Source organism: Castor canadensis, chromosome 14 (assembly GCF_047511655.1).
Source record: "Castor canadensis chromosome 14, mCasCan1.hap1v2, whole genome shotgun sequence".
Classification (NCBI taxonomy): Eukaryota; Metazoa; Chordata; class Mammalia; order Rodentia; family Castoridae; genus Castor; species Castor canadensis.
The window spans coordinates 35344931-35481463 of NC_133399.1; the positions used below are offsets into that span (position 1 = coordinate 35344931).

The 136533-nt window shown below is 49.2% G+C and overlaps 10 protein-coding genes, 1 non-coding gene and 1 pseudogene across 28 annotated transcripts; 7 read left to right on the top strand and 5 right to left on the bottom strand.

Moving 5' to 3' along the window:
* The first annotated feature begins 7773 nt into the window (after positions 1-7773).
* On the top strand, positions 7774-7840 carry Trnaa-agc (transfer RNA alanine (anticodon AGC)). The gene has a single exon. It is a non-coding gene; the product is annotated as a tRNA-Ala (tRNA).
* A 2097-nt stretch (positions 7841-9937) lies between these two features.
* Camsap3 (calmodulin regulated spectrin associated protein family member 3) lies at positions 9938-25804 on the top strand. Of its 6 annotated transcripts, none has more exons than XM_020170632.2 (19): positions 9939-10114; positions 16174-16427; positions 17026-17148; positions 17226-17321; positions 17539-17571; positions 18467-18514; positions 18782-18920; positions 19549-19688; positions 19775-19868; positions 19951-20005; positions 20114-20187; positions 20490-20559; positions 20661-22104; positions 23510-23649; positions 23747-24039; positions 24392-24491; positions 24808-24920; positions 24999-25117; positions 25204-25804. In XM_020170632.2, exons 1-19 carry the CDS (start codon positions 9967-9969, stop codon positions 25507-25509), a joined length of 3789 nt encoding a protein of 1262 aa, XP_020026221.1. In that variant the 5' UTR covers positions 9939-9966; the 3' UTR covers positions 25510-25804. The 6 variants fall into 6 exon arrangements, with proteins under 6 accessions (XP_073910325.1, XP_020026221.1, XP_073910324.1 ...); XM_074054223.1 differs by having other exon boundaries at positions 20712-22104; XM_020170634.2 differs by lacking the exon at positions 18467-18514 and having other exon boundaries at positions 9940-10114.
* A 1231-nt stretch (positions 25805-27035) lies between these two features.
* Xab2 (XPA binding protein 2) lies at positions 27036-35830 on the bottom strand. 3 transcript variants are annotated; one of them, XM_020170631.2, is made up of 19 exons: positions 35675-35830; positions 34335-34483; positions 33931-34054; positions 33501-33698; positions 32837-32971; positions 32582-32746; positions 31050-31134; positions 30562-30713; positions 30330-30449; positions 30024-30155; positions 29796-29927; positions 29607-29720; positions 28621-28783; positions 28335-28525; positions 28026-28148; positions 27758-27929; positions 27443-27572; positions 27226-27335; positions 27036-27141 (listed from the first exon to the last, which is right to left on the bottom strand). In XM_020170631.2, the coding sequence occupies exons 1-19, from the start codon at positions 35723-35725 to the stop codon at positions 27080-27082; spliced, it is 2508 nt and encodes an 835-aa protein (XP_020026220.1). In that variant the 5' UTR covers positions 35726-35830; the 3' UTR covers positions 27036-27079. The 3 variants fall into 3 exon arrangements, with proteins under 3 accessions (XP_020026220.1, XP_020026219.1, XP_073910326.1); XM_020170630.2 differs by having other exon boundaries at positions 31050-31194; XM_074054225.1 differs by lacking the exon at positions 34335-34483 and having other exon boundaries at positions 31050-31194; positions 35675-35750.
* Positions 35831-35871: 41 nt separating this feature from the next.
* On the top strand, positions 35872-37596 carry Pet100 (PET100 cytochrome c oxidase chaperone). 3 transcript variants are annotated; one of them, XM_074054227.1, is made up of 4 exons: positions 35872-36061; positions 36747-36833; positions 37049-37141; positions 37292-37446. In XM_074054227.1, exons 1-4 carry the CDS (start codon positions 36035-36037, stop codon positions 37310-37312), a joined length of 228 nt encoding a protein of 75 aa, XP_073910328.1. In that variant the 5' UTR covers positions 35872-36034; the 3' UTR covers positions 37313-37446. The 3 variants fall into 3 exon arrangements, with proteins under 3 accessions (XP_073910328.1, XP_073910327.1, XP_020026215.1); XM_074054226.1 differs by lacking the exon at positions 37292-37446 and adding an exon at positions 37453-37596 and having other exon boundaries at positions 35911-36061; XM_020170626.2 differs by lacking the exon at positions 37292-37446 and adding an exon at positions 37453-37596 and having other exon boundaries at positions 35913-36061; positions 37109-37141.
* A 5-nt stretch (positions 37597-37601) lies between these two features.
* Pcp2 (Purkinje cell protein 2) lies at positions 37602-39501 on the bottom strand. 2 transcript variants are annotated; one of them, XM_020170623.2, is made up of 4 exons: positions 39321-39501; positions 38643-38757; positions 38375-38499; positions 37602-37783 (listed from the first exon to the last, which is right to left on the bottom strand). In XM_020170623.2, exons 1-4 carry the CDS (start codon positions 39369-39371, stop codon positions 37664-37666), a joined length of 411 nt encoding a protein of 136 aa, XP_020026212.1. In that variant the 5' UTR covers positions 39372-39501; the 3' UTR covers positions 37602-37663. The 2 variants fall into 2 exon arrangements, with proteins under 2 accessions (XP_020026212.1, XP_020026214.1); XM_020170625.2 differs by lacking the exon at positions 39321-39501 and adding an exon at positions 38865-39193.
* Positions 39502-41872: 2371 nt separating this feature from the next.
* Positions 41873-54000, top strand: Stxbp2 (syntaxin binding protein 2). Of its 3 annotated transcripts, none has more exons than XM_074054228.1 (19): positions 41873-41967; positions 43152-43201; positions 43469-43550; positions 44055-44131; positions 44282-44360; positions 44440-44543; positions 44891-45039; positions 45233-45317; positions 45398-45528; positions 45614-45721; positions 46022-46079; positions 46228-46293; positions 46397-46477; positions 46803-46941; positions 47370-47479; positions 48444-48539; positions 49125-49210; positions 49307-49464; positions 49987-54000. In XM_074054228.1, exons 1-19 carry the CDS (start codon positions 41931-41933, stop codon positions 50124-50126), a joined length of 1836 nt encoding a protein of 611 aa, XP_073910329.1. In that variant the 5' UTR covers positions 41873-41930; the 3' UTR covers positions 50127-54000. The 3 variants fall into 3 exon arrangements, with proteins under 3 accessions (XP_073910329.1, XP_020026209.1, XP_020026210.1); XM_020170620.2 differs by lacking the exon at positions 49987-54000 and adding an exon at positions 49820-49982; XM_020170621.2 differs by lacking the exon at positions 49987-54000 and adding an exon at positions 49838-49982.
* Positions 54001-62943: 8943 nt separating this feature from the next.
* Positions 62944-64461, top strand: Retn (resistin). The gene is made up of 4 exons (XM_020170629.2): positions 62944-63105; positions 63274-63401; positions 63852-63929; positions 64239-64461. Exons 2-4 carry the CDS (start codon positions 63284-63286, stop codon positions 64373-64375), a joined length of 333 nt encoding a protein of 110 aa, XP_020026218.1. The 5' UTR covers positions 62944-63105; positions 63274-63283; the 3' UTR covers positions 64376-64461.
* Positions 64462-69309: 4848 nt separating this feature from the next.
* On the top strand, positions 69310-72711 carry Mcemp1 (mast cell expressed membrane protein 1). 3 transcript variants are annotated; one of them, XM_020170618.2, is made up of 8 exons: positions 69310-69446; positions 69652-69814; positions 70157-70243; positions 70680-70844; positions 70985-71035; positions 71125-71271; positions 71684-71743; positions 71853-72711. In XM_020170618.2, the coding sequence occupies exons 2-8, from the start codon at positions 69694-69696 to the stop codon at positions 71867-71869; spliced, it is 648 nt and encodes a 215-aa protein (XP_020026207.2). In that variant the 5' UTR covers positions 69310-69446; positions 69652-69693; the 3' UTR covers positions 71870-72711. The 3 variants fall into 3 exon arrangements, with proteins under 3 accessions (XP_020026207.2, XP_020026208.2, XP_073910330.1); XM_020170619.2 differs by having other exon boundaries at positions 70707-70844; XM_074054229.1 differs by having other exon boundaries at positions 69311-69571.
* A 496-nt stretch (positions 72712-73207) lies between these two features.
* Positions 73208-75505, top strand: Trappc5 (trafficking protein particle complex subunit 5). Its single transcript, XM_020170617.2, has 2 exons — positions 73208-73254; positions 74891-75505. The coding sequence occupies exon 2, from the start codon at positions 74903-74905 to the stop codon at positions 75467-75469; it is 567 nt and encodes a 188-aa protein (XP_020026206.1). The 5' UTR covers positions 73208-73254; positions 74891-74902; the 3' UTR covers positions 75470-75505.
* A 2125-nt stretch (positions 75506-77630) lies between these two features.
* Fcer2 (Fc epsilon receptor II) lies at positions 77631-90143 on the bottom strand. Its single transcript, XM_074054230.1, has 11 exons — positions 90027-90143; positions 88351-88463; positions 87221-87337; positions 86891-87010; positions 85441-85503; positions 85142-85204; positions 84956-85018; positions 84772-84861; positions 80141-80292; positions 79898-80004; positions 77631-79528 (listed from the first exon to the last, which is right to left on the bottom strand). The coding sequence occupies exons 2-11, from the start codon at positions 88370-88372 to the stop codon at positions 79315-79317; spliced, it is 1011 nt and encodes a 336-aa protein (XP_073910331.1). The 5' UTR covers positions 88373-88463; positions 90027-90143; the 3' UTR covers positions 77631-79314.
* Positions 90144-102260: 12117 nt separating this feature from the next.
* Positions 102261-106673, bottom strand: Clec4g (C-type lectin domain family 4 member G). Of its 4 annotated transcripts, none has more exons than XM_020170627.2 (9): positions 106519-106673; positions 106149-106259; positions 105767-105820; positions 105515-105577; positions 105268-105372; positions 104897-104986; positions 104555-104703; positions 104322-104437; positions 102261-104019 (listed from the first exon to the last, which is right to left on the bottom strand). In XM_020170627.2, exons 1-9 carry the CDS (start codon positions 106658-106660, stop codon positions 103881-103883), a joined length of 969 nt encoding a protein of 322 aa, XP_020026216.2. In that variant the 5' UTR covers positions 106661-106673; the 3' UTR covers positions 102261-103880. The 4 variants fall into 4 exon arrangements, with proteins under 4 accessions (XP_020026216.2, XP_073910332.1, XP_073910334.1 ...); XM_074054231.1 differs by having other exon boundaries at positions 104897-105040; XM_074054233.1 differs by lacking the exon at positions 105515-105577.
* A 28698-nt stretch (positions 106674-135371) lies between these two features.
* LOC141416391 (CD209 antigen-like protein A) overlaps positions 135372-136533 on the bottom strand; it is a 1905-nt pseudogene continuing 743 nt past the window's right edge.

Consider the following 136533-nt stretch of genomic DNA (forward strand, 5'->3'; position numbering starts at 1 on the left):
AGGTGCAGGGATGGATTTGCGTGTGTGTACACAGATATCTGTGTTCATAAGCACAATTATGTGGAATGATTGGGCATATTTATAAATGTATTGGTGAATATTGTTTTAGCGTTCATATGTCCCATTGTGTGTGTGTTTAATAATAGATATTTTCTAGAGCAGTTGAAGGTTTATAGCAAAATCGAGTGTAAAGTACAGAGATTTCCCACGCACTCCCTGTCCCCACCATGAACGTGCTGTACCCGGGCACCACATCTGTTAGACTTGATGGACCTACATGGATACATTCTTATCACCCAGAGTCCACAGTTCACACAGGGCTCACTCCTGAGCTGAACCTTCTGTGCGCTGAGTGTACAGGGCTGGGGAGGAGCTCAGCTTAGAACGCTTGCTTGGTGTGGGTAATAAAATAAAATAAAAAATAAAGTCTATGGGAGGGTTGCACAGGTTTGATGCACATACAATACCTTTTTTTTTTTTCTTGGCAGTTCTCAGGGCCTTACACTTGCTAGGCAGGTGCTCTACCTCTTTAGCCACACCCCCTAGCCCTACTTTATTTTTTAGGTATTGTCTTGCGTTTGCCTGGGATTAGTTTCAGACCTGGATCCTCCTGTCTTCACCTCCCAAGTACCTGGGGTTACAAAATGCACCACCATGCCTGGTCCACTGTGTCATTTTATATAAGGGGCTTGAGCGTGTGTGGATTTGGGTATCCTCTAGTGGGGACAGACCTTGCAGTCACTCTCCCGTGGACACGGATAGACAATTGGAATGTGTATTTAAGGTTGAACCATTGAACCGTGTCTTTTCATGGCTTAGCAGGTCACTTACTGAAGTCGCGTGTGGTTTTGTGTTAGAACAAGGAACAGGGCCAAGGTGTCCTTGCCTCTCTGGGGATCTCATACATTCATAGAGGCTCCTGGGTCTGCACTCGTACTCAGTGCAACTTGTGCAAGACTATGAACTTCTGATTTCTTCTTACTTCTCCTTTTCTTCTCCTCCTTCCCCTCCTCCTCCTCCTCTCTTGGGGTACTCGGGATTGAACCATGACCACACACACTTGCTAAGCAAGTGCTGTACCTCTAGTTTCCTTGATGGCCCCCAGGGACCTGAAACTCAACGTGTCCAAGATGAAACTCATCATCCTCACCCAACCTGGCCCCTCATCTTGTGTCCCCATCTCAGCACATAGCTCCTCTATCTACAAAGATCTGGGCATCTTCCAGGGCTCCTCCCTCCCCCTCCTGCCTCCTGTGTACATTAATTGGCAAATCCTGCCAATTCTATCTCCAAGCCTGTGCATTCTTCCCGGCCCCAAACCACACCCTGAGCTTGGCCTCCTTCATGGAGCTTGTGTGGTCCACTTGGTGCCAGTAGGACTGTCTTGGAAACTGTGGTCCTCAAGGTCATCCTTAAGCTCGAAGACATCTGTGGGTCTTTCTGGACCAAGTTGACAAACTTGACTTTGTCACCTGCACATGTGGGTTGTTTTTATGGGGAAAGTGAAGCAACTTCCTGGGGGAGGAGGGTTTTCAATGTCAGGAGACCTTGAAGAGGCCAGTCCTTGCACCAAGCATGATGCTAAATGTCCTACAGTACATAGGATGGCCTCTACCTCAAGGAGCCATCTGTCCCCACAAGTGGACAGCGCTGACACTGAGGAATGTAGTTCTAGCATGGCTTAAAGTGAGGTCCACAGAGTACACTGGCTTCACTTTGTTGCTTATCTGTTCACATGAGAGGGTATAAAAAATAAGTGTTTAGAGATTTTATAGTAATTTAACATAGTAATTTTAGGACAGCTAGGCTCGTGTTTTGCATTTCTTAATTTTTTTTAATTAATAGATTTTTCAAGGAATAGGGTTTTTTTGTCCTTCCGTTCTTCCTTCCTCCCTTCCTTCCTCCCCTCCTTCTTTCTTTCTTTTTTCTTTTCTTTTTTTTTTTTTTTTTGCACAGGGTCTGTGTAGTGCAGGCCAGCCTCAAACTTTTGAGCCAGGCTCTGGTAGCTCACTCCTGTAATCCTAGCTACTTGGAAGGCTTAGATCAGGAGGATGGTGGTTCAGGCCAGCCTGGGCAAATAGACCCCCATCTCCAAAATAACCAGAGCAAAAGTGAACTGGAGGTGTGGCTCAAGTGGTAAAGTACCTGCATTGCAAGTGTCATGCCCTGAGTTTAAACCCTAGTCCCACCAAAACAAAAGCAAAACATTTGCTCTTCCTGCCTCAGCCTCCTGAGTGCTGGGATTACAATATGTACCACCACACCATCTGGCTTCTGTTATTATAATTATTTACACACACACACACACACACACACACACACACACACACAGGGTTTCCTTTGTTGTTAACATCTTATACCACAATGATGTATTTGCTACAATTAATGGCCCAATATTGATACACTGTTATTAACTAAAGTTTATTCTTTGTTCCGAGTTCTCCACTTTTCCCTTAATGATCTCCTGTTTCAGGACCCCAGCTAGGATCCCAACAAATACATCTTCCCCACCCCCACTGCAGTGTTGGGAAGTGCTCTACTGTTGAGCCACACCCCGGGGTCTCCATGACATTTACTTATCACATCTCTCCACTGGGACAGCGTCACAGAAATTCCTTGTATGATGATCTCGATAGCTGGGAGGAGCACTAGTTAGGTGTGTTGCAGAATCTTTCTGTTTTGGAATTTTTCTGAAGTTTTTGTTTTGATTAGACTGGGGATATGGGACTGTGGATGAAAGATCACCAGAGGGTAAGTGCCATTTTGTTTGGTTTCTTTGACAGTACTGGGGCTTGAACTCAGGGCCTCATCCTTGCTAAGCAGGTGCTCACCATTGAGCCACATCCCCATCCCTCAGCTGCTAAATGCCATTTTTTTTTTATCACATAGCATCAAGAATAGTACGAGGGCAGGCATGGTGGCTCACATCTGTAATCCCAGCTAATTGAAAGGGCGAGATAGGTGTGTCAAGGTTCAAGGCCAGGTGGGGCAAAAAGTTAGAGACCCTCATCTCAACAAATGAGCTGGGCATGGTGACACATGCCTGTGATCCCAGTAATGTGGGAGGTGTAGGTAGAAAGATCACGGTCTGAGGCTAGCTCTGAGTGAAAATGCGAGGCCCTTCCTGAACACTAAATAAAGCAAAAGGGGCTGGGGTGTGGCACAAGTGGTAGAGCACCTGCCTAGCAAGTGCATGGCCCTGAGTTCAAACCCCAGTACCAAAAAGAAAGAAAGAAAGGAAAGTACCTACTACCAACATAATGTGTGACTATTGAGGTTGACCTTGCTCACTTTCGGAAGAAGAATGTTTGTTGGGATTCTCTGATATGAAGTTAATACCCCCACTTCCATTATGTACTCTCTGTACTTTTTTTGTTTTGGCAGTACTAGGGTTTGAACTCAGGACTTCACACTTGCTAGGCAAACACTCTACCACTTGAGCCATGCCCCCGTCCCCATAGTGTACTCTTTGGAAGTCACGATGTGCTGCCATCTAGGAGTGGGAATATAATCCCCTCCTAGATGGTGGAAGATCTATATAAGTTATGTAGAATTCTCCTGAATGAGAAGTTTATCTTTTGGTCTGTATTTAATTTATTGACTCATTTATTTGTATGAGAACATACTCATGGATATTTATTGTATCTTTTGGATTGTAATCCAATACTATTTTATTTATTTTGTTGTTCAAATCACTCCCCATTTGGTCATTGAGAGCTCTTCCAGTTGGCTCTGTGAATAACAGACCCTCATCAGGGGATGGGCACATGGCTTAGGTGGTACAGCAACTGTGCCACAACCTCCAGGCCCTGAGTTCAAAACTCAGTGCCACACACACAAAAAGAAGACCCTTATTATCATGCGATTATTTTGTTGCTGGTGTTGGTTTATTGGTTGACACTATGCATGTCTTTAAATTCTATTTTCCTACAAATTCTTTTTATACTTTCTTCCTTTCCTGTTTCTTTTACTTTCTTTGTGTGTGTGTGTGTGCTACTGGGGTTTGAACTCAGGGCTTACACTTTGAACCACCCCACCAGACCTTTTCTGTGTTTTAGGTATTTTTGAGATAGGGTCTCGAGGAACTATTTGCTGGGGCTGACTTTGAACCACGATCCTCCTGATCTCTGCCTCCTGAGTAGCTAGGATTATAGGTGCGAGCCACCAGCACCCGGCTCCCTTACCCTCTTGACAAGCACAATGATCACGCCAACTTTTTCCTGCCCTGACTCTGCTCTTGTGGTTCTGCCTGCCTGGAATGGTCTCCCCCTCAACCCCACGTTTCTTTATTCCAACATCTGCCTGACCGTCCCTCCTCCCAGAAGCTGCTTAGCACTTCATTTTGTTTTATTACCTCCCAATGTATTTTGGAAGAAAGATGCTAGGGATGGAACCCAGGGCCTCGTGAATGCTAAGCATGCACTCTACTACTGAGTCTTATCCTGATATTTTATCTCTAGGTGAAATGATCCCCTCTGATTCTGGGCTCACCCAACCTTGTTTGAGGGTTGTAGGTGTTTAGAAACAGTGGGGCCATCCTCAGAATGGAAAGAGAGCATAGCTATTTAATAGGTGGGCTCTAGATCCAGGTAATCTGTGCTCAAAGCCTCTTTCCATTTTCCTGGTTGTGTGACCTTGGGGCTGGAAGTCTTAATTTTCCCAACTGTAAAATGGGTATACACGCATTATGTTAGAGTTGCTGGGTTGGTGGCACGCACCTGTAGTCTCTGCTACTGGGGAGGATTGCTTGAGCCCAGAGGTCCCAGGCCAGCCCGGGCAAGATAGTGAGACCCCCATCTCAACGAAGAAAAAAAAATGCAAGGATTAAATCATTATGCTGGGATTGGGGTGAGGATTAAATAAAATGGTACCAGGCGTATAATTGTTACCAGTTAGTATGAAAGTGCACACGTAGGCAGGACTTTCAGAAGATTTTATAGGGGTGCATACAGTCCCCCAAACCTAATCCTGAACCCCTGATCTACAAACTCTCTAAATCATCCCCTCCCACAGTTTAATAACCCGGGCCTGTCTAATGAGGTAGGAGGTGTGAGAGTTAAGGAGGCTCCAGGTGAGGGAGGAGGCGGGAGGTGGGGGCTGCAGGGCTGGGGCTGCCCGGCACACAGGGGAGCCAGTGTGTCTGAGGTTCCTGGGCTGCAGGAACAGGCCCCCGGGGGCAGGTGGGACGTCGATTCCAGCCGGCCTGGCCATGTGTGGGTGGGGCGGTCTAGCCCAGCCTGGCGTTCCGGTCCGCCTGGTGTGGGGGCTGGGCCGGAGGAGGCCCCTGGAGCGCCACTGAGCCCCACTTCAGCTCCTGCCCCTCCCAGGCCAGGACGGGTGAGGGCCTACGTCCCCTCCTGGGACAGAAAACTTGTGCCTGTGTGTTCAGCTCGCGTGTTTGCCCCCAGCGGCAGGTGCTGCCTCCACCCACCCGAGTTTGCCCTTAGGGTCCTCGGAGGTCACGGGAACCTTCCCAGGCAAAGCAAACAGGCGTGTGAACCGGCAGGACACGCCAAGCTCAGAGAAGGTACAGGGTGTGAAAGGAACACCTCTCTCTGCCAAGGATGCCTCCCCATGACTCCAGCTCCAGCCCCAGCCCCTCACAACTGCCGCAGAAGGGGAAACTGAGGCCCATTATAGAAAGGACCTTGTTTAGGCACTGCTGGGGGAACCGGGACAGGCGCCTAGGCATGAGACACAAAACTACAGTGTGCTCCAACACATACACACTGGCCCCTTTGTGCGCCCACACCCACTCCTGCACAGGCACATCCAGACAGGAGGGCGCACGTCCCAGCTCCCCTCCCTCAGGCACACCCACCCCTTGCCGCTCACACGCTTTGGACCAGGAGACGCACACCTAAACGCACGTGCGCAACTTGTGTCAGTGGTCCTTGGAATTTCAACAACAGATCGGCTCAGGGCTACCATCCAGGGTTGGGGGTGCTGAGGACATGCATGCTGTAGTTTTTCTTTTCTCTTCTCTCTCTCTTTTTCTTTCTTTCATTCTCTCTCTCTCTTTTTATTTTTTTTGGTGGTACTGGGGTTTGAACTCAGTACCTCACACTTGCTAGGTAGGTGCTCTACAATTTGAGCCATTCCACCAGTCCTTTTGTTTGGTATTTTCGAGATAGGGTCTTACAAAATATTTGCCTTAGCTGGCTTCAAACCTCCATCTTCCTGATCTCTGCCTTCAGAGTAGCTGGGATTACAGGTGTGAGCACCAGGTGCCTGCCTGGATGCTGTAGTTTTTCTTCATTATATATATATATATATATATATATATATATATATATATATATATATATATATATATATATATATATAGTGTGTGTGTGTGTGTGTGTGTGTAGACTGGATGTCCCTGTATAGTTGTAAATGCACAAACTCATGCTTACATTCCCTTAGGCAGAATTCACCTACCAACCTCACTCACATATAGTCCACATACTCAATACTTACATCCAACGCCATTCAGAGCACAAGTACTCACACATGGAGATCTGTACACTGATGTACACCAAACCACAGCCATATACTCACATCTAGTCATCCAGACATTCACAGATGCACTCGTGTAGAAATTCATTCAGACACTCCGTTTACATTCAGGAAACAGATGTACACATGTGCACCTGGTCACCTTGTGAGTGTAAATGCTCACATAGAGATCATGCAAATATCCACAAATTCACGCAGATGTAAACTCCCAGTTTCAGACACACAGATGTATCTGAAATTGATATATAAAAAGATAACACACAAATGCATACAAGTGTGTATGTAGGTGTCTTGTAGGCCTGTGTATACACATCTAGACATACAGGCCTGGAAAAACCTAGTATTTGCAAAAGCACAAGCATTTGTGTATTCCCAATTATACATAGTTAAGACCCATATAGCAGATGTTTTGACACAAAAACACAATGGAACACAAACAAATACAAAACAAAGCAAAAAAGAAGATGAAGAGGAGAAGGAGGAGGAGGGGGAGGAGGGGGAGAAGAAGAGGAAGAGGAAGAGGAAGAGGAAGAAGAAGAAGAAGAAGAAGAAAGAAGAAGAAGAAGAAGAAGAAGAAGAAGAAGAAGAAGAAGAAGAAGAAGAAGAAGAAGAAGGAGAAGGAAGAAGAGGAAGAGGAAGAGGAAGAGGAAGAGGAAGAGGAAGAAGAAGAAGAAGAAGAAGAAGAAGAAGAAGAAGAAGAAGAAGAAGAAGAAGAAGAAGAAGAAGAAGAAGAAGGAAAGAAGAGGAAGAGGAGGAGGAGGAGGGGAAAACAAAATAGAAAGAAGAAAAAAATACTATCCACAGGTAGGGGCTTGGGGACTTACAAATGTACCCAGTAACACTCCACAATTCAATTATGCTCAGGCACACAAATATCTATCCACACTCTGCAGTCTCTCATACACCTTCTACTGACACATGGACAGATCCATCCCACTCACAGAGGCATCTGTGTGGTCAGTACACAGGTATGCAGCTCCTAAGTAAATACACACCTGTGTACACTCACGGATGCATCAGAAATAGGAATTGTGTATACTGTACTCATTTCTGTGGCTTACAAGACCTTTCACTCTCAGGTTCACACCATGTACTCAAACCCATGACACACTCCTATGTAAACGCACATGAAGTTGTCCCTCGGTACCTGAGGGGGCATTAGTTCCAAGACCTAAGGTGACACCAAAATCTATGGGTATTCAAGTCCCTTACAGAAAACGGTGAAGTATTAAGAAAAGAAGGCAGGCTCAAAAGTCCAAAGGTTGAGCTGGCGGAGTGGCTCAGTGGTAGAGCACCTGCCTAGCAAGCATGAGGGCCTGGGTTCAAACCCCAGCAACCAAATGTTATCCGTGTTATCATTCATATGTGGAATCTAGATCTAAAATGATAATACTAATGAAAATGAGACATGAATGTAACAGGAAGGAGGGAATCAGTGGGAGGGGGAGGGGATAAGAGAGGGTATCAGGAGATGAAGAGGTTGAAGAGCAGCACAAGCATATGTATGAAGACAGTGTAATGAACCCCACAAAATCCTGTGAGGGGAGGAGTGAGGGAGACTAAGAGAGTATAATGGAGGGGGTGACCTTGTTCTAAGTACACTGTATGCATCTATGGAAATTTCACAATGTAACTCCCTTGTACTATTAACGATAAAATTTAAAATAAATAAATAAAAATGGTGAGGCCAGGTGCCAGTGGCTCACACCTGTAAACCTAGCTACTCAGGAGGCAAAGATGAGGAGGATATTGGTTTGAAGCCAGCCCCTGGCAATAGTTCAGGAGACCCTATCTCAAAAAACTCTTCATAAGGGCTGGGATGTAGCTCGGTGGTACAGCGCTTGCCTAGCATGCGTGAGGCCCTGGGTTTGATCCCAGCACCAAAAAAGAAAAGACAAAAAAAAAAAAAAGTCATAAAAAAATGATTGGCCAAGAAATGACTGGCTGAGTGGCTCAAGTGGTAGAGCATCTGTCTAGCAAGTGTGAAGCCCTAAGTTCAAATCCCAACACTGCTAAAAATAAATAAATAAATAAAATAAGACGGTAAGGTATTTGCACCCATAACTTCCCTCCTGTATACTTCATTTATGTAAGCTTTCTTTTTTTGGCGGGGTGGGGGAATGGGGGAGATACTGGGGTTTGCACCCAGGGCTCTACTTGAGCCTCGCCCCCAGCCCTCTCTTGTGTTGAAGTCATCTCTAGATGGCTTATAATAACTACTACAATGTAAATGTTGTATGCAGAGTTGTTATAGTGTGCCAAGGAAAACATCTGTCCTTGTTTAGTTCAAATGCAAGTTTTTAAAAAGTATTTACAATCTGTGGATGGTTGAACTCAAAGATACAAAGGACAAGCTATGTGCATAAAAATACTTTCAGAAATTGTTCATTACGTGCTCACACGTGTGTGCACAACCACATTCACAGACTCATATACAAGCCCAGTTATACACAAATACACCCTCACCTGCACACAGATCCCTCCCCCAACAAATACTTCAGATACCCAGATACACATGAAGACATTTGCAAAAATACCTAGTAATAACCTGTACAACCACACTCAGACCCAACCACACTCCTGCACGAATACATCCATTCAGTATCTCTCCCATACTCATCATTGATAGAAACATCGATCCTACCCGTATAATATACACACGCGTTTAGATGCACGCAAATGTGCGCTCCTATCCACTCACAAAATAGACACACACTTTTATTCTCAGGATGTAGACAACTACGCAACACTGATCTTGGTACTCACAACATGCGTTAAAACATACCCACCCTCTCACATATACATGCATGTCACATTCGTGGCCTGATGCCAACGGGCAGAGACACTTTAGTATATTGGTTCACCACCCAAATTACATTCTACGGCACACACACAAATAGAACAGACATTTTTGTGCCCTCACAAACACAGTCAGAAACAGGTGCATCCACGCACGTGCCGCCTAATGGCCAGCCAGTACAAATCCACACAGGTGCTCAGAGACCTAAGGGTGGACACTGCGGCCTGCACACAGCCACAACCGAGGGTCCCAGATCCTCGCTAGTGACCCTGGTGTGCGCGTGCGCTCTGTTTCTCTTTCTCTATCTCCTCTGCAGCCCTCCCCTCCCCCGCCATCACCGCAGTCCCGCCCTCCCTGCTCTGGGCACCCAGCAGTAGGGGACCCACGGAGGTTGGGGACACAGGGGTGGGCCAGGTCCGATCCGGGTGTGTGTGGGGTGGGGGAGGGAGGGGCGGGTCCGGCCCAAGGGGGGCGGGACGCACCTGGGCTCCGCCCCGGGGCGGGGCCGACGCAGCGTCGCCAGCGCGAGCGGCCGCACCTGGTTCAGCAGCAGCTGCGGCGGCGGCGGCGGCGGCGGCGGCGGCGGCGGCGGGGACACGAGCACAACGCGGCGCAGCCCAGCCCAGCCCGAGCGCGGACCCGGCGCCCGCAGCCCCGGCGCCGCCATGGTGGAGGCGGCGCCCGCGGGGCCCGGGCCGCTGCGGAGGACCTTCCTGGTGCCGGAGATCAAGTCGCTGGACCAGTACGATTTCTCGCGGGCCAAGGCGGCGGCGAGCCTGGCGTGGGTGCTGCGGGCAGCGTTCGGGGGCGCAGGTACCGGGACTGGGGGGGGCGGCGGGCCGGGCGCGGCAGGTGCGGGGGGCGGGGCGCCGGGCTGGAGAGGCCGGGGCCGTGGGAACAATAGCGCCGGCCGCAGGGGTGTCCCCTGGTCCGGGCCCCGCTGCGCCGGGCCTCCGAGCTTCCTGCTCGGCTTGGGCCATGGACTTTGCCCGCCCGGCTGCCCGGAGCGCAGTGGGGGTAGGGCCGGCGGCCGGGCTCCGCACTGGGACCCGTGCATCTGGGCCCCCAGGTGAGCGGGGTGGGGTCTGCGAGCCGGGTGGGTTCTCCCGGTGCGGGCCTCAGCTTCTCGTCTCTCACACCCCGGGACCCCCTCTGCTCGCCCTTTACACAGTCACGTCCATGCGCCTGCGAGGACCCCCACCCCACTATCCCCGGCCTCACCTTTCGCGCGGGGCCTTAAGCGCTCAGCACAGCACGCCCCCCGGCTGGCACCCACACCCCGCGTCGGCCCTGCCTGCTCTGCGGGCGGCGGCGGGGGACCTCTGCGAATCCCCCTTTCGCCTCTATGGCCTCTGCCAGTGACTGGCAGCTGTGACTTATTGCCCCATTTTTCCGAGGCGGCAGGCGAGCCCTGTGGAAGGGAAATAAATGGCTTGTCTAGGATCACCCCAGAGTGGGGGCCCCAGCTGCAGGGCCTTCTTCCATAAGGACTGGTCCTCCACTCCCTTCTCCAGGCCCATATGTCTGAAGAACTCGCGCCATCCCCACCGAGGTGGGGAGGATGCGGATGATGGGGCCTCTGGCAGGTTCATTCTTGGCTTTCCCCACCCCAGTGCAAAGCTGGAAGGCGAGACTTGGCCTTGGGGAAAACACGGGTTAATTAAGGTCCCGGCCTTCCGGGGTGCCTTGCTCTCCCACTGGACCTGGCTGCTGATCTTGGCACCAGCTGAGCACAGCCCATCCCCCCTTTTAGTGGCCTTCCCAGACCAACCTGTTCTGGGTGTGGGTCTCAGTGACAGCTGCCCGTCGACCGCTTCCGCCTGAGCCTGTCTCTTCCACTTTCTCCCAGTCTCTTTCTGAATCCTTCTGTGCTTGGCTTACTCAGAGAACAGCCCACCCAACAGGGATTTGTTTGAGGACGAGAAGGATTGGGGGTTGAGACTCAGGACTGCCTCAGCTCCATACATCCAAGGTTATGAGGCCATAAAGAGCCTAACTTTGCAAGTGAAAATCAAGTGTGAATCCCAGCTCCTTAAATATGGAAGAATTATTCCAAGTTGTCCAAGCTTCTGTTTCCCTTTCTATAAAAGAAGGCTTTTGGTTGCCTATTTATCCATGTCTGGAAATATTTGCAGGGTGCTCACACATGTCAGGGTGCCATGCAGATTGACAGCCCAGTACCTGTGGGCAAGGTTGCCAGGAGGTGTCAAAGAGGCACTGGCTATAGAATTCATCCCGTTGTGTCTGGCTCATGTGACATGCTAAATGAGTGCTCACTCTTGCTTCTGAAGTGATGAGAGGTGATGTTTTTAATACTGTTAATATCACTCATTGTTCCTGGGTAGGCGGACAGAGCAGAAATTACTACCTCATTTCATAGAACGGAAAGCAAAGCCCCCCCGGGGGGGGGTTAATAAAATCCTGACTTACCCAGTTCTGTTTTTATTGAGCTGGCTATCTGTACTGAGTAACACTGTCCAGTGGCTGCTCCTACCCTAAGGGTCAAGTTCAATCTGTTTCTCACCTGCCTCCCCTAAACAGAGGGGGTCTGAAGGAAATGGGGGACAGAGCTCTGCCCCCATGAACTCCAGGACTCTACCAGGGCTTACCAGGTGCCTCTCAGGTACCAGGCCAGTGCTAAGCACAAGGATGTGGAGGACAGGGGATGGATGGGAGTGGGGGGGGCATGAAACAAGACCATCCAAACTTTGGAGTGAAAAGGTCTGTGGTGTGGAGCAAACAGCAGGTCTGGAGGAGGAAATCCCTGAAATCTCTCAGGGTGGGAAAAGGGAAGGCTCCTAAAAGAAAGAAGGGTTTGAGTCTTGAAGGATTGGTAGGAGTTTGCCAGGGGGAGGAGTCTGCAAAGGAATGGGATGGGGATCAACAGGGAGTTCTCATATAAGAACATGCAGGTCTCAGGAGGCTGGAGATGAGGGAGCTGTGAGACTCTAGGGGAAGGGCCTCTCAGGCTGTGGGCAGGGAGGGCAGAAGGGAGCCACAGAAGGTGTTAGGGGACTGACAAGGTGAAACATGCAGTTGTCCAGTAGGGATTGTGACAGGGAAGGGGCAGTAGCCCCAAGGCACAGGGGTGTGGAATGCAGGCAGGTGAGCTCAGAGCACAAACTCAGAGATAAGATAAGAATACTTTACAAGTTTGGGAAATACCACATGCTGGCCATTCTTTTTTTTTTTTTGGCAGAACTCAGGGTGCTAGCTAGGCAGCTGCTCTATCACTTGAGCCACAACTCCCCCCCACCGTTTTTCACATTCCTTATTTTTGGGATAGGATCTTGCTTTTTGCTTTGGACCGTGATCCTCCTATTTATGCTTCCTGCATAGCTGAGATGACAGGTGCACCATCGTACCCAGCTATTGGTGGAGATGGGGTCTTGCAAATTTTTTGCCTGGGCTGCCCTTGACCACGATCCTCCTGATCTCTTCCTCATTGAGTAGCTAGGATTTCAGGAGTGAGCCAATGCTCCCAGCTCAACAGGCTGTTCTTTATGCCTTCAGAACTTCAGTGAGATATGCGAGGGAAACTGGATTTGTGTGAGCTCTGCCATTTACTGGCTGTGTTATCTTGGCAAGTTAACTCAGATCTCTGGGTCTTGGTTTTCTTATCTGTACAGTGGCATAAGAATACATATTTTAGGATTAAACAAATGAATGCACAGAAACTTATGGACTATACAAATGCTAGCTATGCTATAAAAGTGTCTGTAGAGTGGATAGCCACTAACCCAACATGGCTGTTGAGCACTTGAAATGTGGCCAGTTTGAATTCAGATGTACAGCTGGGCATTGTGGTCCATGCTTGAAATCCTAGGAAGACCATGAGTTCAAGGCTATGCTGGGCTGACTATAGAGACCCTGCCTCAAAAAACAAAAAACAAAAAAAAAAAGAAGAAGAATGAATCAAGATGTACAGTAAATGTAAAATCAGACTCCAGAGCCAGGCATGGTAGTGCATGCCTGTAATCCTAATACTCAAGAAACTGAGTTTCAAGTTTGAGGATTGCAAGTTTGAGGCCAGCCTGGGCTACATAATGAGATGTTATCTCAAAACAAATAAATGAAAAATAGACACCATACCAAAAAGACAAAAAGAGTGAAATATCTCATTAAAATCTGTACATTTTTTACACATTGAAATGATAACGTTTTTGGATACATCTTGGGCTGAATAAACTGTATTACTAAATTAATGGTCCTTGGGTCTGCTTTTTTAATGTGACTACTAGAAAACTTTTTTTTTTTTTTTTTTTTTGGAGGTACTGAGGTTTGAACCTCACACTGACAGCCCTTTTTGGTGATTTTTTTTTTTTTTCCTTTTGGTGGAACTGGGGTTTGAACTCATGGCCTACACCTCAAGCTGCTCCGCCAGTCCTTTTTTTATGATGAAGTTTTTTGAGCTTGGGTCTTGTGAACTATTTGCCCAGGCTGGCTTTGAACTGTGATCCTCCAGATTTCTGCCTTTTGAGTAGCTAGGATTACAGGCGTGAGCCACTGGCACCCTGCTGCTACTAGAATATGTGGCTTGTATTTCAGTCAGATGGTATTGCCCTGCAATAAATGCTCAACAAACAGTCTGGGGCTGAGGTTCTTAGGTGGTGACAGCGTTGTCTCTTGGGAGATATGTGGCAATGTCTGGAGACATTTTTGGTTGTCTACTTAGGGTAGGTACTGGGATCTCATAAGTGGAGACCAGGGGGTTGTGCTGAAAACCCTTTGGTACACAAGATGGCATCTTCTCAAAGCTAATTGTGCAAAGGTGGAGGAGCACTGGTAATAGGGTGAGTGCTTGATAAAACCAGCCATTTGTATTCTAGCTTTTTTTTTTGCCCCCTTTTGATCTTGAAGTCCTGAAGGAAAGAAAGTTATTACATTTTGCTGATGGGAGCAGAAAGTGCCTGAGCCTTCAGTGGGCTGGAAAGATGAGGAAGGTTTGGATTTGGGAGATGTCAGGAGGTTGGAACTAGAGGACTAATTGGATGTGGGATGGAGGGTAAAAAAGGGATGGTGGGTCAGGTACGGTGGTTTACACCTGTAATCCCAGCTACTCAGGAGGCAGTGCAGTAATAGGGCGAGGAGGATCTCAGTTTGAGGCCAGCCCTGGCAAAAAAGGTGAGGTGCTATCTCAAAAACAAGCTGGGTGTGGTGGTGTACATCTGTAATCCCAGCTACTTGGGAGGTAGAGGTAGGAGGAACAGGGTCTGAGGCCAGCATGGGTAAAGTTAGTGTAAGATTCCACCCAAAATGAAACTAAAATCAAAAGGATTGGCGGCATGGCCCAAGTGGAAGAGCACTTGCATAGCCAGTGCAAGGCCCTGAGTTCAAACTCCAGTACCAGAGAGAGAGAGAGAGAGAGAGAATGATGATTTCTCACTGTGATGGATAGGGAGAAGCAGGAGGTTTGGAAAAAGATAATCTTGGGTTGTGGGAGATGGCTAAGGGGCAGTGGGGCACCCTGCCTGGGCTGCAGCAGGTGGCAGTCCTCAGATGGCCATGGAGGCCATCATGAGGTGGGGTGGGGCAGGGCATGTCTTTTTACAAGGAGATGCCAGAGGGAAGGTTTCCGGAAGGAGGTGCTGGGCAGAGAGCCCGGGCAGTTATGGGCCCTGGATGTGCCTTGGCTGGCTGCTGCTGGCCTTGGGGAGTCTTGAGAACATGGGGATAGAAGCCAGGTCAGTGAGGTTGAGGCTGGGGGCAGGGAGCAGAAGGAAGTGAGCCTGGAAATCCCTTGTCTTTCAAGGAGCTGAGCTTAGCATGGCAGGGAGGAGGCACTGCTCTCCATAGGGGTGGAGCTGTTAAGTGGGAAGGTCAAGTGTGGTTTTAGGGGGTGGGCAAGGAGCAATGGCAGGAAAGATTGCCGTCAAGGATGCCTGAGTTCTCTGTCAAGGAGTTTCTTAGGAGCCTAATTTTGAAGAGGGAACCCCGAGGAAGATTTGGTCTGAAGCAACATGTATGCTTTGGAGCCCGGGAGCTCTTTCCCCACTTCTTTCAGACACATGTAGAACCCCACTACACAAAACAGCAGGGCTGATTGGAACAACAGCCAGGCAGGTTCCCTCCCCTCTCCCCCGCCCACTGACCTCCCTGACCTCCTCAAATCTTTTAGGTTTTTTCCTCTCTACCATTGAGTACTACTCAGACCTCCTCCTTCCAAGTAGGGCTCTCCTGGCTGCCTCACTGTTCCCCTGAAGTCCCAACCCCTCATATCCTCTGCCTTGAGGTGCCCCCAAGGTCTCTCACACTCAGCTGCTGCCCCTCATAGAGCCCTGGGCCCTGCCTCTCCCTCGCCCTTTTTTCCATTTTAGTTACTAGGTTCAGACCACTCAATTCTCCCAGCATCTGGCGTCTCCTGTGTCCCCCATCCTGTGTCCTGCCAGTCAGCCCCACACGCCTCACAGTTCACCCCACTCCAGCCCCCGAGCTGAGAGAGGGTGTAAAGTTTAAGGCCTGGGTTTGAGTCGCAGTCCTGAAGAGCTGTGTGGTCTTTTCCGTAACCATGCGCTCTCCGTGAAGTGGAGTTACCAACGGTGTCCTCGCTGCTTCCTAGGGCGGATGAAGGCATCCACCACCTTCGTGTCTTTCCTTGGAGTCTGTAACATTCTGCTTAGTCAGTCTGAGGTGCTTCCTCTCTGGGTATAAGAGCCCACCACCATCGCCCACCTCCTGCTCTTTGCACCTGCAGGCGTCTGTCTGGGACACCGTAACCCTCCTGGCAAACCAAACACCTCAGCCCATTTTTCCTAGTCTCCCTTAACAGTGCCAACCTCCTCGTCTAAGTTCCCTTCCTTGAGGCCATGTTGTTATGCGTGTGTGTGTGTGTGTATGTGACCCACCGTGTGTCCCGTCCCCCCTCCCCACAGAGCACGTGCCCTCGGAGCTGTGGGAACCTTTCTATACAGACCAGTACGCGCAGGAGCACGTGAAGCCCCCGGTGACGCGGCTGCTGCTCTCCGCTGAGCTCTACTGCCGGGCCTGGCGCCAGGCATTGCCTCAGCTGGAGGCACCTCCCAGCCCCTCTGCTTTGCTGGCCCTGCTGGCGCGGAGAGCCTCAGTGCCCTCCCTTCCTGAGCGCCCAGTGCGCGAGGCTGACCTGAGACACCAGCCCATTCTCATGGTAGGCCCCGTCCTTGCCCACTAGGCATTTCCCACCAGGCTTAGCTTCTTCCCTGGGCTACTCTGGTCCTAAGGGCTGTCTTCCGCTAATGTTCCTCCCATGAGCCAGGACCATCCCTCAAATTCCATCAATGAGGCTCAGCCCCTCCCTTCAAGCCCCACCCACCAGATATAGCCCCTCCCACAAGCCTAGCGCCTTCTGGCTCCTTCAAGCTCTTCCTGCTAGGCTTGGCATCTTCCCTCAAGTTCCTTCCGTCAAGCCCAGCGCCTCCCCTCAAGCTCCTCCTACCTAGCCTGGCTCCACCCCAAGAAAGACACATCTCTGGCTCTGGAGGATTTCTCTGCTTGGCCCACTCTTCCAATAACTAGTGTCTGACTTCAAAGGCAAAGCCATCATGTGTGACTTTTCCAAGATCCTAGCCTTGTTTCTGCCTTCAAGGCCCGATCTACTAATCCCTGGTCCTAACCCTCAAGCCCCGCCCACTTCAAGCCCCTCCACCTCCAGGTTCTCCCTCTTCATTGGCCCTCGGTGGCAGAGCGGGAGTCCCCACCCTGCTGTCTGGTCTCACCCTCTCACCCTCCAGCCTTTGCCCCTATAGGGAGCCCACCTAGCCGTCATTGACGCCCTCATGGTTGCCTTCGCCTTCGAGTGGACAAAGACGCTGCCTGGCCCCTTGGCCCTGACCAGCCTGGAGCACAAGCTCCTTTTCTGGGTGGACTCGGTAAGTGGGGTTGGTCCGGGATGAGTGGGGATCAGGTTGTCCAGTAATCAGAGCACTGACTTCTCCCTGGTCACCAGACCGTCCGACGGCTGCAGGAGAAGACAGAGCAAGAAGCGGCTCAGCGTGCGTCCCCCGCAGCCCCTACAGATGGGACGGCCCCAGCGCAACCCTCGGTGAGGCTAGGACCATGGACCAGTGCAAGGATGATCTAATCATGTGATGGGGGGCTCGACGGGCAGGGCTGGGCTGTGCCTCATGGCTGTTCCTGAGGCGGGGTGGGGCTGGAGGTGACTCTCTCTTTCTCTCTTTCTTTCTCTCTCTTTTTTTCTCTCTATGCCACCTCCCCTGCACCGGCCTCTGCTCTTCCCCTCTCTGCCTCTCTGGCATTAGTGCCCCACACGCTGGTACTGGAAGCTGGTTCCTGTAAGTGGGGCTGTCTGTCTGCCCCGTCTGCCTGCCTTGCTTGCTGCTGTCTGTCTGTGTGTGTCCGATTCTGCCTGCCAATCTGCACCCTCTCCTGTCTCCCTGATCTGTGAGCAAAGAAGGTGGGACCCCAGTCCTGGGAATGGGAAGAACCCCTCTTGAGCCAAGAGAAAGGGGGAATGTGAGCCATTAAATTACAGGGTTGATGAGCTGCTCATTAACCAAGAGGGAAACTCCTGCCCCTCCCCCCCAAAAAAAGGGTAGGATCCTCAGCCCACATAGATCCTTACTCCAGTGGGCAGGGCACATGGAGATCTCCCTAGCCAAGAGGAAGACCCTCAAATCTAGAAGAAAGCAGAATCTTCCTGAGACCCTCAGTTTTCTAAGGGAGGGAAAAAAATCCTAGCTCTGGGTAGAGGCCCATTCTTGAAGCTAAAAGTATGACTTTCTTTCTTTCCCTGATTAGCTGTGTGATCTTGCACAAGTGTCAAAACCTCCGTGTGCTTGATAGAGTTCATTCCTGGAGGAGATAAACCAGGGGAAGGTGTGGGTGGGGTTGGGCTGGATGGGGTCCCTGTCTTTGCTCACTTCTTCTCCCCACCCTGGGTCTGGGTTGGGGGGGTTCCTCTCCTGCCTACCTGCTTCCTTCACATCCTCTCCCCAAGCTGGGATCTCTCATGGGAGGATGGTTCCCTGCATGGAAGGCTGCTCTGTGGGGTCCCTCAGGGCTGGGAGGAGCTGGGGTCCCCAAAGCCGGCCAGAGCACAGTCAGGGAGCTGGATGGCCAGGGCTCACGCCAGGGGTCAGGACTCCTCCTTCCCCCAGAGGTGGGGTTGGGTGCCCAGCAGGTCAGCAGCCTTCCCGCCCTGCTGACAGCTGCTCCTCTCCCCCCCAGCACGCAATTGCCTTCTGTTTGAAGGAGTCGGGGAGCAAACCCCCCATGGTAATGTATCCCCCACCCCGGGGTCCCAGGAGTCCTTGTCCCCAGCCCCTGCTGCTGGTCTGGCTGCTCGCAGACAACTCCTCTGCCTCTTGTTGCTGTCCCTCCCCTGCTCCAGGCTGCCCTCCCCCCACCCCCATTCTGGCTCTGGGACCCCCAGCTTCCCATCCCCCCTCATGGCGGAAACCCCAGGCCTCCCCACTCAGCCTGCATGACTGCTGACCTAGAGGGCCAGCCTGACTGCTGACCTTACCCAGTCCCTGTCTGCAGATCCGATACCGCAAAGACCGGGCTGTGGCACGACGTGCTCCCTGCTTCCCAAACGTGACGACCCTCCAGGACCTGGCGAATGGGGCGGCGCTAGCTGCTACTATCCACTGCTATTGTCCCCAGTTGTTACGACTTGAGGGTGAGTGAATGGGCCAGCCCCCATCCTGGAAAGCCAGGCAGCCATCCTAAGTCGCAGCCTAGAGACCCAGATGACTCAGTGGTTATGAATGCAGCTTCTATTATCAGCAGACCTGGGATTGCCTCTTTCTCGTCCCCTAATTAGCTGTGTAATGTTGTACAAGTGTCTGAACTTCTCTGTGCTGCTTATAATTCATTCTTGCAACAGGACTGTGTGCCAGACCCTACATTTGGTGCCAGTGATCCATAGAGAACAAATAGTGTCACTTTCCTGACACTGTTTCCTTTGCCCTCCCTCCCCAGATAGTTCTACATTCTCTTTAGGGAATAAATTCATCTGGAAGTTTCTTTTGGATTAACTGCCACAAAGGGGAACGGTGGTCTGGAAAAGGCTTTTGCATTGAGTTCCGGGGAGAGATGGTCAGAAAGAGGTTTTTGAGTTGAGTTTCAGGGTAGAGGAGAAGGGATGAATGTTCCGGATAGATGCAAAAGCCTGAGACACGATTTATTGTGTGCACCAGGCACAAGGCCTGGGCAGTAGTCTTCCATGTATCTTGGTTGCTGGGCTTCTCTGGGGCCCCATCCTCCTTCCAGTAAGAGCTGGGAACCCACGCATCCTGATCCTACAGAGGTATGCCTCAAGGACCCCATGTCGGTGGCAGACAGCCTGTACAATCTCCAGCTGGTGCAGGATTTCTGTGCCTCCCGCCTTCCTCGTGGCTGCCCGCTGTCCCTCGAGGACTTACTTTATGTCCCACCACCCCTCAAGGTAAAGCCATCTCGGGGAGCTTTGGGGGCTCAGGCAGGTTTCCATGGCTGTGTGACCGGTCAGCTGACTATCCTTCCTGCCTCCAGGTCAACTTGGTGGTGCTGCTAGCTGAAATGTTCATGTGCTTTGAGGTGCTGAAGCCTGACTTTGTGCAGGCCAAGGACTTGCCTGACGGCCATGGTGAGCTCCAGGGTCCAGGGCTTGGGGTCTGGATGGGGGTGGGGAGGCCTTGCCCTGTCTGACCCTCTTCTCTGTGTGGCAGCCACTTCCCCGCAGGCCACGGAGGCCTCCCCATCTCTGAATAACAGTGGCAGCAGGTATGGGCTTTTCTTCCCACCTAGATGCTGGGATGGGGCTGGGATGGGGCGTGCGGGGGAGACAAAAGAGGAGCGAGTGTCCCCAGGTTGAAATAGATCTCTTGGCAGCTCTCCTGTGTTCAACTTCCGCCACCCACTTCTGTCACCTGGTGGCCCCCAGTCTCCACTCCGAGGATCCACAGGTGAGAACCCTACTCAGAGACCATCCCAGCTGACCCCTTTGTAGCCCTCCATTGGGTCCTTCTGGTGTCCCCCCACCCCAAGACGACCTCTGGGATGATTTTTCTGGTGACACCTTGGGATCCCTTAGTGCTACTGAATGGCCTCAGCTTCCCGTTTCTGGAAACTTGTGGTGTGAGCAGATACATATTGACCTATCAGTGACTCACCCTGTGACCTTTCAGAGGTTGCTTCCAGACACCATTCTACCCCACCCCAGGGTCCCCAGTGACCCCCCAGTGACCATTCTCTGCCCCTTCACCAGGCTCCCTGAAGTCCTCTCCGTCCATGTCCCACATGGAGGCCCTTGGCAAGGCCTGGAACCGTCAGCTCAGGTAAGTGCATCTCATGGGCCCCTGGTGAGCAGTGGGGCATGCTTGGGTAGGGTAGGTCAGAAGTCTGTCCCAGGGGCTGACCCCTCCCTCTGGCCGCCCAGCCGTCCCCTCTCCCAGGCTGTGTCGTTCAGCACTCCCTTTGGCCTGGACAGCGACGTGGATGTCGTCATGGGAGATCCTGTCCTACTCCGCTCTGTCAGCTCGGACAGTCTGGGCCCCCCACGTCCTGTGCCAGCCCGGACCCCTGCCCAGCAAACCCCAGAGCCTGGTGACCTGCCCACTATCGAGGAGGCCTTGCAGATCATCCACAGTGCCGAGCCTCGGCTGCTCCCGGATGGGGCTGCCGATGGCAGCTTCTACCTCCACTCCCCCGAGGCACCCTCCAAACCACAACTGTCCTCTTCCTTCCCGTCTGATGGGCCCACCAAAGCACCTGTCTATATATCCCACCCTGAGTCCCCCTCGAAACCATCTCCCTGCTCAGCAGGGGAGATACTGAAACCACCAGCCCCATCTGAGGGGTCCCCAAAGGTGGTAGCTTCATCCCCGGCAGCCACAAACTCCGAAGTGAAGATGACCAATTTTGCTGAACGTAAGAAGCAGCTGGTGAAGGCTGAGGCTGAGGCTGGAGTGGCACCCCCCACATCCACTCCAGCAGCCTCTGAGGCCCTGAGCTCAGAGATGAGTGAGCTGGGAGCCCGGCTGGAAGAGAAACGCCGGGCCATCGAGGCCCAAAAGCGACGCATTGAGGCCATCTTTGCCAAGCACCGCCAACGATTGGGCAAGAGTGCCTTCCTGCAGGTGCAGCCACGGGAGGCTGCAGGGGAGGCCGAGGCAGAGGCTGAGCCAGGCTCAGTCCCTGGTGGGGAACGGCCAGCTGGTGAAGGCCAGGGTGAACCATCTCCACGGCCTAAGTCAGTGACCTTCTCTCCAGAGCTGGGCCCAGTGCCCCCCGAAGGCCTAGGGGACTACAACCGAGCGGTCAGCAAGCTGAGCGCTGCCTTGAGCTCGCTGCAAAAGGACATGCAGAGGCTCACGGACCAGCAACAGCGGCTTCTGGCCCCACCAGAGGCTCCCGGACCTGCCCCACCACCTGCAGCATGGGTCATCCCTGCCCCGACAACTGGGCCCAAAGCTGCATCCCCTAGCCCTGCCCGGCGTGCCCCAGCCGCCCGGCGCAGCCCAGGGCCTGGCCCCAGCCCGACATCTCGCAGCCCAAAACATGCACGGCCAGCAGAGCTGCGGCTGACACCCCTAACGAGGGTGCTCACACCACCCCACGATGTAGACAGCCTCCCCCATCTGCGCAAGTTCTCGCCGAGCCAGGTGCCTGTACAGACACGATCCTCAATCCTCCTGGCGGAGGGGACACCTCCTGAGGAGCCTGTGGCCCGGCCTGGCCTTATTGAGATCCCCCTGGGCAGCCTGGGAGAGCCTTCCGCTGACAATGAGGGAGATGGGAGCCCCCCTGGGGCTGAAGATTCCCTAGAGGAAGAGGCGTCTTCTGAGGGAGAGCCCCGGGCTGGGCTTGGATTCTTCTATAAGGTGAGTCACCTGAGCAGGTGGGGACAAGAGACAGTGAGCAGATGGGTAGATGGCCAGGAAGCGGAATGTCCTGGGATTGGTGAGGGAATGAAAGGTAGGTGGATGGGTGGATGTATGGATAGGTCAGTTGGGTGGTTGGATGGGTGGCTGGGTGGATGGATAGGTTGGGTGGGTGGATGGATAGGTTGGTTGGTTGGGTGGAAAGGTGGCTAGGTGGATGATAGATTGGACAGATGGATGAATGGGTGGATGTGTGGATGTATTGATGAGTTGATTGGGTAAGTGGATAAGTGGCTAGATGGATGGATAGGTTGGGTGGATGGATTGATACACAGGTGGATAGGTTGAGTGCATGGATAGGTGCATAGGGTGAGTGACTGGATGGATCGATGGATGAGCAGATGGATGGATAGATGGGTGGGCGGATGGATGGATGAATGTGAGCAGATGGGTGGGTGTATAGATACATGGATGGATTGTCTGGTTGGGTGGATGGATGAATGGATAGGCTTTGTGGGTGGATGGATGGATGATGGATTGGTGGATAGATGGGAAGGTAGATGGTAGACAGATAAATAGGTGGTTGGTGGGCAGATGGATGGGTGGGTGGGTGATAGACAGATGGACAAGAGTGGGTGGCTGAACAAACAGGTCTAGGATCTTCTATGGCATTTCTTCCAGCATGGTCCTGCCAGTTCCCCTTCTTGACCCTGTCCCATGTTTGGTCATTCTCCTTCATAGTGATTTCAGCTTTGATCACCCTGGCATCTTTCTTGGACATGTGCAGTCATCTTCTGATTTCTACTGCCTCCCCCAGTCCCTGGTTATTTTCACTGAGCAGTTAGGGATTTTGGCTATTCCCCCTTGATCTTGGGATAAAAGCCCTCCTGTAGCTTTGGGCTGTGCTCACCTCTGACTTCATCCTTAACTCTCCTCCTCAGCTCTGCATTCCAGTCACATTGGCCTCACAGCTCTGGTTTGTTCTAGCCTCAGGGTCTTCATACTTGCTATTCCCTCTGGCTGGAAGACTCTCCTCATCTCTACCCAGTTAGAAACTTTGGTCATTCTCCATGGGTGCTTCTTCCAGGAAGCCTCACTTGGCACCCCCAGGGTAGGATAGACTGCAGTATAGTTGGCAGTGCCCCAAGCACATGTCTCCCAGTGTTCATCTTGTGTGCCATTTGTCCCCATTTGGTTAAGTGCTTTGTGTGAGCAGCACTCTGTTCTATCCCATACCTGTTGTGCCTCCCCACACCCCCAGTACCCAGCATAAGGGCACATAAAGTAGGCACCAATTATATACTCTTAGAACATTTACAAAGGTTAGCTGGCTGGCTGGGTCAGTGACACCAGAATCCAGTCATAGCAGAGGAGGGGTGGTCAGCTAGACTCTGTCTTCCCCCAGGATGAAGACAAGCCTGAGGACGAGATGGCTCAAAAGCGGGCCAGCCTGTTGGAGCGGCAGCAACGGCGGGTGGAGGAAGCCCGGCAGCGTAAACAGTGGCAGGAGGCTGAGAAGGAGCAGCGGAGGGAGGAGGCTGTGAGGTGAGGCTGGGCCCAGCTGGAGACCCCTGGCCTTTGGTCTTGCTGTTCCCAGTGACCCCATGCCTGTTCTGCTTGCACAATTCCTTTTGATCTGCAGGCTGGCCCAGGAGGAGGCCTTGGGCCCAGTCCCCACAGTCCCCACGGCGACCCAGGCCCCTGCAGCCCGAGCCACGGCTGAGGAGGAGGTGGGCACCCGTCGAGGGGACTTCACGAGGCTTGAGTATGAGCGCCGGGCCCAGCTGAAGCTGATGGATGACCTTGACAAGGTGCTGCGGCCCCGGGCCACTGGGACCGGGGGACCGGGTCGGGGCGGGCGGAGGGCCCCCCGGCCACGCTCTGGTTGCTGTGATGACTCGGCCCTGGCACGAAGCCCAGCCCGCGGCCTGCTGGGTGAGAACCCCGTGGGGTGGGGCCTGCTCAGTACCCTTTCCTGGGTTGTCTGGGTCAGGCCCCGTGGGTGTGTGGGGAGGGACAAGGGGTGTCTGTAGGGGAGCAGGGCTGGGACAGGTATGCAGGTGGGAGGGGTCTCCAGTGGGGTGATGGAGTTTCCCTCCATGGCTGAATGATGAGGCCCCCTTAGAGATGTTTGGGAGTGAGGTCTTTCTGGTCTGACCAGTGGAAGGTGAGACTGAAGGGGCTGCAGAGGACTGAGGGGTCTTGGGCAGGGCTGGCCCCAACCACTTGGGTATTTATGGAGGTGAGGGGCCTTCAGGTGAGGCTGACCCATGCCGTCTCTTCCCAGGCTCTCGGCTCAGCAAGATCTACTCCCAGTCCACACTGTCCCTGTCCACTGTGGCCAATGAGACCCCCCATAACCTTGGTGTGAAGAGGCCCACATCTCGGTGAGCTCGGCCTGGCAGGCAGGGGATGTCTCCAAGTCTGCTGGGGTGCACACATGTATTGAAATCCAGGGGCGGGGTGCCTAGGTGGAAGGATGCGTGCATGTCTGTGTACATGTGGGATTGTGTGCACCTGGCCTACTGGCCTCAAGAATGTGCCCAGTGCACGGGGAATGGGGCACATCTGTGGGAATGAGCGTCCGGGAAGGCGAGGCGTGCACTTGTGGGGATAGCTGATGCGCACTCATGTCTCTTTTGGTGCCCTGGTCCCTCTTCCCACCACTGACTCCAGCTGTGCCCCGTCCCTTTCCTACTATAGAGCTCCATCACCGTCCGGCCTCACGTCCCCAAGCCGCCTGCCTGGCAGCCGAGAACGTGACTGGGAGAACGGCAGCAACGCCTCGTCCCCGGCGTCCGTGCCTGAGTACACAGGTAAGCAGGATTTTGGGTGATGTCACAAAGGGCTCCACCTGGCTGCCTGTCATCCCTGCTGACCACCCTGCCTTCTAGGTCCACGGCTGTACAAGGAGCCCAGTGCCAAGTCCAACAAGTTCATCATTCACAACGCCCTGTCGCATTGCTGCCTGGCAGGCAAGGTGAACGAACCGCAGAAGAACCGCATTCTGGAGGTGAGCTTGAACCTGCCTGGGGGTGGGGGCTGGTGGAAGGGTCAGTGGTTAGGCCTGGCCAGCTGACAGCTTCCATCACCTCCCAGGAAATTGAGAAGAGCAAGGCCAATCACTTCCTGATCCTCTTCCGGGACTCAAGCTGCCAGTTCCGGGCACTGTACACGCTGTCTGGGGAGACGGAAGAGCTGTCGCGGCTGGCGGGCTATGGGCCCCGCACTGTCACTCCCGCCATGGTTGAAGGCATCTACAAGTACAACTCGGACCGCAAGCGCTTCACCCAAATCCCCGCTAAGACCATGTCCATGAGCGTGGATGCCTTCACCATCCAGGGACACCTCTGGCAGAGCAAGAAGCCCACCACACCCAAGAAGGGTGGTGGCACCCCCAAATAGCCCTGCTCTGGACCATGCACCGGCTGGGCCCTGTGTGCTCTGGCCGTCCTCCTAGAAGACAGTCAGTCCATATCCCTGGGTCCTGTCTGTCCCCAACCTTGTCTGGGTGGGGCTGGAGTCCCCACCCCCTAACTGAGTCTGGTCCTGCTGTGGGGACTGAGCTGGGGGTTCAAGGACTCAGGGCTCAGCTCAGTCCCCTTGTCTGTTCTCCCTACCTTGTTGAATAAAATAAAGAGAAGTTGAGCCTTGTTACCTCCCTTTGGCTCACTAGGTTTCCACCTCTTGTTCTTTTGAACCAGCTCTACTTTGTCTTCTTTGCCTTCTTGGTGGCCTTGAAGTGGCTTCTGCCAAAGTAGTGGCCTTCCTCCCACACTCCCTCCTTGGTGGATGTTTCTCAGAATGGACGTCTTGACACAGGAGGCTCCCGACCAGCTCTCCTCTCCCTGGGCCTCCCCCACTTCCCAGTCACTCATTTTCCTCTGTTGTTACTGGTCTTTCCTGGCATTTGGTCCACAGCCAGCTTCTAACTCGATCTTTCCTCCACAGCCAGCCCATCTATGTTTCTAGGCTCAGTTGCTGCTTCTGGGCTGGGGATCCTGTGTTCCCCTGCTCTGAGCCCCACACCCGAGGATCCGGTTGCCACTGGCTGTCTCAGGTGCAGGGCCCCAGCCGCAGCCCTGAGCCAGGCTGGGCCTGGCTTCCCCAGTACAATCTAATCCTGTGCAGCTCACCTCTGAAGGCCCCCTCTCTCAGGTCCCATGACTGCCCCATAGCCCAAGCCAACAGCCTGGGCCTCCTTGTGTCCCCAGCTGCCTCCTGCCCACATGACAGCCTGCTACCTGCTCAGAAGACAAATCTGATTAAGTCTAAAGCCTAAAGCCCCTTTATAGCTTAGAGCCCACTAATGGCTTCCCAGAGCTTAGCACTAAGGACCACACCCTGCTGTGGCCTGTGGACAAGGTCTGGCTCCTGGCCCCTTGCCAGTAAGTTCACAGAGCTGGAAGGGGCCTGCCTCACTGCACAGGGCTCCTGGGTTTGTGGAGCAGAATGGTTCTGGGCAGGGGCTGGCAACACCAGAGCACCATGGCCGGGCACCCGGCTCAAGGAGGCGGCAAGCTTGATATATGAGGCCTTGGTGGGGAGGGTGTGTGTGTGTGTGTATGTTGAGAGTGGGTGTTTGCTTGGCCGTGTGTGTGTGTGTGTGTAGAGTGTGTTCGCTTGGCCGTGTGTGTGTGTGTGTGTGTGTGTGTGTGTAGAGTGTGTTCGCTTGGCCGTGTGTGTGTGTGTGTAGAGTGTGTTCGCTTGGCTGTGTGTGTGTGTGTGTGTGTGTGTGTGTGTAGAGTGTGTTCGCTTGGCCGTGTGTGTGTGTGTGTGTGTGTGTGTGTGTGTGTGTGTTGAGAGTGGGTGTTCGCTTGGCCTGGAGCCGCCTGCCCCATCTTCCGCACCAGTCAATCTGGGCCCAGGGCCAGGTGCTGTAAGCTGGCAACCCCTGGGGCACCTAGGTGGCAGGAAGGAGGCTCAGACCATGACGTACAAACGGGCTGTATTAGAGGGGAAGGGGGTGGGGCAGTTAGTCTTCCTTCAGGCTCCCGAACACGGCAGCTGGCACGCTCTGCTGCTCCAGTCGTACCTCTGTGAGGAAAGAAGGCAGGGAGAGGGTCACTCTCCCAGGGACCGCTTCTGCCTCTACCCCCTGGCTACTAGGTCAGCACTGACCATTGGGTTCCAGGTCCATCTCGTCTTCATCCTCTTCTTCACCAAGCTGGATCTCTTCAGGGTTGGCCTGCTGGGCCAGCTCTGCCAGCTCCTCCCGGGATGCATCGCTCCTGAAAGTGGGAGCCACAATGCCTCAGTGAGGGCCTCCTGCTAGATGCCCCTGAACCTCCCCTCCCCAAGAAGAGCTGGACTGTCGTCCTGCCACCCCAGCCCTCACCTCACAAAGAGGATCTTGCTCTGGGCTCGCGGGGGCTGGTCCCGCTCAGCCTCGGCTGCAAGCTGCTCCGCTCGCTGCTCCAGCAACTTCATGTCATCCATGCCACTCTGCCCAGGGGCCAGGTCAGACACTGGGGGAAAGGAGGGGTAAGAGTCACAGGCAGGCTCTTCCTAGGTAGTCAAACACACAACACCTGAATCCTTGAGTCCTCAGCTGAGGAGGGTGAGGCTACAATGGGCCTTGGTGCCACCAGTGGATGCTCTAGGGCCAGGGAATGTATTGCCCTGTGTGGTGGGGAGAGGCTGGGGCACTCACCGGTGCCTGTGGCGCTGCCTGACACCTTGAGCATCTGGGAAGCCATGAAGTTGACCTGTGTGTTGTACGTAGCCTGCACGCTGCGACGGATTCGCAGCATCTCCCTGATGGTGTCCTCGTTGCCGTGCCGGACCTCAAAGTCCTTCCATGTTTGCCAGAATGCTCCAGTGGTCTGTGTGGGGTGGGGTGGAGATATGAGCATGTGGCCCCAGGTGCCCTGTTAAGGCCCCCAATACCTGCCCTCACCTCCCTCCAGACTCGGCCCTACCCGGGGGTCGCAGATCTGAGAGCAGAAGCTGTAGATGGCCCGGGCACGGTCGATCTCCCCGAGTTTACACTCCATGTCCGCAAACCTCAGGCACATCTCCCGGGCGTGCTCATCAGAAAGCACCTGGCAGGTGGGGCCAGGGAGGACAGATGTTCAGTGAGGTTCTCAACTCACTTCCACTGCCCTGGGCTTTCAGAAGGTCCCCCACCTGCCCCATGAGCAAGCTGTCTTGGACTCTCCTGCCTGCTAGGACCCCTTCATTGACCTCCAGCCCCCCACCCAGTCCTGGGCCTCTGGTGTGGCAGGCACCTCGATGGCCTTCTGGTAGATGCCACGGGTGTGGGTGACGCCATAGATCTCGGCAGCCCGCTTGATATAGATGTTGAACATGTCATACTGCTGAGCGGGCTCCACGGCCCTGGTGGCGCGATCATACACAGCCATGGCGTGCCGGGCCAGGCCCCATTCTTCCTCCAGCTGTGCGTATAGCAGGTACAGGGCTGCACAAGGTGGGAGGAAAAGGGTCCAGTTAAAGGTCAGAAGCTTGTCTTGTGTGCCCATGCCCACGCCTCAGGGGAACCCACAGCCTCCTCACTCTTGGCATATTTGGGTGGACAGCCATCCAGCGCCTGCTCGAACAGGTCCCGAGCCCGCTCCAGCTTACGGCCTCCATAGCGAGCGATGAATTTAGTCAGGTAGGTGCTCCAGATGTCCGACACATTGGGCCACTTGAACAGTGAGATGCCTCGCTCGTATGCCTGTCCCAAGGGAAGCTGTGTGAGTGCACAGAGGGTGTGAACCTGGCACCCCGACGTCCTCAGCTAACCTCTGCCAGGAGGCTGCCCAGGCCTCCCTCTAGCTCAGCAAGGGGGCCCCTTCCCAGTCAACCCCTCCTCTGAGTCATTGTGACACAGTATGAATGCTGCCCTGCCTCCCCCGACAGACCACAAGGACCCAAGGACAGGGTGCAACAGGACACTAAGCACGGGGTGTCTGGCACCTGTAGATGACATTATGGGAAGAGGCAGGGTGTCTCCTCACCTCTGCAGACACAGTTCCCAGTATCATGGGCAAAGGGCCTTGAGGGGCATAAGTGTACATGTTGATCTCCCAACCCTGGATCTGCCTGTGGTCTCCACACAGACACAAATATAATCACGATCATTCCAGCAGTGAGGTAGGGTAGACACCCCTCAACAGTACTTGGTGCTTGTCAGGGGCTGAATTGTGCTCCCCCAGCCAGCTTCACATTCATACACTGAGTTCCTAATGCCCAGTACCTCTCGACACAAACACGTTTGGAAATGAGGTAACTGAATTGTAACAAGGTCATTACGGTGGGGTAATCTACCATGAATGGTGACCTCGTAAAAAAAGATCAGGACAAACATATACAGAAAGACAGCTGTGTGAGGACACAGGAACAGACAAGAGGGCATCTGCAAGCCATGGAGAGAAGCCTTGGAAGGAACCAGTCCAGCCACACCTTGACCACGGTCTTCAAGCCATCCTCTGGGCACTCTGCAGCCGCACCCTGCAGCCCAGGAGGACGGGGTGAAATCACTGTTGGCCTGCACTCACCTTAAAGCTCTCCTCGAAGTACTTGTGCTCCTCCAGGAACATGGCGTAGTTGATGACAATCTGAGGTGTGGCGATGCGCAAGTCCAGGATGCGGTCATACACGGCCTTAGTGGACTATGGGCACAGGGTGGGTCAGGACATGCTGCAGGGCTGGGAACAGACCCTGTGTCTCCTCCTACGGCAGCTTACCTGGAAGGTGCCCAGGCTCTCCTCCAGGTCAGCGAGCATCGACCATACCTTCAGTGACTTATACACACGGTTCTGCACAGGCTCTGAGCTATCGAAATATTCGGCCCGGCGGGCAGGCAGTGCTGTTGCTTTCTGTGGGGAAGATGATGTCAAGGAGACACTCAAGGGTTGTCCCAGCCCCACTGCACATCTCACAGCTCCCACCCCACACCTTAAATTGGCTCTCACCCGCAGCAGCCTCAAGGCCTCGTCGTAATTCTCATGCCGGAGCTCCAGCTCCCCACACTGGCACCATACACTTGCCAGGTCATCCACTTGCTTAAAGTTCACTTTGGTGGCCTTCTCAAGGATGATGCGGGCCTGTGAGGATGGGCAGAAGCCAGGCTGAGATCCTGCTGTATTGTGCCGGCGCACATGTGCAGGGGCACAAACATGACTCCCTCTCTCTCTCTCTCACATATATACACATACACACACACACACACACACACACACACACACACACACACACACACACTCTAACATGGCACTTACATCATCCAGCTGCCCATTGTCCTCATAAAACTTGGCAAATGCGACCCACAGGGTGTGGGGCTTGCCTGTGGCCTTGAAGGGGTCCACTGTCTGCACTGCCTCTGTGTAGGTGTTGATGATCTGTGGGCAGGAGGGCCAAGGTCAGGTTAGATGGTCAGGGCCCCGCAGGCGAGGGTGGGCTAGGGCCGTAGCTCTGAGGGGTGGGAGGCTGAGGCTGGGGCCTGTCACATACCTCCCGGGGGCGGCCCTGGTGCAAGGCCACGCGCTTGTGCCACTCATGCACGTGATGTGGGTTTTGCCGTAGCAGGACGCTGTTGAGGAGCAGGGGCCGCCGATTGATGAGCTGCTCAAAGCGGGCCAGGCGCAGCTCCAGGTCCACATCGTCTGGGAGCCATGAATGTGTTCATGAGGGCCAAGGAGTTGGGGGTGATGGCCCTGGCATGTGGCCACCTCTGTCTCTTCTGGCACCCAACCCAGAGCTCTGGGCCCTAGAGACACAGGTCACCCTGGACCCAACCCCAGCCCTCTTGTCCTGTCAGCCTGAGAAGTGTCCCCAATCCTGGCTACTTCAAAACCCCAGCCCCATTGTCTACCCAGGCTTTCTCCCTGCTGCCGTGGCTGAGCCTCCTGGGGCTGTCCTCACGTAAGATGTGCCCCTCTACCACCTCTAGCTCACCCCAGCCCTCTTCCCCACCAGTGGGGGCTGGGCCTGTGGCTCACCCTCCTCCTCACGCCCCAGCTCAGAGGCAGTCTCCATCTTAGCGGCGATCATGCTCTCCTCAAACTGGGCATAGCTGTCAAACACCTGTGTGAAGTCCCGCACGGTCATCACAGTGCGGATGGCCTCTTCGTACACATCCCGAGCCTGCAGGCACAGGGGGCACTGAGGGAGATGCTGGCAGTGGAGAGGCACGAGAGTCCGCACACAGGGACACAGGGACGCAGAGCAGTGTTCTCAGACCCAGTCCCAAACTAGAATTATCACAGATCATCCTGGGCCTCCCCAGCACCCATGAGCTCTGAGCAGTGATCCCAGCCACTGGGATGAAGCCATGTGATGGAGCCCTTCCCACCCCTGCCTGCCCTGCCAGACTGATGGGGAACCTCAGGGCCTGCTTGGTCCTAAGTGAGAGCCCCTTGTACAGTCACCTTAGGACTCGACAGAGATGCCCATGTAAAGCACTTGACATCCAGGAAGACTCAATAGGTGACCAGTGACATGGGCCCACCCTGCAGGAACCCTAACCTCAGCTTAGACATAGAGGGCTCCATCTTTGCTTCAAAGCATCCACCTACCTGTCTGACCCTTTCTCTGGCTCATGTCCTCCTCCTTCCCACCAACTAAGCACAGCCCCATCCCACTATCCCTGTCCCTGGCTGGTCCTGCCCCAGGAGCTCCACTGCCCCTCCCCATGTATTCTCAGGGAGGGGCTCTGTAAGCTTTGCACTCCCTCCCTCCCTGCCTTCCCTGGTCCCCTACTACCCTTACCCATGATTCCCACTGCACTCATTCTAGCCTCGGCTGCTTTCACCTTTGCTCAGGCAGCAGTAGCCTCAGCCAGCCCTCTGAGGGCTCCAGAGCCCCACCCACTCCCAAGCATGGCACTTGAGAGCAAGATGACAAGGACAACAGCAGTCACACTAACCTGAGGAAGCAGTCCTCATGTCAGGCCCCTGATTTACTCTGTGTCACCACACCAACACCTCACAGGCGAGGAGTGGCTGTCACCCCTAGTTGACAAATGGGGACACCCAGGCTTAACAGGACCTAGGCCACACAGCCAGGAGGTGGCAGAGCCTTCCTTGAATTCAAGTCTGCCTGCTCTTAAGGTGCACTTGCCTATAGTGCTGCCAGGGTAGCAATGTGTGTGTGGATGCACTTGTATGTCACACACTGCACATCTGAACGTGTCCTCTCTATGCACCTGTAAGCATGCTTCCTCTGGGTGTTGGGTGTCAATACTGCACATGTCCATTGTTCTGTGCCTCTACCATTCCCGGCCTTCACCACACCGTGGTTTTACTCACACAGTCAGTCAGCTTGTGCTTATCCGTCTACCCAGTGAGACTAGAAGTTCTGCATAGGTGGCAGTGTCTCACTCACAATGTCCCTAGCGCCTGTGTCTACGCCTGCTACGGGCAAATCATTTGACACTAAAGAAATCAACCACAAACAAAACCTGTACACCTCCAGGAGTCCTTGGCCCATAGCCTGTCTGTTGGTGACAGCTGACGTCCATTTCCCCACAGACCTTCTCAAAGTGGCCGCTGCGGATGTAGTAGTCAGCCAGTGAGCACCATAGCTTTCCTAGCTGGTCAGTGAAGCGGGTGAGACCACCGCGGATGATGGCGTCCACATTGAGCGACTGCACCTTGTCCGGGTTCTGGGAGATGAGGTCACACAGCTCGTGCCACAGCTGCAGGGCACAGGGTATGGGTAAGGCTTAGTCACTGTTCTGGAAGGGGAAACCCCCCCACACCCATCCCCCATCTCCCTGCAGGCTCACCTGATAGTTGGACTTGCCGGCCTTGGACACAAAGCGCTCATCATTCACTACAGTGGCCAGCCGCTGCGCAGCCTCATCCAGCCGGTCACTTGACTTCAGGTACTCGATGTACTCCTCGGCGCTCTCAGGACTCAGCTGGGGACCGCCAACCCCACCAGAGGTCAGTGGGGCACAGGGTCACACTTCCCTCTTGAATTGGCAGCCCTTGGCCTCCAGATACCCAACCACCACTGTCTTGGCCAACAGCCAGCCCTGCTGACCCACAGTGGTCCAGCCTCAGTGCTAAATGGTCTGGCCTTGGCCCCTTTGAGTCAGCCTTGATCCCATGGGTCCAGTCTTGACTGTAATAGTCTAGTCTGAGCTGCAGCCTCAGTTCTGACTGGCCAGCCTTGGCCCTTTCCTTTAAGCTCCACTGGTCTACTATTAGTCCTGATGTGTCCAATTTGGACTCCAAACAGTCTGCTCTGTCACAGGCCCCCATACAAACCGCACCATGCATAACAGAGATTATAAGTTAGAGCACATGCTGCTCCATTCAATACTGCACATGTCCATTGTTCTGTGCTGCTACCATTCCCGGCCCCATCCTGCATGGGGCTTGTGTCCCAGTGAGCCAGTGTTTGGAAACTCTGGCCTTGGGAACTGGCCTGCCTGTGAGACTCACCTTGAGGAAGCGCCGATAACCTCGCACAGCGGTCTCTGGCAGTGGGTGTGAACGTAGGAAGCGCAGATACAGGGGCCAAATACGAGAGTGCTGTGTGATGGGTAGTGCCCGGAGGGCGCGGTCAAAGGTGCGGCGTGTGTGTGTGACACGTCCCTGGTCCATGAGGAACTGGCAATAATCTAGCCATAGACGGGGCATCTGGAAGTGCAGGGAGATGGCCAAATCTGAGCCATGAGCTCTACAGCCTGGTCACAGACACCAGGTGTTTTATGGTTGAGCCACACTTGGGGCACAAATGCAGCAGGACCCGGAGCTCTCAACTCCAGGAATTTAGCTCACCCCAACATCTCATGTACAGAGGCAACAAGGGTCCAATTCTCCATCCCTACTACACTTTGCCTAGTCACCCCTGCTTTGCCCACCTTCCCACCTTGTGCATGAACACAAACGCCCTCTCATGGCAGTTGTTGACATCTTCATAGGCAGGGTCGGTCACACAGCGATGCTTCACCTGTGCCCGGCGTGCCTTCAGGTAGCGGTACCAGAGTTTGTAGCTGGAGAGTAAGAGGAAATAAGACACTGATTGGTTGTGGTCACCATACCACGACCCCTGCCCTAGGGAGCAACTATAGAGAGAAAAGGGCTGAGGAGTGACAGGTCCCAGGAAGAGAGGGAAGGACTGGGATATCAATAAGGAAAGCTGTGTAACCTGTCAGGGAATGCATGCTCAGTGACAGAACACACAGCAATCACCTGGGACCTCACACAGGTTGGGTTCTCACTGGACAAGGAGGACAAGGGGTCAGTGGGTAGGGCAGCTAGAGCCACTCATACCTGCAGGGCAGCAGCTTGAGTGCCCGCTCATACAGCTGATTGAGTCGGGGCTTTGGGGCACCCTGTTTGAACTCAATGTAGCGGAGCCAGCATTTGACAGAGAACTGGTTCCGCATGATTTCCTCCTCATAGGGAAGGTCCTCTTCCTCCTGCCAGGGTCAGGGAATGGATAGAATAGAGACCTATGTTCAGAGTCTTGAGTGCAGTGGAGCTTTGGGCTTGTACAAATTTATACAAAGATCCCAGTCTGCCCATCCTCGCCGCCCCCCCACCTACTGTTGAAGTCAGCTCTCTAGACTTTGGAATGCTGGTCCAGACCTTCACCCCTCAGAATTCAACTACCCATAATCTGACCCAGATAGTCAGATCTCTAGTTTATTAGGGCTGTAATCCACATAATGAGACCATTAACTGGACATCAGACTTTGCACTCCAAATCTCACTGCCCATTCTCCTTCTCAGATTGCCAGACTACTTGACTCCATGGTGCTGGTCCAGATGCCAGGCCTTACCTCCTCATAACATAATTCATCTCAGATACCAGGCCCTAGAGCCCTCAGTGTCCAATTGCTACCAGCTGGTACATGTTCATCCCTGGCCCAGGTGACCAAATCTTTACCTCTGGCTGTCTCAGTGCCAGATACCAAATTGCTGCCCCCTCGGGATGCCACTAGCCAGAATCTAGCTCAACTCTACTTACAGCACTTGGAAGTTAAGCTTTTATCTCAGAAGGAGAAGAAGGGTCCCTTACTTAATCCAGACACCAAGAATCTGGTGAAAATGTCAGCTTCTACTCCAGGCTCCAAGCCTTCAGCTCTTTAGGATTTCACTAGCCATCACCTGATAAACCTCACATCGCCAGGTCTTTTCTTCACACTCCAGGGTTCTTGTAGCCCCAAGCCTTTACCCCTTGAAACCATAATGCTCCCAACCAGAGCTGGGCCGTTTCCCAGAACGCCAACGCTTTACCAAAGAAACCAGAATCCTAACCTCTAAAGGTCACTATGCCTTTACTTCAAACACTAGTTCTTTATCTGTCAAAATCCAGTTATGCCATTTCCCTCCACTCTCACTGCCCCATTGTCCACATTTCCAAGCCCCAGGCCGGAGACGCAAACTCTTTACTCAGGCCATGAGGTATCCATTCTTGATACCAAATCTTTACTCCCGGTAAAGGTCGGTGTGGACATCATCACCTGGCCTTTGGTCCATTAGAGTTCCCCGGGCCTTGGGTACGTAGTTTTGACCTAAACTTCCCAAGCTACCAGACCTCGACTCTCGGCGGAATCCAGGTTCCTATCCCTCACAGCGAGCCACCCCTGGTCTTACCGCGCACTTACAAAGACAAGGTCCGGCCGCTCGGGCCGCGAGACTCGCGCCATCACCACCATTTTCCTGGTTCTCCAGGTATAGAAGAGAGTCGCGACCTAGTGACGTCTCTCTCACTGAAGGCCCGCCCCTGCGAGCTAGACCCGTTTCCTATTGGCTACATCCTTCTTGACTGCTCGGGCAGCGTTGAGGACTTTTTGTGTAGACTGAGCCAATGACCGGAAGCAGAGAAGATCAACTGAAGATACGTCATCATAGAGGCCATCGACCAATCAGCTTCACTATTGGTGCCTGCGAATCACCAATGAGCTGCTATCTTCCTTGCGGGTCAGCTTTGGGCGGAAGTGGCTTCGTAGACCAGGAGAAGCGAGATGGGGGTGAAGCTGGAGGTGTTTCGGGTCAGTGATGCTAGGGAGTGGGTTGGGCGATTGGCTGGGTAATCTTCTTGGATCTGAGGATGAGGCTTCGAAAATAGGGGACTTCAATGAGGGGAAAACTGGCGAGAAAGCACTTGAGATTTGAGAGAGCGCTTTACGTTTGAAAACCCAGAGGAGGGGACGCTAGATTGTGCGAGCTCAGAGTGGAGCGTCTGGGTTTGGGAACCTAAGGGGTTGGTCTGAGGAAGGGCCTCAGAGAGGTGAGCTGAGGAGGGGGCCCAAGGAATGAAGGCTTCAAATCCTGGGGGAGCTCTCGGACTCAAAGTGGGCGAGTGTATGCCTCCAATGGGGTGACTCTTAGTTTTAGGGATAGAGTTGAAGAATGAGGCTTCCTAGGTTTGGGGTGCTCCCGGAATCTGATAGGGGAGTGCTGGTGGGCCGTGTGTGTGTGTGTGTGTGTGTGTGTGTGTGTGTGTGTTCGTGTTCTTTGGCTGCCAGAAATAAAGCGTTCTGGATTATGGGGCCAGGCATTAGGGCGTCAGGCTTCTGTACTCTTAGTAGGAGCTCTGGAATTTCTGGGGAGGCCCGGAGGAGGTGCTCCTTGGCTCTACAGAGGGATGCATCTATCCTCCAGCCTCTCAGTAGCCTCTGTGTTGCTGGGGTGGTGGCCGTCCCAGGCCCTGTTCATCCACCCTTGCCTTTGCAGATGGCACTGTACCTCACTTTCCCTGTGGCTATGTTCTGGATCTCCAATCAGGCTGAGTGGTTTGAAGATCATGTCATACAGCGCAAGGTGGGCATAAGGAGAATGTTCACTGGTTCATTCCAGGGGTTGGGGGAGGGTATGGGGCACCAGTCTGCTGGAGACTATTGCCTACCTCCCAAGAGCCAACCCTACCCTGGGTATGGGGCTCTGGGTACTCCTGGTTCCTGACCCCATCTGTGACTTTTTAAAAATTATTTGTTTATTGTGCTGGGGATCAAACCTGGAGCCTCATGCATGGCTAGGTACACACTCAACCACTGAGCTATGTCCTCAGCCCTCCATCTGTGACTTTGTTCCCACAGAGGGAGCTGTGGCCACCAGAGAAGGAGGGACAGGTAAGTAGCCTATTTTTCCAACAAATAGATGGAGGGGACTGGGTTGCTATGGCCACAATGGGGCTGGGTTTTCAATGAAAACTTCACCCTCAGCTGTGGGTAGAGAACTGAGAACAGAGGGGCAAGTGGTTTCCTTATTGCTCTCTGAAGGATGAAGCTGAGCCCACGTGAACCCTGGTTGTAATTGGCACTGGAGTCCCAGTATAGACACTGCACTCTGAAGCTATGTCAGGGGCAGGGTGGTGGGAGAAGACCCAGGCCCTGAGGTGTGCATCCCCTCCTTCCCATCCCACCCTGTTCCTTACTCCCAGCGTCAAGAGATAGAAGAATTCAAAGAGAGAATACGGAAGCAGCGGGAGGAGAAACTCCTTCTCACCGCCCAGCAGAGCTCCTGAGGCTCCAAGAGTTTGCCTCTCAGCCCCTCCACCCATGAAATAACACATACTCAGTCTCTGGTTGCTGTTGCAAGTGTTTTATTGTTTGCTTTCGGGGGCCCAACGGGGCCCAGGTCAGCTTGGGCCCTCAGGGGGCTTGTGTCTGGGGCTGGGGGCTGCTGTTCCTGCGGAAGCTGAGAGCACTTGGATCCTGAGGAGTGAGCAGTGGCTGAGGACTGAGAGTCCCAGCTCGTTTCTGCATTCCGTCCTGTGGATGAAGAGGGTTCAGTGAGAAGGAGTCACCAAGGGTAGTACAAGCTAGAGGCAACACAAACGTTGGAGAGAGGGTGCAGGTGGGAATCCGTGTCCTAGCTCCTGTGTGTGACTGCCCTGTCTGTCCCCATAGGGCAGTCTTCCATGTTTGCCTAATCTGTCAGTTAGGGTGGTGTTTGGGTGTCAGTTGGCAGGTCTTAGGCTGCCGCTGGAGTCTTAAGTAAAACCCAGGCTGTACGTGGGAGTGTATGGATGTGTTTATCTTGTAAGTGAACTCACCTGCCCTCTTGCTGCAGATGTCACCACAGGAGGGTGACCCGTTTTCTCCCTTTGGCCTCCCCAAATCCCTCAGATGTGTGGCAGGAGGCATAAGTTCCAGCTATGGCTCTGACCCCCGCATGGCCTCTGCATGGTCTCTGCATGACGTTGAGCCCCTCTCAGCCCCATCTGGGCCTTGGTCTTCCCCTCTGAATGTAGGGCAGATGATGGACATGTGTGGAGGTTGGGCCCTATTTCCTCCTGGCTGGGAATGGTAGCAGGGTTAGAGAGGGCAACCTCTGTCCAGAACTGGTCAAACATCACCTACCTTGGGGCCAATGGGCTGGAAGCCAGGCAGGGAACTGACTGTCACACGCTGGTCATCCATGCGGCGGCCCTGGGTGCTGGCCAGCATGTCCATGAGACTGTCCATCTCGGGCGCGGGGCCACCCTCTGCATGGAGTAGAGACGTGGGTATGAACATATACGTGGACTGCAGAGGAACCCAGCACAGTTGTCCCCCTGACCAATATCCACAAACCCCTGTGCTCCTGCCCCATTTGCCCCCCAGGCAGCACCCTCATGCCCAGGCTCACGACTTTCAGGGGTCTGGTCCGGGTCCGCCTGCAGTGAACAGCGCTGTTCCTCCATCCGGTCGCCCTGCACGTGGCTCAGCAGGTTGAAGAAGCCCTCCTGGTCTGGCGATCCCGCCTGGGGACAGACACACTTGGTCCAGTTGGGGACTCCACCCTTTCCCTCCTGGCCAGCCAGCTCCCACCCCAACCCAGGGCTGCCCTCCTGCCTCTCTCATCTCTCACCATGGTCTTTGTCGATCTGCTGCTCTGCAGAGCTGCTCTGAATGAGACATGAGTCTCCTTCCCAGTCCTGGCCCCCACCCCAGGGGCCCCAGCCAGCAGCACCACTTCACGTGGTGCCGCCTCCTGGGAGAAGTTGTGGTTACTGACAGTGTCCAGAGTCCTAGATTGGGACCTGATGGGGATAGCCGAGGGGCTGGGACATGAACCAGGAAAATGGGGTTTGGGAGCCACCCCTAAGTCCCAGTACCCGCTATCTCCTGAGGGTCAGCAACAAGAGCCTTCCCCTGTGCCCTGGGCAGGGGCCAGGCACTCAGACCTTCTGCCCACCAGCGCCTCCCTGCTGTGTCAACTGGGTCAGGGGGCTCTAGAGAGTTGCTTGCTAATTAGGTGCCCTACAAATTAACTAGTCCTGTCAATCAGAGCTCCAGGAGCTGGAGAGGGGTGGGGCTCTCTTACCTTGCCAAGAGGGTCTGAGTCCCCCTCCTCTCCCTTCTCTTCTTGCTCCATTGTGTCCCTCACCACACACTGTCCACTTTTCCTGCTGGCCTCTGCTCTGGCCCCGCACCAGAGAGGGCCTTTTAAATGTTGAGATGGGGGGTGGGTACTCTCCCCAGCCCCAAATCCCCAGCTCACGCCCCATCTGCTCCCACCCAAGCTTAAGCCCCATAAAGATGATCCAGATAATTGTTTGCTCAGACTGATGCTGAGCATGGAGTGGGGGTCAGGGACAGGACAGCTTGGGTTTGAATCTTGCTGGGCCCAACTGCACTTACTGGGCTCCAAGGACTGTCTGGTGAGGTGTGGAGGAAGCCAGACAGTGTTAGGGAAGACAGGCCAACAGGAGGATGGGGCCCACAGTCCACTGTGGGAAACTGTGCAGGATGTTCCCATCCCAGACAGCTGCTGCCCCATAGGTAACTTTGGGCTCTTCCTCTTGGAAGAGCAGTTGCCATCTGCAGAGCATTAGTGTCCAGGACCCCTTCCTTCCCTCAGACACCATCAGCCAGCCTAGCTCCTGATCATCTCCTGGTCACCCTTCCATCTCCTCACTGCCTCTGAGGTCTGGCTGCTCACCCTAGGCCCCAAGATGAGAAAATCTGGGCTCTCCTGCCCTCTGGCCACCCAGATGCCAAGTTGAGCTGTCTCTGATCATCACTACAATCCTGTGTGGGAACAGAAGAATTCCCTGTCTGCTTTGGTAAACAGCTGTGGCTGTCAGTGTTTAAGGACCCCTGTCTTCTTCCCAAGATGCCCTTCTGGAAACCAGTTAATGTTCCTTCTCAAATAAATCCTGCCTGAGGTATCCCTGTCCAGGCCCCAACGTCCTCCTGGATGTGTGCATTTTCTAGGGCTGCTGGAGCAAACTACCACCAACCTGTTGGTTTAAAGTGACAGAACTTAATTGTCTCAAAGTTCTTGAGTCTAGAAGTCGGAAATCAAGGTGTCAGCAAGGCTGTTGCCCCCTGGATCCTGCCAGTTTCAGGGTCCTTTGCCTCTCTCTAGCTTCTGGTAGCTGTCAGCCATCCTGGCATTCCTTGGCTTGTGGCTGCAGCACTCAGTCTCCACCTGTGTGATCACACTGCCCTCTCCGTGTGTACCCCTGTCCTCATAAGGATACCACTCATATTGGAGGAGTATGATCAGTATGATCTCATATTGCTAATTATATTTGTGACAATCCTATGTCCAAACAAAGTCACATTCTGTGATACTTAGGATTAGAATTTCAATAAATCTTTTTGGGGAGATGTATTGGGGATAGGGAACACAACTCAACTCATCACATTGACAGGCTGTATAGATGCCCACTCCCAAAGGGTCAGGTTGCAAAGGGGAGGTGGTTCCAGCTCCCCTACTTTGTACCTGTAATCCATGCTCCTGCTCTCGGGTTCTGAAGGGATCTCCTCCTGCTGTTCAAAACTTCCCCTTGAGCCCAAGAGTTCTTGCTATCGAGAACAAACCCAAATACTTTGGGGTAATGTGAATGGTCAAAAGTGGGTTATGGTGATGAATGTACAACCCTGAATATACTAAAACCCATTAACTTGTGCACTGTAGGAGAATATGTACAGTATGTGAATTACATCTCAATAAAGCTATTAAAGGAGAAAGAAGGAGAAAAAGGAGAAGAAAGGCAAAGAGAGGCCCAAACTCTCACCAAGGGTGGCCAACCATCCTTTGTCTGTGACTGTCACATTTTTATTACTGTTAAGTCCTGTGTCCTGGGAAATCCAGTTTTCAATCCTGGGCAAAGCAGGATGAGTTAGTCCAGTCTTCTCCTAAGAAGTCTGGCCCTTGTCACCCCTGTGATCTTACTTCCTTTCAGGATTTTGGTACTGGAGTTTGAACTCAGGGCCTCACACTTAGCTAGGCAGGTGTTCTACCACTTGAGCCACTCTGCCAGCCTTGTTTTGTGTTTCAAGATAGGGTCTTGAGACCCTATTTGCCTGAGATGGCTTTGAACTGAGATTCTCCTGATCTCTGCCTCCTGAGTAGCTAGGACTACAGGTGTGAGCCACTGGTGCCCAGCTTTTTTTTTTTTTTTTCTTCCGGTTTTATTCAGTTATATATGTCCCATGTAAGTAGCAGAGACCCTGGAACACTTAATAAACATGGTCAAATGAAGGAAGCAGTTCAGATGACCAGGACTCTGTATTCAAACACATCACCTGCTAGATAGGTGACCATATTTGTACGGATGCTGCTAGGACTGTACCCTCTTGTGACAGCGTATCATACAGAGTAGGTCCTGAAATGGATTATTGCCCTGCGATCCTACTTTCTACGTGCACACGTGCCGGGGAACTGTGAGTCCGGGCTCCCGTCTGTGCGCGTGTCGTCGTAGAGTGTTCAGCGACTTGGTGCACTGCTGCGTGGACACACCTGCCGGTCCACCCAGCGCTGGCCGGGACTTCCTTGGCTTCAGCAGAACCGACGGCTGGGCAGGGCCAGGTGCTCAGGGGGCGGGGCTCGACCTCCAGGGGCGGGGCCCACGTGGGTGACGCGAAGGGCCACGCCCCCACCTTGACACAGACCCGGAAGCGGCAGCGGCGCTCCTGGGGGAAGATGGCGCCCTCGGGGCTGAAGGCGGTGGTGGGGGAAAGTGAGTGCCTCCTTGGGGCGGGACTCTGGTGTCCCCTGGGGGTTGGGGGGTCCGGGGTGCACGGACTCTGGGAGCCCAGGACCCCGCAGTGGGGAGTCGGGGGGCCGGGTTGGGCGCCCGAGAGCTTGACCTTCGAGGGGGCGGGCGGGGACTTGGTCCCAGCTGGACGCCTTGGCCCCCAGGTGCCGCAGCGGAACAAATTTGGCGGACTGGGCTCCAGGGACTCGGAGGGGCCGACAGGGAGTGGCGTAGGCTCGAGCCCAGACCCCTGGGCCTCCTAGAGTGCTTGTAGGAGGAAGACATAGCCAGATCACCCCAGACTCTCGGGTGTCTGAGCCGGGCAAAGTTAGGGGGCTGGACTCCTGGGGCCCCACTGGTCAGCGACTCAGGAGGCGTTCCTAGATCCTACTGATGCACGGGTGACACGCGCAGGAATTTCAGGTGCTTAGGGTTCTTGAGCCTGCTCTGAGAATGAAAGCGCAGACAGACTAACAGCAGAGGTCGGAAAGATTTTATTTGGAGAGGATTTAATTGTAGAAAAGAGAAGAGAAAGACTGCATATTGGGGAACGCAGGGGGACCCGGAAACCGGTCATCCCATGGGTCAGGGTGGGGAGTGGGTTTTATAGCCTATTTGCATTGCCTGATGGCGGAGATGCCTTTCAGATGCAAACGGGTGTTTCCTAGGGAGGAGAAGTGTCTCCTTGACCTCCCACGTCTGTCCTTCACTATGATGGTGATGTGGGGGACGCCTTCCTCCTTGTACCATCTTCAGATCCCTTTGCAGCGTACCCCGGCGTCCAGACATAGCAAGCCCAGGTTCTTGGGGGGAGGGGTAGAGGGCTCCCCTCCCCCATACGCGGTAGTTCCTGCCTTAGCTGCTCCTTCCGCTCTGGCGGTCCAGATAACAGTGGATGTGACACTCTGGTCAGGCCTGGCAAGGCCATCCTGTCCCTTCTCCCCACTCCTTCCTCTGAGCAGAACAGACTATGACTCAAAACCCCAACATTTCAATTTAAAAGGAGCCCTCTACACAGTTTCCCTGTTTGTAAATTGGGGGTGATGACAGGAGCTACTTCTTGGATTGGGGGAGGAGTGAATGGGAGGTAAGATGGGGGCTCTGGTCCTCAGGGAATATGGTGGGACCAGAGGACTAGCTTTAACGTTCTCATCCTTTCCCTGTAGAAATTTTGAGTGGAGTCATTCGGAGCGTCAAAAAGGATGGGGAATGGAAGGTAGGGGCAAGGCAAAGTGCCTGGATATCCAGCTCCTTATCCATGCTCATGGCAGGGAAGACCCTAATGTGGGATCATCCAAGAATTTCTTGAGGAGGCTGTTGGTCCACAGGGGTGGAGTTGGGTAGATGGGACCTGGGTGCTCTTGTCCAGCAAGCCCTTAAAGCTATCAGCTCTACCCACTGCCTCTGCCCCTTCTGAGGCCTGCTAAGGTCTCTTCTGCCCGCTTGTCTGTCCATTGACCCATATGGCCAAACATCCCTACAGGTGCTCATTATGGACCACCCAAGCATGCGCATCCTCTCATCCTGCTGTAAAATGTCAGACATCTTGGCTGAGGGCATCACCAGTGAGTGGATGCCTCCACCTCATGCTCCCCAGATGGAAGCTGAATATGGGACCCCTGGAATGTAGCCCTTGAGTGTGCAATTCCCTCAGACTCCTGCAAGTATAAAGCTCTCCCCTACATAGACAGCTCAGCGCATGTGACCAAGTACATCCCCAAATGTGCAGGCTATCAAGGCAGCCCATGGGCCCACAAAGGACTCCCCAGTCACAACCCTCAGGGGTCAGCCTCATTGACTGTACACCCTCTGTATGTATGTAAAATGCCCAGGATGGACTCTGAATGTGGGACCTCCAGAGAGCATAACTTTCTCTGGGTGACCCCCAATGTGCAGAACCCTGACTGTGTAGCTCTTAGATGTGGGTAGTCGTAGGTATATTTCTTCTGCTTAGGGGCCACAGGGAGTGCAACCAGTCCTCCTCCCCAAGCATCCAGCCCCCCAAACCTGAGACTCTCCATGTGACCCTGCCCCATGCCACCCACACGTGCTCCTCCCTCTTGCTATAGTTGTTGAAGACATCAACAAACGGCGAGAACCCATTCCTAGTCTGGAGGCCATTTATTTGCTGAGCCCCACGGAGAAGGTGCTTACCTGAGTGAGCTTGTGCGCGCGCACATGCATGGTCCTGGGTGTATTTGCATGTATTGGGGAGTGGGCAGTGGCCTGGGGGTCAGACAGAGGATGGGTTCGGTGAGTTCACGGTCAGACCCAGAGAATGATTCCTGTTCCCCAGTCTGTTCAGGCCCTGATTTCAGACTTCCGGGGGACTCCGACCTTCACCTACAAAGCAGCACACATCTTCTTCACTGACAGTGAGTGAGGGGGTGTAGAGGGCTGGGGCAGGGGGTGTGGGGATGGCTTTGGTCTGACAACCCCTCCTGCCCACCCCAGCCTGCCCTGAGCCCTTGTTCAGTGAGCTGGGTCGTTCTCGCCTGGCAAAGGTGGTGAAGACGCTGAAAGAGATCCACCTTGCCTTCCTGCCCTGCGAAGCTCAGGTACAGCCCAGGCTTCCTCAGAAACAGACGTGAGACAGAACAGCAGTAGGGAGTCAGAGAGAGAAAGTAATAAGCTCTTGTCACCTGGAGTTCCATTCTTCTGGGAGCCCCTGGGGTACTCCCTCTGTGGAGCAGAGGGCAGAGTTGCCCCCTCTCAGGGGGAGGGAGTTGGGGAACTTATTTATAGACTTTTTTTGCATTGGTTGAAGGCTGTCCCCAGCCTGCAAAGAAGCTGGCAAAGCAGACTCCAGAGACCGGGGAAGATCCCAGGGAGATACAAGGAGTAGTAGCTGGCAGTTGGGCAGACGTGCACCTACACTGGTGCTCCTATCACTTCTATCCCCCAGGTGTTCTCTCTGGATGCCCCTCACAGCACCTACAATCTCTACTGCCCCTTCCGGGCAGGGGAGCGGGCACGACAGCTTGAGGCACTGGCTCAGCAAATAGCCACACTGTGCACCACGCTGCAGGAGTACCCAGCCATCCGTTACCGCAAGTGGGGATCCAGTCTAGCCTTGATGCTGCTCTCTGACTTTCACCCCATCCTGCACCCAACCTTTGAGCTTTCTGCTGACTCCAGCTCTGGCCCCCCGCTCTCATCCTCAACTCTACCCTTGACCCCTGATTTGTGCACAGCCCTACCAGACCCCACATCCTGATGCCTCTGTGTTTGACTGCCCCACCCCCAGGGGTCCAGAAGACACAGCCCAGCTGGCCCATGCTGTTCTGGCCAAGCTGAATGCCTTCAAGGCAGATACTCCCAATCTGGGCGAGGTGAGGGGGCACTGGGGAGGTGGGGAGAGGGCCTTGCAGGGTCAGAGTCAGTGTCTACATCCTTGCTCCTTTCTGCCCAGGGCCCTGAGAAAACCCGCTCACAGTTGCTGATCATGGACCGAGCAGCAGACCCTGTGTCCCCTCTGCTGCATGAGCTCACATTCCAGGCCATGGCCTATGACCTGCTGGACATCGAACAGGACACCTACAGGTAGGCTGGCCCAGGAGCATTGCCTCCTTTCACACCACTGCTGGCAACCTGCCTGTGACCCCCATGTTTCCCACTCCTCCTCCAGGTATGAGACCACTGGACTGAGCGAGGCTCGGGAGAAGGCTGTGCTACTGGACGAGGACGACGACCTATGGGTAGAGCTTCGGCACATGCACATTGCGGATGTGTCCAAGTGCGTGCACATGGTTGTTGCTGCTTGTTGCCTCCCCTGGATCCAACTGCCCCCTCACCCACTGTGGGCCAGAACATGGCAGTGGGCCACCTGGCTACACCCAGTCTTGGAGTCCCATAAGTGCCCCTCTATAGGTCAGACCCCAGCATCAGGATTCTTGACCATTCTTACTCCATCCCAGTGCACCCTCATCACCTGGTACAGGAATGTGTGTCCCCTGGTTCCCATCCCCTGGCAATATGACCCCTGCACTGCAGTCTCTGCATTAGCCCCTACCTCACCCTTTCTGCTCATGGCTAGGAAGGTCACGGAGCTTCTGAAGACGTTTTGTGAGAGCAAGCGGCTGACCACGGACAAGGTAGAGCTGGCCTGCATCACGATGGCAGCTAGCAGAGGAAAGCCCCTTTCCTATGGTGGCAGGGGCGAGGCCTCAGCCTGACTCCTGACCCTAGAGTAGGTCTTATGGTGGTCAGAGCCTGGCCTCACACCCACTCTTCTATCCCAAGGCCAACATCAAAGACCTGTCCCACATTCTGAAAAAGATGCCGCAGTATCAGAAGGAGCTGAACAAGGTGAGCTTGGGTGGGTAGAATTGGGGACCCTCAGTCCCATGCTCTGTCCTGCACTCTGACTTGACCAGTTTGTTACTTCCATCTCCTACCCTGCACCCTACAGTATTCTACACACCTGCATTTAGCTGATGACTGCATGAAGCGCTTCAAAGGCTCAGTGGAGAAGCTGTGTGGTGTGGAGCAGGTGGGGGCACGGCCTTCTTGCCAGGTGGTCCTGTGGAAAGAGTGGGGCCTTAGGAGGGGGGCGGGACTTGTGGAGGAGGGGCCTTGGAGAGGGGTGGGGCCTGGCTATAGGACGGAGCCTTCCCCTGAGGCAAGACCTGAGTGAGAGGTGGGGCTTATGGGGGGAGTCTGGGACAGGGTGCTGGGCGGGGCCTTGGAGACCTGTGCCTAGGATGAGGTGGAGCCTCTGAGTCTTGCTAACAACCCTGGGATGTCCCTTCCCTGCCACCTTCCAGCCGCCTCCTCCCCCAGCATCCGACTATAGAGTTGACCCTAATGCTCTGCAGGACTTGGCCATGGGCCTGGACGCAGAGGGTGAAAAGATCAAGGATGCCATGAAGCTGATTGTCCCGGTGCTGCTGGATGCAGCGGTGCCACCCTACGATAAGATCCGGGTCCTGCTGCTCTACATCCTTCTACGGAACGGTGGGTGAGGGTGGGGAAGAGAAAGTCTTGGGACACCCTCATTTACAGTGTCTAACAATTTTAGGAACTTTGCAGCCCTGTAACTCTCTGTTCACCAGGCATGCCACACTCCACAGATAACCCCTCTGGACGCTGTGATCCCCGTTAACCCAGTGACCTCTCTGTCAATACAGGGCCCTCGTTAACATGGAGACTCCCAAGTCTGTAATTCCTACAGACCCCTGGAGGACCCTCACCTTTGCCCCTCAGTCCATCTGGTGTGAGAGCCTCCTCTTAACACCAGTTCTAGAAGGTCCCTGAGTCCTGAGGACATCCCAGCTGCAAGACATGCCCATCAAGAGTCCTGGGGTTGCTTCATCCCATACCCAGCCCTCTTAGCCCAGGACCCCACACAGCTACCTTCCAGTCCTGCTGTGCCCCTTCCCCAGGTGTGAGTGAGGAGAATCTGGCCAAACTGATCCAGCATGCCAATGTGCAGGCCTACAGCAGCCTCATCAGGAACTTAGAGCAGCTGGGGGGCACCGTCACCAATGCCGGGGTATGTGGGGAGCAGGACGGGGGCAGAGGCTGGATGGAAGGACAATGTGGGTTTGTGGGGGGCAGCCAGAGGGCATGGGTCAGTGCCTGGTCTCTTCAGGGTGTGTGTGGGAGGGCACATGAATAGCTTGGGATGCACAGCATGGTGTGACTTGTGGACAGAGCACCAGAGCCACCCCAATCTTGGATCATATGACAGGAAGCAGGGGTGAGATCTGGCATTGGTGCAATGCGGGGTGTGTGACAGGGTAAGTGGGAGGAGAGGGGGCAGGGTCCTCAGTGAGACTGGGCTGGAAAGGGGCACAGCTTGTGGAGGAGGAGGTTTTGGAGAGGGACCTGAGTGTGGAGTGGAACCTTGGAGAGATGGGCGAGGCCTTGGAAAGAGACAAGATCTGAGTGAAGATCCCTAGAAGGGTTGACTTGGGGCTCCCAGAGACCTTAGTGCCTCCCCCACCCCACACACCACCACACACACACACACACACACACACAGAGCAGCTTCCTGTGCTCAACTCTTGGTTTAGGCTCTCCTGTCTCTTTCTGACCCTACATGTCCCACCTCCCCTGACCCTGCCTCCACCATGGGCCTGTGGTTCCCTGTGTGCCCCCATCCCATCCCCTGTCCCTCGCCTCTTGCTGGCCACCGGTTTTCTGTGTCCATCTGTCTCCCATCTTTCTTTTTTCTTTTTTTTTTCCTGTTTCTTTTTCTTCCCATCCCTGTTCTTTCTGTCTCCCCCTCTGTCCCCACCTTCCCCTCTGCCATTTGGCTCCGTCTCCATCTCTGTCTCTTCCTGTCTCTCCCATTCTCATTTTCTACTTCATTTCTCTCTCTCTTTCTCTTGTTCTCTGCTTCATTTTTCCATCTTTGTCTGCACACCACTCCCCAGCCAGATGAGGCCCCAATCCCAACTATGACCTGCCTCCTTCCCCCCAACCCCCTCCCACCCACCTGGCCCCACCTATAGGGCTTGGGGACCTCAAGCCGGCTAGAGCGGAGAGAACGCATGGAGCCCACCTATCAGCTGTCTCGCTGGTCCCCGGTCATTAAGGACGTGATGGAGGTACCTTGGGGTAGGGGGGCTAGGGCCCTGTTTCTCCCCAATCCAGTCAGCTGCTCAGCCTTCCTCCTGCTCATAGTGCTAAGCCCAGGGCTTAGTGGAAAATCCCTTATTATCAGTATCCCCTGGTGCCTAATTCGTTCTGCCTGGGTGTATGTGGGGGCACCCCAGGCCTGCACCCCAGGAATTAGGGCAGCAGAAGGACCTCTTGCTGGGGTCCCACTGGTGGCTGCCACCGTGTCTCCCTCTACTCTCTCCCCCTGCTCCTCCAGAAGTGTTCCTTCTGGAGCGTTCCTGTTCATCTTGAGACCCCCCCCCCCCCTGCAAAGCAGCAACAGCAAATAGTACTGTGCCAGGGACTTGGTTCTGGCCTGTTCTCGTAGGGTCCTCGTACCTCCTGTTTTGTAGTCCAGTGATCTTGGCCTCCCCAGGACCTTGGAACTCTGATGCCTGGGCTTGTGAGTCCCCAAGGGGCAGGAAGTATAGATGGTGGTGCCTCTCTGCCAGGATCATGACTCCTGAACACTCAGTCTTTGGGCCCCATCGTCTGTGACTCTTCTCTTAAACCCCCCTCCTCTGACCACCCAGGATGCAGTGGAGGACCGGCTGGACCGCAAACTGTGGCCCTTTGTGTCTGACCCTGCCCCCACATCCAGCTCCCAGGCCGCTGTCAGGTGAGGGCCCCAGGGAGACCTTCACTCCCACAGAGGCCCAGATTGAGGGGTAGGTGTCTCCAGCCTGAACTGACCCATGCCCCCTCCACTCTACAGTGCCCGTTTTGGCCACTGGCACAAGAACAAGGCGGGTGTCGAGGCTCGGGCGGGACCCAGGCTCATTGTGTACATTGTGGGTGGCGTGGCCATGTCAGAGATGAGGGCTGCCTATGAGGTGACCAGGGCCACCGAGGGCAAGTGGGAGGTGCTCATTGGTAAGTAACCAGAACTGGGGCCCCTAGGGGCTAGAGCTAGACAAAGATCCCTGGGGGCTGGAGCTGAACTCTGAGGGGTGGGGCCGGACTCTGGGGTCCTTGGAGTTCTGGGGCTAGATTCTGGGATCCCCGGAAGTCTGGGGCTAGGCTCTGGGGTCTCTGAGGGATTGGAGCTTGAGTTCCCAGGGAAGGGTCACCTGGGGGAGCTGGACATCCATGTCCCTAAGTTTCTAGACTCTGTGAATTCATAGAAAGCCAGGGTCCTGGTTTGCCGAGGGGCAGGAATAGGCCCTCACCAGCCAGGACCCTGGCCAGGAGGTATCTGGGGCTGAGGGAGAGCCCCCCACCTCCCCAGCCTTCCCTTCCTGTCCAGGCTCCTCGCACATCCTCACGCCTACCCGGTTCCTGGATGACCTCAAGACCCTGGACCAGAAACTGGAGGACATTGCCCTTCCCTGACTGTCCTCTGCCTCTGCGCCTCCCTTCCAGGGAAATAAACTCTCCCTTCTCTCTGTCAACCAGTGCCTCACCTCACTGTCCTTACCTGGGAGCTGCTGGGAGCTGTGCTGAGCCAGACCCTATTATCCTGCGCGAACCGTCCACTGCCTGTCTGCTTTCTCGGAGGTTACAAATGTGCGTGCTACTTTAAATATTGGCTCTAAGGTTTATCAGCTATGAGGCCCTGGCTACCTTGTAGGGTCCCCCATCCAAAAACTGGGGACCAGCAGCTGCTTTGCAGGAGAGATAACAGAGAGTGCAAGGAAGCTGAGGGCACTAGACTTTTGGCTCATTCTGTTGGTATTGTTAGTAACAAGCAGAATAGGCTTGTATCCTGTCCTTCCCCATTCCCACTGTCTCGGTGGGGCCTGCAGCCATACCAGGCTGAGGTGGTCCCCAGCTCCAGGGCTCAGAGCCTGCATTCAAGTTGAGGATGGGCACACAGCAGACTCTTCTTGCTTATTCTCCCCAGCCCCAGGGAGTTCACCAGGGCTCATGACTGCAGGACTTATCAGAGCCTTTAATGGATGTGTTTGTTTGCCAGGGCTGAGTGGCTTAACAGAAACTTATTGTCCCACAGTTCTGGAGGCTGCAAGTCTGACATCAAGGTGTCAGCAGGTTGGTCCCTCCTGAGGCTTCTCTCCTTGGTTTGTAGATAGCTGTCTTTTCCCTGTGTCCTCTATGGTCTTCCCTCTACAGGTACCTGTGTCCTAATTTCCTCATATAAAGACACCAGTCAGATTAGATTAGGGCCCACCCTATGACCTCATTTTTACTTAATTATATCTCCAAATATAGTCATTCTGAGACACTGGGGGTCAGGACTCAAGCAGATGAATTTGGTGAAGACACAGTGTAGCCATAGCGTTTGGCTGAAATGAGGTATGACTCTCCTAGTATGAATAGGACAGATGAGGACCCTTCTCTCTGTTCAGCCAGGCAGGTTAATAATCCAGGCAAGTTGGGGGAGGGTGTGGGAGCCAGAGGACATCCCAGTCCATGCAGTCTGGGAGTGGTTAGGGAAGGCTTCCTGGAGGAGGCAAAGTCTGAATGGAGACTACAAAGGAAAAAGAGTGGGAGAAGGGAGGGGAGGCACAGTGAGTGGAATGGCTGCCATTGGGGAGCCAGAGAGAAGGATGCTGACCAGGAACAACATCTGAGAACTGGGCTTGGGGTGCAGGTCAGTGATAAAGCCTTTGGCTGGTGTGCCTGAGGCCTTGGGTTCCATCTGAGAACCACGTGGGACCTCAAGGGATGGGGACAGAGCAGCCACAGGTGAGGGTAAAAGGTTCCCTGGTGGGCACAGCGCCCCCTGGTGGAACCCTGCTGATTTCCCTTCTTTCACCTACGCGGTTGTGAAGGGTCCGAGCCCAGGACCAGGAGGGTCCCGAGTGGAGACAGGGCCCCGGAGAACCGTCTGAGTTTGAGGTCACCGACCCTTTTGAGAAGTCATGGAGATGTGAGGATACTTCCCAGAGAAACCGCACACACAATTGTGCAGGTGGGGTCAGAGAGAAGCACAAACCCCCAGATTCAGCAGTTTCCCTAGTTGGATTTATCCGACCCCCGCTCAGGGAAGAAAGGTGCGTGCGGGGGAGAAAGTGGGTCGTGGAGACCCCTGAGACCGCCCGTCCTGGATTCACGGCTCAGGAAGGAGGCGGGGAGGGCAGTACTGGGGGCTTCATTCATGCTGGGCACGCGCTCTACCGTTTGAGCCACTCCCCCAGCCCTTTTTGCTCTGGTTATTTTGGAGACAGGCCCTTGCTTTTTGCCCCGGCTGACCTGGACCACGATCCTCCTCTATTTTACACTTCCCGCCCTTGCTGGGATGACAGGCACGTCCCGCTGCACCCAGCTATTAGTTTAGATGGGGGTCTCAAGAACTATTTGCCTGGGTTGGCCTCTCCATCTCAGCCTCCCAAGAAGCGAGGATTACAGGCGGGAGCCACCGCACCCGGCTGGGGAGATGAGTTTAAATTTTAAATTCGCCGCTTTGGGAAGCTGCGGTTTTCTGCGGGGACCTGCTTGTGTAGCTCAGGGATATGATCGCCAGGGGGCGGTGCGGCTCAACTTTCCGGGTTCTTTGATCTTTCACGAGTGGCATTTGAGCCTGAGCGACTGAGCGACCCTAATTAGAGAGGACTGGGAAGTGGGTCAAAGGTTACTCAGGCGGAGACAAAACCCTGTTGCTAAAAACCGTCTCTGCTCTTTATTTATCCCTAAATGAAGGAATGTTTCCGCACTAAAGACAAATATTGATTCTACAAATATTTACGGGCCTCTCCAGGCGGGGCAGCTGGTGTTACCAAGCACTAACGTGGCACTTTGTCAAGCCAGCCACACGCACACGACAAGATCGTAAAATCCTCCTGTGAAAATAAAGTCTCTTCTCTCTCTGCATCCTGTGGGGTTGTGCTCTGAAACTATTTCCCACCTCATTGAGGGACTCACTGATGCCCTGCCCCACTGTTCCTACCCCAGGGCCTTTGCACCTGCCTCTCCTCACCTGCAATGTGCCCTTCCTCCTTTCCACATAAGCTCAAATGTCACTGCCTCAAAGAGAGAGGCCTCTGATTTCCCTTTCTTCTTGGTTCTTTTCTTGCCCTTGGGAATATCCCACATTCTGGCTTTGGTTGGTTGCTTCTGGTAACTTCATATAATTTTGTTCCCCAACATCTACCTCCCCCATCCCTGCCCTCTTGCTTACACCCTTGTAAATTTCAGCCTGTGTTACATTCAGATTAAGCTGTAGCCAGAATAAGATGACAGGGCTGGATCTTTCCTATGGCCTCACATCAGGAGTCTGTAATGTCACCTGGCTGGGCTCAGGGGGTGTCCCTGGTTCCCAGTAACTCACCCCATAAAGATGTTTGCTGCCATGGATTCTCCATCCATTATTGCCTGAGGATTGTTTCCCACTGTACCCTTCCTCCTGCTGGAACTAGCTGTGAGACACAGAACTTTCTCTCTTTCCCTGGGGAACTCTTTGGTTTATACAGAAAGTAACAGCCTAGCTATAGTTTCTTCTGTGTTATTTGTGGGACTCCCTGAGGCCACTGGATACAGCTCAGCAGGGAGGCCTGGAATGAGGACATGTCTGAGGATCATTTGTGGCTACACTGTAACTGCACAGGGCTCACCTAGGGACTGCTGGCTGCCATAATAAAAATAATAATGATTACAGTTGCTAGGTATGAACGCTAGTGAGCATCTTTATATGCTTTACAGAGGGAGAGATAGTATTACAGGAGGCTCTGAAATACCAATTCATTGGGATAGCAGGAGGGAAAGGCTTGTGTTCTGAATTTGATCAATGTTTAAAAGTGTAGCGGGGTGGGATGGTGCACACCAGTAATTCCAGCACTGGAGAGGCTGAGACAGGAGGATTGTGAATTTCAGGCCAACCTGGGTTACATAGGTGAGACCCTGTCTTAAAAGAAAAATAGATCTGAACTGATGGTGCACACCTGTAATTGCAGTTACTCAGGAGGTAGAGATTGGGAGAATCTCAGTTTGAGGCCAGTAAAGGTAAAAAATTATCAAGACCCCATCTCAGTCTATAAGCTGGGTGTGGTGGTGTGTGTCTGTCATTCCAGCTGCATGGAAGGCCTTAGGTAGGAAGGTCATGGTCCCAGATTGACCTGGGGAAAAATGTGAGACTCTACCCACATGAGGCTCTGAGTTCAAAGCCCAGTACTGCCAAAAAAAAAAAAAAAAGTGACAGGGGCTTGGGGTGTAGCCCAGGCGGTAGAACACTTTCCTCCCATGCATGAGCCCCTGAGTTCCATCCCCAGCACCTGAACTTGCTTAACTTTTGTTTTTTTTTTTTTGGCACTAGTGGGGCTTGAACTCAGGGCCTCCCAGTTGCAAGGCAGGGACTCTACCACTTGAGCCACACCTCCAGCCCCAACCTTTCTCAGCCTTTAAAGATGTCAGGGCAATGTGAGTCAATGCCCTGTATAGCTATCCTTATCTCAACCAGCAAAAACCCTTGTTCCTTCCTATTATTGCTTATACTCTCTCTACAACAAAATTAGAAATAAGGGCAAAATAGTTTCTGCTGGGTATTGAGGGGGTGGGGGGAGAGGGAGGGGACGGAGTGGGTGGTAAGGGAGGGGGTGGGGGCAGGGGGGAGAAATGACCCAAGCCTTGTATGCACATATGAATAATAAAAGAAAAATAAAGATAGCAAGGTCCAGAGCCACCTGGAGCTGCACACTTGATCAGGAGAGGTGGTGGTAGGCTGGAGAGCCCAGGACTCCTAGCAGAAAAAAGGAATAGAGACCCCCAAAGGGGGGTTGGTGGCCCCAGGCAGGAAAAGGAAGTGACATCACTCGCTTAGCCAAGGAGAGCTGGAAGTGAGGAGAATGAGGAAAGGAAGTCAGAGTCCCCAAGAGGGACCCCAGCAGCGAGGAAGCAAGTACAGCTTCCTTTTTTATTTTATTTTTTGTAAAGTTGCTCAAAAAACACAAGTTAACCAAAAGCTGCTGCCAGTAACATTGTGAAATACTGTCTGGGTGGAGGAAATTGTCCCATAAGGGAAAGGTTCTGCTCTGCTAGGTGCTTACCCCAAGGCTGGGGGTGAGCAGGACAGAGAGATCTTAGCAGTGGCCTCTCCACCTTGGGGGTCCACAGTTCTTTTCTGAGCCCCTCCAGAGTCTATATGGTTGGGGGATGTTCTAGAAAAAAGATGAAAGGCTACATTTTCTTTTGGGGCCAGTACTGGGGTTTGAACTCAGGGCCTTGAGTTGCTAGGCAGGCATTCTACCACTTGAGCCACATGCCCAGCTCTTTTTGCCTTAGTTGGTTTTTCAGATAGGGTCTTACACTTTTGTCCAGGCAGACTCAGACTGTGACCTTCCTACCGCTGCCTCTGGAGCAGCTGGGGTTAGAGGCTCATGTCACCACACCTGTCTTGTTGGTTGACATGGGATCTTGCTGACTCTTTCCCTGGGCTAGCCTTGAACTTTGACCCTCCTATTTCTGCCTCCCAAATAGTTAGAATTACAGTCCTAAAGCAATGTTCTTTATTAGCACATATTAATTGTACAAAGTAAGGGATTTATTACATTTTCATACATGCAAATAATGTACTTTGATCGAAATCACCCCTCCCCCTTGTCCTTCCCCTTCCACCTCCCTAGTAGTCCCTCTTTTATTTTATGATCCTGTCACCACACCCCCAGCTTCCACAAATGAGAGAAAACAATATTCATCTTCCCGAGTGTGATTTATTTCACTTCTCGTGATAATCTCCAGCTCCATCCATTTTCCTGTGAATGACATAATTTCATTCTTCATTATGGCTGAATAATACTCCATTGTGTATAATACCACATTTTCTTTATGCATTCATCCATTGATGGGCACCTAGGCTGATTCCATAATTTGGCTATTGTGAATAGTACCAGAATAAGCATGGCTGTGCAGGCATCTGTATATTAAGCTGACCTTGGTTCTTTTGGATATGTCCTCAGAATTAGTATGTCTGGGTGGTAGTTCTAGTTTCATTTTTTTGAGGAACCTCCATACTGCTTATCATAGTGGCCAGGCTAGTTTCCTCCCTTTCTCCCTTGCTCCCTCATATCCCCATCAGGCCTCTCCTGTATAATTGATGTAGATTCATGTAAAATACTAGGTCTACACCTGTAATCTCAGCTACTCGGGACGCAGAGATTGGGAGGATCACAGTTTGAGTTCAGCCTAGACAAAAAAGTTCATGAGACCCCATCTCAACAAATGGCTGGGTATGGTGGCACGCACCTGTCATCTCAAGTAGGCATGGATTATGGTTCAGGCTGGCCCAGGCATAAAATGAGACCTTACTTAAAAAAATTGCTAAAGCAAAAAGGATTGGAGCGTGGCTCAAGTGGTAGAGATCACCTTAGTGTAGCAAGTGCAAGACCCTGAGTACAACTCCCAGTACTGCAAAAACAAACAAAAAACAAAGCCTGAGCCTGGCACAAGGGGCTCACGTCTGTAATCCTAGCTACTTGGGAGGCTGAGATCTGGAGGATTGCTATCTGAGGCCAGTATGGGCAAATAGCTCTTGAGATCCTATCTCCAAAATAACCAGAGCAAAGTGGACCAGAGGTATGGCTCAAGAGGTAGAGCTCCTGCTTTGCAAGTGCAAAGTCCTAAATTCAAACCCCAGAACCACAAAAACAAACAACAACAACAACAAAAACAAGGACTTGTCCGGGGAAGGGGGCTCCAGCATCCCTTATACGCGAACACTCAGCAAACTTGAACCTCACAAAGATGTTGCTTGGGCAATGATGCATGGGCATCTTGGGAGAGAGGGCAAGGCAGAAAGGGGCTGGAAGGAGACTGTTAATTCTGGCTGACTGGAGGGGGTCTCCACCATGCTATGGTGGGAGAAAGTGTGCCATCAGACAATTGGGTGTGAAATCTAGCTGACCCAGTGACCTTTTCAATGTGGCTTCACCTCATCTGGAAAACGTTCAATTTCTACCTCTGCACATGGCTATTTTGAGAATCCAGGGGGGTGCTACATGTGCAGTCTTGGGGTGCATGGTGGAGGCTGGGATATTAGAAGAGTGGTGGCTCAACTTAATTCCAGGAAACTGTGGCCAGATGGCCGTTACCCCCACCCCCTTCCCTTCCTCCATACTTCCTCATTTTGGACAATGGGGGAATGAGTTGCTCCATAACCCATCCTATTTCTTGGTTAATCCAGGGGAGTTTTATTTTGTAAACTTGTGTATTTTTTTAGTTCCTTTTAAAATCAGGAGATGGGTGTGGTTGCGCACGCCTGTATTGCCAGTACTCAGGAGGCTGAGGCAGGAGGTTCAGGAGTTTGAGGTCAGTCTGGGCTCCTTGGTGAGACAATGTCTCAAAAACAAAACAAAATAAACAATCAGGATATATTGTTTCTGTCATTTCTTTAAGGGGAAAAGAAAAGGGGGAGAAATAGGCCAAAAGATACAAAGTAGCAGATATACAGGAGGACCCAGTCTAGAGCTCTAACACACAATGGTGAGGACTATAGAAGATAATACTGCTTTGTAATTGGGATTTTTGCTAAAGATGATTTTGGTGCTCTACACACATGCTCAAAATGGGTAACTGTGTGACATGACAGATGTTAGCTTTCTTGATTTGAACTCAGGGCTTCATGCTTGCTAGGCAGGCTCTCTACTGCTTGAGCCACTCCACCAGCCCATGTATCTGGTTTCTGAAACATCCTGGTGTATACTTTAAATACACATAGTAAAACTTATAAAAGCAAAAGGAAACCTATAGGAATAATCTCAAAAGATCATTGCTTCATTCTTAAAAAAAAATTTTTTTTTTCTCATTGCTTCTCTCTCTCTCTCCCTTCTCTTTCATAGTGCTGAGGATCAAACCCAGGGCCTTGAACATGCTAGGCAAGTGCTCTACCACTGAGCCATACACCCAGGGTGTTTTCTATTTTTTTACGTTTTAAAAGAAAAGCTGGCATAGCAGTTGTGGCCGTTTAAGAAATGTCCTCCCCTCTACACACCTTATTGTGAATGAAATACGACTGTCCTGTGCAGACTCCAACCTGGATTCAAATCCTGGCTTCTCTGTGCACTGGCTCTGTGACCCAGGACAAGTTAATTTGCTTCTCTGATCCTCATTCTCTTGAGGTGGGGACAACAATCATACCTAAGTGACTGGGTGGTTGCAGTGATTAAATGTGGTCGTGTGCATAAACCACTCATCATGGGGTAAAGCATTCCACAAAGAGTAGATAGGGTCACCGGGTGCAGGTGGTGCATCCGGATAATCCTGGCTACTCAGGAGGCAGAGATCAGGAAGATCATGGTTCAGAGCCAGCCCAGGCAAATGGTTCATGAGACCCTACCTCAAAAACACCCTTCACAGAAAAGGGCTGGTGAGTGGCTCAAAGTGAAGGCCTTGAGTTCAAACCCCAAAAATGGAAAAAGAAAGAAAAAAAAAAGAGGTGGTAGGGTCACCTCAGAACTTGCCAGGGGGTCACTGAGGTGAAAGACTGGCCAGAGATTCCATAAGATCTTCCGTTTCCTGGCAGGAACATTGAGAAGCGGGAGTAGATCTCTCAAAGGAAGAGCTAGGGTGGTCAACACTGGAACTCTCTCATGATATTCATCACCCATCCTTGAGGTTCTCACTGTGCCTCACCCCAAGACACTGTTTGCCCCCCTCGGGCCCTGCCACACCCTCTCCCAATCTCTCAGACTTATCCTTCTACCAGGTCAGAAAGCATTTGCATAAATAGGCTAAAAACACTCCCCAGTTCATTGCTAAACAACTCTGACAGCACCCAGGGCTTTAATTCTTATTTTCTGTTATTCACATTGGAGAGGAAACAAGTGTCAATGATTCTCTTCTGATTTGAGAGAGCCACCTGTCATCGAAACCTTGTTACCAGGGCAACAAGTCATCTTCAAGTAAGGCAGCCAATCAGAAGCTGGAGTTTCTTGGGAAGGTGGTGACAGAGTGACACAAGGCCCCTTTGTTCAAATAAGGCTTCAAGGACAGATGTATATTAAGAGTGAGAAGTACAAGCTGGGGACACTTATGAATATTCATAAAGAAAACCAGTCTCTGGGAAAGAAAAATCCTCTCTCTTTCCCTGGCAGCAGGAAACACAAGCCATTTCCCTTGAGTCTTTTGTAAACTCCTTTTCCCCAACTATAGTTTAAATAATAACCTTGGGTGGTATTGGCTACGGGCTGAATGCAGAATTTTACTATATGTAAATGACATAATAAAACCCAATTTAACTCTACTTGGGAAAAGCAAAACATTTGGGTGGCACACTTGTCAGAATGCAGCAAATGGAACACTTCAGACATACACATTTTGCTTTTTTTTTAGACATATAAATTTTATTTATTTTATTTTTTGACAGCACTGGGGTTTGAACTCAGGGTCTGACACTTTTTACGCTGGCGCTCTTACCACTTAAGCCACTCCACCAGCCCCAGACATGTGCATTTTAGTGCATGGAAATTATCCTTCAATAAAATTGCCTTTAAAAAATTTTAAGTAAGTGACTGTTCTGTTTTTGGGATGTTTTGGGAGATGCTGGGATTTGAACTCCAGGTCTTGAGCCTGTTAGGCAGGCACTCCACTACCTGACCCTACCCTACCCCTTTTTGCTTTTGGTTATTATTTGAATAAGGTCTTACATTTTTGCTGAGACTTGCCTGGATTTCTATCTCCTGAGTAGCTGGGATGCGAGGTGCACCACGCCCAGTTTTAATGGTTGAGATTGGTTGAAACGGGCTGGTCTTGAACCTCAATCCCTTCTGATCACCTCTGGAGTACCTAGAATCAGCCCATGGTAAGCAGCTTTAATTTTTTTTTAATTTTTAAATTTTATTTTTTTTTAAGCTGTACTGGGGTTTGAACTCAGGACTTCATACTTGCAAAGCAGGTGCTCTTCTGCTTGAACCACACCTCCAGGTCATTTTGCTTTGGTTATTTTGGAGATGGGGGACTTGTGAACTATTTGCCTGGTCTGGCCTCAAACCAAGATCCTTTGGATCTCAGCCTCAAAGGATCTAGAATTCCAGGTGTGAGCCACTGCCTGGCTGGGATTTTATTAGATAGCAGCAGATGTGAAATTGAGCTTATTTTTACCAATAGAAATTGGGCAAATGAACTGGACATCTGTAATCCTAGTTACTTGGGAGGTAGAGATTAGGAAGATAGCCATTTGAGGCCAGTTTGGGCAAACAGTTTGAGAGACCCCCTCTTGAAAATATCCAACACAAAAATGGGCTAGGGGCATGGCTGAAGTGGTAGAATGCCTGCCTAGCAAGTGTGATGTCCTGAGTTCAAACCCTAGTACTGTGGCACCCCCAAATTGGAAAAATGAAAGGATTTCAGTTTTTAAAAGATAATTGAAACTGGGTGCTGGTGGCTTACACCTGTAATCCTAGTTTCTTGAGAGGCTGAGATCAGGAAGATTACCATTCAAGGCTAGCTGGGGCAAATAATTCATGAAACTCCCATCTTCAAAACAACTGGAGAAAAATGGACTGGAGATGTGGCATAAGTGGTAGAGCACTTGCTCTACAGACATGAAGTCCTGAGTTCAAACCCCAGTCCTACCCCCAAGATAATTAAAGAGTATGTGGCTCTTTTTTGCTGCTGTCCAAAGGGTTTCCAAACCCAATCATTAGGGACCCTTAAGGTTCCACACACCACCCTGCTTTCTACTTACTCTGTGTTTGGAGCTATTTATTTCTTCTGTGCCTTTTGAAAGCTTTTCTCTGAAAAGTCCTGAGGCTAAATAAGGTTTCAAAATCAGAACTCTCAAAAAGTGATTTTTTTGGGGGGGGTGCAGTGCTAGGAATGGAATTGAGACCTTGCACACACTGGACAAGTACTGTCACTGAGCTATGCCCCAGGCCCTAAAAGTGATTTTTGTCTTCTTGCAAGCTACATTGTGCCAGGATGTGTCTGGGAAACTTCAGGGAGAATGGACAAGTTTGCAGGGGGAAGGCCTGGCAAGAAAGTGAGCCTGGAGGTTCCTGCAGGGGCTGAAGGAGAGCGAAGGCCAGTGGAATTTGATTCTGCAACCAGATTCCTCTGTTTCCTGCTTCATTAGTTTCCTTTCAGTTTCTCAAAATCTGTGCTCTCTGACGTGCCTCAGGACTTTGGGATGTGCAGTTCCCTCCATTCAGAATGCCTTTCCTGGCTTCTTCTCCCAGCTAACTCCTGTTCTCCCTTCAAACTTCCCTCATCCATCTCTTCCTCTATATAAAGCTTCCAAGATTCTTCCATGTAGAGCCAGATTGTTGTCAGAAGTTCTCATGGAACCGGATTCCTCTTCTTCCAGGCAGGAAGGACACTTGGAGCTGTGGAGCATTCTATTAGTGTGCGTCTTCCCATGGCAAACAAGGGCAAACTCAAGGGTCCTTGAGTCTTAGCCCAGTACCTGTCACAGAGTAGATGCACAGAAAACATCACTCCAACTTTGGACCGATGGACACTGCCGCATTTACACAGGGATCTCATACATGCATGTCACTTTTATTGAAATCTAACATGCATAGAGGAAATTATGCAGATGTCAGGGCACAGCTGAAATCTAGTGCTAAGCCCCCAGAAACATCCCTTGTGTCCCCCATCAATGTTACTCTGTGTCCCCTGGAAGATTTTGCCCTTGTTTCCAACGTGCAGATTGGTTTTATCTCTTCATCCTTCTGTGTAAGTGGGTCTGCATGGTGCCCTCTTTTGCTTCCATGCTAACATGATGTTGGAGACACCACTCATATTCCTGCACACAGCTGCAATTGGTAGCCTGACCACATGCATTGCTAGAGACCGGGGGTGGGTATTTTTTTTTCTCTATAAAGAGCCACACAGTTAATGTGCCTGGTTTTTGTGGGTCATAGTATCTGTCACAACTACTCAATTCTGCCCCTAATGTGTGAATGTCATCGATGGGGAAGCAGCCATAGAGGATGTTATTTAAAAAAATGAGGACAGGGTGCAGCGTCTCATGCCTGCAATCCCAGTTTCTTGGGATTTGGAAATGGGGAGAATCACAGTTCAAGGCTAGCCTGGGCAAACAGTTAGGGAGATCCAATCTCAGTCAATAAAAAGCTTCATGATGTGAATTTGTTATCCCAGCTACATGGGAAGCATAAATGGGACAATCGTGGTCTACACCAGCCTGGGCATAAAGGTGAGATCCTATTTGAAAAATAATGGAAGTAGCTAGGCTCATGCCTGTAATCCTAGCTACTCAGGAGGCAGAGATCAAGATAGTCATGGTTCCAAGCCAGCCCTGGGCAAATAGTTCGCAAGCGTGAGGCCCTGAGTTCAAGTCCCAATATCACAAAAGAAAAAAAAAATCTAAAAAAAGGAAGTAAAAAAGGCTGAGGCTGCAGTAGAACCTCTGCTTAGCAAGCACAAACCCTGAGTTTAAAAAGAATCCAGTACTCCCAAAAATGGGCAGGGGGAGGCTGGTGGTGTGGTTCAGTGTTAGAGCACCTGCCTAGCATGTGCAAAACCCTGGGGTCCACCCCCAGCTCGGCAAAAACAAAAATCAGTTAAAAAAAGTAGACATACTGTGTTCCAAGAAAACCTTATTTATAGACATTGGAGTTTGAATTTCATTTTGTTTAGTTTTGTTTATTTGAGGTTCTGAGTCTGGAACCTAGGGCCTTGTGCATGGTAGGTAAGCATTCTACCACCGAGCTACATCCCACCTCTGAATTTCATAGAATCTTCAAGTATCACTAAACATTAAAAAAAGTTCAACGATTTAAAAAATGTATAAACTGTCATTTCCTCAAAAAGTTAAACATAGAAGTACCTTACGATTAGGCAACACCGCTTCTGGGTGTTCAGACACAAAAGGATGTGTGTTGTACAGCTCCACATAAAAGAGGTCCTGAAGTAAAGAAATTGATAAAGTCTGAAAGTAGGATGGTGGGTTCCGGGGTGCAGGACAAAGCAGTATTGGGGAGCTGGTGTTGAATGGAGGTAGAGGGTGGTAATGATGCACAGCCCTGTGAATGTGCTATGTATATTTCATTGCAACAAAATCCATTGTCTTGAAAACTAACAAAACAAAAACATAAGAACTGCTGTTAGCTAAGGGATGGTCCAACAGCACTAGGGAAGTTGAGGCAAGAGGACTGGGAATTTGGGGCCAGCCTGGCCTATGCAGTGAGACGTAGGGGCCATAGCTGTCTTCTCTCCAGAACGTCCAATTGAAGAATTGATCATTCTATTGCTGATAGGCATTTGGGCATAAGCATGGTGGACAATATTCACAAAGGTACTTAATCTTAGAGTTATACCTCCAACTCGTGCCTGCACACTTCTGTTTCTCTACCTGCCTACTTGAGATTTACACCCCCCTCCCCAGCATTACTCACAACCAGTCCCCGCAATCCTCAGATGTGGGACAGGATGGCTATTGAAAGAGGAGGCTGTGACAGAGAGAGGGTAGAGGGTAGAGTCCCCTTTCTGGGGCCTCTAGCGTCTGCTCAGGGGCTTCTTCTTGGCCCCGGATGTGGGAAGGGAGGACCAGGGACCAAAGGACTTATTAGTCAAGACATGAAGCCTCACACCCAGAGGCCACAAAGACAGAGCTGTGGCACAGGAATTTGTGTCCTAGATTTGATTTAGGTCCTGCTGAATCTGAGGGTAAGTGATGTCTTCTGCTGCCATAGTCCCAGCCTGGGGCTCAGGGGCAGATTTGGGCCTCCATCCTCCCACCCCCTGGGACACAGGATTCCAGGTCCCATGGGCCTGATCCTCCCCAACACTGAAAAGGGCTGACCCAAGGTGGGTGTCTTGGTTCCTTTCTTGCAGCACCTTCAGAATGAAGGCTCTCTCCCTCCTCCTCTTTCCTGTCCTGGGGCTGCTGGTGTCCTGCAAGTCACTGTGTCCTATAGAAGAAGCTATCAGTGAGAAGATCAAGGAAGATGTCAACTCCCTAAGTGAGGACCCCCACATCCAACCCCAAATGTCTCTCTAATCCAGACATGGACATGACCCTCCCCCCCAGCCCCAGCACTAACCAAACTTCATTCTCAATTCTACTCCAACCACAGATTCCACCTACTCTACTTCCAGCCTCATCCAGCCCTACCTTGAGAACCACAGTTCCATACTCAAACCCAACTTTCACCCTAACCACCCCCCCAAACCTTGCTTTGCTCCATAGCAGCCAAGTCAAAGTGGTGCTGGGGATACGGACTTGTACCCCAGGCTGGTCTTGAACTTTTGATCCTTTGCTGCAGTCTCTCCAATGCTGGAATTACAGATATGAACCATATCCCAGCGAAACCTTTGATCCGCCTACCTTACTCCAAGGCACCAGGGTCTCCCAAGATGAGGACTGAGCAGGGCAGCTGGCCTCACAGCCCCTCCCAACCTTCCTCCTACAGTTTTGGAGTCCCTTAAGGGCATTGACATGAATTGCAAGACTGTTACCTCCAGGGGGGACCTGGCCACCTGTCCTGCAGGTGAGTGCAAAAGTCTGTTGTTCCAGCTTCCAGCTCTTGTTCTATGACCCCTGGAAATCCCCTTCCTTCCATGTCCTGCGTCTGGGGCCTCAGTTTCTACTTCCTTAGGGTTCTGATTTGCCCCCAGCCTTCTCCCCTACATCTCAGCTCCAGGAACCCATTTCCTTAGGACACTAATGTCTAGTTCCTCAGTTCCACTTCACACATCCTGCACCCATTCGCTGGTGGGAGCTTCTAGTCATCTCCACCCCACCCCCACCCTGCAGCCTCCCATTTCGAGGGTTCAAGCTCTCTGGCCCCCACCCACAGGCCACGTCGTCACCAGCTGCACGTGTGGTTCTGCCTGTGGCTCCTGGGATGTTCGTGCAGATACAACGTGCCACTGTCAGTGTGCGGGCATGGATTGGACTGGAGCCCGCTGCTGTCGTATGGTGGTCACAGCCTGAGGTCATGTGTTGCAGCATGTGTGGTTTGGGGTGGGGAGGGTTTGGGGCAGAGTCAAGCTTGGGAAATAAAGCAGGATATGATGATGGTGGTGGTGGTGATAATGATGAAATGGATAATGGGCCCTGTGTGGATTTTTTCAGTGGGGGGAGTGTGGGAAAAGAGCTGGGCATGTAGGTGCTAGAGGTGCTCAGGAGGAGGCCTGAGATTTTCTTCTGCTCCATATTCTTTCCTTTCATGGCGTCTCTCACCTTTTCCTCTAAGAATGAAACTTCAGCTTCCTCTGATAGCACCTCCGGCAGAGAATTATAGCTTCCTTCAGGAGGAAGTGGGTCTCACCTTTGAGGCCACCATGACAGTCATCCTCTGGTCAATGCCTCCCAGGAAATTGCTGGCTTATTTTTCCCCACCCACCGCAATAAGGCTTCATGAAGGATCTGGGTCAGTCTGGAATGTTCCAAGGTCTAAGCCCCCAGCAACCCCAGGATCAAGGTGGACCCCTGACTCATCTATCAGCCCAGAGCCCTGAGCATCTACCCCTTACTCCTAACCCATAAGAAGGGCTCCCCAAAGCACAGGCAGAGTCTGGTCATGAATGGGAAGGAATCTTCTCAGGGGCCTGCAGAGAACTCCTACTTGAGGTTACACATCACAAATTCATGTTTTCAACCCACGAAGTTCCCAGTAGTTAGTTACAGCCTGTGGTACACAGGGCATTAGAACAGAAAAACCCAGGACACAGGACTTCTTTGCTTAGAACAGAGCATGGCACACTGTAGGTGTTCAGTAAATGTCTGTTGAATCGTGTACACTTAGAGACGCTGCTCCACGAGCACACAGTGGTATACAGCCACATGCACACACAGAGTACACAACATGGTTGCCATGATGTTGTGGTTTGGATGAGTGAACCACAAAGGTCTATGAGCCAAAGGAAGGTTTGGTTCCCAGGCACTATTGGGAGGTGCTGTGGATCTTTAAGGGGTGGAGCTTAGTGGGAAGTCCTTAGGTCATTGGGAATGTGCCCTCAAGGGGAATTATGGGACTTTGATTTCTCAGTATCTTTTTCCTAGCTTGTGAGTTAAGTGATTTGCTCTGCCATGTGCTCTTACCAGGATATGCTGCTTCATCAGAGGCCTGAAGCAATGGGGCCACCTGCTCTGTGACTAGAACTTCTAGAAATGAGCCAAAAATACTTTTCTCTTTATAAGTTAACCACCTCAGGTATTTTGTTATAGTACCTGGAAGCTGACTAACACACAGTTAAACAGAGACACCATATCCACAGACATGCCCATGTACCCAAAGAAAGTTACTCCTGAGCAGGGTGCCTATGGCTAACACCTGTAATCCTAGCTACTCAGGAGGCTGAGATCAGGAGGATTGTGGTTCAAGGCCAGATGGGGCAAATAATTCACAAGACCCTATTTCCAAAAAATAAACAGAGCAACAGGGACTGGAGCTGTGACTCAAGTGGTAGAGAGCCTGCTTTGCAAGTGTAAAGCTCTGAGTTCAAGCCCAGTCCCACCACAAAAAAAAAAAAAGAAAGTCATTCCTGAATACACCCAGAGAATGACAGCTATAACCATGTTGAGAGACACAGACTCAGGAATGGAGACACATATATGTTCCAGACAGAGTTTTGTGCTGCCAACATTGACTTCCCACCTGACCCGAATGAAGACCTGATACCCTAGATGGCAGCCCCTCCCCCACATCCCATAACTCCAGCTCCCAGGGAGAGGGCAACAAGTCCAGTTGACTCAGAGTCCAGTTCCCCAGGAATCCTAACCCAGGAGTAATGCATCCAGCTCCTCAGAGGTGCAGCCCCAGGCCTCCAAATCCCTAACTCCCAATTTTGAAAGAGTCCCCAGACTCTAATGTCATCCAGGAGCACAGAGGATAGGGTGGGGTCCTGTTTATTGTTTGGGTCTCTCCTACCATTGCCACCCTTCCCTTATAATGACATAGCCCTTCCTGTGATTCTGGTGACCTTGAACAGAGGTCATTCTGCTCCTGGAGTCTGAGAGTACTCCTAGGTGCTGACCCAGAAATAATACACCTCCTAGAACTTTCCTACTGACCCCCATTGTGGCCACAGGGGTCAGTGGGACCCCTGAGTCAGAAGTGCAGCCAGGACCAGAGAGGGTGGGTCTAGTGCCTTCATTGATGCGCGTGCTCTCTTGTTCTTAGACCCTAAGTACGAATGTTGCTTTGTCTATAAACCTACCTAATTGTCTCTTCAGAGTCCTCAATCCCAACACAGTTATCCTCCTGTCCCAGAGTGCAGACTTGGGTTAGAACAGGTTAAGGTATGGCTAGATCCAGGGTCTCAAATTATGTCTCCAGGATCAGACTCCTTCTTTTCTTTTTTTTTTCCATGCTAACTTGCTTCTCTCCTGCCATTGTACCAGGCTTCCCACTCTGGCAGCCTGAGTGGAAAAGAAAATAAAATGCCTTTTTACCCTAGTTAACCTAACAAAAGTCCCAGACTAGAGTTTTATTGGCAAGATACAGAGCACAAGCCCACTCCTGTGCCAAAGCTTAAACTGTGATTGGCTGAGCCTGGATCATGTGACTTTCCTAAGCCAATCCCTGGTTTTGATTGGGATTTGCACTTGGGACATTATTTTTTCACAGTACAGTTTTGAACTCAAGGCCTCACACTTGCTAGGCAGGGATCTATCACTTGAGTCTATCCACCAGCCCATTAAGACATATTTTCGATCTTAGAAGAAAATAAGACTATTCCTCCGTGAAAGGAAGGTGTTAGTCAGGCAACCCCATGGGTTTATTTTCCCTGTGCAGGGGCTCAAACCCAGGGTCTTGTGCCTGCAAGGCACATACTCTACTATTAAGTTACATCGCCAGTCTTGTCATAAAGGTTTCCTATGTGACATGTTTGCTTGTGGGCCTCCAGTCTAACCACTTTTTTCCTAGAGGACTGGAACCAAGTCGCAGACCTAACCAAGCAAGAGAAATGTGCAATGCTGCAGCCCCGCCCTCTGCACCTGTCCATCAGAGTAAAGCCCGCTTCCAATTGGTCCGTCTCCTGGCTATTATGTCAGGAGGCCGTCCTATAACTCTGGCTAACTTCTAAGACCTGATAGAGGAGCTGGCATTGAATCTCTATGGCATTGATCTTTCTTGGGGAGTCAAGATTAGGCAACATTTTGGAAACGGAATATTACCCTTGTTAGATCGTGGGCACCATTCCAAAATTATCTCGAATTTAACCACACATTTTAAGCCGAAACATACAGTACTCACTTTCTGCAGATGGTCACAAAGTCTTACACTTCTCCTTTTTATTCAGAGACAGAAAAATGTAACACACCCAAATGGCATACATTGAGCACTTGAAATGTGGCCAGTAGGAACCAAGATGTGCCTGCAAATACACACTTGATTTTTCTTTATTTTTTTTACTTGGATTTGAACCCAGGGCCTCATGCTTCCTAAGCAGGGGTATTCTACCTCTTGAGACATTCTGCCAGCCTACACTTGATTTCTAAAACTAAGTGAAAAAAAAGAAAGGAAAATGAAAAAGGAAGAAAAAAATGCAAATTATCTTATTAATAAAATTTTAATATTTTGGTCTTTTATTAATGAGTTGGAGTCTCACTATGTTGCTTAGACTGTCCTCAAACTTCTGGGCTTGTCATACTGGCTCACACCTGTAATCCTAGTTACTCGGGAGGCAGTGAGCAGAAGGATAGTGGTTCAAGACCAGCCAGGGAAAAAGTTAGGAAGACTCCCATCTCAACTAGTATTTGGGTGTGGTGGTGTGCATCCATTATCCCAGCTATAAATCCTATAAATAAGATTGTGGTCCAGGTCAGCCTGGGGATAAAGTGAGACCCTATTTTAAAAATAACCAGTGCATAAAGGGCTGGTGGTGTGGCTTACGTGATTGTGTGCCTTAAATTCAATCCTCAGTATGTCAAAAAAACAAAAAATAAAAAACAAAGAAATGAATAAAACTTCTGGGCTCAAGTGATCCTTCTGCCTCAGCCTGCCACGAGGCAGGAACTACAGATGCCTGCTACTGTGCCCTACTTCATTAATAATTTTGAAATAGAACCGACATGCTGAAATGATAATAATTTAGGTGTATTTCATTAAATAAAAATAGTACTAAAATTAATTTAGTGCTGATGGTATAGGTCCGTGGTTGGGTGTTTGTCTATTTTGCACGAGGCCCTGAGTTCCATTCCTGGCATTACAAAAAATTAATTAATTAATTAAATTAATTTGGTTTATTGTCTTTTGAATGTATCTGCTAGGCAGTTTTAAATTAAGCCTAGGTGGGGGTGAGGGTATAGCTCAGGGACAGAGCACTTGGTTAGTGTATGTGAGGGGGGCCTGGGTTCCAGCCCCAGTATAGCAAAAATAAATAAATTAAACCTGTGGTTCACATATTGTCTTTGGGGACACATGTCTAGACCTAAAGAGAAAATTTCCTTGTATATATTGTGCTTTTTGTATCCTCCACTGTCAGGGTAAGATAAGCACAAAAAGAAGTTTAAGACACTGTCTAGACAGAGGCTAGGCATGCGAACTTTGCAAATGTGCAGCTGTGTATTTCTCTGGGTGGCATGTTGCAGGAAGAATGAGTGTGTGATGCGTATCCACTAGCAGACCCTCAACTGAGGGTGTCTGGAGGGGTGTGCACATGTATGTGTATGTGTGTGAGGCAGGTGGGGTTGCAGATGATGGGTGTGCTTCTCCCATGGGGTCTCCAGGTAGAGGGAAACTGTACCTCCAGGATTCTGCCAGAGCAGGGGACCAGGATGTGTGTCTGACCTCAGTCCTAGATATGGGTGTGGAGTTTGGTGGTTAGCCCTCCTTGCCTCACATCTGTTCCTTTCTTTCATGGGGCCTAGGAGAAGTATAACTTTTGAGGCAGGGTGGAGCTGTGGGGTGGGACTGGAGCTGGGGGTGGGGGAGGAAAGTGTGTGGGATCCCGAGTTCTGCCTCCAAGCCTGAAAGCCCTTACCCTAAAAGGTGAAGCTATGAGGTGACACAGCTTTCTCCACTGAGACAGAAGACAGAGAAGGGCAGGAGGACAAGGTTCATTCAAGTGCACTCTGTCTGTCTGTCTGTCTCTCCTCTCTCACACACAGTATTTCTCTAGGTCTAGGGTCATCTCGGCCATCCCTAAGACCCCTGTTCCTCTTAAGATCTTGATCTGGGAGGTGAGGATGCCCCAGGATGGGAGGGTCGTGGATCCCTGAAAAGAAGAGGCTACCTATTCTTTCCTGCCTCCCGCCCCTAGATTTCCCCATCAGCCCAGACACCTTCCGGTGAGTGGAGATGTATGGACACACCAGCCAGCTGGGGGACTATGGAGGCTGAGGAAATCTACATGAACCAGCAGATCAAGATGCAGGTGGTGGGCTCCAAAGTCAAGAAACGGGGGAAACCAGGCAATGATGAAGGTCAGGGGCCTCTGAGTGGGAAGGGACAGGTGGGGAGGGGTTGAGATGGGACAGGAAAGGGGCTGAAGTTGGGGGCTGAAGAGCTGCTTCCCTCCATGTTTTGTGTGTGTGTGTGTGCTTGTGTGTAAATCTCCCAGAGCCCCATATAATGTGTCTGTGTGAATCTTCAGATCCTCACATACATTTGCTCTACTTAATGATTGATTTTATTCATAATTCCTTATCTTTTATTCCTGGAAATTCGCTATGTTCAGGGGTTTTATGTATCAAGATCTCTGGCCCCGCCCCCTCCCAGAGCCCCGGGCAGGTCTCTAACCACCTCTCTCATCAAATCCCACACAGGTGCTGGTGACCCCAACTATGAGAATATTACCTTGACCAGACACCGGGACCAACCAAAGGGTGGTCACCCAGCACCCACAGAACAAGGTGGGCCCCCAAATTTGAGAAGAGGCACATGGGAGGGAGCTGATCATGGAGAAGGCGGTGAATTGTGTAGGGTGTGGTGGCATCAGGATTGTGATGGTGACTGTGGTGGAGATAATTTTGTAGCTGGTGATGGACATTGGCTGCCTGAAATTCGGCTGGTGGTACTGGTGGTTGCGTAGGTGAAGGATTGGGTGTTGTGTTGGTTAGAGTGAGACCAAGTGCCAAGATGGTTTATTGGAGCTGTGGAGGGTGCTGATGCAGCCTGTGGATGGTGACAGTGCTGGCGGTGATAGGCATTGATTGGTGCTGCAATACATATTGTTGACATTGATTGTGAATGTCGTTGATGGTCACAATTGACAATGATATTGGAAAGGGCTAGTTGTCAATGGTGCTACAGACAGTATTGATGGTCTGGTGGCATTGCACCCTGTAGATCACCTGGTCTGCCTCTCTGCCCCAGTTCCAGCCCAGCCCAGGCCATCTCCGGACACTTTACAGGTCCCCTCTTGGTTGCACAGAGCCATCATGAGCCTGCATATTTTCCTCGCCCTGATCTTTCTGTTCTGCATTACACTCTCCACCTTGGTCCTGGTGAGAAGTGAGTGTTTGTTCTTGGGGGATGGGGGCTGGGGAGCTCCAAGTTTCCACTCATTTCTCTCCCCACTCTCCATTCTTCTTTCTTTCCCAGGAGGGCAGAGCCAGGGAACTTCAAGGGTTTTCTTGCTTTCTCCTAAATAGATTCTGCAATGTCCACGGACCTGCTGGACTTGAAAAGACAGCTTTGGAATGGTGAGTGGAGGAGCTGAAGGAAACCTACGGGGTTGTGGCAAGGGTCTGGAGAGGGTGGCCTCCTAGATACCCCAACTCCATGCCCTTAGTCTCAAACTCGATGCGGGACTGCTGTGATGAGCAGAAGAAGTGTTGCCGCAACATCCAGGAGGAAGTCATAAGGGTCAAGGTTCTCATCAACTCGGTCCACAGCAAGGTCCAATCCTCAAACAGCAGGCTGAATATGGTGTCAACAGGTACTCTTGCACATCTGCCCTTCGATGGGTGATCTTTTTTTTTTAACTATTCATTTATTCACATGTGCATACATTGTTTAGGTCATTTCTCCCTCCTGCCTCTGCTCCCACCCATGATCTTTTAAAAAATTTTTATTTATTTATTTATTTATTTTTATGTTCGCCTCCAGACCGGGTACTTGGCACTCAGGGAGGAGATGGCTGGGGTCCTACCCTCCCAAAGTTCAGAGTCTGGAGGGGTAATGGGTGATATCCTCTGAATTGCTTCGGGGGGGGAATTTTTAAACACTAACAGGAACCCCAAATACAGGAATCTGTTACATCTCCCAGTTCCAACAGGGAGGGGAGCTTCCAGTGAAGGTGGGGGCTTTGTCTGAGGCCCCACCCCAGCTTCACCTTCTCCTCCCACTAGATATAATCATGATCAGTGAAAAAATACAGAAAATCCTCAACCTGCAGGAGAAAAATACACGTAAGCCCAGACCCAGGGAAGTGGAAGTGGGGGCTGGAACCCTAGAACTGGCCTTGGATTGTGTCTCAAATGCTGGTCTGCCTGACCTTAGGTCTGTTCCTTCCCCCAGAGCCCACTCCCCAATAAACAAGAAGACATGGCAACCACATCATGGAAGATGGGACCACACCTGCCAGTGAAGATGGAAAATGGGGGTCCCCCAGCCTGCTGCAAGCCAGCTCTGCATTCCATGCATAGGAAATTGTGTGTCTGGGTGAATGAGTGTTGTACAGTTGCATGTGTGTGCATGTGAAAAGGGGCGTTTGGTGGAGGGTGGGAGTTTCCAAGTGTCCCAAGGGCAGGTGTTATGGGTGAATGTAAGCATGGAGACACAGAAGGTGTGCTGTGCATGCCCGTGTCACTCTACATGTGACACACGTGTGGCATGACATATGTGAGCCTAGGCATGCCTGGTGGGTGCCTGTCAACAAGGATCCCAAAAGTATGTCATTGTGAGTGTGGGTGTTGGTGCATGTGATTTATGTCTCAGTGTCCATGTGTGAGTGCACCCTGTTGTGCTGTATGTATAAACAGCACAGGTGGTATGTGGGGGTGTATCCCTGTGAGGGTGTTGCCGTCTGTGCCCTGTCACTACCTGTGCCAGCATGGACGGATGTGTGTCATTCTGCACGTGCCTGGTCATGTCACCTTGTGTGTTTGGAGATGCACACATATGTGATCATTGTTTCTAGACTCAGATTTTGTGATTCATGAAGATAAAAGTCAAAGGGAAACAACGTGATTTTGGACCTATTTTTGAGATGACTGGGGGACTTTGGAACCGGCTGAAGAGAGTCTGCAAGTTCTGGGGCTTTGGGAGTGGGGAAACCCACACAACGAGCATGGCTATGATGTGGGGAACCCTGGGGAAGAAGGGTGAACAAGAATAAAGACCCCATGCAGGTCCGTTTGTGTCCTGTGAACGTGTACCCAGGGCGTGACTGAGTCTCTATGCCCCAGTGTACACACGAGCACACATATGCTCTTATGTGCATGCAGCCTGAGATGGACAATGCCTCTCTAAGTGTACCCTGATATATATGAGCTCCTAAACGTGTGCACACGGGTGTCATTGTGCCTGTGAGTGTATCCGTGCCACTGAGCATGCAATATGGGTGTACATGTCCCTAAATGCATTATGCCAAGCGACTCATGGATGTATTCGAGATAAGAGAACATGTGTCCAAGGATACACATGTGCCCTTGAGACAAGAGACGTGTGCTCATCGTCATACGTGTGCCCCTGAGCAGGTGACTACGCGTGCTACTGTCCCCTTGCCAACCAAAGCTAGCGAGGCTAGAGAGAGTTCAGCCGCCGGCGGAGTGGACACGCGCGCCCCCCTGTGGCCACTGCCGGGCACCACCACTTACTCCCGCCCCGCCTATGTGCCTGGCCCGCCACGCGCCTGCGCACGCAGCGTCTTTTACGGCGCCGTAAAGCAGCTGGGCCGAACCGACGGCCGCAGTTCCGGGTGAGATCTCTTTCCCCACCCTGCCCGCGACCCCTACTCTTGCCGGGCCTCGTCCGCTCCCCTTTACTTCCCCGCGGGTCTGTGCGTTTGATCCGGGGTCTCGGCATCCGCGTTGCCCAGTCTGCTCGCTTTGGCTCCTCATCCCGGGGACTCTCAGCAGAGTGGGCGGGGAGGTCTCGGGGTCCCGGCCCTACCGCCGCTCAGCTCTCCACCCCATAGGAGCCCGACGAAGGCGGCTGCACGCTCGGTCCCTAGCATCACGAGCCCCTGGGATCCCCAACCCCGCTGGCCCGCAGGGACTCCCCTCCGCCCCCAGACCCGTTGGGGTCCTTTCAGCATCCCCTGGCCCTCCAGTCCCTATGCATGATGGGGGCGAGGCTCTCTGCTCTCTCTATCCCCGCCCCCCCAATGCCAGTGGCTTCACCCCGAGATAGGCGAGGGTCTCAGCGCCTCCTTGGGTTCTCTCTAGCATCCCCGCTCTTCACTTCCCTCTCCCCCCACCTCCAGTTATGGTTTCCTGCAGGAGGATGGGAGGGTCACAGTGCCTCCTCCTGTTCCCCAAGCCCGGTTCTGACGGCGCACCTCTTCCCCTGGTTTCCCATCACCCAACCTTCTGGAGGGTTTGGGAGTAGGGGACTCCTAACACCTTCTCTGGGTCTTTTTTTTTTTTTAATTTTATTATTCATATGTGCATACAAGGCTTGGGTCATTTCTCCCCCCTGCCCCCACCCCCTCCCTTACCACCCACTCCGCTCCCTCCCTCTCCCCCCCACCCCCTCAATACCCAGCAGAAACTATTTTGCCCTTATTTCTAATTTTATTTGTAGAGAGAGTATAAGCAATAATAGAAAGGAACAAGGGTTTTTGCTGGTTGAGATAAGGATAGCTATACAGGGCATTGACTCACATTGATTTCCTGTGCGTGGGTGTTACCTTCTAGGTTAATTCTTTTTCTTCTCTGGGTCTTCAGGCTGCTCCAGGGCGCTGGGTTGGGGGTGTCCTACTCTTTCTGGCTTGACTCGTGGATCTTACCTGTTCCTGAAGCCCCCGACCCTCCAGGCCTTTGGTATTGACACACCTCTACCCCTTCCCAGAGTTACTCTAGCTTTACTCAAAGGGGTGGGCAGGAAAGTTCCTGAGGGAGGTAAGGGATGGAGCGCACAGTATCTGGGAAAATGGCGGTTGCCTTTGTTCCCTCGCCATCCCTCATCTTTATCCCTCCCTGCCCTAGGTCTTGTGCCTTCCCGCCCCCACCCCATGCACGAGTTTTCTTGTTATTGCCGAAGGTGGCGGAGGGTCACAAAGCACTTTTTACTAGTTGGAGCGCTCTGGTGTCTCCAGGGTTGGGGTGGCTCCAGCGCCCTCTTCTGCCCCGTCTTACCTCTCCTCTTCCTTCCCACTAAGCCCTCTGCCATCCAAGGTTATAAACCTACCCGTCTTTTGTCTTTCGCTGGGGGCGTGTTTCACACCTAGTTTGAATAAGCTTCCGCTCATCTCTTCCCACGTGGGAAAGAAGTGCTGGAGTGCATACCGCAGGGTGGGTGTCCCAGGACCCCACCGGGTTCTCCCTCCTGCTCTCTCCACCAGGACTCCTCGCCCTCCTCTCTGACACCAGTGATTCCTGGTCTCCCCCCAGGGCGGTGGCGGCATGGAGGCGCGCTTCACGCGCGGGAAGTCGGCGCTGTTGGAGCGCGCGCTGGTGCGGCCACGCACGGAGGTGAGCCTGAGCGCCTTCGCGCTGCTCTTCTCCGAGCTGGTGCAGCACTGCCAGAGCCGCGTCTTCTCGGTGGCGGAGCTGCAAGCGCGCCTGGCAGCTCTGGGCCGTCAGGTGGGCGCACGCGTGCTGGACGCACTGGTGGCGCGTGAAAAGGGTGCCCGACGCGAGACCAAGGTCCTGGGCGCGCTGCTCTTCGTCAAGGGCGCGGTGTGGAAGGCGCTCTTCGGCAAGGAGGCTGACAAGCTGGAGCAGGCTAATGACGACGCTCGCACCTTCTACATCATTGAGCGGGAGCCGCTCATCAACACCTACATCTCGGTGCCCAAGGAGAACAGCACGCTCAACTGTGCCAGCTTCACGGCGGGCATCGTGGAGGCCGTGCTGACGCACAGCGGCTTCCCTGCCAAGGTCACGGCGCACTGGCACAAAGGCACCACGCTCATGATCAAGTTCGAGGAGGCTGTCATCGCCCGAGACCGGGCACTGGAGGGCCGCTGAACCTACGGGAGATAAAGGATGTAGAGAGCCTCGGTCCCAACTGTGTCCTTGTGTCTTGTGTGGGGGTCTCAGAGATCAGCTCAACACCTTTATCCAGATCCCTGCCCCAGACTGGTGAGGGAGGCCAACACCAAACATGTTTATAGTAGGTGGGGAGGGGCCACGGGGGCAAAGGGGTTGTCCTAACTTAGGCTTTCAGGTCACACTGGAGGGTTGGATAAGGCAGGGTATATTGGGGAGGTAGACCAGGCAGGAGGAGCTTGTGGGGAATGCTGGCAGTGTAATCATCATGGGGCTGTTTGCAGGCCAGAAGGTGGGGTCAGGGGTCCAGGGGAGGGATCCTGCTAAGGTAGACCAGGGGCTGGCAAACTGTCAGGTACCAGAGTCCAAGTACTCAGCTAATAGGTGGAAAGTGACTGTCTTCCCTCCCCTTAGAACTTTGCCACGGATGGTCTGTGGACTATCACCACCACTGGGAGGGGCGTCAAAATGCAGAATCTTGGTCCACTAGACTTCCTGAAGCAGTCTGCATTCTAGTACCATCCCCAGGGGGTCCCTGTCCACCTTAGCCTAAGAAGCAGTGCTTTAGAGTGTCACACTCCCCTGTGGGGGTCCTTAAAACCTGATGGCTGGTTCCTACCTGAGTCAGACTCTTTAGGTTTAGGGTGTGCCCGAGAATTTGCTTTTCTGGCACTTTCTGGGGAGCTGCTGGATGCCCCAGGAACCACACTTTGAGAATGATTGTTCTAGAGACCCACCTCTCAAAGAGGGAAAGTCCAGAACCATCTGGGTGCTTGAGATGTTTTAAGGGTTCATTAAAAAATGCACCACTGAGATGGGAACAGAAGTCTTATGTCTGTAATCCTAGCTACTCAGGAGACAGAGATCAGGAGGATCATGGTTTGAAGCCAGCCCAGGGAAATAGTTCAAGAGACCCTATCTTGAAAAAATCCCATCACAAGAAAGGGCTGGTGATGTGGCTCAAGGTGAAGGCCCTGAGTTCAAACAAACAAACAAACAAAAACACCATCAATCCATGATCACATTTTCCTTCCTTTTTTCCCTTTTGCCTAACACCTGTGGTCCCTGATTACTTCTCGACAGGAAAAGTCCTTCCAGATTTTTAGGGGAAATTTGGTCAAATCTTTCCCGCCTCATCAGCCTCCAGGCCCTGAACAAGTGGGGGTTGCTGCCCTTCACTGCTTGTGGGAAGTGTCTAAGGGTGGGGAGCAGCTTTGTGGTGTGCTGTTTAGATGCTCCAGCTGGCTGCCTTGGGGTCAGATGGCCTAGGTTTGGGGTCAGAGGGCAGCTTCAACTATGCCAGGAAGAGGTTAAATAAAACAAAATAAATAAAACCCTTGACCACTTGTTACTTGTGGCACAGGATTAATCATGGAGTGGTTGTTGGCTGGGGAAGGTGATGGGACCCAGGGCTGTGGAACAGGGTTTGGGTAGGGTGACGGCTTGCATCTGGAGCAGAGGGCTGAGTCTAGGAGGCCAATAGGTGCATAGCTCTGGGTGTTGTGGGTCTGGAGTTGAGGGAAGTTCCAGGGTCAGTGCAGAGAGGAAGCCAGGAGGAGGAGAGGGAGGAGTTCTGGGAAACAGGAGGGGGTGAATATGGGGCCCTGGAAAGCTGGGTTTTGGAGGGAGATGCAGAAGTCTTTGAGTGTGGCAGGTCCTGGTAAGAGTGTCTTCCAGGCCTGCTGGAGAGGAGGTGAGTAGAATTGCAGGAGCAAGAGGCAGGGGATCAGAAGTGACAATGCCAAAGGGAGGAGGGCCAGGGAGAGCTGGTAGGCTGGGAATAGAGGACCTAGTATCCACCCTCACTTTTTCCTGATGAGGAGGAGTAGAGGGCTTTGGAGAAGGGATAGGGTTTGGACAAGCTGTAGGATTGTGGGACTGGTCCCAGTTTGGGGCAAGAGAGGGTAGAGAAAGAAGAGGCTTGTGGTCCAGGAGCTTCTGATCATGGTGGCTCTGACTTAGGATACTTTGGGCTGCAAGTAAGGTTTCTTCTGGAGCCTTGCCCCCAACCCCTAACCCCCCGCCAGGCTGATGAGTGGGTAAGAGAAGGAAGATGAATTCAGCATGGGCCCTAGATCAGTCAGACAAACTGCATCATCATTTCACAGGCCACAAAGCAGGTTCCAAGAGAAGTCCTTTGTCAACACATTTAATAATTGGTCAAAATTATTTATTCAAGCACCTGTTAGGAGCGCAGCACTAGGGTCACAACTGAGAAGAAAATAAAGGTGGCTGCTCTACTGAAGCTTACTTTCTGATGGGGATAGGAGATAGACAAGAACAAATCAGTAAATGTCCTATTTTGGTAAGGGGGAAATGTACCATGGTGAGAAAGTACAGGGGTAGATGGGAATGGGAAGTTATGAGGTGCAATTTTAAATTGGGGGGGATAGTTATTCAGGACAGGCCTCACCAAGAGCAAAGACTTGGGAGAGTGGATCAAGCAGGGGAGGAACAGCATGTGCAAAGACCCTGAGGTGGGAGCCAGCATGCATGATCAAGGAATATAGTAAGGAGGTGGGGCAGGGAGATGAGGTTGGAGAGAGGGGTTAGAGGGATTCTGCAGCCATCCAGGGATCCTTTGGCTTTTTCTGTGAGCTAAGAGGAAACTTCTGGAAGGTTTGGAGGCAGTGAAGAGGGATATCAGGACAGAGGCAACAGCACCAGTCCAGGTGGGTGAGGATGGGAACCAGACCAAGGCAGTGGCAAGAGGGTGACTGAATGTCATTTGACAGTAGAGCCCATGACCTTTCACATGGAATTGGAGGTGATGAGGAAAAGATAAGAGGTGAAGATGATCCTTGTTGGCCTGTGCAATGGCAGAAGTGTTGTCCTGACCTGCCCCCTACCTCTAATGGCCTCAGGTACACGGACTTATCTGGGGCCAATGTAGTATCGCCTCGACCTCCCAGACCCTGAATGTAGCCAAGCACCTTATGGCCTAAAGTGGGCTCCTTCTCACCTGCAACTTCAGATGGTCAGCACTTACTGAGCACCTTCTGTGTACCAGGCCCTGTTCCGAGCACTTCCCTCGCCAACTTACTCCCTTCCCTCCCTATAGCCCTGGACTGGATGACTCAGTTCAGTACATTCACTGCTTTGCCCTGCAGTATTCCTGGGGGTCCACTGAGACCCCAGGGTTCATCTTCAGCCTTTCCTCAATCCACTCTTGTAATGAAGAAAAAATAAACAAGGTGGAGAAGGTATAAATTTCGCTGCTGTTGGTTCCAGATTTTCACAAAGGTGGTCTCAGTGGACAGGCTCTGGAATTCTCAACTTCCACGTGCCACACCTGGAGACCAGGATGAGGGGGGCCTCTGTGGAGGAGATAAGTGTGGGACCATTGTCCCATTTCACAGATGCAGACTGGGCAGGAGGACTCTGGCTGTGCTGGGGTTTTTGTACTGTGGTGCTGAGGATACAGGGAGTTGCATCTGTGGTGGGGACATTCCTGATTTGGCGTGGGGGGTGGTGAGAAGAAGCACACAGAGGTCCCAGGTGAGAGACTTGTGTTCTCTTCTCAGCAGCTCCCTGGATGTTTGGGTTGCTTGCTAGCACCCCAAAAGGCAGGGAGTGACTCGCCTGGCTGGGGTTTTGGTAGTGAGAACACTGGGCTCTTGAACGCAGGGAGGTGGTTAGGACCAGCATGGCTAGACAGCTAGGGACAGTCCTTCCAGGGCAGTAGCAGGAGTAGGCACGGGTCAGCTGTTTCAGTATGGACAGAGAAAATGTCACCAGGGCCTTTCTGCCACAAAGAGGTGTCCAGGTCTTGATTAAGGAGCCTCAGGGTCTTGCTCTGGGTCTGACTGTTCCCATGATGAAGGTCAGGAAGGGGTAGAAGATGGCAGTCCGGGTCCATGTGTCAGAGCAGGTTCTGCAGAGGCCGAGGGGGCAGATGGACTGCACGTGGCCAGCTGCTCACATACCCAGGCATCCAGCTGGCTGCGGCAGAAGGCGTCGTTCCACTGCCCCGACCCCTGCATCATCACGCAGTCCTCGCCTTGGCCCTCGTTGTTGGGCTCCCCGGGGTGCCAGTTACTGGAGCAAAAAGGTCAGAGTATAGAACAGGGGAGGGAGCCCCTCCCCTTTACTCTGGGGAGGGTAAAGGGCCCTCCCGCAATTGCAATTATCCTCTCTTCTAGGCACAAGTTCTGTCTTTCTGGGTCTTCGTCCTCCATTTCTGTAACCCTTCCCCTGCAGCCTAAGACTTACCTTTGCAGTCTGTGCTTAAAGCTTCCTCCCTGAGCCCCTGCCTTTGTTCCTTCCTTGTGGGGCAGAGAAGCCCTGGGCCCTTATCCAGCACTTCCTCCCCTGTACCCAAGGACATGTCCCTAAGTCCTGGTCCCCTCCCTGAGGAACTCATCCAGGGTTGCTCCTCCATGGTGCCCCCAAGGCGCCCCCTCTCACCTGTAGTCCACGGGGGTCCCATCCATCCAGATGAACTTCCCCTCCACATCCAGGTCCCGAAGGCCAATCCAGGAGCCCTTCTTGTTGGCATGTTTGGTCAGGAAGTCCTGCAGTGGGGGCAGGATAGGGTTGGAGGACTCTGGAGATGTGTCTGGGTCCCTCCTGCCCACTCCAGAAGGTTGAGTAGCGATCCTCCTCCATTGACTGCCCCGCTCCCCATGGCCACCACAGAGCCCAGGCCACCTGCTCCTCCTGGCTGTGGATGCTGACCAGCCGCCCTTCCAGGTCACTGCAGGCGAACCGGGCCTGGATCCACTGCTTGGCACTCTTGCCAAAATAGTAGCACTTCTGTTGGAAGTTGAGCCACTGCTTGGGGCACGTGTTACATGCGGAGCCTGGGGTCGGACAAAGAAGAGAAGCTCAGAGGGGGACTGTGGGTGCCCTCATGGACACTGTGGGCAGAGTGGGCAAGGGAGGTAGTGGCATCTCTTTTGGAATCACCTGGGGGTCTGGGCTGAAAGCAGACCCTCACCCCGAAGAGCCTAACAGACGGACTCGCAGGCTGCCTTCTTCACTGGAGGCCTGAGACTGTTATGTAGAACCAGCTCCCTGGTGACAGCATCTCAGCTACCTGCACTATTGCCACAGACTCTGCCATGGACATCAGTTACCAACGTGATCACCATCAAGACCTAAGGGTTAGCAGCGCCAGCACCTTGTCATCCACCAGCATCATGACAAACACCATGACCGTCAGGACCACATCATAAATATTTCCATGGCCACTCATGCCTCAGCAATGACATTGCCAGTTCCAAAGTCAGTCGTGTCTCCCCCACAAACAACTAAATTACCAGACACTTCAACCACCACCACCATCTCCATAGATGTCTCAACCATTACCACCATCTCTATAGACACCCCAACCACCACCACCATCTCTATAGACACCCCAACCACCACCACCATCTCTATAGACACCCCAACCACCACCACCATCTCTATAGACACCCCAACCACCACCACCATCATGACAGATACCATGACCACTACCACCATCTCTATAGACACCACTGCCACCACCACCATCTCCATAGACACCATGACCACAGGACCATCTCCAAAGACACCTTGACTACCACCACCACCTCCAAAGACACCTTGACCACCAGCACCATCACCAATAGTTACTTTTGCATCAGTGTAACAAAGTACCTGACAAACAACTTGAAGAGAGGAATTATTTATTCTTCTCACAGTTTCAGAGGGTTCAGTGCATGGTCTCTTGGCCCCATTTCTTGAACAAAGCACCACGGTGGTGGGAGCAGGTGTTAGGGGACTTTATTAACCTTACGGTGCACAGGAAGCAGAGAGAAACAGGAAGGGACCAGGACAAATTATGCCCTTCAAAGGAATGCCCTCAGTGACATACTGTCTCCTGCTATGTCCCACCCCCTAACACTTCCACTGCCTCCTAAAATAGTGTGACCCTGTGGGCCAAGCATTCAACGTGAATCTTTTGGGGACATTTTATACTCAGATCATAACAACCAGGTATCACCAGAAACAACTCAACCATTAGCACCACCAGCACAAACACCCATGACAGAAGCACTTCAATCACCAGTATCATCACCAGCTGAAGAGGGTGCTGTTTCTCGAGCTCCCTCCCTTGCTGAAGCAAGTTTTTTTCTCTTGCTCCTTGGTTATTACTGGACCTAACTGGGCTTAACTGGGAGGCGGCTGGAGATTTTAGAACAGACACAGGATAGCAGGCAGAAAGAAATTTGGGGTCATGTGTGTTGTACGCTCGGCTGGAGACACAACCCTCATTGCTTCTTTTCTCTATCTTGATTCTTTAAGGCCTTACTCCTTGCAGTTCTTTAAAACCTTGCTTAAAACCTCTTTCCTCAGGCTTGCACTATCCCATGTTTGCTCTTAGCTTATCTTTAGCTTAATCGCTCCTAAAGTCTTTTACCCCCAGGCTTGCACCATCACATCTCTCTTTAGCTCTCTCAAAGCCTCAGTGCTCAGACTTGCAAACAGCCACCCCTACAATCTGCATATGCATAACTTTTTTTTATTCATTTATTTACATGTGCATACATTGTTTGGGTCATTTCTCCCCCTCCCCCCACCCCTCTCGCTTCCAGGTAGAACCTGTTCTGCCCTTATCTCTACTTTTGTTGAAGAGAAAGTATAAGCAATAATAAGAAAGACAAAGCGTTTTTGCTAGTTGAGATAAGGATAGCTATACAAAGAGGTTCCTAGCATTGCTTTCATGTACAAATGTGTTACATCCCAAGTTGATTCATCTCTACCTGACCTTTTCACTAGTTCCTGATCCCCTTCCCATATTGACCTCTGTCGTGTTAAGGTTTCTGTATTAGTTCCTCTGCAGTGGGGGACAACAAACACTTTCATGTTTTGGGTTTCTTACCTATCTCCATTCCTCCCATATGTGCTCTCCCCTTGTCATGTGACCCAAGTCCAACAACACTACTGCATTTGCCCTAGATCTAAAGTCTGCATATGAAGGAGAACATACGATTTTTGGTCTTCTGAGTCTGGTTAATCTTGCTCAGAATGATGTTCTCCAGTTCCATCCATTTACTTGCAAAAGATAAGATTTCATTCTTCATGGCTGAGTAAAATTCCATTGTGTATAAATACCTCTTAAAGTCTTGGTCCTTAGACTCGCACTGTGCACTGTCCCATGTTCTCTTTGGCTTTTCTTTAGCTTTAGCTTTCCTCAGGCCTATGTATGAAGTTCTTTCTCAGCTTTGCTTTCTGAAGCCTATGTTAAAGTTCTCGGTGCAGACTTTGTACCAACCCCTCTCTAGCATTTTCCCTTCAACAATTTTTCCCTACAATAATTCTCTTCCCTTCCAAGAGCTTCCCATACCAAAAAGCCCAAAGTAAAGCCCCAAAAAGCAAAAGCCCTTAATCGTCCTTCAGGGTCTTTTATAGCAGCAAACAGGGTGGCGCCACGGGGAAGGGTGTGACATCATAACATAACATCGAACTTAGGAGACGCAGCTGTTCTGCCTTTCCCTGTTTTGTGGCTGAGGGCTGTGCCTATCTCGGCCTACAGGTAAAAGCAATCAACTGCATCTCGCCTTGTTTTATCTGGTTCTCATAGGCTTTAATCTGCTCCCACAACCAGCAATACGTCCATGGCCAGAAGCACAGCAGCTATTGACGACATCACTGTAAATAAATTTGTGGTTAGCAACACCTCAGCCACTGACACCATCACCAAAACATATTCATGCTTCAACTACCACTGTCACCTCAAACACCTCTGGCCAACAGTGGCTCAGCCACCAACACCAGCACCACAGGTACCTATTACATCACATCAACCATCACCATCACCATGATAGATACTGCCATTGTCAACACCACCATTATCTCCACCACTGCCACCACCTTAGATGCCTCAGAGCTCATAGACTCCTCAGGGCCACTGGCACCATCACCATGACCAACTCCACGCTTAACAGGACCCATCATAAATTCATCATGGCCAGAAGCATAGTAACTGCTAATGCTGTCACTACAAGCACCTCCCAGGTCAATGTCACCCTCATCACCAATGTCATTACCACAGCTACCCGCTGCTGACTGCTGCATGTGTCTACCACCTGCGCCATAGCCCAGCCGTCTTTACCAGCCATACCAGACGCAACTTCATCAGTGTCCACAGCAGCATGGAGCAGTGCTGTGGCCAAGTTCACCATAATACTGTCCCTGCCCTGCCAGGATCTCAAGGGTCCTAAACCTGAAAAGGGCTTGGGATAGGAATGAACAGACAAGACACGTAATTGAGAGGACCAGAAGGCTGATGACTAACTGGCCAAATTTTATTTTTCTCAGCAAGCTTTATACAAAAGAGGAAGAGACTTAAACATCAAAAACATTCTGACCTAGTTGTAACCTTTCTGTTTTAGTCACCCTGAATTCTTACTGCCAGTGTCCTTGACTAAGTATAAACTTCTTTATACTTAGTCATTTAGCACTTAACCACTTAGCGTTCCTTCCCACCGTGATAGAGACATGGTGCACCTGCAGATTCTGACCTTGTCCGAGTGCTGCTAAGCCACAGTGACCTTGTCAGACTGTGGCTTTTGGTTCCCAACACTGCCCAATGGCTTTAACCTGGCCACCATTGCTGGCAGCACACCCCAAAACAGTGCTCCTGGACCCTTTCTGGGTAACTGAGGTGACTGTCTTCATGTTGGGGGTCAGCCTGCCATGGGGTCTGTGGCTGAGAAAATCCCACTGATGACCACCACCCCTTCCCCTGCTAAGCCTGGTGGGTCAGCAGGCAGCAGTAGAGGGACCTTAGTGATGGCCAATACTGGACTGCTTTTATTAGAGGAAGAGTGTGGAAGTTCCCAAATTAGTGGGGAGGAGCAGTTGGAATCACGAAGGGTGTTCTTTTTTTTTTTTTTTCATGGTACTGGGGTGTGAACTGAGGACCTCACACTTGCTATGCAGGTGCTATACCACTTGAACCACTCCACCAGCCCTTTTTTGTGTTCAGTATTTTTGAGATAGGGTCTTGTAAACTATTTGCCCAGGGTGGCCTCAAACCATGATCCTCCTGATCTCTGCTTCTTGAATAGCTAGGATTACAGGCGTGAGCAACTGGCACCCAGCAGAAAGGGCATTCTTGTATGTTCCAATCTGTCCTGGATCACGTTAAACTTAGACCCATCCATGTTGTCACACAAACCCTACCACACACATACCTTTGTGCCACCCAAATGTATCATATTACACACAGAGCTATCTCATGCATTTCCCTACATACCCACACATTCATGTGCAGTTACACACTATCCTCCAACACAGACTTCCACACTTACCCTTTGACACCTGAATTTCCATCCACAGCTTTGCCACCTCTTCCCAGAGTCTCTTCAGTGAATTGAAGGCTGTGTGCCTCTCGTTCAAGCCTTGGTGGGGGACGGTTGGGGTGGAGTAGTGATAAGAGACTGATGGCAGGACCACAATTTGCCCCTCCCCACCCTGATCCTTCCCAAGCCTCACTCTGCGACTTGGCGTGGGTTAGGTCCTCTAGTAGTCTGTTCAGGGTCCAGGAGAGGTGGGAGTCTAACAAGTGTAAGAAGGCAGGGTTGGCCTCAGAGATGCTGCCTACTAGCTGGAGGAACCCCAAGCCTGGCCTCCAGTCTCGGTCCCTGTGACTCTGCAGGACTCCCTCCCACTCATCCTTACCTTGAGATTTCAGTTCCTTCTGTTCAGCCTGGAGTTCTTCCAGGTTCTGCGACATCTGAGCAGCTGGTTATAGAGAGGAGGGGCTTGATAATAAACCAGACGTCAGAGCCTCCCATCTTTCCCCTATCTCCCCTGACTCCCCTGCCCCTTGGCCTCTTCCTCTGGGTTCTTAGGGCTGCCTGCTCATTTTCCAGAACCCAGGTGTGGTGAGGGCCACAGCTGGTCCTGACATTGTGTATCCAGCTGTCATCCCAGCCCCTCTCCCCTTTTCCCTCCGGACCCAACCAGAGGTGTCTCACCCTGGGATTTCTGGGCCAGCTGGTCACTCTGATACCTTTGCAAGTCCTTGGAAACTTGAGAGACTGGGGAAGCAGGAGAAAAGAGATGTCCTCAGGAACCACAAAGAGGGGTCCTTGAACTCCACTCATTCCCAAATGCAGGGGCCTCCTTCATATTGTCACAATAGCTGCAGGTTTCTTTCCCTCCCTCTCTTCCTTCCTCTCTGCTTTCCTCCCTTTCTCCCCCTCCCTCCCTCTTCTCTCTCTCCATTTCCTCCCCCTTTCCTCCCTTTCTATTTTACAGTACTGTAAAGCTGGGTTTGAACTCAGGGCCTCACACTTACTAGGTATGCTCTTTGTCACTTGAGCCATATCACCACCCCTGTTTTGCTTTAGTTATTTTTCAGGTAGAGTCTTGCATTTTTGCCCAGAGCCAGCCTTGGAGTACAGTCCTCCTACCTATGATCTTCCACATACTCTGGGATTGCAGGTAGGGGTCACCACAACTGGCTTGTTGATTGAGATGGTGGTCTCACTAACATTTTGCCTGGGCTGACCTGGAACTTTGGTCCTCCCAATCTCTGCATCCCAAGTATCTGGGACTGCAGGCATAAACCACTGTGACTGGCATATTTTTTTGGGGAAGGGGAAGGGACAGGGAGAGGTAGAGACAAACTCAGGGAGACAGAGACAAGAATAAAATGAACACATGCACCCTTCCCTCGCCCAGGATTATATTTATCTGAGGGCTTTTTTTTTTTTTAAAGTACAGAAAAAATTTTACTGGAAATCTTTTGAATACATTTCAAAGTACAGCTCAGTTATTTCCAAAGTACACTAGATGAGGAAGAGAGCCTTTGCCACCTGGAGGCAGTTGACTGGTCCCAGCCTGTGCCTGGGGGTACTATGAGGGTCAGTCTAGGGCTCATCCTTTCCATCATGCAGGGCCAAGGGCTGCCTGGATGGCTGCCCTGCTCTTCCTCCCTGGCTCAGCTCAGTCAGGGCTCAGCCTCCCTGGCCTTTTCACAGGGAGGAGTCCTGGAGAAAGGCTACTGCCCTATCTGAGGGCTTTATCCATTTCAGCTTGCTGCTAGCTCATGGCACAAAAGTCACACCCATGTTACAAAGGGGAAACTGAGGCATGAGTGCTTTTGTAACTTCTGCTTTTTTGTTCACATTTCCATTAGTGTATATTAATTGTACAAAGGGGTTTCATGTAATGTATCCATACACGCATATAATGTGCTTTGATCAGATTCACTTCTGCATATATCAATTAACCAGCCATCTGACACTTCTGCAAGCCTGGGTGGAGTTTTCCTGCTTCCACCAGGATGGGGGAGCATTGTAGGCTATCCCTTGGTTCCTAGTGGGGGACAATGAGGCCTTGAGGGGGTAGCCCCACAGCAGTCAGTGGCAGAAAAGGGGACAAGTGCTGGATGTCCCAGCAGTCACCTTGGCTCCTTCATACCGTTTCGAGCAGCAGAGTCTTCCACCTGCTTCAGATTTCGGGCAGCAGTGTCTTCCAGCTGTTTCAGAGTCCGGGCAGCAGTATCTTCCAGTTGTTTCAGATTCTGCACCGTGTCCCAGTCTAGGGAAGGAGGGGGGACAGGAGGAGAGGACAGGAGAGCTGTTAGGTGTCCCCACCTGCCTGCAGCTGGGGATAGAGGCTTGGGTCTAACTCAAGGGAGGGGCCGAAAGGGACTGCTGGGCAGGGGTGGAGGCTCCACAGGGAAGGGGCCAGCAGTGTCAAGGTGGGAGGCAAGATGGGGACAGTGAGCAGCAAAGGGGGTGTCCTTACGCCAAAGAAGTAGCAGGGACAGCAGTCCAGCCCACAGCGCCGCTGTCAGCAGTCCCAACAGTGCTAGCTGTGTCCTCAGCCTGCAGCACCGCTGTTTCCTGGAAGGCTCAAAGAACCCTGTGGAGGATGAGGGGAGCAATAGGGGAGTCTGGTGAGGGGGAGGCTGGGCTCTGGCTCTGCCTGTCTCCTCATCACCCAGATCCCCTAATATCCTGGGAGCCTGTCCAGATCCCCCAGTGAAGCAGAGGGTCTCAGTGGACCCCTAGCTCCTTCTATCCACCTTCTCCACGTGCTGTGACTGTTCAGTGCCTCTGCCCCACCCCGTGTCTACCTGTCGCAATGGGTGGCCTTGGTCTATCTGTCCCTGCGTCTGTGCATCTTTCGGTCTGCACATGGGGCTTTCTGTCTGTCCTGCTTGATGTCTGTCAACACTCCAGCAACAAGTCTGACTTGGGTCCAGGTCCTTTCCAGAGCTAAAGAGCTAGGGCCAAGAGCTGAGAGCTCCCCTCCCCTGTAATGCCAGGCCCCAGCCTCTCCTCCAGGAGCCTGGGGCCTCCTTTTCCAGCCCCTTCTGCCCTCTACTCTTCCATCCCTACTCCTGGGCCCTCAAGCTCTATCCTAATGTCTGTCCCCAACCCCTTCCCTAAACATAAGACACCAGGTTCCAATTCTTGCCTCATATCCAAGCCCTTCCCCAATCCCATTCCTGGATGCCATGCGCCCCCCAGGCTTCACCTCCAACACCTGGGCCTCCCAAAGCTCTATCTTGATGCCCCACTGGTGGCCCTCAGCCCCCTCCCCTCACCCTGGCTTTGAGGGTTCATCATGCTGAATTTCACTCAGTCCAAGTTCCTGCTCCACTTGGCCTCCCACACTGTCAGGCTCCCAGTGAGTCGCATTTTGTTGGGAGAACACTGAGTCATAGAGGGGAGGGGCCTTCAGCCTTTCCCTCCTGCCTGGCTGTGGGCCAGGAGTCAGCGGGGCTCCCTTTCCCACCCAACCTCTGGCCTTTCTTAGAAATTCATCCTCCTTGCTAGGAAGGGACTGGGAGCCCCTCCTCTTTTCCTGGGTGAAACAAGGAGGCGAAGGTCCCTCCCTCTGTTAATGTGAGCACCTGAGAATTTTCCCACCTGAGTATCGACTTTCCTCCATGCTGGTCCTGCTTGGAGTCTTCCAAGTACGGGGCGCTCACTACCCACCAAGGTAGTTCACTCAATGGATGTGTCACGGCTCTGGCTGGAATCTACATTTTAATGAGGGTTAGGGTCAGGCGTCAAACTCTAGTTACAGAACACAGAGTCTGGGACTTTGGGGACTCAGGGATCACTTGCTGATTTTAATTAGTCCACCATCTGCAGTCAATATTGTTAATTTTTTCTTCCTGGCAACACTGGGATTTGAACTCAAGTTTTCGTGCTTGGTAGGCAGGTGTAAATATTGTGGTTAACTTGGGTGGGGGGTGGCCTCACCAGCCAGCTGGAGACCAGAAGCCAAGCAACCCAGAATTCAATATGCAAGGCATACAGCAGGTGCTCAATAAATGTGCACCTGTGACATTTTGGCAAATGATTTAACCTCTTTCCTCACCTATAAGGTGGCAATGTTAATTATTCTTACGTGGCTGGGTGGTGTTTGCTGTAGGAGAATATGCACAATGCACAGGCTGGCACATCATAGGCATCCCAAAACACCATCAGCTCTGACTAGGATAGCTATGTAATCTGGGCTCTGGGCGACACCTTTCTGAGATCCAGTTTTCCCCTCTGTAAAATGGGGGTACAAGAGCCCATCACAGTCTGATGAGGCTGTGATGAGACTGAGTGAGCTAATAATGCACATGAGACTTTCTGCACGACTTTCCACTCCTAAATATTTACCAAGCATATCTGCTGTGCTTTGTCCTGATGGAAACAATGAAGAGACCCTGTCACCCGGGTCTCAGCTCCCTCTTCTGCCAACGTGCTCAGATGTTCTTTGACTTTAAAGTACTATGAGCCAAAGAGAAAACCTTGGGGTCTTTGCTGTCTGACTATGGGCAGGTTGCTTGTCTTCCCTGAGCCTCAGGTAAATGGGGGTGTGGAGCAGTGAGGCTCTGATTGGTGGCAACTGAAATTAATTCTTCATCATCCTGGTGACCAGTCACCATCTTGGGCAGCTGGACATGTCTGAGCCCAAGCAGGGCCAGGGCTTCTCCCTGGATGAGTGACTCAGTTTACTCATTTTGTAATAGTTGCTCAGTAAACCCTCTGGTGGGTGCTGGGGGAGCATCCTCACTCTGCTTGGTTTCTCTCAGTACAGCTGAGACACTGAGATGCTAAGTCATTTATGATGACTTCAGGACTCTAGCCTGGGACAGTTGTCCTAGTACACTGTTTGCTCAGCCATCTGGAAATCTGGCTTCATAAAGGGGTTTCTTCTGGTACCTGTCAGGGTGCCAGGATTCTGATACCTGGCCTTCTAATCTGAGAGGCCCTGCCCCTGCCTATTACATTCTGTGGCTCCCCAGGGTCCTCCATGATCATCTTCTTTGCCCAGTCATGTCAGATGTCTGGCTTCCACTTCCCCAAACCTGGTACCCACATGCCTCTTGATTGTGGCTACACTGCTGTCCCCATCGCCCACTGCCCACCTCTCTTCTCTGGCTGTGACATCCTGCAGGTCATCCCTTGAGGCTCAGCCTGAGGGTGTTTCTTTGAAAGAATCTTGTCCACTACCCATGGCCAGCCCCTGAGACAGACAGACACACTCACAAGGCACACACACCCACACCCCTGTGTGCACAATCTGCATACAGCCACACACTCACTTGAATTTGGAGTGTATCCCTGTCCTCCTGGTGTGCTGGGGGCCAATCAGAGAGGTCAGCAGGGCCAGAGTGGTGGAGAGAGTTTTCAGCAGCAAGAGAAACACTTTCTTCTGAAAGCAGAACTGCCTGCGGCTTCTATTTTCACAGACCTAATTATGGGTTTGCCACCGGATGACTGCGGTACACACATGGTCTTTTTTGGTGCTCCCCAGAACCTGGGGAAGTCCATGTTTTTTTTTTTTTTTTTTTTTACCTTTTCTCAGGTGAATGGACTGTGTGAGTGAGACCTTCTAAAGGAGGTGGTAGAGTCAAGATTTGAACAAAGGCTTCTGTATACTAAGTCATCCTGTTCAAATAATGCCAACTGTGTAGTATAATTTAATTTAGAAACTACGTAGGGCTGGGGACAATTCTTTGTGTCTTACATGCATTAAAACATTTAATTTAGCAGGGTGCTGGTGGCTCATGCCTGTAATCCTAGCTACTCAGGAGCAGAGATCAGGATGATCATTCAAAGCCAGCCTGGGCAAATAGTTCGTGAGAGCCTATCTCGAAAACTCCTCACAAAAAAGGGTTCGTGGAATGGCTCAAGGTGTAGGCCCTGAGTTCAAACTCCAGCACCTTCCCTCCAAAATTTAATTTTTACAATCACCCTAGGAGGTCAATCCAGGCTGCTTTATGGATGGAGGTGACGCACAGAGAGACAAGGTAACATTTTCAAGGCCACACAGCTCATAAATGGTAGAGCTGGGATTTGAACCCAGGCAGTTTGGGTGAGGCACCTGTAGCTCTAACCATGACACTTACTACACAACCTTCATTTCATCCATTCTGCTCTTCTTCCCTGAAATGTGTCACCTGATTGTTGGTGGTAGAATATCCCTTTTCCAACCCCCTCCTACACCTCTCACTTTGGATGACACCTACTGTGTCCTCATGTCCTGGGCCAGGCTGGACTGTCCCCTGGGGCTGGACATCTCTTCCCACCATGGTGGAGAGGAACCTGGCTGGACTGTCTTTGCATGGTGCCTTACCATCCAGATGCTGACCCATCTGTCACCTTTGTGTGAGCCCACGGCACAGCTGGGCAAGTGGCCAGGGATGGAAATGTTGGGGGAGGGGAAGGAGTGCTACATGAGTGTTAGGCAGGAGTTACTGCCCAGTGGACAAAGGACAGCTGGAGGCCAGGTGGAGGGTGAGGACACTGGGGGATTTTGAGGACACTAAGGGAGCTGTCTTCTGGGACAGGCATATAAGGCTCCTGAGGGGTGCTGTGGTGGGCGTCAAGTGGGCATGGGAAGGAGGCTGTCCCAGGGCCAAGGCAAGCAGGAGGAGCCCTAAGAAGGGACTGGCACCTGGGGTGACAGGAGAGGAGGCCACCTGGGGCAGCAGTGTGCGAAGGGGCAAAGCAGGCTGGTGTGAGAGCCCCAGACCTTGGTGATGGATGAAGAGTGGATGTGGGTGGGGATGTGGATGGTGCCCAGGCCTCTTCTAGGGTTTCCGAAGGGAAGGTAAGCTGTCTCCATGATGGGGACACAGGTAGGAGGGGAAGAATTTTGGGAACACCTGTGATGGGGCTACGTTGAGGACTCAGCGTGGAGGTGCCCACCCAGGATGGGGCTGCGAGGGGGTTTTGGCTCAGAGCTCCCCAGGATCAGATGTCCCCCATCCCAAGGTGACCTGGGTACCCACCAACCCCAGGGGTCCTTCCTCAGCTGCACAGCTGGGTCTCTGCCCAGGCTCAGCTCAAAGAAGAGCATGCATTTGGGGACCCCGGGGATCCAGTCACATGACTGCTCCACCCCCTTCCCCTCTGTGGTCTTGGCCCAGGCCTGTTGCACACTTTGAGGAGAAAACAGGAAACTGCTGATGCGGCCCCAGGTCCGAGGGTGTTGGCTCTTCTTTCAGGTTTGGGATCTTGCAAGTAGGGTGGGCCCTTGATCACTGCAGGTCCTGAATCCCAACAGGAACCAATGTAGGGGGCTACTAGCCTTGTTCACCCTAAACAGTCCCCAGCTGGAATCCCAGCCTGGCCCCAGACGTCGACTCCAGCGCGACCCCAAGGATTCTCCCATTCCCAACCCTCACCTGGGCTCTGGGTGTAGCCGAGTCACATCCTTGGTGCTAATAGCAGTTGCTCAGCAACTGGGACTGGACCGGGCTCTGTGCCAAGGGGACAAAGGAGCCCTGTGACCCTGACCCCAGCCCCATCTCAACACAGCCCCTTGCTCACCCCACCTGTCCTGGTGTTTCAAACAGGGCAAAAGGGAAGTGTGTGTGGAGGGGGTGGGAGCTGGGAAGGGCAGTAAGTAGGCCAAATCCAGGGTGGGGAGTTTCCAGGAAGAGGCGCCTTTAGAGCTGGGTCGCTCACTTTCCACATTGTCGACCTGGTTCCTTCTTGGGGGCGGTCCTGTGCATTGTGGGATTTTGAGCAGCATCCCTGGTCTCTGTGCACTAGATCTCAGTGAACTTCCCTTCCTGGTTGAAACCCTCTGCTAGGAGGCATGTTTCGTAGATGCAGAGAAAGGAGTAGCATTCCTTTGGTTTTGTTTTAATCGAGATAATATGAATATAACAGACCACTGAAGTGCACAGTTCAGCAGTGTTAAGCACACTCATATGGCTTAACTGTCATGTGCTGTCCCCACTGTCCATGGCCTGAAGTTTCCATCTCCCCACACTGAAGCTCTGTCCGGCAACACTAGCTCCTTCCCCGCCCCAGCCCTTGCCACCTGCTATCCTACCTCCTGTCTCTGTGGCTTTCCTGTGGTGGGTCCTGCAGTGTGTTTCCTGTGTCTGTTCACTTCACTGAGCACTGTGGCCTCCTCAAGGTCCCTCCACGTGGCACATGAGGATAAAGCTTCACACCCATGTGTCTAGGACATTTCTACATGGTAGGAGGCAGTTTTAGGGTTGGGGGGCCCTGGGGGAAAGGCTGATTTAGCCTGGATGCTGCAGAAACCTGGGTTCCAGGTGACATGTGAGCAGATGGCTCAGGGAGGATCAGGGTGACTGTTTCCTGACACCATGGGTCCCCTCCCTCTTTCTGGCACCTTTCACCTTCCTGCTAGCCAGGGGAAATCCACGCCGAACAGCCAGTGGTTTTGTATCTACATCAGCCTTGGACAGGACACTCAAAGCAATCTCTGTGCCTCCCAGGCCTCAGTTTCCCCTGCAGAGGAGGGCGCTGGAGTCCTGCTGTGGATCTCCAGGTGTGCTGCCCCTGGGGCAGGGCCTGGAGATTCACAACCCCCAGAAGACCCAGCACTATGTGGAAGTGTAAATTCTGAAGAATTAGGGTGGGGTCCACACAGGGGTGCAGTGATTCAGAAGGGCAGGAGTGTGGGGTGTGGGACACTTAGACACACAGACTCTCTCTCTCTCTCTGTCTGTCTCACACACACACACACACACCATCACTCACAGAGCTACACAAATGCACATGGACATACACAAAGGCACTGAGGCTAAAATTAGGGAAAGTTTGGAACTCATAGAAAAATATTGCATGTTAGATTGACCATGTTTTGGCTCAGGAACCTCTCACCACGCCCCTCCCCACTCCTTGCTTATTGGATGAGAATCACCTGGCTCTCCCCTTCCCATAGGTTACCGTAGATTTTTAAGGCACGGGAAGAGGGGAAACGCTCTCTCAGCCAGCAGACTCCACCCACGCTCGCTATGCCTCACTTTGTATTTTCCTTTCCTAACATTTAACAAACTCCATTCACACCCATGTGTCCTGCCATGGATTCTTCCTGGTGGGACACAAAGAATGTGGAAGTCTTCTGATCACAGACTGCACCAGTGCCGTTAATAGCACTGAACTTCCAAACCACAGACACACACCTGACACACACGGGCACCACACAATAAAGCATGAGTAGAAAGCCTGCGCTGTGGTTCATGCCTGTGGTCTCCACTACTCAGGAGGTGGAGGTAGGCGGATCGTGGTCCAAGGTTGGCTACAGTAAAACACGAGACCCTATCTGAAAAACAAACTACAAGCAACAGGACTGGGGGTGTGGCTCAAATGGTAGAGTGCCTGCCTAGCAAGTGTGAAGCTCTGAGTTCAAATCCCAGTACCACAGATAAAAAAAACACACACAGATACAACACACAGACAGCCATACCACATGTGCATGAAGACAAAGACACACAGATACAACACAATCCACTCACAGATTCGACACAACAAATACAACTGCATGCAGACACACACACCATCCACACGGTATGTATACAAAGACAGAAACCACACAGTAACCCCCCCACAACACAATGCATGTACTCAGATACACAGACACAGTACAACTAAACACATGCACACCACAAAATACACACAGATACAACCCATTAGATATTGTTTGTTTTGGCAGTACTGGGCTTGAACTCAGGGCCCTGCACTTGCTAGTCAGGAGCTCTACCACTTGAGCCACACCTCCAGCCCTTTTTGCTTCAGTTTATTTTTCATGTAGGGTCTTGTGCTTTTTGCCCAGAGTTGGCCTTGGACTGCAATCCTTCTACATATACCTCTACCGTATCTGGCATTATAGATGTGTACTGTCACAGCCAGCCTGTTTGTTGAGATGGGGTCTTGCTACCTTTTTGCTTGGCCTGGCCTCAAACCATGATGCTCCCAATTTCTATCTTGTGAGTAGCTAGATAATCTATAAACATTGATGGAACACATCCATAATACAACCACACCACAGACATACTTCCACACACAGACACATCACAGCATATCCACAGACACACACAACACATTCACACAGATACACCAGACACAGATAAGCACACAGAAACACACAGGTACACAGAACACACTCAGCATAAGCACACAGATACAGACATCACACAACTAAACTACGATATAGGAAAGACACCCAATGTACACTGTACACACAACAGGACCACGTGCACTGATAAACAAACATGCATAATATATATGCACAGAAACAGATGCATGAAATATGGACACATGCCGAGACACACAGCACAGATAGGCAACACTTCCAGACACACAGCAAAGATGAAGGCTCATGCAGATGTGCATATGCTCTCTGCTGGGCTTCTGCAGAGGGTTTCAGAGGATGGCTTGCTGGACCAGGGCCAGGTGGCCTCTGCCAGCCCCTTTCCTGCTCTATGCTGCTTTCCTCCCCCACTGCAGGCCTCGGTTTCCCCCAGGAAGCTCTTTCTCCTCCTCCTCACCACCCCTTGGCTTCAATCACCCTCAGTCATTGCTGACTTCCATATCACTGTCTTCATCCAGCCTTCCTCCTTCCCTCCTTCCCTTCTTCCCTCCCTCCTTTCTTCCTTCCTTCCTTCCTTCCTTCTTTTTTTCCTCATCTAATAAGAGTATGGGCACAGCAATAACGAGCCTGACAAAACTCCCTGTCTTTAGATCTGATGTTCTGCCAGCCAGGCAGACAAATGTTCAGTGGTGACAAGAGACATGAAGCAGATCGGAGGATGACAAAGGCATTGTATAGGTAGAATGGTCAGACAAGATTCTCTGAGTGGGTTGCATTTGAGCTGAGATTCCTGAATGGAAGGAAGGAACCAGCCTATGGAGATGGTGGTGTGTGTGTGGAAAACAGCAGGTGCAAAGGCCCTGGGGCCTGATGGACATTGTGTGTTGGAGGAACATCCGAGAGCCAGTGTGGCTGGAGCAGAGTGGCCCAAATGCAATCCCCACTCCAAGATGAGCACAATGTTTCCTTTCCACCACCATCTGGCTATAGACCAGAGCTGTGTGTGTCTGCCCTGGCTCCTTCCTGGCTTCTACCTTCCATATTCATCATCTCTTCATCTTCCCTGTCTTTCCTTCCATGCCCTCAACTCCAGCCACCCTCCTTTAACCTGGACAATGGTGGAACCTCCCTCCCTGGTCTTCTTGAGATCCATCCTCAGTCTCTTCCCTATATCATGACCACCTGACCATAACTTCCTCCTGCATACAACCTTCCATGGCTCCCTTTTGCTCTGGACCCAAAGTTCTAGCTGTGTTTATCCTAGAGTGCCAGTTTGCACAGAAGTCTCTCTGACCATTGAGGCTGGGCCAAGCATTTCCTCCCAGCCCCTGTGGTCCTCTGGAGCTCCTAGAGGGGATAGAGGGGTGCCCCTGAGCTGCCAGCCACATTGCCCCTCCATGCTCTTCCCTAGCCTCATCCCTGCAGAGGGCGACAGGAAGAGGGAAGGGGTGTGGACTGAGATCAGATCTGTACTTTTGCCTTCCTGGAGCCTCAGGACTGGGGCCTGAGCCTGTTTTTGTCTGTGTGTTGAGGAGGGGTGGGGAGAGGGTAGGGGGCGGGAATGGGTGGCCAGAGCCCTCAGGAGGGGGACACAGAGGTGAACCTCTCTCTGCAGGGCCCTCCAGAGTCATGGGTCCCCTGCCTACTTCTTCCTGGCCTCTCTCACGTCCCAGGACACCTCCAGGGACAAGGAGGTGAGCCAGCCCATCCAGACAATTCTGAGGCCAGCTCAGGCTGGACCAGGAGATCTGGGGATTTCTCTCTGAGAATATTCAAAGTTCTCCAAGAGTATGGGGTATTATTTGGTGGCCTCTAGTCCACACGGACCCAGAAATCTCGGACTCCAGGCTTCACCCTCAGGGCCTCTGGGCCTCACCTCCTTGGAGACTCAGGAAGCCAGGCCTCCTCACAGAGCAGAACCAGCCCTTCTAGTAAGGACCCCAAACCCACCCTTAGGGACCCAATCCCAGGTCCTAGGGGACTTTGGTGTTTACTCCAGGACTTCCTGGGTCAGGGTGGGTGCTGCCTCTGCTGGACACAGCTGGCTACTGCCCCCACTGGGTCTAGTCTTTGTATGTTGCCTAGATTGGCCTCGAACTCCTGACCTAAGTAGCTGGGACTACAAGCATGCACCATCACACCCTTCTTGTGCCATATGGGTGTGTTCATAAAGCAATCTACATAGTGTTAAATCCAGGGAGACCCTCAATAAATGGGAGCATTTTTGACACTATTTTCTAAAACATGTTTCTACCACAATCAACTCCTCCCAGTCACAATCAAAGACTCATCAAGGAAAAAATACAAACTCCCCACAGTCCACAAGGGTGTATATTACTGGCACCCACCCTGTTCCATTGACCCCTCCTCCACCGTTTGCTCCCCTCCCCCCACACTGGCCAGATTTTCTATTTTTGGAAGCCAACATGATCATTCCCTGTTGATGATAGAGCCAGTGGTCCTTTCTTACTCTCCAGGTCTCTTCCTTCTGTGAGAAGTGACCTGGCCAATGTGTCTGCTAGCCTCTCTGTCACTACCTGTATGGTCTCTATGCCCCTCTCTATGTGTGAACATGTCTGCCTTGCTTGTTTATTAATTGTCTATTCCCTAATAAGATAGGAGCCTCAGGAGGGCAGGGTGGTCTCTATGGTCACCACTGTGTCCCCAGCCCATGGCTGAAGGCTTGACACATGACAGCCACTTTGTAGGAACTGAATTTGTATGAATTTCCTATGGCTGCTGTAGGAAGTTGCCTAACACAACACAGACTTATCTGATTGTTCTAGAGGTTAGAAGTCCAAGATGGATCTCACTGGGCTAAAATTCAGACGTGGCAGGGCTGGCCCCTCCTGAAGTTTCCACAGGGAATCTGTGATCTGCCTTTTACATCGCCTAGGGGTCCCACATTCCTTGACTTGTAGCACCTCCCTTGTTCAGAGCCAGCAGTGCAGCACCTCCCAGCCGCTCTCTGACTCAGACCCTCCTGTCTCCCTCTTACGTGGACCCTGTGATGACAGGGGGCCCCAGATGATCCAGGATGACCCCCACCTTAATTTAATCCCACCTGCAGAGATCCTTCTGCCATATGAAGTAACATAGTCACAGGTTTTTGGGACCAGAAAGTGGATAGCCTTTGGGGTGGGGGGGCTGTTACTCAACTGGCCCACTTGATAGATGCAAAATATGAGGCTCAAATTCACGTGATCAGTGGCAAGCAAAGGTTTTAGACTATGGGCTTCTTCTCAATGTTTCAAAACACTGGAGAGCTGAGGATCCAGGGACGGAGAAGAGTGGTTTGTCCCTGCTTTGGAGAGCCCCTGAAGGCTTCCCCAGACATCTCAACCTTATTGGGAAGGAGTCCTTGGGATTAGAGGGTTTTTCCTGGTACTGGGAGGAGAGGGCTAGGAGACTAGAGAGGTCACATTACTCTATAGCAAGGCCATTTCCTTAGAAGATGGGGTAATGTTGAGGCCAGTGCATGCAGGAAACCCTGGTTGGGCTCCAAGATCTCCATAGCTTGCTGACTCAGCTCCAGAAAAGGTGGCCAAGTGGCCACTCTGGGAGCAGTTGGTGGGGGTTCCTGTTGCAAAGGATGACTGGAAGATGGCCTTGTCCCCAAGCCTGCTCTAGCACAAGCCCCTTGGCCTTTCCAAGGAAGACCACTTTCCCTCCCCACTCTCCAATCCTCCAGGATTGGAGGAATGCAGGAGAAGAAGGTTTTCTTTTCCAAAATTTTCCACCTCCAACCTCAACACACGGGCACACCTCCTCTATTCATTCATATCATCACTTCCTCTTCTTGCTAGACTGTGGGCCCAGAAGGGCAGCAATCACCATCTGAACCCCAACATTTCATTGAATAATTTTCAAGCTTTCAGAAAAGCTGGATTTTGGCATGAATAGCCCATCTCTAAAATGTACAATTAATATATCCTGTATTGATCTTAACACAAATCTATCCATCTGCATGCTTCATCTTAATTTTTGATGTATTTGAATGTAAGTTGCAGACAGGAGTCCACTTTATCCAAAATACTTCAGCCTGCAGAATATTAACTGGAGTCCAGTGTTTTTTCTCTTTTGAGCAGAACTGCATAAAAATGCTGGATACTGGAGGCTGGAGGCTGGAGGGTGTGGCCATTGGAGACGTTGGTCAAAGGATACACAATTTCAGTTAAGAGGAGAAGGCTCAAGAGATTTCTTGTGGATCATGGTAATTATAGTTAATAAGCACACATTGTGCATTTGAAAATTGCTAAAAGAGTGTATTTTAATTGTTCCCACTCCCACATGTACATGTGAGGTGATGCACATGTCAAACAGCTTGATTTAGCTATTTCATAACTTGTACACACATCAAAACATCATATTGTAGCCACAAAGTTATTTTCTGGCCCTTCCCAGGCAATCTCTATCTCTGCTCCTAGGCAACAATTGTTCCCTTTTTTTTTTCAGTACTGGGACTTGAACTCAAAGCCTTGATCTTGATAGGCAGGTGCTGTGTCACTTGAGCCACGCCCCCAGTTCTTTTTGCTTTCGTCATTATTATTAGTTTTTGTCTTAGTTATTTTTTGAAGGTCTAGTGTTTATGCCAAGGCCAGGCTGGACCATGGTCCTCCTTTTTATGTTTCTTGTCTCACTGGGATGACAGGTGTGTACCACCATACTGGCTTTTATTGGTTGAGATGGGGTGCCTTGCAAACTTTTTGTCTGGACTGGCTTTGAACCTCCATCCTCCCAATCTCCACCGCCCGAGTAGCTAGGATTACAGTGTAACCACTGTGCCAGGTTTGTTCTCATTTTTTTTCCATGCTGGAGTGGTGTTGCCTTTTCCAGAACTTCATAGAAGCAGACTGGTGATGTATATACCACTCTGTGGAAAGCTGTTCCTGTCCAGTCAGAGTCCTCTCTGCCAAGTGACCCTGACTTCGTATCTCATTGTAACTCCAGGACCTGGTATCAAATAGGTGCTCGAGAAATGCCAGTGGATGAGAAAATGATTGTATGAGTGTGTCAAGAGTGACACATGAACTGTGGAATAGAGTTTCTTCTAACAGAACTGAGAGAGTTGGCCATCAGAGGAAAAAAATCACAAATTCTAGCTGTTCAGAATAAGTGGTATCAAAACTGTATCTGAGAGGCCTGAGGTTTTATAGATTATAAAAAAGAACAGGGGGTGGGAGTATAGCTCAGTGGCAGAGTGTAGAGTGCTTGTCTAGCACGTGTGAGGTTTGATTCTCAACAGTACAAGAAGGCAGAGGAGGAGAAGAGAGAAAGAGGAGGAGGAGGAGCAGAAGGAGGAGGCGGAGAAACAGAAGGAGGAGGAGGAGAAACAGAAGGAGGAGGAGGAAAGTGATAAAGATGAGCAAGAGGAGAAGGAAAACGAGTATGGGGAGGAGAAAGAGGAGAAGGAGGAGGAGGAGAAGGGGAGCTAGGGATATAGGTCAGTGGTAGTGTTATGCCTAGATGCACAAGGTCCTGAATTTGATTCCCAGCACGGTAAATGAAAAAAAAAAATACAGTGCACCAGTTGTTACCCTCATTGGTTTCAAGAACAGCACTGGACATTTACTGGTCCAGTATATTCACACTCCAGGTAAGAACTGTGATTGGCAGGTAAAGGTTTCCACTTGGGTTATTTACTATCTTCATTGCACTAGGGATTCTGCAGAGATCTGCCTTGCTAGGTCAAATGGTGTAGGTGACCATTTTGTGCTCCACATTTCCCCCAGGCTAAAGGATTTTGTGAGCCTGGCACTGGTGGCTCAAGCCTGTAATCCTAGCTACTTGGTAGGTGGAGATCAGGAAGATCACAGTTCAAGGCCAGATCAGGCAAATAGTTTGAGAGACCCTATATTGAAAATACTCAGCACAAAAAATGGCTGATCCTCAAGTGGTTGAGTGCCTGCCTAGCAAGCATGAGGCCCTGAGTTCAAATCCCAGTACCACACACACAAAAAGAATTTTGTGACTTCATTTTTGAGGCATTTAAAATCCTTTCTCAAGTGAAACTGTTCCTTGTTCATGGGAGACTTACTCCCTGATCCTTTCTCCTCTATGGCCACCTCCTCCTCAGTCAGTTGATGTACCTTTCCTCTCTGTTCATCCAGAAACCCCTCCTTGGGGTACAGTTACTGATTCTTCACTTTATCTCCTTTTGGGAACTCCTGCTTCCTTTCCTTAGGGCTGAAATTCCACATATAAGAGACTTTCAGAGCTGGGCATGGTGGTACACACCTGTAATCCCAGCTCTTGGGAGGCTGAGGCAAGAGGCTTGTGAGTTGAAAGTGAGCCTAGGTTACATAGCGAGTTAAAGTCCAGCCTGGGGCTTAGAGAGAACCCTATTTCATAAAACAGAGACTCTCGGGACCTGTTCCCAGACCTCCTAATCTTCACATTCCACAAAACACACATAATCAAGCACTTTACTGCTGCTTCCTGTCTTGCTTTATTATCACCTTGACTTCCGGCTTCACTTCCTCACTTCCTTCTCTGCTCCAAAATAAACTCCACCAGGGCTCTAGAACTGCTGGAGTCTCTATGGGGCCAAAAGTTTTCTCCCTGGCAATTGGGGCCTCTATGCATTGCTGCCGGGAATGAATGTTGATGCGAACACTTTGAGAAACCATTTGGCAATTCCTTATAAATGTCCATCTTCTATGCAACACACACCTAGTTATTTACCCCAAAGAAGTGAAAACTTACGAAGCCTATATTCTGTGCCTGAAACATGTCTTCCAAAAGTTCGTATGTTGGAAACTTCATTCCTAAATTCCTATATGGATGGCATTTGAAGGTGGTGTCTTTGGGAGGTGGCCTTAGTGGCTCTTTAAGAAGAGGAAAAGAGACCCCAGCTGTCAAACTTGCCCTGTCTTTCCCTTCTTTATGCTATGATGCAATGCTATGATTTGTATATGGTTTGAGTGTAACCCCAAAGTTCATGTGTTGTGTTGTGATGTTAAGAGATGGTTGGACCCTTAAGAGGAGAGGAGATAGTGGGAAGTCATTAGGTCATTGGGGGTGCTAAGTATGGAAGGGATTAACACAGTTATCATGAAGTCCTGGTTAGATCCTGGTTCTTATGAGTGGGTTATTACAAAAGAGCAAGACTAGCCCCTCCCCCGCTGACACTCTCTGGTTTCTCATCTCACCATGTGATCGCTCCTTCTTGCACACACTTCCACCCTGATGCCATCTGCCATACTGTGATGCAGCTAAGGGGCTCTTACCAGAGTCAGGGACATGCTGTTTGTACTTTGCGCTAAATCTCTTTCTTCATAAAGGATCCAGGCATTTTTTTAAGCAATGAAAAACAGACTAATAAATGCAGAAAGAAGGTGCTCACTGGATCCTCTCACCATGTTCTTAGACTTACCAGTCTCCAGAACCATGAGGCAAATAAAATTCTATCATTTATAAATGACCCAGGCTCAGGTCTCTTAGTAAAGCAACAGAAAACTAAGACACCATACAAAGATTTGTACAAGAATATTCATAGCGACTTTATGCATAGTAACTCACATTGGAAGCAACCCAAACATCCACAAACAGGTGAAGGGATCAATTAATTATGGTCCAGCCACACAATGGAATATTACCTAGCAATAAAAGGAGCAAATTATTGATTTGCATAACAACATGGGTGCATCTAAAAATGTTATGCCTTAAGTATCCAGAGACAATGGATTACATGTCCTGTATGATTCAATAGATATGGAATTTTACAAAAGATGAGCCAAATAGATAGTGATGGAAAACAGCCCAATGGTGGTCTGGGGCACAGCTAGGGGTTGGGATTGATGAAGAAGGGATAGGAGGGAATTTTAAGGAATGATGGAAGTGTTTTATATTTTGAATGGTGTTCCCTCTTCTTTTGGCTCTATGCTGTCACAGCTAGACATCTGGGGGCCTTTGATTCTAGACTTAGTTGAGTCTAGAGCTAAAAGCTGCTGGCCTATCACTCTCATTGGACATGTCCCCATTGGAAATTCTCAGAGATCCCGGAGGTTCCCAGGACGGAATCAGGAAAGTTGGGGAGTGCAGGGTGAATTCATATCAAAAGTCCCTATTGGTAAAGCCAGGCTGTCTGCAACCTGAACCCCTGCATGAGTTCTGCCAAGGTCTGTAACGTCCACTCTCCCAGCCTGGCAGGGCTCTTGCTGGGTCTTCTGCCTGTCACCTTCCTGACTCTACCTGCTGTTTTCCCATCATTCCTCAAAAGTCCTTTTCTGGGATGTGTTTTCTGGTTGCCCCACCCAATGGTCCAAGGAATTATGTGTGTTGGGTTCCTTCTCTCCCTACCTCAGAGTCTTGCCATGGGATGCCTGTAATCTCTTCATTGGGGTGACACTGTAGGTATGAGACTACTGTTGAAATATCACCACAGTCTTCCCAAATGCATCAGGTGTCATTTCTCTATGCATTCCTCCAATGCTACCATGGATCACATTGTTCCTGGCCCAGCTATGCCTGAATGGGGTGGGGGGCTCAGAGTGACCCCTGGCTATGACATATTCGTGTGTCCCCAGAACTCTCTGAGCTAAGCTCTGTGTTAAGGACTGAGGAGGAAAGAATACAGAGTGGGAAACTATTCCTACTTTCAATCCCTCCTGCCCAGGGGATGTCACCCAGTGCATTGGTGGGGGACAGTATGTGACCATCTCTAGAGGTCAGGGGTCACTTTCAACGAGTAGACCAGAGGCTGTGGGATAAAGTTCAGAATAGCTCACCAGAGATAGGAGTCTAGATTCATTTGTCAAACATCTATTGATGCTTCCTCTGGCCGTGAAGATAACTCCCAGTCTGGGGTGGAGGGAATTCAAGAAAATCAACACTTCCATCACTGTGTGTAAGGTAGAGAGGTAGAGTCAGATCTGGGAACAGGAATTTTGGAAGTGGTTAGGTTAGGTGAGAGTTTAGGAGGCTCGTGAGTTGGAGCAGTGCAGAAGGAGGGATGGGACAGGGCTGAGTTGGGTTGAGTGGCTCTCAAGAGTGGTGCATGGAAAAACAAAATCTGTGGCAGAGGGCTCCAGAGGTGTGAGTCCCATCTGTGAGTCAACCTCTGGCAGTGGGCGTGGCTCTGGGGCACTGGGTGGGCTCAGCAGCTGCTCCTCTTCTCACAGATCCAGCCATCCCTCTCACTGGCACATGGTGCATCATTCCACAGTCCTGAGTGCAGCATCATGACACAGTCCTCACGCCCCTGAGAGTCATTGGGCTCCCCGCTGTTCCAGTGGCTGCCGGGGTGGATTGGGGTGTTGCGGGAGGGTCTGAGTTGAGCATGGACCTAGGGTCCATACTTCCTTCCTAGGGTCTAGCCTGTTTATTACTGGGGTGTACCCTACACACCCTGTCTAACTTGATCTTATATCTGGATGTTCCTTAGGACCTAGAATTTAACCTTCAACCTTCCCATCCCTAAGAACCTAGCTTGAGCTAAGGAGCTAAGGTAGCCTGAGATGTGATCAAAAGCACTTCCCTTAGGGTCTAATTCGTCCACCTCCCCAAGTCTCTATTCTCTGAGGAGCCTTTCCCTCACCTGAAGGTGAGTGAGACTCCATCCACCCACTGGTAGCCCCGAATCTTTCGGAGATGGCGCATGGCCCTCAGGCCCAGCCAGTAGCCTTGGCCACGCGTATGCTTACTCAGGAAGTCCTGGAAAAGAGCAAAGACCTGAGCTGTCAGAGTTCATCGACACTGCTCCGCTGTCTGGGCCACATCTGCTCAGGTGAATGCCATTTCCCTACTCTGCCACCCCACAGCTCACCGCACCTGCTCTTCCAGGTTCCCAATGATCACCAAGTGTGAACCGTTGCCTGCACAGTGGCTTTGTGCAGCTTCCCACGTGGCCTTTGGCTCCGAGAAATAGTAGCAAGAACCCTGGAAGGTTAGCCACGAAGTGGGGCACGGATCACAGGAACCTGCAGGTGCCAAGGTTGAGGGATTGTTCCCAAGAAGAGGTCACAGAGAAGGTAGGGAGGGTATTGGATTGGCAGGCCCAGGGGCAGAGCCATAGAAACCAGGCCATGGTGGAAAGGCGGAACCTGGTGGACAGGGGAACCCTTAAAGCCCCCAGGCAGAGTCTACTTCTCTCCTCTCCCCCGTCTGGCTCACTGTTCATGTGCCTGACCGCCTCCAGCTCCCGGAACAGCTCGGTGCGAATGTCCTCCAGGTTCCTGCCTGCTTTAGCCAAGCCCTGGGTCACTGAAGGGTCAAAGGAGTCCAGGAGCAGAGTCATGAGTAGGCAAACGTCAAGATCTGTGATTGTGGTCGGTTCAAGGTCAAGAATGGCATCAAGGTCAAGGACTTAATGACTGGGCAGGGTCCAGGTGTGTCTAGGGTTAGGGGTTGTAATCAAGAGCAGAGGCCCGAGATCAGGGTCTGGACAGATCATCCTCCAGGTGAGGGGTCAGGGTCCGGGATCACAGGAGAGGGCTGGATCACGACTGTTGGTGAAAGGGTCGTGGTCACACGCAAGCCCTCACCTTGCTCACGCAGTTCGTTCAGGGTGCTCTCCTGCTGCATCAGCTTCTTATGTGTCTCCCCAAGCTCCACCAGAGTGGTTTGTAGTTGTGCGTTAGTCCCAGAGCCTAGGAAGGGCACGCATGGTGGGGGTGGGAGGCCGGGGTGGGGGTGGGTGGGACTTCTGAGATCAGCCCTCCCGGCCCTGAGGAGGCTTTCCCCATTTCCCCCCTCTGCCCACAAGCCTTGGCCAGCTGAGCCCCTTCTCACAGCAGCTCTTGCAGGCTCCGACCTCCTCCTTCAAGGCACCAAGAATCACAAACTGCATCGAGGCTGGAAGGAATTCCCCCCACCCCCAACTGCTAGGTCACCTGGAGGGACTCAGGGGACACTGTTCCCCACTCCAGGGCCAGCCCCAAGGACTGGGTGGGGGATCCTCACCCATCCATTACCCTGTCTCAAAATCCCAGGCACTCCCTCCCCACACACAAAGGGGCCCAGACACCACCGTTCTGCACACACCGTTTGTCCTCAGCTGGTCCTGGTGAATCCGCTGCACCCCTTGCTCCTTGGAGGCTGCAGAGAGAAGCTCCTGAAGGCACAGTGGGGGACTCGAGAACCCTCCCCTCATCCGGGGGTGCAAGGACCCCCATCTTGGCACCCACATAAGGGGCATGTGAACATACAGTACATATGCTATGCACACACATTGATGGGAGATAACACATGGGGGTGTGCACACATAGAAGCACACTTGTGTGCACATGTGGCATGTACACAGCCTGGGGTGACACACGCTGTATTCACACTTGCTCATGCTTACACACAGCCGAGGTCTTGGACCTCTGTGGAGGAGCTTTACGTCCTCCCATCAGACAGAACATCTCATTAAGAGGGCACTCACCCTTGGACAATAGGATGCTTAGGATGAGAGCCCAGAGGACTGTAGCCACCAGAAGAGCCAGGGCCAGGGAAAAAAGCCTTTGTCTGCAGTGCTGCCAGTGTCCCCAGTGCCCTAGGAGAATACAGATGGACGCTTGGGTTTTCCAGGACTAAGCTCTGGACTGAGGTTCAGAAAGGTTAAGTAACTTCCTACCATCACACAGCCCTAAATGGCAGAGTTAGAGTTTGGACCCAAGTATAACAGAGTCTATGGCTGCAGTGTTTCCCCTGCCCCCATTGCCTGGATCCTCTTGCCTCTTTCCTTCCTTTCTTCCATCAAACCCCACATACTAGGATAGAGGGAGCCAATAAGGCAGTCCCATTGCTCATACCTTTAGGGGCCTCCTCAGGCCCACTGTCCCACTTGGTGTATTCCACAGTGTCCATGGCGGTGCAGACACCCAGCCTTGGGCAGAGATATAAATTTAGTATCCAACCCCGCCCTGGCCCCATTTCCTCTCTCTTCCTTCCCATTTCCTCTGTCTTAATTCCTGATAGCAGGAACCCATTTATTGAGTAGTCATAGTTCTGGGTTCTTTCTTCACTGGGGGAAGTTCCAGCCTCCTTGGCTGGGTCACTACTGCTCCATCCCCAGGCTGGAGCTGGGGAATTCTCAGAGCTAGGTCCTAATATCTTATAGGCCTGGGCTTCCTCTGGAGAGGAACATATTGCAGACAAGTTTCTCAGGACTTTACTGGATGCTGAGAAAACCCCTCAGGTGTGGCCTGGCAAAGCCATTTCAGCTGTCCTCAACTTTCTTGCTGCTGCTGGCCAGAGGCTGTGTTTGACATAGCTCTACCTGAATTCAGTCCCTCTTGTCCAGAAGGGAGAAAACAGACAATTGGAGTGACTGATTAAGTCACTGGATTCTACTATTGGGTAGCTGGATGGATGGGGTTGTAGGTAGTGTGTAGCTTCTAAAAGCCTTGGTTTCTCCTTTGTGAAAAGGAGGGGAGGTGGCGACAATGACAGAGCCTCCCTCAAAGGGACTTGGTATAAATAAATGAGGTTATGTATATCAAACCTTGCACTGTCTGAAGCTCATAAACCACACTAAATGTATATATTGTACATTGTATATATTGGCCCAGCTCTCTTATTATTTGACATCTGTACATGTGTGCAATGCCAAGGTGAACCCCCTTGAACAATCAATATGCACTTAAAAAATGAAGAATGGGAAAGTGAAACAGGTCCTGTTTGGTTGTGGGTATCAGTAGGAGAGGGGAGGGTAAGCAGAGTGGGTGAAGGAGGGTGAATATGGTGGATGTACTGTGTATATGTGTATGAAGATGGAACTATAAAACCTGTTGAAATTGTTCTAAGAAGGGGGAAGAGGGGATAAAGGAGAACCATGGAAAGGATGGATCTAATTAAGATGTATTCTAGGCACTATGTAGAGTCACAATGAAGCCCCCCCCAGACAACTAACATATGCTAATAAATAAAAAAACACAACACTAAATGAACTAGGTGCTGTGGTTCATACTTACAGTTCCAACTATTCAGCAGGCTGAGGCAAGAGGATTGTTTGAGACCAGGAGTTCAGGGCCATCCTGGGCAACATGTCAAAAAATCAAAACTCAAACAACAACAAAAACCCATCTAAATCTTCATGCATTCTCTCAACAAACACTGAGAAGTCACCATATGTGAAAAACTCCTCTGAGAATTTGAGCAAATCAATGAGCAAGACAAAGTTCTTTCCTTTTCCTTTTTGTGATACTGAGGATTGACTTCAGAGCATCCATGTTGCTAAGCAAGCACTCTACTACTGGAACCATACCCCTAGTCCTTTTACTTTTAGTTTGTTTTTTAGATAGGGTCTCCTGCCTTTGCACAGGCTGGTCCCAGATTGAGATCCTTCTACTTTTGCCTCCTGAATAGCCAGGACTACAGTCATGCACCACCATACCTAGCTTGTTTTTGAGAGAGAGTCATGCAAACTTGAACCTTGAACCTCAATCCTCCCATCTCAATATCCTGAGTAGCTGGGATTACAGGTATGTGCAACCATGTCCAGCCCAGTTTTTAAAACACATTCCTTCCTCTTTGGTGCTAACATTCCATAGGCGGCTGATCAGAGTAGACAGAGTCCACACTAAATATCACTGATGTAATTTTAAAGGCAAGTTTAATTGCATAGTATTTTTCAAATGAGGGCAATTATGCCTTCCAGGGAATATTTGGCAACAACTGGCGACATTTTTTAGTTGTCATAACTTGAGGTATTTGTGTCTGTGCTACTGACATTATTGGGTAGAGGCCAAGTATACTGCTCAAAACCCAACAATGCACAGGACAGCTTCCTGCAGGAAGAATGACCCAGACCCAAATGTCCATTGTGCCAAGAGTGAGAAACTGAGCATAGTATATTAAAAATCCGCAAATAGGGAGAGAGGCAGGGCAAGATGGTAGATTAGAAGCTTTCTATGTTTGACTCTGTGAATGAGAAAGTATGTAACAAAAGGCAGCCTATACTCTGAAGAGAGAAAGGAAGAGCATCAGAAACCAGGAATGAGGTTCAGGACAGCTGAAAATCATGTCAGGAAGGTATCAGAGAAAAGTAGAAAACAGTCTGCAGCTCCAAACCTGGTTCTTGGGAAACTGGTGGTGGGTAAGCCAAAGACATGACCACAAAGATAAGCCAGGCACCCCTGGTAACAGACAGAGAAAGACCTAGTCATGGGGTAAGCTCACACTTCCTGTAAGCCTTCAATCCAGTGCAGAGGTTTGGTGTGGCAGGGACTACTCCTTCCTAGTAGGCTATCATTAGAGAAAAAAAGATATTTTGTCACTACCTAGATCTCATCATGCTGTAGCCTGGTGCCATCTTGAGAGGAGGGCCTATTGCTTGAGACTGAGCTATTCTGAGATACTCTGAGGATCTGAAAACAAGGAAAAATCTTGGTTCAGGGAGTCTGGGGACACCAGTCTGGGGACACTGCATATTTGGGAGATGGTTATAAGAGGGGTGCTGTAGAAAGGAAGGTCTGATGTGGTTCTTCTGAGAAGTTTAAGCAGTGAGAGCTTGGGCATTGATGGGTGCAGTGGTTGGTGGCCCTGCCTTTTCTGGCAAGGAGAAAGTCCCTTCTCTAAGGATCACTGTGAAAACAGCGTTCCAAGCCTGTGACTGGCAGAGTGCTCAGCCTCCCAGTTGTTCATGGGTTTTACTGGGTGGGATTAGGACACTGGGCCCAGGTCCTGTGGACCATGTGATTTCTCCAGCCTCCTCTTTCCCACAGGAGGTTAACAGCTGGGCTAGGTCTGGAAACATTGAGATTGGCAGGTAGAGTGTCTGAATACCTCAGTTTCCTCCTCTAGTCCAGAACTCAGTGCTTCGTTTGATTCCCCACTTTCAAAAGCAACTGGGGGGAACCCCTAGGCTTGAACACTTACTACCTCTGGGGACATAAACTGAGGGGCCTGTGGAGCAAGTGGGAACCTGCTCAACTCACAGGCCTCAAAGCTCCTTATGGCCAGCAGTGGCTCCCAGTATAGAAAGGGGGAAGCTTCTAAAGTGAAAGCAGCCATGATGCAGACAACTGACCCTTGACCAACCCCACCTAGGCCACACACAGCGTCAACCTCTACACTAGGCACTAGAAGAGACTCCAGCTAGTTTTTGTCTTTCCTCCTGTGGTGCTGAAGATCAGGCCTGGTGCCATAAGCATATAGGTGAACACTAAGCCATTGAGTTATACCCTCCAGAAAGAGCAAACAATCTGCTACTACCCAGTCCTGCTCGAACACTGAGAATATTCATCAGAATATGACTTGGTCTCAGTTGTGCAAATCCTAACACAAGAACATAAGAATAATAAAAAAATAAGGCAAAAAGTCTCCTCCAAAAGTCAACAATTCCACGGTAATGGACTCCAATGACAGTGAAGTAGATGAAATATCAGACAAAGAATGTTTATAAGAGCAATCAATGAAATCAAAGAGGACATAAATGAATTCCAAAAGAATACAAATAAAGAGTTGAACGAAATAAGGAAGACAATACAGGACATGAAAGAGGAATTCAATAAAGGGACAGATATCCTGGAAAAAATCAAATAAAAATTCTGGAAATGAAAAGCTCAAGTCAAATTTAAAAACACAGTTGAAAGCCTCACAATAGATTGGGACCAAGCTGAAGATAGAATGTCAGGGTCTGAAGAACAGGTAGATGAGTTAGAAAATGATAGATTAAGAAAAGTACAACATACAAGACCTCAGAGACAACATGACAAGATCAGATCTACAAATTATGGTTATAGAAGTAGAGGTGCAAGCTAAAGGAATCGAAAACATATACAATAAAATGATAGCAGAAAATTTCTCAAACCTTGGGAAAGATATGAGTATCCAGATATAGGAACACCAAACAGAGAAGACATGAAAAGGACCCCTCCCTGTCACTGTAATTAAACACTGAGTATATAGAGCAAGGAATGAATATTGACAGTTGCAAGAGAGAAGCATCAAGTTACATATAAAGACAAAGTCATTAGAATAACAGCAGATTTTCAACAGAAACCTTAAAAGCAAGAAGGGCATGAAATAAAATAGCTGCCATCCTGGATTGCTATATCCAGAAAAGCTATCCCTTGTAAATGAAAGATAGTAAAAGTCTTGCCTGATGAACAAAAACTAAAGGCATTCAGGACCACTAAACCAGGGCTTCAGAAGGTACTTAGAGAAATCCTACATGCAGAAGAGGAAGAGAAATACAACCATGAGAATACAGGAAAGAATAATTCTCACTAGATGAGTAGAGAGGAAAATGAAGAGAAATGAAGAATCAAATACTACAAAAATGACAAAATGATGGGAGTTTCTACACATGTTTCAACAATAACTTTGAATGCCCATGGTCTCAATTTTCCAATAAAAAGGCATAGACTAGGGGACTGGGTTAAAATCAAGACGTAATTATTTGTTGCCTACAAGAAATGTACCTCACTGGCAAACACAAACACAGGCTTAAAGTGAAAGCCTGGAAAAGAGATATTCTAAGCAAATGTAGCCCAAAAGCAAGCAAGAGTAGCTATACTCATATCTGACAAAGCAGACTTCAAATCAAAATTAGTCAAAAGAGACAAGAACGTTACATCGAATTGACAAAGCGAATAATCCATCAAGAGGATATGACAATTGGACATGAACACATGGAATGTTGGCACACCCAATTTCATAAAGCACCACTGGATATAAAAGCACAGACTGACCCAAAAACAATAATAGTGTGTGACTTCACTATCCTACTCTCACAAATAGATAGGTCACACAGACCTATCAACAAAGAAACTTCAGAATTAAATGATACTATTAATCACATGAACTTAGTCTACAGACTATTCCACCCAACAGCTGTGGAATGCACATTCTTCTCAGCAGCTCATGAAACTTCTTCCAAAATAGATCATATTTTAGGATGTAAGGCAAGTCTTAATAAATATTAAGAAAATTGAAATCACTTTCTGTCTTTTATCATACCACAATGGAATAAAACTAGAAATCAACAGAAAGAGAAGTACAGAAAATATACAAACACATGGAGAGTGAACTATACATTTCTGAAAGAACAGTGGGTCATATAATAAATTAAGGGGGAGGATCAGAATATTTTAAAATCAAATTAAAATGAAAGCACAACATACCAGAACCTATTAAATATTTTAACCATATTAGATATTTTAACCATATTAAAATATCTGAGAGATCTCAAATAAATAACCTAATGATGCAACTCAAACTTTTAGAAAAACAAGAATAAGCCAAACCCTAAAAGGAGAGAAATAATAAATAAATAATAAAGAGTAGGGCAGAAATTAACAGCACAGTACAAATAAAAGAACAGTACAAGAAATCAATGAAACAAGGAGTTTGTTCTTTTTATTTTGGTGGTACTGGGGTTTAAACTCAGGGCTGCAATTTACTAGGTATGTGCTCTACCTTTGAACAATGCCCCCTTTTTGCTTCTGTTATTTTTTCAGGTAGTGTCTTGTATTTTTTCTTAGAGCCAGCCTCTGATTGTGATCCTCCTACCTATAGCCTCCCGTATTGCTGAGAGTACAGGAACATGCCACCAAACTTGGCTTATTGATAGAGATGGGGTCTCATTAAGTTTTTTCTTGGGCTGGCCTTCAAAAGTGATATTCTCAATCTCTTCCTCCTTATTCCCACCTCTCAAGTAGCTGAGATTACAGGTGTGAGCCACTGTGCCAACCCAAAGATTTGATTATTTGAAAAGATAAACAAAATTGTTAAATTAACCAAAAGAAAATGGTGAAGAACCAAATCACAGGGGATATCACAACAAATACCAATGAAACTGAGAGGATCATTAGGGAATATTTTGAATACATATTCTGATAAACTGGAAAATCTGGCAGAAATGGATTAATTTCTAGCTGCAAATGACCTACCAATAGCAAAGTAAGCAGATATAAATAACTCAAACACATCTGTAACAGTAGTGAGATTGAAGCAGCAATGAAGTCTTCCAACAAGAAGGGCCCAGGACCAGATAGACTCACTGCTGAATTCTACCACACCTTTAAGGAAGAACTAACACCAATGTTCCTCAAACTATTCCATAAAATAGAAAAGGAAGGAATACTACCAAATTAATTCAATGAAGCAAGTACTACCATGATACCAATACCAGGTAAGGGCACAACAAAAACAAAAAAAGAAAACAATTTCCTTGAAGGAAATAAAACACAAAAATCCTCTGTAAAATACTTGCAAACCAAGTTCAACACCACCATGATCAAGTTGGTTTCACTACAGAGATGCAAGGATGGTACAATATACACAAATCAATAAATGTAATATAGCATAAACAGAATAAAGGACAAAAATCACATAATCATCTCAATAGATGCAGAAAAAAAATTTGACAAAATTCAGCATATTTTTATGATAAGAGCCTTGAAGAAACTAGCAATAGAAGGAATATGCCTCAACATAAGAAAGACTATACATGACAAACCTGCAACCAACATTATATTAAATGGGGAAAAACTGAAAGCATTTTTTTCTGAAGTCAGAAATAAGATAATGGTGTCCACTTTTATTCAATATAGTGCTTGAATTATTAGCTAAAGCAATGAGGCAAGAGAAAGAAGTAAAAATGATTCAAATAGGAAAGGAAGAAATCACAGTACCCCTATTTGCAGATGATATGATCCTATTCTTAAAAGACCCTTAAGACTCCGCAAAACTCTTAGATATGAAAAACACTTTTGACAAAGTAGCAGGATATAAAAAACAACATACAAAACTCATTATTCTTTGTAGATACCAATAATGAACATTCTGAGAAAGAAATCAGGTAAAAATCCCATTCATAGTAGCCTTAAAAAAATACCTAGGGAGAAACTTAACAAATAAGGTGAAAGACCTATATAAGGCAAACTATAAAACACTAAAGAAGGAAATTGAAGAAGCTATCAGAAGATGGAAAGAACATCAGAAAATGATGGATTGGCAAAATAAATATTGTGAAAATGGTTATAATACTGAAAGCAATTTCTAGATTTGATGTAATTACCATCAAAATTCCAATGACATTCTTCACAGAAATGGAAAAATTAATTTTAAAATTCATATGCAAGCTCAAAAGACCTTGAATAGCCAAAGAAATCCTGAGAAAAAGGAGCAACGCTGGAGGAATCACAATATCTGACTTCAAATTGTATTTCGGGGCCATAGTAATAAAACCAGCATGGTACTGGCTACAAAGAGACACACAGACCAGCAAAGTAGAGCAGAAGACCCAGATACAAGCCCATATGCTACAGCACCTGATTATTATTATAATTTTTTATTAGGATATACTCGTTATACAGGAGGTGGGGATTCATAGTGACCATTCTAATTAGACTTATATTGTACATTGCCTCCACTGTCTCTTCTCCCTCAGTCCCCTCCCCACCCCACTTAAAGCAATTGCAAGAGGTTTCTTTGTTTTGTTTCATATAGGTATATGAAGTCCATCAATCCTATAACATCACCTTAATGTCCTTCATTCACCCACCTCCTCCCATTAGTACATCCCCACACATTGTACCTATTTTATAGCCCCATCTTTCATTATTCATATTTAGGTTTATGTTCTAAGGTGTGTTTCAATGTATGCCCACTGTGATGTACTTTACTTTGGTCCATTCAATCCCTTTCATTGCTCTCCCTTTCTCTTTACCTCCTGCCCCCCATTTTCAATGCACATCCTTGTATCCTCTACCTTCACATCTTATGTTTTATGATATTACTGATGCTCTATTATTCTCTTTTCCTTTCCCTCTTTCCCTGAGTTCCATAGAGTAGTTCCACTGTACAAACATGTTTTACATCTGAGTTTGATATGATCATGTTGTTTTTGTATATATCTTTATCTTTGGATCTATATTCCATGTAATAGCATCTGACTTTTAACAAAAGTATCAAAAATACATATTGGAGGAAAGACAGCCTCTTCAACAAATGGTGCTGGGAAAAGAGGATTTCCACATGTAGAAGACTGAAACTAGATCCTTATCGCTTGTCCTGTACAAAAATCAATTCAAAATGTAAGAATTTGGAACTCTTAAATTAGCACAAGAAAATATAGGGCAAACATATATTCAACATCTTTCTGAATAGGACCTCAATAGCTCATGAAATAAGAGCAAAAATTGATATTTGGATTTCATCAAATTAAAAGACTTCTTTGAAGCAAGGGAAACAATTACCAGAATGAAGAAACATCCTACAGAATGGAAGAAAATCTTTTCCAGCTATTCATTGAAAAGGGATTATTATGTAGTATGTATAAAGAGCTAAATAAACACCCAAAGAAAAATAATTTAATTAATAAATGGACAAATGAATTGAACATACAGATCTCAAAAGAAGTACAAATGGACAATAAATACATGAAGAAATGTTCAGCATCTTTAGCCAAAAAGAATATTTAAATCCAATTACATTGATACTCCATCTCACCCCAGTCAGAATGGCTATCATCAAGAAAGTGAGTAACAAATGTTGGTGAGTTTGTGGGGGGTGGGGGACAAAGAAACCCTTATACACTGCTAGTGGGGATGTAAATTAGTGCAGGCACTATAGAAACCAGTATGAGCTTCCTCAAAAAGCTAAAAATATAACTACCCTATAACCCCTGTCATACCACTCCTGGACATATACTTGAAGGAATATAAGTCTATATACAAATAGAGACACCTGCACATGGTCAGGCCATGGTCACAGTGGCCTATTCACAATAGCCAAGATATACAATCAGCATAGGTGCCCATCAAGAGATGAATGGGTAAAGAAAATGTGATATACATACACAACGGAGTACCTTATTCAGCCACAAAGAAGAATGTAATTATTTCACTTGCAGGAAATTGGATGGAACTGGAGGCCATCATGTTGAGTACAATAAGCCAGGTTCAGAAAGACAAATACCAACTGGTTTCTCTCATATGCAGACTCTAGACCAGAAAATGGAGGTGAACATTAATAGGGGACTATTTTGTAGGGGTTAGATCCACAGGAGTTAGGAGTGAGAAAAGAGAAGGAATGGGGAGAATATGATATTAGTATGAATTCATGTATGCAAAGGTCATAGTAAAACCTATTTAAAAATTGCAAGAAGGATAAAAATAATGGTGGGATTGGGGTAGGATAGAAAAGAAAGAGTAATACAGGGTGAATATGATCAAAGTATATTGTATGCATGCATGGAAATATCACAATGAGAACCCTCACATTGTACTATTAATATGTGCTAATAAAAAAGTCTACAGGTTCATATAAAAGGCCACAGGAGACAAAAAAAGGCACAAGAAGCCAGTTGTGGTAGCACATGTCTGTATTCTCAACCTTGGGAAGTGGAGGCAGGAGCATCTTGAGTTCAAGACCATCTGGGCAACACAGGAAGACCCAGTTCTATAGGAAGAAGATACAACAAAACACACTAGAAACTGTTGAACAGTACAATGTAGGGGAAAGAGGTAAGGAAGAGTAATAATGGGAGTTAGACTGATTAGAGCAGAAGATATTTACAGGTAAAATACGAAGGAAAAACCCCACTGAACAATGAACAGACACTAAAGCAGTGAAGGATAGGGATGTAAAGCAGGTCATGTTAAGGCGAGGGCACTAGCAGGAGGGAGAGGGTAAATGAAGAGGGTGAAGGAGGGTGAATATGGTTGATGTATTTTCTACACAGGTATGAATATAGAACATTGAAACCTGTCTAAGTCATTTTAAGAAGGGGAGGAGGAAGAGGGAGAGTAATGGAGGAGATGAACTAGACCAGTGTATATTGTGCACATATATGGAATGTCACAATGAACCCCCTGTAAAACTTTTGTATACTTTTGTATACAAAAATGTTAACAAAAAACAAAAAATGGAGCCATAGTACTATGAAAAAGAAAAGGACAAAAAAAATCAAGTAGGAAAAGGGACTTGAGAGGCCAGAGTAAGACGACCAGGCTCAGCCTGGCTGAGAAGGTGAACTGTTATTTTGTGATTGACTTTTTTCTCAAAGCATTTTTATTAGCATACATTAGTTGTACAGGGGGGATTCACTGTGACATTTCTGAATATGCTTGCACTGTACATTGGTTAGATTTGCCCCCATTATCTCTGTCCCTCATCCTTCTTGCCCTGTGATGATTTGGATTTTGAGATAGTCTCACTATGTAGCCCAGGTGGTTCTTGAACTCAAATCCTCCTGCCTCAGTTTCTGAGTGCTAGAATTACAGGTGTGTACAACCATGCCTGACTCAAACTTACTTTTTCAACATGCACTTACTAAGATGTTCCAGCCCTTCTTTAGATATGTAAGCACATCCCAACTTCTTGAACTTCTCATCAACTTTCATAAATAATCCACATCTCACTGAGATGTGGATCTTGGTTAAACTATTTTCCTTTCTTTTTCCAGAAAGGTAGGGAGAGAGAGAGAGAGAAAGGGAGAGAGAGAGAGAGAGAGAGAGAGAGAGAGAGAGAGAGAGAGAGAGAGAGAGAGAGAGAGAGAGAGAGAGAGATTGAAAATAAAATAAATGAAAAAGAAAAGTTCATTAAAAAAGAAGACACAGGGGGAAAGGAAAGTAAGGAAGGAGCATGCTTATAAGATTTATGCACAAAAATCAGACCAGGGTCCTGGACTCTTGATAAATGCAAATCCTTGTTTCGTTGCTTCAGAGAATAGGGCCAGACACCCACAGATGGGCAAAAAGCTTATTTGTAGGAATCTCTGGAGAGGGACATGCATCCAGGTATACACAACAGGGGAATCTTTAGCACAGGGGTTTCCTTTAGGTGCTAACTTTAAAATTTTTGGCAGTACTGAGGATTTAACTCAGGGCCTTGCTCTTGCTAGGCAGGCATGGTACCAACTGGTCCATGCCCCCAGCCCTTTTGTGCTTTAGTTATTTTTCAGATAGGGTCTTTCACTTTGCCTGGGGCAGGCATCAGACCACAATCCTTCTTACCTATGGTCTCCCTTTGAGCTGAGATTACCACTATGCCTGGCTTATTTGTTGAAATGGGTCTCAATAACTTTTTCTACAGGCTGGGCTGAAAGTACAATCCTCTTGATCTATACCTCCCAAGTAGCTGGGGTTACAGGCATGAGCCAGTATGTATGGCCATGCATTTAGATATAAACTTGATCCTGTAAATAGAAACACAAACAACCAAGAGTCCTCTCTCTAAGTCACAGGCTTGTGATTGTTTTTAACTAAAAATGCTTTAATTTTTTTCCAAATTAAAATCGCTTTTATACTGCTTGCAGCTCTTAAAGCTTTTTTTTGGGTACCAGCTAGATTTTCATTTCTTTCCCACCATTCTCTTAACTTTTCTCTAATTTCCCTGTACCCCACAAGTTTCAGATGATATTCACCAGGAAAATCCTAATTCTAGGAAATCTTGCCATCTGAGAGCCAGGCTAGACCCAATCACTCTTTACTTTCAGCCTGAACAGTGAGAAAGGACTTTGGATCAAAGACAGGATGCTTAGGAGCAATGACGTTAAGAGACAGAGGAGGAGAAATACAAAAATGAGACCTAGAAGGAGCATGGGTAAGAGGGACTCATGAAATTGTGGAGATAATGACACATGAAGAGAATGGAGTTTAAGAAAGAAGGAAAGACTCCCATTGAAATGACAGATCAAATCAGAAAAATGTCACCGGTTTTCATACAAGGAGTAGTGAGTGACCCCAAGATACCCCTACACAGAGGATGAAGTAACTGAGAAGGTAAAGAAAAATAGTTTAGAAAGCTGTTTCAGGATGAGGAACAATGCAAAGATGTTATCATCACTACTTTTAACACCACATTTAAGATCCTAGCCAAAGGTATAAGACATGAAAATGTACAAGGAATAGAAGATGCCTTAGTCCATTTTCTGATCACAGAGTATCACAGGCTGGGTAGTTATAAAAAAAGATTTATTTTGGCTTGTAATTTTGGTTCAAGGTCAGGAACAGGTTGTATCTGGTGATGACCTTCTTGCTAGTAGGGTCCCATGGTAGTGTGACTATATAAAGATTAAGTATCTATGTCAAACCAAAGACATCCTAGATGATATGGCTGATGGGTAGTAGACTGGAAAGAATTGATTGCCACATATGAAACTGAGAGTTGATTGCTTTCTGGGATATGTAAAAATACTTGTTCAAATAAAAAAGACACAGAAATTAGTAGAAAAACAGGTTAAGGGTATGAACAGGCAATCCAGAGGAGAAGCATGAAGACTGGACGTGTGTGTCTGGATGTTGTGGCACATACCTGTAATTACTGCCTGTGTGAAGCTGAGGCTGGTGGATTGAGAGTTTGAGGCCAGCCAGGGCTACACAGTGACACCCTGTCTCAAACACACACATGCAGGCACACAGATTGCATATATACTTGAGGAAGGTGCAGACTCATTAGAAATTATAGAATAAGTACTGAGTATTGATCTTACCTAAATCAATTAAAATGGCAAGCATCAAAAAGTGGGTAGTTTTAAGTGTCGGTGATAAGATCCTTGGTGGATTGTAAATGATGGGGGTGCAAAATCTGTCATTTTAGAAAGTAATCTGGAAGAATGTAGTGAAATTATTACAACATGTCTTTATATTTTGAAAATTGATACATTTTCTTAAAGGATTTTCTTGTGGATGGATGAAGAAAATATGGCATATATACACAGAAGAATATTAGTCATAAAGAATGAAATTAAATCATTTTCAGGTGGATAGATGGAACTGGAGATCATCATGTTGAGCAAAATAAGTCAGACTTAGAAGGACAAATACTACATGTTTTCTCTCACATGCAGAATCAAGAGCTGAAGAAAAAAGACATAAACATAAAAGGGTGTGGGGGAACCAGTGGGAAGTTGGAGGGGAAAAGAGAAGGTAGAAGAATATGATGATTAAAGTACATTGTATGCACATGTGAAAAGGTCATAATGAAACTCATCAAAAATTCTAGAGAAAGTTACAAAGGGGTGAGATTTGGAGGGAGGGATGTAAGAAAAAGTGAGAGGGATGAACTTGATTAAAGTATATTATATATGTGTTTGGAAATATCACAATGAAACCCCTCATTTTGTACAATTAATATGCATCAATAACAAGAAAGGGATTCATAACCAGAATATACAGGGAGCTCAAAAAACTAAACTCCCAAATAACCAACAATGCAGTGAAGAAATGGGCAAATGAACTGAATAGACAATTTTCAAAAGAAGAAGTACAAATGACAAACAAATAAAGAAATGCTCAACATCCCTAGCTATGAAGGAAATGCAAATCGAAACGACATTGAGATTTCACCTCACTGCAGTCTGAATGGCTACCATCAATGCTACAAACAACAATAAATGCAGGCAAGGATGTGGGGAAAAAGGAACACTTTTACATTGCTGTTGGGAATAATAAATTAGTGTAACCACTATGGACAGCAATATGAAGGTTTGCCAAAAAAATAAAAACAATTGCCATACAATCCAGAAATACCACTTGCAGGCATATATCTGAAGGAATGTGCCAGGATACAATAAAGACACTTGCACACCCAGGCTTATTGCAACACTATTCACAACGGTAAAACTATGGAAACAGTTCAGATGTCCTACAACTGATGAATGGTTTAAGAAAATGTGGTATACACACATACAATAGGGTATATTATTCAGACATAAAGAAGAATGAAATTATGTCATTCACAGGAAAATGGATAGAACTGGAGATCATCACGTTAAGTGAAGTAAGCCAGGCTCAAAAGGTCGAAGGTCACAAGTTTTCCCTCATAGGTGGAAGCTAGAACTAAAAGATAAATGTATATATAAATACATATATAATCTTATGTAACATATAACACATACACATAACATGTTTGTAATAGTGGAACCATCTGAGGGGTCTGGGGAGGTGACAATAGAATGATAGCAAGTGAATAATATCAAAATACATTGCATCTGTGTACAAAGATGGCATATGAAATGCACTGAAAGCTGTTGAACAATGGGGCAGGGCTAAGGGAGTAACAGAGAGGGTTAATGTGTTAAAGTACAATGGATGCATGTGTAAAATACCACAGTTAAACCCTATGAACAATGAGCGTACACATGCAGGAAAGGAAGGTGACACAGGTCCTCTCAGTGAGGGAGGGTAAACAGAGAGGCTGAAGGAGGTGAATATGGTTGATGCACTTTACACACTTACATGAAAATAGAACAATGGAACCTGTTGAGATTGTTTCAAGGAGGGAGGGGGTAAGAGAGAATGACGGTGGGGATGAACCTAATAAAAGTACACTGTAAGCATATGTAGAAATGTCACAAAGAAACACCCTGTACAACTCATAAACATATACTAATAAAAATGTAAGAAAAAGAAGGGTTATCTCAAGGGGACATTTATGAACAAGGGCGTTCATAACAAGGGTGTTGTTAATGGTAGGCGAGTTGGGTGCAATCTCCATGCCTCTTTGCAGACAATGAATCATACAACTTTGCATAGATGTAATCTGAAACAAGCCAGTAGTAAGTTAGTTGTACATATTGACTTACACACTATATTCTTAGACTGTAAGTGTATCCATTTTGTTTATCAGGTAGATACTAACCCTTAGACTCACATTTAGGAGAATGTATTTTACACACACACACACACACACACACACACACACACACACACACACATTTAACTGATACCAAAAAGTTAGTTATAGAGGTAGAAACAGGTCTCAATGTCAGTGGCCCAGGGTTGGGAGAAATGGAAATGACTTGAGATTTGATTGAACACACACACACACACACACACACACACGTGTACATAAACGTTAGCACATATATCAGACACACCCATGTGGATGTCTAGGCTACAGAGTTAAACACAGAAGATCAGCAATGCTCAGAAGTCAACTCAGGGTGAAGAAAACTCATTTTCCAAGAATATGGGAGAATCCTGCTCCTTTTCCTAGAAGTCATGTTCCAATGTAAGACTCCTCTCATCTTCATCAGAAAGCGAGCCTGTGTCAACAGGTGATAGAGCTGACTTAGCACAGGTGACTGCCGGGCAGAACCTTCTGGTATACCACGAGTAGTGCTTTGTATGAGGAAATGACAAATAAAAAGATTTCACAATTTCTGTCTAAGGCAACCATTGGAACATGTTCTTGGGAAAGAGTCATATGGAATTGATTTATCAACCTTCAAGAAGGGAATGAATTAATTCATTTGAGGGAGAAGAGGAAGTTTTTCAGAAAGGGATAACATTGGAACAGTGCCTCTAAGGAGATACTACTGTTGACCAGGCACAGCCAAGGCAGCAGGAAAGTGGGTCTCTGTTGTATCTACCCAGAGCTAAGGCTGCCTTGAGGAGCCAGAGTGGGGCTGTCTAGCTTAGCAAGGAAACTGGAAGGCTGCCCAACCCTTTCCCATGCCCAGAACTTGCTGTGGGGCCTGTGAAAGGGGGTGGTCTCAGGTACAAGACTGGCTTCAGACCACTAATCTCTATCCCTAGTCAAAACAGGTAAGAGAAATCCATTTCAGGGGGGTTGTGATGAGTAGGGGAACATGTAACCAGGGAAATTTTAAGGCAATGTGATGAATCTGGAGGGACAGGGGACTATGAGGACCATTGGAGGCAGCTGATTGTGCCTGGAGGATCTAGGAGGGCTTCCTGGGGGAGGTGGTTCCCACAGAAGGAGTCAGTTATTCTGACAGGAGAAGATGTGTGGATTAAAGAATGTTCTCAATATGATGATGAAAGAAAAGGACTTTTTGGAGAAGCAGGAGAGGCAGGAGTCTGAGGTTGGGGACCAGCTAGGGCTGGATCACCCAGAGACCTGAGCTATAAGACAAGGGTTTTGGATAAATGGGAGGGTAAAGTTGAAAGCCACAAGATTGACTTTTATGATTGAACTACAGAGTGACCAGGATGTTTACATTCTCTTCAGAGATACAGACTCACTAGGAGACCTGGCTCCATGCAGAGGAACCCTTTGGTTCTTGCTTTTGATTTTGACTTTGCCTTTTCTTATGAAAAAAGCTAAACATGCACTAGGTATATAGAAAAAAAAAACTTGCCTGCCTTCCACTCTGCTTTGTCAAGTTTTGAAGACTGCTCATAATTCAGATCCTCTTAAAAGAAAGTAAATCATAGTAAATAGAGTGAAATTCTTATAAAACTCCCACTTCCAAACCAGGTATGGTGGCTCGTACCTGTAATCCCAGCTACTAGGGAAATTGAGATACAGAGGATTGAGGTTCAAGCTCAACCCTGGCAAAAAAAATTTGTGAAACTCCATCTCAACTGAAAAAGGTTGGGTGTGATGGTGTGCATCTGTCATCTCAGTGATGGTGGGAAGAATAAAATAGGAGTATTACAGTCCAGGCTGGCCTGGGCAGAAGGTGAGGCCCTATCTCCAAAATAACCAGAGGAAAGAGGCCTGGAGGCTTGACTCAAGTGGTAGCGTGTCTGCTTAGCAAGTGTGAAGTCCTGAGCACAAAGCCCAGTATTGTCTTCCCAATCTCCCTTTCCCTCTCTGATCTTATTCCTCTGTCCCCTCTCCCAAGACAACTTTCTCTTCCAAACCTGGTGCTTACCATATTAAAAATTCAGTTCATGAGTGTGCCTATACACAATATAGTGGATTGCGCTGCACAATTGAAAGTTTTGTAAACTTGTTATCATGTGGTCTATATCCTTCCTGACCTTGTTTTTGTCTCCTTCACACTGAACAGACTTGCTCAACACTCATTTTTCATTAAAAAAAGATAAACACAAGAAAATAAATGCTTACCAAACAAACACTAGGGGAAAGCTTCCTTAGTTTGATAAGAGGCTGCTTCCAGGAACCTACAGAAATGTTTTACTTAATAATGAAATATGAGAACCATTCTTGGTAGCATTAAGAACCAAGCAAAGCTGTTCATTCTGTAGAGGAATGGTTTGTGTCTCCCCCAAAAGATTTGTTGAAGTCCTTATTTGGGGGATGTGCAAATGGTACCTTATTTGGATATAGGGTCTTTGCAGATGTAATTATGTTATGGTGTTGTCATTAGGGTGGGCTCTAATCCAATATGCCTATGTCTTTATGAGAAGGGGAAGGGGGATGCCAAGATAAGATGAAGTGAGGAGAAGGCCATGTGACAATCAAGATACAGATCGGAGTGATGTAGTCACCAGCCGAGGAACACCAAGGATTGCAGTACACATTGGAAGCTAGAAAGAGGCAAGAAAGTGTTCACCCTACAGGTCTCATCATCAATGAAAACCCTGATTTCACACTTCTGGTCCCCAGAACTGTGAGACAAGAAATGTCTGCTATGGCAGACAGTGGCTCAATTTGTGTCACTTTGAAATGGCAGCCTTAGCAACTGCTATGGTTTGATAAGGGGTGAATCTATTTTTTTCTGGTGCTGGGAATTGAACACAGGGGTGTGTACATGCAAGGCAAGTTCTCTTCCACTGAGCCACATCCCCATCCTCTACAGAACATCTTGATACATACATTCATGTGCCACATAGCCACATTTTGGCCAATGACGAGCCATATATATGACAGTGGTCCTGTTGCCTTGTGCCATCACAAATGTTCAAATGTACCCTGAGATATTTGCACAATAGCAAAATCCCCTAAGAATGTCTCTTTCAGAACATAGTCCCATTACTGAGTGATGATGAATGACTCTAAATATGAGAACCATATTTGAGAAAAATCAAGAACAAAATAAAAATACTCTTCTTGCTATTTTGCCAATGCAATAAGAAAACAAAGAGGAGATCTATAAATATTGGAAAGAGACTCAAATTTATGATCATTTATCTGAAAAAGTCATAAGGATTCAACTTCTGGGCTGATTAAGGTCACAACAGGATTAACTTAAAAAAGGACAATGTTCTCATTTCATAATAATGAGCACTTGGAAAGAAAAGATAAGCCCTGTTCATCATACAGAAAAAACTCTTTTTTTTAAATTTATTTTTTATTATTCATATGTGCATACAATGCTTGGGTCATTTCTCCCCCCTGCCCCCACCCCCTCCCTTATCCCCCACCCTGCCCCCTCTCTCTTCCTCCCCCCACCCCATTGATACCCGGCAGAAACTATTTTGCCCTTATCTCTAATTTTGTTGTAGAGAGAATATAAGCAATACTAGGAGGAAACAAGGGTTTTTGCTGGTTGAGATAAGGATAGCTATAAGGGAGTTGACTCACATTAATTTCCTGTGCGTGTGTGTTACCTTCTAGGTTAATTCTTTTTGATCTAACCTTTTCTCTAGATCCTGGTCCCCTATTCCTATTGGCCTCAGTTGCTTTTAAGGTATCTCTTTAGTTTCTCTGCATTAAGGGCAACAAATGCTAGTTAATTTTTTAGGTGTCTTACTCATCCTCATATCTCTCTTGTGGGCTCTTGCTTTTATCTTGTGATCAAAGTTCAATTCCCTTATTGTGTTTGCCCTTTATCTAATGTCCGCATATGAGGGAGAACATACGATTTTTGATCTTTTGGGCCAGGCTAACCTCACTCAGAATGATGTTCTCCAATTCCATCCATTTACCAGCGAATGGTAACATTTCATTCTTCTTCATGGCTGCATAAAATTCCATTTTGTATAGATACCACATTTTCTTAATCCATTCGTCAGTAGTGGGACATCTTGGCTGTTTCCATAACTTGGATATTGTGAATAGTGCCGCAATAAACATGGGTGTGCAGGTGCCTCTGGAGTAACCTGTGTCACAGAATTTTGGGTATATCCCCAAGAGTGGAATTGCTGGATCAAATGGTAGATCAGTGTTTAGCTTTTTAAGTAGCCTCCAATTTTTTTCCAGCATGGTTGTACTAGTCTACATTCCCACCAACAGTGTAAGAGGGTTCCTTTTTCCCCCGCATCCTCACCAACACCTGTTGTTGGTGGTGTTGCTTATGATGGCTATTCTAACAGGGGTGAGGTGGAATCTTAGTGTGGTTATAATTTGCATTTCCTTTATTGCTAGAGATGGTGAGCATTTTTTCATGTGTTTTTTGGCCACTTGAATTTCTTCTTTTGAGAAAGTTCTGTTTAGTTCACGTGCCCATTTCTTTATTGGTTCATTAGTTTTGGGAGAATTTAGTTTTTTAAGTTCCCTATATATTCTGGTTATCAGTCCTTTGTCCGATGTATAGTTGGCAAATATTTTCTGCCACTCTGTGGGTGTTCTCTTTAGTTTGGAGACCATTTCTTTTGTTGAGCAGAGGCTTTTTAGTTTTATGAAGTCCCATTTATCTATGCTATCTTTTAGTTGCTGTGCTGCTGGGGTTCCATTGTGAAAGTTCTTACCTATACCTACTAATTCCAGAGTATTTCCTACTCTTTCCTGTATCAACTTTAGAGTTTGTGGTGTGATATTAAGTCCTTGATCCATTTTTTTTTTCATTTTTCTTTTATTATTCATATGTGCATACAAGGCTTGGTTTATTTCTCCCCCCTGCCCCCACCCCCTCCCTTACCACCCACTCCACCCCCTCCCGCTCCCCCCCTCAATACCCAGCAGAAACTATTTTGCCCTTATCTCTAATTTTGTTGTAGAGAGAGTATAAGCAATAATAGGAAGGAACAAGGGGTTTTGCTGGTTGAGATAAGGATAGCTATACAGGGCATTGACTCACATTGATTTCCTGTGCGTGGGTGTTACCTTCTAGGTTAATTCTTTTTAATCTAACCTTTTCTCTAGTTCCTGGTCCCCTTTTCCTATTGGTCTCAGTTGCTTTAAGGTATCTGCTTTAGTTTCTCTGCATTAAGGGCAACAAATGCTAGCTAGTTTTTTAGGTGTCTTACCTATCCTCACCCCTCCCTTGTGTGCTCTCGCTTTTATCATGTGCTCATAGTCCAATCCCCTTGTTGTGTTTGCCCTTGATCTAATGTCCACATATGAGGGAGAACATATGATTTTTGGTCTTTTGAGCCAGGCTAACCTCACTCAGAATGATGTTCTCCAATTCCATCCATTTACCAGCGAATGATAACATTTCGTTCTTCTTCATGGCTGCATAAAATTCCATTGTGTATAGATACCACATTTTCTTAATCCATTCGTCAGTGCTGGGGCATCTTGGCTGTTTCCATAACTTGGCTATTGTGAATAGTGCCGCAATAAACATGGATGTGCAGGTGCCTCTGGAGTAACAGTCTTTTGGGTATATCCCCAAGAGTGGTATTGCTGGATCAAATGGTAGATCGATGTCCAGCTTTTTAAGTAGCCTCCAAATTTTTTTCCAGAGTGGTTGTACTAGTCTACATTCCCACCAACGGTGGAAGAGGGTTCCTTTTTTCCCCGCATCCTTGCCAACACCTGTTGTTGGTGGTGTTGCTGATGATGGCTATTCTAACAGGGGTGAGGTGGAATCTTAGTGTGGTTTTAATTTGCATTTCCTTTATTGCTAGAGATGGTGAGCATTTTTTCATGTGTTTTCTGGCCATTTGAATTTCTTCTTTTGAGAAAGTTCTGTTTAGTTCACCTGCCCATTTCTTTATTGGTTCATTAGTTTTGGGAGAATTTAGTTTTTTAAGTTCCCTGTATATTCTGGCTATCAGTCCTTTGTCTGATGTATAGTTGGCAAATATTTTCTCCCACTCTGTGGGTGTTCTCTTCAGTTTAGAGACCATTTCTTTTGATGAACAGAAGCTTTTTAGTTTTATGAGGTCCCATTTATCTATGCTATCTTTTAGTTGCTGTGCTGCTGGGGTTTCATTGAGAAAGTTCTTACCTATACCTACTAACTCCAGAGTATTTCCTACTCTTTCTTGTATCAACTTAAGAGTTTGGGGTCTGATATTAAGATCCTTGATCCATTTTGAGTTAATCTTGGTATAGGGTGATATACATGGATCTAGTTTCAGTTTTTTGCAGACTGCTAACCAGTTTTCCCAGCAGTTTTTGTTGAAGAGGCTGCTATTTCTCCATCGTATATTTTTAGCTCCTTTGTCAAAGATAAGTTGCTTATAGTTGTGTGGCTTCATATCTGGATCCTCTATTCTGTTCCACTGGTCTTCATGTCTGTTTTTGTGCCAGTACCATGCTGTTTTTATTGTTATTGCTTTGTAATATAGTTTGAAGTCAGGTATTGTGATACCTCCTGCATTGTTCTTTTGACTGAGTATTGCCTTGGCTATTCGTGGCCTCTTGTGTTTCCATATAAATTTCACAGTAGATTTTTCAATCTCTTTAATGAATGTCATTGGAATTTTGATGGGAATTGCATTAAACATGTAGATTACTTTTGGGAGTATCGACATTTTTACTATGTTGATTCTACCAATCCATGAGCATGGGAGATCTCTCCACTTTCTATAGTCTTCCTCAATCTCTTTCTTCAGAAGTGTATAGTTTTCCTTGTAGAGGTCTTTCACATCTTTTGTTAGGTTTACACCTAGGTATTTGATTTTGTTTGAGGCTATTGTAAATGGAATTGTTTTCATACATTCTTTTTCCGTTTGCTCATTGTTAGTGTATAGAAATGCTAATGATTTTTCTATGTTGATTTTATATCCTGCTACCTTGCTATAGCTATTGATGATGTCTAGAAGCTTCTGAGTAGAGTTTTTTGGGTCTTTAAGGTATGGGATCATGTCATCTGCAAATAGGGATATTTTGACAGTTTCTTTACCTATTTGTATTCCTTTTATTTCTTCTTCTTGCCTAATTGCTCTGGCTAGGAATTCCAGGACTATGTTGAATAGGAGTGGAGATAGTGGGCATCTTTGTCTAGTTCCGATTTTAGAGGGAATGGTTTCGGTTTTTCTCCGTTAAGTATAATGCTGGCTGTAGGTTTGTCATATATAGCTTTTGTAATGCTGAGGAACTTTCCTTCTATTCCTAGTTTTCTTAAGCTTTTATCATGAAATGGTGTTGGATCTTATCAAAGGCTTTTTCTGCATCTATTGAGATGATCAAGTGGTTTTTGTCTTTGCTTCTGTTAATGTGGTTTATTGCATTTATTGATTTTCATATGTTGAGCCACCCCTGCATTCCTGGGATGAAGTCTACTTGGTCGTGGTGAATGATCTTTTTGATGTGTTGTTGAATTTGGTTTGCCATTATTTTGTTGAGGATTTTTTCATCAATGTTCATTAAGGAGATTAGCCTATAGTTCTCCTTTTTGGAGGTGTCTTTGCCTGGTTTTGGGATAAGTGTAATACTGGCTTCATAAAATGTGTTAGGCAGCTTTCCTTTCTTTTCTATTTCATGGAACGTTTAAGGAGGGTTGGTGTTAGTTCTTTAAAGGTCTGATAGAATTCAGCAGAGAATCCATCAGGTCCTGGACTTTTCTTTTTGGGGAGACTCTTGATTTCCACTTCAATTTCATTTTGTGTTATAGATCTATTCAGGTGATTAATTTCCTGTTGGTTCAGTTTTGGATGATCGTATATATCTAGAAATCTGTCCATTTCTTAAGATTTTCAATTTTTTTTGAATATAGTTTCTTGAAGTAGTCTCTGATGATTTCCTGGACTTCCATGGTGTTTGTTATTATCTCCCCTTTTGCATCAGGAAAAACTCTTAAAGAAAAATCATGACAAGAATATGAGGCTGGGGTGTGGCTCAGTGGTACAGCATTTGCCTGTGATGCACAGGGCCTTGAGCTCAATTCCTAGCACTGCAAGAGGGGAATAAAAGACCTTGAGGTTAATTTCTAGAACTGCAAAAAGAAAAAAAAATGGATAAAACTATATTGAATATAACTAAGATCTAAAAAAAATCAAGATAAAACGAGTTCTCAAAAAGAATATTCAATTTTCAAATTCAATTTCATCACAATAAAACTTGCAATCCTCCTGTCTTAGCCTCTCAAGTGCTAGATTACAGGTGTGTGCCACCATACCCATCTCTAAACAGAGTTTTTGATGCAGTGATTTTTACTATAGTAAAATGCACACAAATTATAGATTTATGAGCCAGTGGGTATTAAGAAATTCATATTGTCTTGTCCAGCATGCAGAAGGCCCTGGTTTTCAAAAGAAAGGGAGAGAGAGAGAAAGAGAGAAGGAAGAAATAAGAAAGAAGTTCACTTTGTATGAAACCATCACCACCATCCATCTCTTGAATTTTTTATTTTCCCAAACTTAATCTCTGTCCCTGTTAAGCACTGACTCTTTATCTGCTTCCTCAGTCCCCAGCTCCCATGATCCTACTTTCTGTCTCTATGGCTTTCTCTAGGTATCACATATAAATGGAATCCTGAAGAGTGATTTTTGAGTCTTTTTCAAAGTTCACAGATGAGTTGCCAAGCCACTCTAGAGAATTCTGTCTGTTTTTCCCCTAGATTTCTCTGACAGCAACACCTTGTATTACCATTGTGCATTTGTCAAAATGAAGAAGCCAATATTGGTGCACTGCTATTGATTAAAGTATCCACCTTATTTGGATCTCACCACTCTTGCCTCTGGTGTGCTTTCTCTGTGACTTCATCCAAGCCAACATCCCAGGTAGTCGGTATGAGTTTGCAATGCTGTCACAAAGTGCCACTTGGCTTACAAAATAGGTTTATTCTTCCACAGTTTTGGAGACCAGACACCCAAAATCCATGTGATGACCCTCAGAAAATTTGAATCTTAAATGCCCTCCAAAGGTCCATGTGTTAAAGGTTTAGTCCCCAGTTTGGTGCTGTTGGAAGGTGGTGGAAACTTTAAGAAGTGGGGCCTAGTGAAAGGTCTTTAGGTCATTGGAGGCACATCTTTGGAGGGAATAGGTGAACCCACTCTGTCCTATTTGTCTTTTTCATATGTGGCCATGAGATGAGTGAGTGATTTTTCCATGTGCTGCCTTGCCACAGGCCCAGAAGGATAGGGTCAATTTAACATGGACAAAACCCTCTAAAACTGTGAGCCTAAATAAACCTTTTCTCTTTATAAGTTGATTTCTCTCAGGTATTTGTTACAGTAATGGAAAGCTGACTAACACAGCATGGCTGGTTCCTTCTGGTCTGTAAGTGAAGGAGCTACTGAAGGCATTTCTGCTTGGCTTATAGTTGGCCATCTTCTCCCTGTGTCTGCACATGGCAACCTCTTTATGTGTGTCTGGGGCCATGTAGCCTCTTTTTATAAGGACACATCATATTGGATTAGGACTCACTCTAGCACCTTTATTTTAACTTAGTCTCCTCTGTAAATAAATAGTCACTTATTCCCAAATATGGCCATGTTTTGAGGTACTAAGTTTAGGACTTCAACATGTGGATTGGGAGAAGGGAAGCACAGTGCAGTCCATAAAAGTCAGGTCTCCTTAGTCTCTTCCAGATTCTGACAGCTTCCTGCTATGGTTTGGGTTTGGATTAATGTGTCCCCCAAAGGGTCATGTGTTAGAAACTTGGCTCCCAGATTGATGGTGTGAGAGATGGTGGGACCTTTGAGAGGCCGGGTCCAGTGGAAAGTGATTAGGTCATGGAGGAAATCACCTTTGGAAGGGATTAATGCTGGTGTCTTAGAGTGAGTTAGTTCTCTCAAAAGCAGGCGGTTACAAGAAGAATAAGCCTGGCTCCTTACCATTCTCTTGATTTCTATGTCCCCATGTCGTCTCACCCTTTCACATGTGCTTTTGCCACATTGTGACACCGCCAAAAGGCTGAACGAATGGGGCTGCTCAACGTTGAACTTTCAGCATCCAAAACTGTCAGTTAAATAAACCTTTTTTCTTTATAAAGTACTCATCTCCAAGTATTTAGTTACAGCAAAAGGAAATGGATTGATTATACTTTCCTTCCCTTATGTTTCATGACATTTAACAGATGCTGTGTTGAATGGTCCTTGATTTGTTTTTTCAATTGCTTTCTCATGATTGGACTGAAGTGATGGGTCTAGGGGAGTATCACAAAAGTGATGTGTCCTTTTCATAACATATTGGCAGGGTGGGGGGGATACATGATGTGAACATGATCGTGACTTGTGGCTGGTGATGTTAACCTTGGTTAAGATGGTAGAGTCTTTATTTTTCTATCTCCAAGTCCTTCTACGCATCTTCCGTGGCATTGATATTTTTCCCAAAGGGGCAAAAACTCATTCTATGGAGGCAAAATATCCTCAGAGGGCTGGGGGTGTGGCTCAGTGGTATACTGCTTGTTTCACCTGTTCAGGGTCCTAGACTCTACTCCCAGCACTGCAAAACAAAATAAAACAAAACCAGACCAACCTCCCTCCTCAGTATCACAAAGCTTCGGGGACCTCCGAAGCTCAGCTTTCCCCCAAAATCTTATTCTTTAATATTTAATTTGGGTTGACAATTTGGAAAATGTCTATAAAGGCTACTTGGTATAAAACCCTATTCCTTTGAAGTGAGCCACTATGTCTTACCACACTCAAGGGAAGGAGGATTAAACTCCACTTCCAGAAGTGTTAAAAATGTGTGTGAACATGTTAAAACCACAATGGCAATTAATAAACATTAATTGGAAAAAGATACATTGAGTTTATGCTTCCCTCCCAATCTCACCCATTCTCCAGAGCACTCATCTTTCCATCTTGTCTGAAGTGACTACTGATGGGGTATTCTAATGGTGATTTACTGTTTTCCTTGTTCCTTCTACATTTATTAACTGAAATAATTCTGTAAGAAGGCCAAATGGATTTTTAAAATGATATTGGAGTTTGAACTCAGGGTCTTGCACTTGCTAGGCAGGCACTCTACCACTTGAGCCACACCTCCATTCCTTTTTGCTTTGGTTATTTTTCAGATAGGGGCTCATTTTGTGCCTAAGCTGGCCTGTGCCTGGATCCTTCTCTTTATGCTTCCGTCATCACTGGGAAGACAAGTGCACATTACTACATCCAACTTTTAAAAAGTTATTATTGTTGTAATGGGAGTACATTGTGACATTTACAAAAGTTCTTACAATATGTCATAGTTCCGTTCACCCCCTCCATCATTTTCCTTTATCCTCTCTCCCCTCATTTCTGGAATAGTTTCAACAGGTCTTATTTTTCCATTTTCATACATGAGTACATATTATTTCCACCATATTCACCCTTCTACACCCTTTTGTTTTATCCTCTCCACTCCCACTGATACCAACCCCCCAGACAGGATCCGTTTTACCTTCTTGTCCTCTGTTTTAGAAAAAAGACATTTTTGTTTGTTGAAGACAGCTATCCAGGAAATTTCATGCATGTATGTATTATAACCCAAATTGGTTCATCCCTCTATTTTTGTCTTTTCTATCTTAGTCCCCTTTTATTGTGATTTCAACAGGTTTAACAATTCTATATTCATTCTGGTACACACTCAACTTTTATTGGTCGAGATGGGGGGTGTATCTAACTTTTTCCAGGCTTGTCTCAAGCCTCAATTCTCCCAATCTCTGCCTCCTAAGTAGTTAGGTTTACAGGTGTGAGCCACCATGCCTGGCCCCAAATGGATTTTCTAATGGACTTTACTTTTTAGATTCACAAAAAATTTTTAGATTTATAGAAAAATTAAGTTTGGGAGGAGGTTAAAGAGTTCCCATGCAATCCCTGTCTCCACACATACACTGTCTCCCCCATCATAAATACCCCACCCAAGTGGTGGATTTGTTACAAGTGAGGGGCCCATGTTGTCATAGCATTATCATCCAAAGATACAGTTTACATTATGGCTCATTCTTGGTGTTGCACATTCTACAGGTTCAGGCAGACATGTAATGACACGCATCCATTATTGCAGTATCATATAGAGTGGTTTCACTGCCCTAACAATTCTCTGTGCTCTCTCTAGTCACAAATTAGTTTTTAGAATTATATAGAAGGTTTGCAAGTAGATTTGAAAACCAACTCAACAAGTGGGTTATTTGGAATACAATAAAGACTAGGGAGATGTCCTTTTGAGATTAGAAAATGAGGAGGATGGAGCTTTAGTTTTCACAGGAGAGATTAATGTTTTGTTTTCATGTGCACGGATGACTTATACAAAAGGTAAATTAAGCTTTTAAAATTATGGTAACTGAAACAATCATCTAAAAGAGGAATTAGATAAGGATAGACAATATCATTTTGATAGAGAAGAGCTCTGCATGGTACATAAGAACATATATTGTAAATTTGGCTTGGGTTTCCCCGTAAGCAGAGTCTGAGACAAGTATTTGGATTTCAGGAGTTTGTCTGGGAGAGATTAAAAGAAACACCAGTAGAAGAGGGGGAAGGTCAAAAGGGATGTGTAGGGAAAGGAAGAAAGGAAGACAATGCAGGGGACATTGGTGAACTTATGACTGATGTGAGCAACCAGGACTCAGATTCACAAGAGCTTCTTGGTGGTAGTATAGAATGTGTCTCTCAGTGGTCCTGCATGTTGAAGATTGATTTAAATGAGATGACATTTAGCATGCAAGTTGTTTATGAAGGACTATCTTTGGGGTCAATACCAGTGGGAGGAAGGAGAAGTATGTAGAATATTCATTATTACTTTTCTTAAGGTGCTTGGGATTGAATTTTGGGCCTTGGACTTCCTAGACACAAGCTGTATCACTGAGCTACATCCCCAGTTCTGTGGAATTACTTTTAAACAAATTATTCTCCAGATCTGGCACTAGTTATTTGAAGTTAGATTCCGCTAGAGGGCTCAGTTCCACAAGACTGACCTACTTCCTATGTCAGCTGCAAAAGAGCTGCTTAGGCTAATTACAAATCTGCCAGGCCAACAACAAACTGGGGAATCCCATAAACTCTTGTCAGGTTTGGTAATTTTCCAGATGACTCATGGAAAGGGCTTTGCTACATTGCCTGTTTATTATGAAGATTGTAACTCTGATAGACAAATGTAAGAGATGCATACAGCAAGGGAAAGAGCAAGGAAGGTGCATGGAGCTTCCATTCCATCTCTAGATGTGTCATGCTTCAGGACCTCTATCTGTTCCAGTGTTCACCAGCTTGGGAACTTATCAAAACATAACAGGAAGGACTGAAGGCCTGGCTCAAGTGATAGAGTGCCTGCCTAGCAAGCACAGGGCCCTGAGTTCAAACCCCAGTACCTGATAATTCAAAAAAAATTAAAAAAACCCCCAGTGCTGCCAAAAAAAAAGGAAATGTTCTTGCATTTATTTGGCCTGGGGGCTGGGCTCAAGTGGTAGAGCCCTTGCCTAACAAGCATGAGGCCCTAGTTAAAACCCAAGTACTGCCAAAAATTCATAATGGGGTCACAACTTTGGAAGACAAAGTTGTCCTTGGCAGAGTTTTTTAATTGTTGTTTTGGGTGGGGGTACATTGTGCATTTACATAAGTTCTTATAGTATATCAAATACATCATACTTGAATTGAATTCACCCCCTCCACCATTATCCTTTATCTTCCCCCTTCCATTTACATACATGTGTACACAGTATTTGCACTTTATTCACCCTCTGACACCCTTTCCCCACCATCTTCCCCCTCCCACTGGTATCCCCCGCCCCTGACAGGCACAGAGCCCACGGATATATCCACACCTGGGCATTATAGTAACCTACAAAGATGGGACAGAGCATAACCATGAAATCAAGGGAGACCGGGAGGCAGAGGAGAAAGGATCTCAGTGGCCCAGCACCACAGGGGACAGGGGACAGGGGCTCTCACACACACGAGTCCAGAGCTATGGTTAAGATCTCGCTGCAAACAGGGAGCAAAAAGTGTCCGTAAGATGAGCAAATTTCTGCTACCCAAGCAGGCAGGTTGGAGCTGCAGTGGCTGAGGAGAGGATATGGCTGTCACTTGCTGAAGCAGGAAGTTGCAAGCTTTTTGCAGATCCAGAACTTTTTGATGTCACATTTGGCGTCATTCCAACCATCACGAATTCCACACAGTCTTCTTCTCCTAAGTTGTTTGGCTTCTCTGGGTTCCAGTACTTCATGAAGCTGCAAAGCCCATGCAGAACCTGAGTTTCTGCCCCAGTCCCCTCCCTGCCTCCCTGTGAACTGTTTCTAGTGTCTGGAAACTTGATGTGTTTGCATCTGCCCAGTATCCATATGGCAGACATGCCTTGTTCTAGACCCAGTGATACCCCTGAATCACTTGACCTTGGCTTCTGACCCTTCTCCTAACTGTCCTTGAGAGGAGTCCTCTAATGAGGGTGTGGTTTTCAGATATAAAAAAATCAAATTTAGACTCCACATCATACCTCCCCAAGGCCAAACACCAGACGACTATGGACAGCGTCCACACCTCAAAACACTTTTAAAATCCATATAGCCAATCCTAAGCCTGCTTATCCTGACTCACCTATTCCTTCTCATGATCATCATGATAAAGTCTCTTTGCAACTGTTTCTGCACCCTCTGCTTTCTGACTATCCCTAGCCTTTCCCCATGTGGCCTCCCCATGAGTGATGTCTACTTGACTTGGGATCTTGGAGTATAACGTGTTGTCTTTTCAGTGGCTATAATGCCCTGATCCGATGACTTTACTATACTGCACATTTTCTACTAATACACTGTATTTAAATTTCCCTCCTTGGTTCCAACCTTTTCCTGCAATTCTGAGGGTGGAATTTTAGCATCTGCCATCCTATCTGTGCATGGGTATGAAGACCTCCCTCCTCCACTTAGTAAGTGTCACACGCTTTTATATCAAGAGTGTGAGGGATGGGGGGGAGGTGCCCAGCCTAGCTCAAGCCAGAGTATCAGAACCCTTCCCTATCCCCAACGCTGTAGAGCATTTGTTCTCACTGGGTCTACCTGAGTGCCAGAGGTGAGCCATCCATCCAGTGCCATGTGGCTTCCTTATTCAAGTCTGACATCCCCATCCAGGTGTGGCCTTTTTTCTTAGAAGCCATCTGCAGGAAGCCCTGGAGAGGAAAAGGAGAAGTCAGAAGAGAGTTTTGACCCCTAATTTACAGCTTGTGTCTCACCAACCTTTTGTCAGGAAATTTGG

Excerpts from the sequence above, each read along its gene's own strand:
- Pet100 (XM_074054226.1), top strand. The coding sequence starts at position 36,035 with ATGGGGGTGAAGCTGGAGGTGTTTCGG. Across the intron at positions 36,062-36,746 it reads TGAAGCTGGAGGTGTTTCGG|ATGGCACTGTACCTCACTTT; the intron begins GTCAGTGATGCT and ends TTGCCTTTGCAG. Across the intron at positions 36,834-37,048 it reads ATCATGTCATACAGCGCAAG|GTACACACTCAACCACTGAG; the intron begins GTGGGCATAAGG and ends ATGCATGGCTAG.
- Xab2 (XM_020170630.2), bottom strand. The coding sequence starts at position 35,725 with ATGGTGGTGATGGCGCGAGTCTCGCGGCCCGAGCGGCCGGACCTTGTC. Across the intron at positions 32,747-32,836 it reads CCGGCAAGTCCAACTATCAG|CTGTGGCACGAGCTGTGTGA; the intron begins GTGAGCCTGCAG and ends TGTGCCCTGCAG. Across the intron at positions 29,928-30,023 it reads AGGCCTTGAGGCTGCTGCGG|AAAGCAACAGCACTGCCTGC; the intron begins GTGAGAGCCAAT and ends TCTTCCCCACAG.
- Clec4g (XM_074054231.1), bottom strand. The coding sequence starts at position 106,660 with ATGGGAAGGAAGAGAGAGGAAATGGGGCCAGGGCGGGGTTGGATACTA. Across the intron at positions 105,821-106,148 it reads AAGCATCCTATTGTCCAAGG|CCTCCAAGGAGCAAGGGGTG; the intron begins GTGAGTGCCCTC and ends TTCTCTCTGCAG. Across the intron at positions 104,438-104,554 it reads TTGGGAACCTGGAAGAGCAG|GACTTCCTGAGTAAGCATAC; the intron begins GTGCGGTGAGCT and ends GCTCTTTTCCAG.
- Retn (XM_020170629.2), top strand. The coding sequence starts at position 63,284 with ATGAAGGCTCTCTCCCTCCTCCTCTTTCCTGTCCTGGGGCTGCTGGTG. Across the intron at positions 63,402-63,851 it reads GGAAGATGTCAACTCCCTAA|TTTTGGAGTCCCTTAAGGGC; the intron begins GTGAGGACCCCC and ends TTCCTCCTACAG. Across the intron at positions 63,930-64,238 it reads CCTGGCCACCTGTCCTGCAG|GCCACGTCGTCACCAGCTGC; the intron begins GTGAGTGCAAAA and ends CCCCACCCACAG.
- Camsap3 (XM_020170632.2), top strand. The coding sequence starts at position 9,967 with ATGGTGGAGGCGGCGCCCGCGGGGCCCGGGCCGCTGCGGAGGACCTTC. Across the intron at positions 17,322-17,538 it reads CGGCCCCAGCGCAACCCTCG|TGCCCCACACGCTGGTACTG; the intron begins GTGAGGCTAGGA and ends CTCTGGCATTAG. Across the intron at positions 20,560-20,660 it reads GCCTGGAACCGTCAGCTCAG|CCGTCCCCTCTCCCAGGCTG; the intron begins GTAAGTGCATCT and ends CTGGCCGCCCAG.
- Fcer2 (XM_074054230.1), bottom strand. The coding sequence starts at position 88,372 with ATGGAGGAAAGTCGATACTCAG. Across the intron at positions 85,504-86,890 it reads AGACTCTGCTGCTCGAAACG|TCTCTCAAGTTTCCAAGGAC; the intron begins GTATGAAGGAGC and ends CTGCTTCCCCAG. Across the intron at positions 85,019-85,141 it reads GAAGGAACTGAAATCTCAAG|ACTCCCACCTCTCCTGGACC; the intron begins GTAAGGATGAGT and ends TACACTTGTTAG.
- Trappc5 (XM_020170617.2), top strand. The coding sequence starts at position 74,903 with ATGGAGGCGCGCTTCACGCGCGGGAAGTCGGCGCTGTTGGAGCGCGCG.
- Pcp2 (XM_020170623.2), bottom strand. The coding sequence starts at position 39,371 with ATGGAGCAAGAAGAGAAGGGAGAGGAGGGGGACTCAGACCCTCTTGGC. Across the intron at positions 38,500-38,642 it reads GGACCAGACCCCTGAAAGTC|AGGGTGGCCCCGCGCCCGAG; the intron begins GTGAGCCTGGGC and ends TACTCCATGCAG. Across the intron at positions 37,784-38,374 it reads TCCAGCCCATTGGCCCCAAG|GACGGAATGCAGAAACGAGC; the intron begins GTAGGTGATGTT and ends CTTCATCCACAG.
- Mcemp1 (XM_020170618.2), top strand. The coding sequence starts at position 69,694 with ATGGACACACCAGCCAGCTGGGGGACTATGGAGGCTGAGGAAATCTAC. Across the intron at positions 69,815-70,156 it reads GAAACCAGGCAATGATGAAG|GTGCTGGTGACCCCAACTAT; the intron begins GTCAGGGGCCTC and ends AATCCCACACAG. Across the intron at positions 71,272-71,683 it reads GCTGAATATGGTGTCAACAG|ATATAATCATGATCAGTGAA; the intron begins GTACTCTTGCAC and ends TCCTCCCACTAG.
- Stxbp2 (XM_074054228.1), top strand. The coding sequence starts at position 41,931 with ATGGCGCCCTCGGGGCTGAAGGCGGTGGTGGGGGAAA. Across the intron at positions 43,202-43,468 it reads AAAAGGATGGGGAATGGAAG|GTGCTCATTATGGACCACCC; the intron begins GTAGGGGCAAGG and ends ACATCCCTACAG. Across the intron at positions 45,040-45,232 it reads CCAGCCATCCGTTACCGCAA|GGGTCCAGAAGACACAGCCC; the intron begins GTGGGGATCCAG and ends CCCCACCCCCAG.